The sequence below is a fragment of the Balaenoptera borealis genome, assembly GCF_965194805.1.
Source record: "Balaenoptera borealis genome assembly, chromosome: 18".
Lineage (NCBI taxonomy): Eukaryota > Metazoa > Chordata > Mammalia > Artiodactyla > Balaenopteridae > Balaenoptera > Balaenoptera borealis.
Window position 1 is genome coordinate 45,844,418 of NC_138877.1, and position 144,179 is coordinate 45,988,596.

The 144,179-nt window shown below is 37.4% G+C and overlaps 1 long non-coding RNA gene across 1 annotated transcript; it reads left to right on the forward strand.

Moving 5' to 3' along the window:
* The first annotated feature begins 15,460 nt into the window (after positions 1-15,460).
* On the forward strand, positions 15,461-57,768 carry LOC309615955. The gene is made up of 2 exons (XR_014237173.1): positions 15,461-24,138; positions 24,455-57,768. It is a non-coding gene; the product is annotated as an uncharacterized lncRNA (long non-coding RNA).
* Positions 57,769-144,179: the final 86,411 nt, after the last annotated feature.

Here is a 144,179-nt window from a genome sequence, read left to right on the forward strand (position 1 = left end):
AAGTGTTTAACTCTGACCACTTTGGCTAGGTGAATGCCTACTGGCAGATTTGATCTGGAGGGTAGTTACTTAGTGTGTGTGCATCCATAAACACATGTAGACAAAGATCAGCATAAAATCACATTGGAGATGGAAACACAAAAGAGCATACTAAAGACGCTAAATCTGTCACCAGTTCTAAGGAATAAATTTAGGGTCTGGAGTGGAAGATGAAATCTAAAAGGTCAGGGGCTAGACAAACTCAGGAGTGGAGTTAGAGGCAAGGAATGGGGCAAGGACAAGGGCAGAACAAGACAAGAGGACATAGACCTTTGGCTGAGAACAAGCCTGCCTGATGCACAGAGCTCCCTCTCATTGGTGCTGTCTGCAGAATGCGTGGATGGGTCTGATCGAGTAAAAGGCACAGTATATTCATACATACACAAAAGTAATAGAAATATTTTGCTTTTGTGAATCTTGCATTCAGCACAAGTTGAATTTTCCTTCTTAATTTTGACTCTAGATTTGTGAATTAATGGGACAGAATGAGAGACTTAAAGGGGTTGAAGATAGTAACATATATGTTACTGTATTTGTAAGCACAGAGTAAATAGGGAATGGAGCTTTCAATATGCCAAATTTGATGCCAACCAAGGGACAAGATAGTGGCCTATAGGGACCAGGGCTTGATACCACTTGGATTAGTACCAGTTGGAACCAGAGACTAGTTAGTTGTATACAGACCTTCTGTCCTTATCATCTAAGTTCTACCCAAATATAGGATTCCCATCTCCTCCACACACAGGCACTAATCTTCCCAACTCCCACCCTGCATTTCGATATGCTCTTCTTTACCTGTACTTATTACCTACAGCAATCCTTCCATTGTTAACTCCGCAAATCACCTGTATCCTAAATATCTTTTTTTAAAACACCTTTTCATCTTCTTGCTCATGAAACTTGCCCATGTCATGGACCACTGTATGCATTTACAGACCTCTCATTTTCCTTGTATGGACTTCCCATGCACTCAGCAATGAGTGGTGGTCTTCAAACACTGAGACAATTAACTCATCCTGTTGCCTTCCACTCTGCCTGCTAGTATCATCTTGAACAATTTCAGTTTCCTACATAACAAAGCTAAGGCTATAGCCTCAGTGTTTCTTGACCCTCTAAAGACCTTCAGTTTCACTCCTTGTCAATAATCCAATCCTGTGATCATGTTTAAGAATTTGACCACAGAGGAATGGCTTCATTTCTGAAATCTTTTTTTTTTCAAATATGTTAACTTTTTTTTTTTATTAACCATTCTTTTAAATTGAAGTATAGTTAATTTACAATGTTAGTTTCAGATATACAGCAAAGAGATTCAGTTATACATACATGTATGTATATATATTTTCAGATTCATTTCCATTACAGGTTATTCATTACAGGTTATTACATGATACTGAATATAGTTCCTTGTGTTATACAGTAGGTCTTTGTATTTTTTTAATTTAATTTTATTTATTTAATTTTCATACAGCAGGTTCTTATTAGTTATCTATTTTATACATATTAGTGTTTATATGTCAATCCCAATCTCCCAATTCATCCCACCACCACCACCCCCCAACCCCTCTTCCCCTCCGTGGTGTCCATATGTTTGTTCTCTACATCTGTGTCTCTATCTCTGCCTTGCAAACTGGTTCATCTGTATCATTTTCCTAGATTCCACATATGTGCGTTAACATACAATATTTGTTTTTCTCTTTTTGACTTACTTCACTCTGTATGACAGTCTCTAGGTCCATCCATGTCTCTACAAATGACCCAATTTTGCTCCTTTTTATGGCTGAGTAATATTCCACTGTGTATATGTGCCACGTCTTCTTTATCCATTCATCTGTTGATGGACACTTAGGTTGCTTCCATGTCCTGGCTATTGTAAATAGGGCTGCAATGAACATTGTGGTACATGACTCTTTTTTTTTCTTTTAATTTATTTATTTATGGCTGTGTTGGGTCTTCGTTTCTGTGCGAGGGCTTTCTCTAGTTGTGGCAAGCGGGGGCCATTCCTCATCGTGATGCGTGGGCCTCTCACCATCGCGGCCTTTCTTGTTGAGGAGCACAGGCTTCAGATGCACAGGCTCAGTAATTGTGGCTCACTGGCCCAGTTGCTCCGCGGCATGTGGAATCCTCCCAGACCAGGGCTCGAACCCACGTCCCCTGCATTGGCAGGCAGACTCCCAACCACTGCGCCACCAGGGAAGCCCACATGACTCTTTTTGAATTATGGTTTTCTCAGGGTATATGCCCAGTAGTGGGATTGCTGGGTCATATGGTAATTCTATTTTTAGTTTTTTAAGGAACCTCCATACTGTTCTCCATAGTGGCTGTATCAATTTACATTCCCACCAACAGTGCAAGAGGGTTCCCTTTTCTCCACACCCTCTCCAGCATTTGTTGTTTGTAGATTTTCTGATGATGCCCATTCTAACCAGTGTGAGGTGATAACTCATTGTAGTTTTGATTTACATTTCTCTAATAATTAGTGATGTTGAGCAGCTTTTCATGTGCCTCTTGGCCATCTGTATGTCTTCTTTGGAGAAATGTCTATTTAGGTCTTCTTCCCATTTTTTGATTGGGTTGTTTCTTTTTTTTAATATTGAACTACATGAGCTGTTTATATATTTTGGAGATTAATCTTTTGTCAGTTGCTTCATTTGCAAACATTTTCTCCCATTCTGAGGGTTGTCTTTTCATCTTGTTTATAGTTTCTTTGCTGTGCAAAAGCTTTTAAGTTTCATTAGGTCCCATTTGCTCTTTTTGTTTTTATTTCCATTACTCTAGGAGGTGCATCCAAAAAGATCTTGCTGTGATTTATGTCAAAAAGTGTTCTTCCTATGTTTTCCTCTAAGAGTTTTAGAGTGTCCAGTCTTATATTTAGGTCTTTAACCTATTTTGAGTTTATTTTTGTGTATGGTGTTAGGAAGTGTTCTAATTTCATTCTTTTACATGTAGCTGTCCTGTTTTCCCAGCACCACTTATTGAAGAGACTTTCTCTTCTCCATTGTATATCCTTGCCTCCTTTGTCATAGATTAGTTGACCATAGGTGCGTGGGTTTATCTCTGGGCTTTCTATCCTGTTCCATTGATCTACATTTCTGTTTTTGTGCCAGTAACATATTGTCTAAATTACTGTAGCTTTGTAGTGTAGTCTGAAGTCAGGGAGTCTGATTCCTCCAGCTCCGTTTTTTTCCCTCAAGACTGCTTTGGCTATTTGGGGTCTTTTGTGTCTCCCTATGAATTTTAAGATTTTTTGTTCTTGTTCTGTAAAAAGAATGCTACTGGTAATTTGATAGGGATTGCATTGAATCTTTAGATTGCTTTGGGTAGTATAGTCATGTTCACAATACTGATTCTTCCAATCCAAGGAGATGGTATATCTCTCCATCTGTTTGTGTCATCTTTGATTTTTTTCATCTGTGTCTTATAGTTTTCTGAGTACAGGTCTTTACCTCCTTAGGTAAGTTTATTCCTAGGTATTTTATTCTTTTTGTTGCAATGGTGAATGGGATTGTTTCCTTAATTTCTCTTTCTGATCTTTCCTTGTTAGTGTATAGGAATGCAAGAGATTTCTGTGCATTAATTTTGTATCCTGAAACTTTACCAAGTTCATTGATTAGCTCTAGTAGTTTTCTGGTGGCACCTTTAGGATTATCTATGTATAGTATCATGTCATCTGCAAACAGTGACACTTTTACTTCTTCTTTTCCAAATTGTATTTTTTAAATTTCTTTTTCTTCTCTGATTGCAGTGGCTAGGACTTACAAAACTATGTTGAATAATTGTGGTGAGAGTGGACATCCTTGTCTTGTTCCTGATCTTAGAGGAGATGCTTTCAGTTTTTCACCACTGAGAATGATGTTTGCTGTGGTTTTGTCGTATATGGTCTTGATTATGTTGAGGTAGGTTCCCTCTCTGCCCACTTTCTGGAGAGTTTTTATCAGAAATTGATGTTGAATTTTGTCAGAAGCTTTTTCTGCATCTATTGATATGATCATATGGTTTTTCTCCTTCAATTTGTTAATACGGTGTATCACATTGAGTGATTTGTGTATATTGAATAATCCTTGCATCCCTGGGATAAATCCCACTTGATCATGGTGTATGATCTTTTTAATGTGTTGTTGAATTCTGTTTGCTAGTATTCTGTTGAGGAGTTTGCATCTATATTCATCAGTGATACTGGCCTGTAGTTTTCTTTCTTTGTGACATCTTTGTCTGGTTTTGGTATCAGGGTGATGGTGGCCTCATAGAATGAGTTTGGGAGTGTTCCTTCCTCTGCAATTTTTTGGAAGAGTTTGAGAAGGATGGGTGTTAGCTCTTCTCTGAGTGTTTGATAGAATTCACCTGTGAAGCCATCTGGTCCTGGTCTTTTGTTTGCTGAAAGATTTTTAATCACAGTTTCAATTTCGTTACTTGTGATTTGTCTGTTCATATTTTCTGTTTCTTCCTGGTTCAGTATTGGAAGTTTATACCTTTCTAAGAATTTGCCCATTTCTTCCAGGTTGTCCATTTTATTGTCATAGAGTTGCTTGTAGTAGTCTCTTAGGATGCTTTGTATTTCTGTGGTGTCCATTGTAACTTCTCCTTTTTCATTTCTAATTTTATTGATTTGAGTCGTCTCCCTCTTTTTCTGGATGAGTCTGGCTAAAGGTTTATCAATTTTGTTTATCTTCTCAAAGAACCAGCCTTTAGTTTTATTGATCTTTGCTATTGTTTTCTTTGTTTCTATTTCATTTATTTCTGCTCTGATCTTTATGATTTCTTTCCTTCTACTAACTTTGGGTTTTGTTTGTTCTTCTTTCTCTAGTTCCTTTAGGTGCAAGGTTAGATTGTTTATTTGATATTTTTCTTGTTTCTTAAGGTAGAATTGTATTGCAATAAACTTCCCTCTTAGAACTGCTTTTGCTGCATCCCGTAGGATTTGAATCATCATGTTTTCGGTGTCATTTGTCTCCAGGTATTTTTTGATTTCCTCTTTGATTTCTTCAGTGATCTCTTGGTTATTTAGTAATGTATCTTTTAGCCTCCATGTGTTTGTGCTTTTTATGTTTTTTCTCCTGTAATTTATTTCTAATCTCATAGCGTTTTGGTCGGAAAAGATGCTTGATATAATTTCAATTTTCTTAAATTTACTGAGGCTTGATTTGTGACCCAAGATGTGATCTATCCTGGAGAATGTGCTGTGTGTACTTGAGAAGAAAGTGTAATCTGCTGTTTTCAGATGGAATGTCCTCTAAATATCAACTAAATCTATCTGGTCTATTGAGTCATTTAAAGCTTGTGTTTCCTTATTAATTTTCTGTCTGGATGATCTGTCCATTGGTGTAAATGAGGTGTTAAAGTCCCCCACTATTATCGTGTTACTGCCGATTTCCTCTTTTAGAGCTGTTAGCATTTGCCTTATGTATTGTGGTGCTCCTATGATGCTGGATGCATGTATATTTATAATTGTTATATATTCTTGGATTGATCCCTTGATCATTATATAGTGTTCTTCCTTGTCTCTTGTAATATTCTTTATTTTAAAGTCTATTTAATCTGATATGAGTATTGCTACTCCAGCTTTCTTTTGATTTCCATTTGCATGGAATATCTTTTTCCATCCCCTCACTTTTGGTCTGTATGTGTCCCTAGGTCTGAAGTGGGTCTCTTGTAGACAATATATATATAGGTCTTGTTTTTGTATCCATTCAGTGAGCCTATGTCTTTTGGTTGCAGCATTTAATCCATTCACATTTAAGGTAATTATCGTTATGTATGTTCCTATTAACATTATCTTAATTGTTTTGGGTTTGTTTTTGTAGGTCTCTTTCTTCTCCTGTATTTCCCACTTAGAAAAGTTCCTTTAGCATTTGTTGTAGAGCTGGTTTGGTGGTGCTGAATTCTCTTAGCTTTTGCTTGTCTGTAAAGCTATTGATTTCTCCATCAAATTTGAATGAGATCCTTGCTGGGTAGAGTAATCTTGGTTGTAGGTTCTTCCCTTTCATCACTTTATTTACTTTTTTAAAATAAATTTATTTATTTAATTTATTTATTTTGGCTGTGTTGGGTCTTTGTTGCTGTGTGCAGACTTCCTGTAGTTGTGGTGTGTGAGGGCTACTCTTCATTGCAGTGTGCAGACTTCTCATTGTGGTGGCTTCTCATGTTGCAGAGCATGGGCTTTAGTCCTGCTGGCTTCAGTAGTTGTGGCTCACAGGCTCTAGGCACCCAGGGTTCAGTAGTTGTGGCGCATAGGCTTCTTTGCTCCACGGCATGTAGGATCTTCCCAGACCAGGGATCGAACCCACGTCCCCTGCATTGACCAGCAGATTCTTAACCACTGCACCACTAGGGAAATCCCCCTTTAATCACTTCAAATATATTGTGCTACTCCCTTCTGGCTTGTAGTGTTTCTGCTGAGAATTCAGCTGTTAACCTTATGGGAGTTCCCTTGTATGTTATTTGTTGTTTTTCCCTTGTTGTTTTTAATAACTTTTCTTTCTCTTTAATTTTTGTCAATTTGATTACTATGTGTCTTGGTGTGTTTCTCCTTGGGTTTATCCTGTATGGGACTCTCTGCACTTCCTGGACTTGGGTGGCTATTTCCTTTCCCATGTTAGGGAAGTTTTTGACTGTAATCTCTTCAAATATTTTCTCTGGTCCTTTCTCTCTCTCTTCTCCTTCTGGGACCCCTATAATGTGAATGTTGTTGCATTTAATGTTGTCCCAGAGGTCTCTTAGGCTGTCTTCATTTCTTTTCATTCTTTTTTCTTTATTCTGTTCTGCGGCAGTGAATTCCACCATTCTGTCTTCCAGGTCACTTATCCATTCTTCTGCCTCAGTTATTCTGCTATTGATTCCTTCTAGTGTATTTTTCATTTCAGTTATTGTATTGTTCATCTCTGTTTGTTTGTTCTTTAATTCTTCTAGGTGTTTCTTCTTTAATTCTTCTAGCTTTTTGTTAAACATTTTTTGCATCTTCTTGATCTTAACCTCCATTCTTTTTCCGAGGTCCTGGATCATCTTCACTATCATTGTTCTGAATTCTTTTTCTGGAAGGTTACCTATCTCCACTTCATTTAGTTGTTTTTCTGGGGTTTTATCTTGTTCCTTCATCTGGTACACAGTCCTCTGTCTTTTCATTTTGTCTATCTTTCTGTGAATGTGCTTTTTGTCCCACAGACTGTAGGACTGTAGTTCTTCTTGCTTCTGCTGTCTGCCCTCTGGTAGATGAGGCTATCTAAGACGTTTGTGCAAGCTTCCTGATAGGAGGCAGTGGTGGTTTGTTGAGCTGGGTGTTGCTTTGGTGGGCAGAGCTCAGTAAAACTTTAATCTGCCTGTCTGCTGGTGGGTGGGGCTGAGTTCCCTCCCTGTTGGTTGTTTGGTCTGAGGTGACCCAGCACTGGAGTTTGCAGGCTCTTTGGTGGGGCTGATGGCAGAAGGGCTCAAGCCACAAAGTACTTCCCAGAACTCTGCTGCCAGTGTCCTTGTCCCCATGGTGAGCCACAGCCACCCCCACCTCTGCAGGAGACCCTCCAACACTAGCAGGTAAGTTTGCTTCAGTCTCCTGTGGGGTCACTGCTCCTTCCCTCTGTGTCCTGATGGGCACACTACTTTCTGTGTACCCTCCAGGAGTGGAGTCTCTGTTTCCCCTAGTCCTGTTGAAGTCCTGCAATCAAATCCCACTAGCTTTCAAAGTCTGATTGTCTGGGAATTCCTCTTCCCATTTCCAGACCCCCAGGTTGGGAAGCCTGACATGGGGCTCAGTACCTTCACTCCATGGGTGGACTTATGTGGTATAATTGTTCTCCAGTTTGTGAGTCACCCACCCAGCAGTTATGGGATTTGGTTTTATTGTGATTGCGCCCTTCTTTCTCACTGTGGCTTCTCCTTTGTCTTTGGATGTGGGGTATCTTTTTTGGTGATTTCCAGTGTCTTCCTGTCGATGATTGTTCAGTAGTTAGTTGTGATTCCAGTGCTCTCACAAGAGGGAGTGAGCGCATGTCCGTCTACTCCCCATTTCTGAAATCTTGACCTCTTTTGTTTATTTCACATACAGTTATGAAAATATTTTGCTTAAAATTTACATAACCTAAATGTTATCAGATTACTAAAACACATGAAACAAAATAGGACAACAATGGAGATGAGGAAAGGGAATCAAAAAGGAAATGAGATGAAAATAAAATAAAGCCAGTAGCAAGAGTAGTATACAAGAATATATACCAAAAATTCTGGTTGCTAGAGGTGAGCTGATTCCCAATCAGGTGAGTTGATCATAGTCCCTGTAAAGGAAACACAGCATTATTCAATCTCCTTTGTGTGTGATAAAAGTGGAAATGTCCTCAATATCCCTAGGGTTAGCCCTGCTAATGATTGTTGTTTCTTATTACGTTTTTTATTATGTCCCCTAATGATGTCAGTGCCTTTCTCCTGAGAAAATGCAGTAAAAGCAATCATTATGATCCCAAAACAATGTGTTATAAATATGTAGCTGGACTGACCCCAGAATAAAATTTAGTATACCTAGAATAAACTGTGGATCATATATCTTTCATGAATATTATTTCTTGAAATGAATCATTGAGAAGACTTGGACACTAGAGAGTTCAAGGTTAATATTGTTTGAAAAAAAAAGGAAATATAAGAACTCTGTGTTGCAATTTTAAAGTGTTGATATATGCTTGACACTTGACTAACAGAGGAGAGGACTGAAATATATATGTATATATTAACATCTTTATTGGAGTATAATTGCTTTACAATGGTGTGTTAGTTTCTGCTTTATAACAAAGTGAATCAGTTATACATATACGTATGTTCCCATATCTCTTCCCCCTTGCATCTCCCTCCCTCTCACCCTCCCTATCCCACCCCTCTAGGTGGTCACAAAGCACAGAGCTGATCTCCCTGTGCTATGCAGTTGCTACCCACTGGCTATCTATTTTACGTTTGGTAGTGTATATATGTCCTTGCCACTCTCTCACTTTGTCACATCTTACCCTTCCCACTCTCCATATCCTCAAGTCCATTCTCTAGTAGGTCTGTGTCTTTATCACCATCTTGCCACTAGGTTCTTCATGACCTTTTTTTTTTTTTTCCCTTAGATTCCATATATATGTGTTAGCATACTGTATTTGTTTTTCTCTTTCTGACTTACTTCACTAGGTATGACAGACTCTAACTCCATCCACCTCACTACAAATAACTCCATTTCGTTTCTTTTTATGGCTGAGTAATATTCCATTGTATATATGTGCCACATCTTTATCCATTCAACTGATGATGGACACTTAGTTTGCTTCCATGCCCTGGCTATTGTAAATAGAGCTGCAATGAACATTTTGCTACATGGCTCTTTTTGAATGATGGTTTTCTCAGGGTATATGCCCAATAGTGGGATTCCTGGGTCGTATGGTAGTTCTATTTTCAGTTTTTTAAGGAACCTCCATACTGTTCTCCATAGTGGCTGTGTCAATATACATTCCCACCAACAGTGCAAGAGTGTTCCCTTTTCTCCACACCCTCTCCAGCATTTATTGTTTCTAGATTTTTTGATGATGGCCATTCTGACTGTTATGAGATGATATCTCATTGTAGCTTTGATTTGCATTTCTCTAATGATTAAAGATGTTGAGCATTCTTTCATGTGTTTGTTGGCAATCTGTATATCTTCTTTGGAGAAATGTTTATTTAGGTCTTTTGCCTATTTTTGGATTCGGTTGTTTGTTTTTTTGTTATTGAGCTGCATGAGCTGCTTGTAAATTTTGGAGATTAACCCTTTGTCAGTTGCTTCATTTGCAAATATTTTCTCCCATTCTGAGGGTTGTCTTTTGGTCTTGTTTATGGTTTCCTTTGCTGAGCAAAAGCTTTTAAGTTTCATTAGGTCCCATTTGTTTATTTTTGGTTTTATTTCCATTTCTCTAGGAGGTGGGTCAAAAAGGATCTTGCTGTGATTTATGTCATAGTGTTCTGCCTATGTTTTCCGCTAAGAGTTTTCTAGTGTCTGGCATTACATTTAGGTCTTTAATCCATTTTGAGTTTATTTTTGTGTATGGTGTAAGGGAGTGTTCTAATTTCATACTTTTACATATACCTGTCCAGTTTTCCCAGCACCACTTATTGAAGAGGCTGTCTTATCTCCACTGTATATTCTTGCTTCCTTTATCAAAGATAAGGTGACCATATCTGTGTGGGTTTAGCTCTGGGCTTTCTATCCTGTTCCATTGATCTATGTTTCTGTTTTTGTGCCAGTACCATACTGTCTTGATTACTGTAGCTTTGTAGTATAGTCTGAAGTCAGGGAGCCTGATTCCTCCAGCTCCATTTTTCTTTCTCAAGATTGCTTTGGCTATTCGCGGTCTTTTGTGTTTCCATACAAATTGTGAAATTTTTTGTTCTAGTTCTGTGAAAAATGTCAGTGGTAGTTTGATAGGGATTGCATTGAATCTGTAGATTGCTTTGGGTAGTAGAGTCATTTTCACAATGTTGGTTCTTCCAATCTAAGAACATGGTATATCTCCCCATCTATTTGTATCATCTTTAATTTCTTTCATCAGTGTCTCATAATTTTCTGCATACAGAACTTTTGTCTCCTTAGGTAGGTTTATTCCTAGATATTTTATTCTTTTCGTTGCAGTGGCAAATGGGAGTGTTTTCTTAATTTCACTTTCAGATTTTTCATCATTAGTGTATAGGAATGCAAGAGATTTCTGGGCATTAATTTTGTATCCTGCTACTTTACTAAATTCATTGATTAGCTCTAGTAGTTTTCTGGTAGCATCTTTAGGATTCTCTATGTATAGTATCATGTCATCTGCAAACAGTGACAGCTTTACTTCTTCTTTTCCGATTTGGATTCCTATTATTTCTTTTTCTTCTCTGATTGCTGTGGCTAAAACTTCCAAAACTATGTTGAATAATAGTGGTGAGAGTGGGCAGCCTTGTCTTGTTCCTGATCTTAGTGGAAATGGTTTCAGTTTTTCACCATTGAGGACGATGTTGGCTGTGGGTTTGTCATATAGGGCCTTTATTACATTGAGGAAAGTTCCGTCTATGCCTACTTTCTGCAGGGCTTTTATCATAAATGGGTGTTGAATTTTGTCAAAAGCTTTCTCTGCATCTATTGAGATGATCATATGGTTTTTCTCCTTCAATTTGTTAATATGGTGTATCACGTTGATTGATTTGCGTATACTGAAGAATCCTTGCATTCCTGGAATAAACCCCACTTGATCAATGTGTACGATACTTTTAATGTGCTGTTGGATTCTGTTTGCTAGTATTTTATTGAGGATTTTTGCATCTATGTTCATCAGTGATATTGGTCTGTAGTTTTCTTTCTTTGTGACATCTTTGTCTGGTTTTGGTCTCAGGGTGATGGTGGCCTCGTAGAATGAGTTGGGGTGTGTTCCTCCCTCTGCAATATTTTGGAAGAGTTTGAGAAGGATAGGTGTTAGCTCTTCTCTAAATGTTTGATAGAATTCGCCTGTGAAGCCATCTGATCCTGGGCTTTTGTTTGTTGGAAGATTTTTAATCACAGTTTCAAGTTCAGTGTTTGTGATTGGTCTGTTCATATTTTCTATTTCTTCCTGGTTCAGTCTCGGCAGGTTGTGCATTTCTAAGAATCTGTCCATTTCTTCCAGGTTGTCCATTTTATTGGCATAGAGTTGCTTGTAGTAATCTCTCATGATCCTTTGTATTTCTGCAGTGTCAGTGGTTACTTCTCCTTTTTCATTTCTAATTCTATTGATTTGGGTCTTCTCCCTTTTTCTCTTGATGAGTCTGGCTAATGGTTTATCAATTTTGTCTATCTTCTCAAAGAAGAAGCTTTTAGTTTTATTGATCTTTGCTATTATTTTCTTCATTTCTTTCTCATTTATTTCTGATCTTATCTTTATGATGTCTTTCCTTCTGCTAACTTGGGGGTTTTTTGTTCTTCTTTCTCTAATTGCTTTAGGTGCAAGGTTAGGTTGTTTATTCGAGATGTTTCCTGTTTCTTGAGGTAGGCTTGTATTGCTCTAAACTTCCCTCTTAGAACTGCTTTTGCTGCATCCCATAGGTTTTGGGTTGTTGTGTCTCCATTGTCATTTGTTTCTAGGTATTTTTTGATTTCCACTTTGATTTCTTCAGTGATCACTTCGTTATTAAGTAGTGTATTGTGTAGCCTCCATGTGTTTGAATTTTTTACAGATCTTTTCCTGTAATTGATATCTAGTCTCATAGCGCTGTGGTCAGAAAAGATACTTGATACGATTTCAGTTTTCTTAAATTTACCAAGGCTTGATTTGTGACCCAAGATATGATCTATCCTGGAGAATGTTCCATGAGCACTTGAGAAAAATGTGTATTCTGTAGTTTTTGGTGGAATGTCCTATAAATATCAATTAAGTCCATCTTGTTTAATGTATCATTTAAAGCTTGTGTTTCCTTATTTATTCTCATTTTGGATGATCTGTCCATTGGTGAAAGTGGGGTGTTAAAGTCCCCTACTATGATTGTGTTACTGTTGATTTCCCCTTTTATGGCGGTTAGTATTTGCCTTATGTATTGAGGTGCTCCTATGTTGGGTGCATAAATATTTACAATTGTTATACCTTCCTCTTAGATCGTTCCCTTGATCATTATATAGTGTCCTTCTTTGTCTCTTGTAATAGTCTTTATTTTAAAGTCTATTTTGTCTGATATGAGAATTGCTACTCCAGCTTTCTTTTGATTTCCATTTGCATGGAATATCTTTTTCCATCCCCTCACTTTCAGTGTGTATGTGTCCATAGGTCTGAAGTGGGTCTCTTGTAGACAGCATATATACGGGTCTTGTTTTTGTATCCATTCAGCCAGTCTGTGTCTTTTGGTGGGAGCATTTAATCCATTTACATTTAAGATAATTATCGATATGTATGTTCCTATTCCCAGTTTCTTAATTGTTTTGGGTTTGTTATTGTAGGTGTTTTCCTTCTCTTGTGTTTCTTGCCTAGAGAAGTTCCTTTAGCATTTGTTGTAAAGCTGGTTTGGTGGTGCTGAACTCTCTCAGCTTTTGCTTGTCTGTAAAGGTTTTAATTTCTCCATCAAATCTGAATGAGATCCTTGCTGGGTAGAGTAATCTTGGTTGTAGGTTTTTCTCCTTCATCACTTTAAATATGTCCTGCCACTCCCTTCTGGCTTGCAGAGTTTCTGCTGAAAGATCAGCTGTTAACCTTATGGGGATTCCCTTGTGTGTTATTTTTTTTTTTTCCCTTGCTGCTTTTAATATGTTTTCTTTATATTTAATTTTTGATAGTTTGATTAATATGTGTCTTGGCGTGTTTCTCCTTGGATTTATCCTGTATGGGACTCTCTGTGCTTCCAGGACTTGATTAACTATTTCCTTTCCAATATTAGGGAAGTTTTCAACTATAATCTCTTCAAATATTTTCTCAGTCCCTTTCTTTTTCTCTTCTTCTTCTGGGACCCCTATAATTTGAATGTTGGTGCATTTAATGTTGTCCCAGAGGTCTCTGAGACTGTCCTCAGTTCTTTTCATTCTTTTTTCCTTATTCTGCTCTGAAGTAGTTATTTCCACTATTTTATCTTCCAGGTCACTTATCCATTCTTCTGCCTCAGTTATTCTGCTATTGATCCCGTCTAGAGTATTTTTAATTTCATTTATTGTGTTTTTCATCATTGCTTGGTTCCTCTTTAGTTCTTCTATGTTCTTGTTAAACGTTTCTTGCATTTTGTCTATTCTATTTCCAAGATTTTGGATCATCTTTACTATCATTATTCTGAATTCTTTTTCAAGTAGACTGCCTATTTCCTCTTCATTTGTTAGGTCTGGTGTGTTTTTACCTTGCTCCTTCATCTGCTGTGTGTTTTTCTGTCTTCTCATTTTGCTTATCTTACTGTGTTTGGGGTCTCCTTTATGTAGGCTGCAGATTCGCAGTTCCTGTTGTTTTTGGTATCTGTCCCCAGTGGCTAAGGTTGGTTCAGTGGGTTGTGTAGGCTCCCTGGTGGAGGGGATTAGTGTCTGTGTTGTGGTGGATGAGGCTGGATCTTGTCTTTCTGGTGGGCAGGTGCATGTCTGGTGGTGTGTTTTGGGGTGTCTGTGGCCTTATTATGATTTTAGGCAGCCTCTCTGCTAATGGATGGGGCTGTGTTCCTGTCTTGCTAGTTGTTTGGAATTGGGTGTCCAGCACTGTAGCTTCCTGGTCGTTGAGTGAAGTTGGGGGTTGGTGTTGAGATGGAGATCTCTGGGAGATTTTTGCCATTTGATATTACGTGGAGCAGGGAGGTCTCTTGTGGACCAGTGTCCTGAAGATGGCTCTCCCACCTCAGAGGCACAGCGCTGATGCCTGGCTGGAGCACCAAGAGCCTGTCATTCACACGGCTCAGAATAAAAGGGAGAAAAGATAGAAAGAAAGAATGAAAGAGGATAAAATAAAATAAAATAAAATAAAAGTTATTAAAATAAAAACTAAAAAGAAATTATTAAGGAAAAAAAAATTTTTAAGTAAAAAAAAAACGGACAGAGAGAACTCTAGGACAATTGGTGAAAGCAAAGGTATACAGACAAAATCTCACACAGAAGCGTACACATACACACTCACAAAAAGAGGAAAAGGGGAAAAAATAATATATCTTGCTCCCAAAGTCCACCTCCTCAATTTGGGATGATTCGTTGTCTCTTCAGGTATTCCACAGATGCAGGTACATCAAGTTTTTTGTGGAGCTTTAATCTGCTGCTCCTGAGGCTACTGGGAGAGATTTCCCTTTCTCTTCCCTGATCGCACAGGTCCCGGGGTTCAGCTTTGGATTTGGCCCCGCCTCTGCGTGTAGGTCGCCTGAGGGCGTCTGTTCTTCGCTCACACAGGACGGGGTTAAAGGAGAAGCTTCTTCGGGGGCTCTGGCTCACTCAGGCCGGGGGGAGGGATGGGTATGGATGCGGGGCGAGCCTGCGGCGGCAGAGGCCGGCGTGACATTGCACCAGCCCGAGGCGCGCCGTGCGTTCTCCCGGGGAAGTTGTCCCTGGATCACGGGAGCCTGGTAGTGGCGGGCTGCACAGGTTCCCGGGAGGGGCGGTGTGGAGAGTGACCTGTGCTTGCACACAGGCTTCTTGGTGGTGGCAGCAGCAGCCTTAGCGTCTCATGCCCGTCTCTGGGGTCCGCGCTGATAGCCGCGGCTCGTGCCCGTCTCTGGAGCTCCTTTAAGCAGCGCTCTTAATCCCCTCTCCTCGCGCACCAGGAAACGAAGAGGCAAGAAAATGTCTCTTGCCTGTTTGGCAGCTCCAGACCTTTTCCTGGACTCCCTCCCGGCTAGCTGTGGTGCACTAACCCCTTCAGGCTGTGTTCACACCACCAACCCCAGTCCTCTCCCTGGGATCCGACCTCTGAAGCCCGAGCCTCAGCTCCCAGCCCCTGCCCGCCCTGGCGGGTGAGCAGACAAGCCTCTCGGGCTGGTGAGTGCTGCTCGGCACCGATCCTCCATGCGGGAATCTCTCCGCTTTCCCCTCCGCACCCCTGTGGCTGTGCTCTCCTCCATGGCTCTGAAGCTTCTGCCCTCCGCCACCCGCAGTCTCCCCCCATGATGGGGCTTCCTAGTGTGTGGAAACCTTTCCTCCTTCACAGCTCCCTCCCACTGGTGCAGGTCCTATCCCTATTCTTTTGTCTCTGTTATTTCTTTTTTCTTTTGCCCTACCCAGGTACGTGGGGAGCCTTTTGGGAGGTGTGACGTCTTCTGCTAGCGTTCAGTGGGTGTTCTATAGGAGCAGTTCCACGTGTAGATGTATTTCTGATGTATTAGTGGGGAGGAAGGTGATCTCCGCATCTTACTCTTCCACCATCTTCTCCTCTCTCCCCTGAAATATATTTTTGAAAACTAGCTGTGCCACCTTTGCTTGGAGGTTGGCCAAAGAAGTGAATGTGAGAAGAGTTGAGATTTTCTCAAAAACATTTTCTGTCTCTGCTTCAACAAATAGCCATATAGCCCAGATGATTTTCAAGGTGGTAGATACTAATTCTCCCTCCTCTAACCCCCTCCCATCATGGCCATAAAGCATCTCACACAAAGTATCTATAAAACATATCTCACTTTAAACAATGTAATTCCTGGTGAACCTTTGAGATAGATTAATTGGCAAAATGTATCCATAGATAACTGAATGATTTGACCTCTTACATAGAAGTGTTGGCTATATGCCAATTACTGCTGGAGGACATCTGCCAAAACTTATGATTTGAGTTTTGAATAGTTGATCCTATGCCACTATTTCTGACAATAATTAAAAGGCAGGATCAATTATATGCTGAGGTCATTTCTAGTACATGACAATCAAATCATCATCAATGTAGAAGAGAATACTTTCCCCCCTATTCTCAATACCAGGATGGCATGTAGAAATCTCATCCCAAACCAGATTCAAGTCACTGAAATACAAAGAATAAGATCTAAAGCACGTTGTTGTTTTTATCTCATTTGAAATGATTTCTCTTGTCTCTCAAGAGACCATGCCTACAGACTTTGTCACTTGAGGTATATTAAGATGGCAGTTCTGTGTGAGCAATAAACCATGAACAGTTCCTTTTACCATGAGCTGCTGTGGCTTCACTTGTTCACTAACTCCAAGCTGCAAACATTTTTAGGTCACCCCAGTCCTCTACATTCCAAGCTACAAAACTTCTCAGTGCTACCACCACAGTATAACATCAGTGTTTTGCAAAGCATCTGGCACACAGTAGGTGTCCAATCTTGCTTTGCTGATTAAAAAAAAAAAAAAAAGGGCTCTGTGATAAATTGTGGATTACTGAGTCTTAAGTTTCTTCTTACAGAGACTATTCTCTTGAGAAACAGATTTTTATTTAATCAAAGAGAATACAGGAACAAAGTTTAGAAATAATGTAAACTTTTTTTTTAATTTCAGAAGAATAGTAAATGATAGTCCTTTAACATATAGGACAGATTACGCATTAGGTCCATCTCCACGGGATCCTAGCCACAGGGTGAAAAGGGCAGATAAAGTGTCCAGGATGATACCTATCAGTGAATGTGTATCTTTAATAATTCTAAAGCTAAGAAGATTTTTACCAAGAAACTTTAACTTTAAATTTTAAGTTAGATGCTGTATATAAAGAATGCTCAGTTAACAAACAACCTGAGTCTAAAACATAAAGGAATAACATTTATATTATTAAGCCAAGAAAAAGAGAGATTTTGTTTCTGAGAATTCAGTACATATTTACCTTCCTCAACCATATTCACTGGAGTTTTAAGAAACCTGAGAATCTGCATCATTCTTTATCTAAATGAATAAGACTAGCTCCTCTAGCAAGGAGTTATTTTACTTAAGCTCTCTGTATAAAATCAGAAACTTTTCGTACAACTTATTTTTATTTTAATGCAATGGCTCTTTTTATGAATTATGAATTTGTTTTCACTTCTCTAACCAAGCTTCTAATTGAGGAACTGCATTTCCCTGGGGTAATGCAAGGACTTTCTAAGAGTGAAAGTGCAGATAGTTTTAAGGGAATCAATTTCTAGGTCCTCAACTTCCATGAATACTTTTTGCTACAATTGATTTGCCTGAAAAATGCCTATGAAGTGGAAGTGTCCATGGACAGATGAACGGATAAAGAAGTTGTGGTATGCACATACAATGGAATACTATTCAGTCATAAAAAAGAATGAAATAATGCCATTTGCAGCAACAAGGATGGACCTAGAGATTATCATACTAGGTGAATTAAGTCAGACAAAGACAAGTATCATATGATATCACTTATATGTGGAATCTAAAAAACAATACAAATGAACTTATTTACAAAACAGAAACTGACTCACAGACATAGAAAAATTTATGGTTACAAAATGGGACATGGTGGGAGGGATAAATTGGGACTATGGGATTAACAGTTGCACATTACCAAATATAAAGGAAAAAAATGCCTACGAAGGAGGGCAGATTCTTCTTTTCCATCTCCCCTTTCACAGTTCCCCTCAGCTTGTTTTGTGAAGGTAGGCATATCTTTCACTGGCCTTGATCCTCACTAAAAATTTTAATAATTTTATCTTTGAACTTGTGTTTTGAAAGTGAAGTCTGATGGAACGGTGAAATATGAAAATGAGTCGAGGAGATACACGCACAATATGTGTGTCTACCATTCCTTGTGGTCTTTTTTCTTATCGTTTTTGTTGTGCCATGAGCTCTGGTGGACCCAGGATGCCTGGGAATTCAGCAAGACTCAAAACAACTACCGGGTAAGTGTGTTACAGGACAACTGAGTAAATGGGGGCCATTGATGACTCTAGGAGGACACAGTTTCCATTTGAATCAGAACTTACTTCATAAGAAGAAAGAAGGTGATAAAGGGACATTCTAACAAATGCAAATGACTAAGGAACCCTATCATATCTGTTCTTATTTGTGTTACTTCTCTATAGTGACCAACCACTTAAGCTTAAAATGATGACATTGAAGAAAAGGGAAAGATAGGACAACCCAGAGTTCACTTTTCCTTTCCATCTTTCCTTCCTCCCCAGTACACCAAAGGTAGAACATGTGTGCATATCAAAACAAAACAAAAACAGTTGAGTTAGTTTTGTATAGCTTTTCCACTATTCTTGTAAGAACAAAATATATATGTACTTATGAGCTACAAAGTACAAATTGTATAATTTGTGATTCAGCTTACAAGTGAAATATTTTTGTATTTGCATGTAAAACTGTCTTTACATAATATAAAGATGAATGGTAAAATTCATGCTAATATTTGACATTTTTAATTTGTCTTTACTTAGAATGACATTAAACAGCAAATAAAAAACTTCATAATAAGTCAAAAGAAAGACTGGAATAAATTTTTTTTAAATCTATATATTTTAATAAATTTAACATCAATTTTTTTCCTGCTTTCTGAATAAGGGGCTCACATTTTTATTTTGCACTGGGCCCAACAAATTATTTACCTGGTCCTAAACATTAGGACAACAAAACCTCGCTTTCATCTGCTTCTTTATGTAGATAAATAAGCAAAGTTCATCATGCTTTTACTCATAAATACGAAAGATTAGAATGAACTTAATTCTAACATTATCACATACTAAATATAACAGTCATCCACAGATATGAGAAATAGCACCACTGGCTCTTTAAGAGTTGCATTTTCAATAAAAATGTGCCTTGTTGTATTTAATAATTACCTATAAAATACATAATTTATAATATTTTAGGATTACTCCAAAGGTAACAATAATTCAATCCAGAACACTTTCAAACATTGAGAGTTATGGTCACAAGAATTAGGAAGTAATATTAATTCTAATTTATAGACAATTGTGTTGAAGTGAAGCACAATAAGGAGAGCAACAAATGACTTTCAATGTTAAAATACTTAAAATACTCCACATTATGGGAAAGTTAACATTACAGAAAAGTTAGCTGAAAACTACAAACATTTCCAATTCCCCAGTTTCTGTGGGTCGGGTATCAGGTATGTCTTAGCTCGGTGGTTCTGCCTCCATGTCTTCCCAAAGCTGCAATCAATGTGTCAGCAGTTTCATCACCTGCTAAGGGCTCTGCCTGGGGAAGATGCACATCTAAGCTCACTTGTGGGAGTTGGCAGGACTGGGTTCCTCTAGGGCTGTTGCACGTAGGGCCTCAGTCACTGGTTGTTTTTTGAAAAGAGGTCTCCCTCGCTTCCTTGTTGCTTGGGGCTCTCTGAGAAGCATCTGCTTTCATGAGAATAAACAAATGAGAGGCAAGAGAGAAACTACAGGTTTTTTAAAGAAATTTATTTTATTGAGGTATAGTTGATTTATAATATTGTGTTAATTTCAACTGTACAGCAAAGTGATTCAGTTTTATATATATATATTCTTTCCCATTATGGAAACCATAGTCTTTTTGTGACCTAATCTCAGAAGTGACAGCCCATCACCTTTGCTGCATTCTGTTCATCAGAAGTGAGTTTCTAGCTCCTCCCACACTCAAGGGAAGAGTATTACACAAGCATCTGAATATCAGGAGGCGGGGATGATTGGGGGGTATCTTAGAGGCTGCCCTCCAAAACTGGATAGGGGAAGGAATTTTTAAAGCCTCAAATAAATATAACCTCAAGTTCAAACCTTTCTATTTCCATTTCATTTTTCTTTATTTCTAACCCTGCCAAGTAAGAGTTATTCTAATGGTGTGAGAGACAACAACAAAACAAACTGACAAAAACTACTGAACTCTTCCTGGAATGGAGAATTTCTCACTTATAAAGCAGTTCTGTAAACAAATGTAGCTCTGAAGAAATTTTATGATATGACATATTATAAAATTTATAACTGTTCTTAAAAATACATAAAATATAATGATATTTCTTTAGAAAAAAGATATAACCCTCTTTTGCATATATAAGTATATATGTGTATATACATAAGTTTCTGTATATATACTGGTAGTATGTATACTACTATATGCGTATGCATATATGTGTATTTTGTATATTATACCTATTATATATATATATACATATGTATATATATATATATTAGTGGGTTCAACTGTGGTCCCCAATTCAGAATCTGTGAATGTGACCTTACTAGGGAAAAGGGTCTTTGCAGATGTAATTAGTTAAGAATCTTGAGATGGGATTATCCAAGATTTATGGTGGGCCCTAAATCCAATGACAGGTGTCCTTAAAGAGAAAGGCAGAGGGAAATTTGAGACACAGAGACACAGAAAAAAGGTCATGTGAAAACAGAGGCAGAGATTGGAGTGATGTGTCTACAAGCCAAAGATCATCAGAGGTTGCTGACAGCCACCAGAAGCTAGGAAAGAGGCTCCCTCAGAGCCTCTAGAAGGAACCAACACTGATGACATTTTGATATTGGAGTTTTGGCCTCCAGAACTACTGTGAGAGAATGAATACGCTTCTGTTGCTGTAATCCACCCAGCTTATGGTAATTTGTTACAGCAGGTTTAGTAAACTAGTATATGTATGTATGTATGTATATATACGTATATACATATATATGAAAGAGAAAGTGGTATAGATAGATATATGGAGATTAAATTGTTTCTGCCATCTATGTATAGATGCCCCATCATAAAACTAAGACACAGAATGTCCCATGCTCATTATTTCACTATGAAGGTCATTTCATGACCTGTAGCTGAATTCCAGATCTATTCTTACCAATTCCATCACCTTTTCTTCCTTCCTCCCTTTTCCACTTCTCTCCCTCTTCTCCTGTCACTGCCTTGCTCCCCAGCTGGCACACGCCCCCACCCCATCAGCTCTACACTGCTCTGGGTGGCCTCTTGATTCTGAATTCCTGCAGTGAAACATGTAGGGACTCACAGCTCTAGGGTCTCTGCGTTTCCAGTAGGGTTTCTGTGCACTATGGGATTTGCTTTCCCCCTTTTTTGACTGACTTTTACTGTATCTGCCATCAAGTGGTAGGATCCGAAACTACACCTTGACATGGAGAAGTCACATTGGCCATATGGATGACACACATACGTAGACTCCGCGTTAGATGTTGTCAGTGATCAATAAGTGATCAGTAGAATGGAAGCTGAGATTGACATATACACACTAATATATACAAAATAGATAACTAATAAGAACATGCTGTATAAAAAATAAATTAAATTAAATTTAAAAAAAAGAATGCAAGCTGAAATGGTGAAAGAATGATGACAAATTACCACATTTGGGCTGTTTCTTAAAAAGAATATTGCATAGTGTTTGTGTTAACATCTCTATTTTTAAAAAGGTAATTAGCATAAAGATTTCTGTGATTTCATTTCAATTTCATGGGTCTAGTATACTTTAGCCAGTGATTAATCTAAATCAAAATTTTAATTTTTTAAAAGCTGCAGTTCCAGTAGAAAACACTGAAAGGTATCTACCTTTGTGAATAGAAGTGCAAGAATAAGTAAAATTCATATTTTTTATTATTCTTTTTTTTAGATACTAGCTAGCTTTTTATCCTTAGATAACATATAAAATGATAAACACATTTTTAGAAAGAATTCCAAGAAGAGTTAGTACAAAACCATACTGTACTTTTATCTAAAAAAGAAATATCTATTTTGTGAGATTAAAGGGGCAATTTTATTAACTCAAAGTTTTAAAAAATTTCCTGAGGTTTTGTCAGTTGATTTCAACTGATTTCTCAAAGCATTATATCTATGCATATGATTTTTAAGGGTAATAAATCATCTAAGCCTTCCCTCAATGTATACATACACTTATATTTTGCTAGTAAAAGGTCTGTTTGATTACACTTCAAGAAGTATAGCAGGGCATCCAGTCATTTAATGTATATTATGATACCATAACCTACCACTTAACCTTATTTCTAAATACGATTTAAACTAGGCACACCTACTTCACTTCATCCCTTTCTTAAGACCTCCAGTCTTCTGCAGGAAAGGTGAGGGCTTAGAGAGATGCTGAGACTCAGCACATGTGAAAATAATACTGGATTAAGAATCACAAGGTTTTACTTCAAAATGCCACTTACCAGCTCTAAGACATTTTTAGAGCTTTAGTCTTGTCATCTGTAGAATGGGTATGACACTTGCCTGATTACTACACTCCTACTCACTGTCATGTGAATCTCCCCTTGCGTCAGGCTTCGTGCTGGCAGTGCATTGGTGAACAGGACAGATGTGGTTTCTTCATCCACCCAACCACACTAACTGGGGATCCAACGAATAAAAGTTGTTGTTACTGTGTTGTGGTGAGAAAGAAATGAGGTAATGGTTTGAATGCACTTTACAACCTGTGGAGCATTACACTAAGGGGGAATGCTCAGTACTGGAGAATTGATCAAGGAAAAGAAAATCCTAGCTGAGTACAAGGAAGGGAACCAGTTACTACTGGTGGTGGGAGGGGCGGGGGATTCCTTAAATGTTCTGAATTAAATTTATTGAATTGTTTTCTGTCAACAATTTATTGAATTGTTCCCTCTGATAAGGATTATGTTATCAATGTCTATACCCAAGATTGTTGGGATTATCTCTGACTTCCTTAAATAAGAAGGTCTTCAATAAAACAGGATAAAGGAAAAATGAAGAAGAAGAAAAATTGGAAAATGATCTGCTTTATCATCACAACTGAATTCAAAAGAGAGTCAGAAGGAACGTGAGTCACATCACTGTTTTCTCAGGATTTATTTAATTTTATTTTTTTATTGAAGTATAGTTGATTTACAATGTTGTGTCAATCTCTGCTGTACAGCAAAATGACTCAGTTATCCACATATAGACTTTTAAAAAAATATTCTTTTCCATTATGGTTTATCACAGGATATTGAATATAGTTCCCTGTGCTATACAGTAGGACCTTGTTGTGTATCCATTCTATATATAATGGTTTACATCTGCTAATCCCAAACTCCCGGTCCTTCCCTCCCCCACCCCTTCCCCCTTGGCAACCACAAGTCTGTTGGAAAACAGTGTGGAGATTCCTTAGAAAACTATTTATTTATTTTTTCTTGGCCCTTCATCAGCTGCCTCTCAGAGTCTGGTACTTCTGCATTTAATTGCTCGGCAACATCTCCTGAGGAGTGAGGAACCCTTTAAAACTTCTCCCCAAGGTCGGTAGCTCTTTTCCTTTACCCTATCTTTTTCCTCTCTTGCTGTGAAATAAAATTCCCAGAGCTATCTGAATGTACTGGGCAAAGAAATCATCAGTAAAATAGAAAGAATAATGATGAATTATATTAACAAGATCTTCCCATTTTTGTAATACTTTCCCATTTTTATCATAATAATGAATTATCTTGTCTGGCCAATAATACTATGTTTGACCAACATCTGAAAATCTTTAATATTTAATAGATCTTTTGGGAAGAATTCTTTCTGGAAGTTTAGATTACAGCTGCCTTTTTGTTGGCCAATGGGTTTTTTAAGTTTTTTTAAATTTTTTACTTTTTAAATAAATATAATTTTTAAAGGTTACTTTCCATTTACTGTTGTTACAAAATATTGGCTATATTCCCGGTGTTGTACAATACATCCTCGAGGCTATCTTACACCAGCAGTTTGTATCTCCCAGCCAGTGGGTTTTTCTGAGGCTTAATTTCTCCTGTAAAATGGGAGCCTTGATGACTTTCAAAAGGCTGTTGTGAAGAATAAATGGTAAAAGGTATATAAAGGTTGGGCTTCCCTGGTGGCGCAGTGGTTGAGAATCTGCCTGCCAATGCAGGGGACACGGGTTCGAGCCCTGGTCTGGGAAGATCCCACATGCCGCGGAGCGACTGAGCCCGTGAGCCACGATTACTTAGCCTGCGCGTCTGGAGCCTGTGGTCCGCAACAAGAGAGGCCGTGATAATGAGAGGCCCGCGCACCGCGATGAAGAGTGGCCCCCGCTTGCCACAACTGGAGAAAGCCCTCGCACAGAAACGAAGACCCAACACAGCCATAAATAAAAATTAAAAAATATATATATATTAAAAAAAAAAGTATATAAAGGCATTTCGTGAATTATAAAGTGCTGTGTAACTATCACTCTGCAGACATGCTCTCCTCTGCCTGTTAACACCCTTGCCCACTCTTATCCTTTCTTCACCTAGACAACACCAGTGGGCTGCTCTAAAGCCTGTGGTCAAGTGCTTTGTAAAGCATCTGTAGTTAGAGCTATAATTATGCCTCACTTTGCTGAAAGGATCGAAGTAATCAGAAGGGAACTTCCTTATACTTCACCACATTGACCACCTATGGTATGAGCATCTGCACCTCCGCACCCTACTTCCTGCTGATCACCACAGAGCCAACAACCTCTGCTTCTATCTAGAGCCAGCCCCGCCCGCTGTGCCTACATCCCCCCTCTCTTCCGTCTCAACAACACTCTAGGAATCCTCCCTCTGCATCATTAGTGTTTCATTCTCTATTTGATCATTACCATCAGCATGTAAATATTCTGCTGTCATTTCTCTCATTTTAAAAATATATTATCTCTTGATCTTTCCTGCCCTCAGCATCCACCCTATTTTCTTGCTCCTCTTGAGGACAAAGTCTTTGGAAAAAGTTGTCTGTTTTTATTTGCTCCAATTTCTCTCCTTCCATTCTCTCTTAAACTCACTCCGATCTGACTTTCAGCTAGCGATGCTGCTTGCTTAGAAGCCATGTTGCTGACTCCCTGGTCGGTTCTCAGCTTTCATCACCCTGAACTGTTAGTGGCATTTGACATAATTGATCACTCACTCTTTCTTGATACTCTGCCCTCCATTGGCTTCCTCTACACTCAACTGGTTTTCCTTCCATCTATGGCCTCTTGCCTTCTTCTCCTTTGCAGGACTTTCAAGGATGAAGCAAAGGTATTTGGACCCATCTCTTCTCCATCTACACACGCTCTTTTGGTATGTCCGGTTTCATGGCTTTAGATAACACCCAGATGCCAAAGACTTCCACATTTCTGTTTCCATTCCATTACCTCTCTCCAGACTGATAAATCCAACTGTCTCCTCGACATTTCCACTAGTCCATATAATAGAGAGCTCAGATTCCACAGATCCAATTCGGAACCTTGTTTGCCTCCTTCCCCAAATCTATTCCTTCAGCAGGTGATGGTAACTCCATTCTTCTAGGTATTTAGGCCGAAAACCTTGGATTTATTCTTACCTCCGTTCTCTCACTCACACCTTACTTTCAGTGAATCAAGAAATCCTATCGCGTTTGTCTTTAAAGTATTTCTAGAGTTCAGTCACTTTTCACACCTCCACTGCCACCTGATTTGAGCCACCATCATTTCTTGCCTGATAAGCTGTAATAGTCTCCTATCTGGTCTCATTTCTTTTATTCTTGATCTCCTATTGAATTCGTGAATTCCTAATACAGAAGACAGAGTGATCCTGTAAAACATAAGTCGGATCACATCAGTCCCATGCTCACAACCCTGAAATGGCTCCCTATTTCTTACAAAGGCCATGTTCCTTACAATGGCCGATGCGACCTGGCATTCCAGCTCCTCTCTGAACCTTCGCTGTTCCAATCACACTGGCTTCCTTGCTGTTCTTGGTTATGCCAGGCAGAGTCCCAATTTAGGGGCATTTTACTGGTTGTTCCCTCCATCTGGTTTACTTTTCCTCCAGATGATATTAACTTTTTCTCACCTCCTTCAGTCTTTGCTCAAATATCCCCTTGTTAATGAGGCCTACTCTGACAACCACTTTTATGACTGCCTGCCCCACCCTCTTTACCTCCAGTTGCTTTTTTCCCCCTTTTTAAAAAGCATTTTCACCTTATGATATGCAATATAAATTATGTATTCATTATGTTTATTGTTTATGGACTATTTCCACCTCTTAGGATATAAACATCATGTGAGGCAGAATCTTTGTCTGTTTTGTTCACTGCTGTATATTAAAGATCCCAGAACAGTGCTTGACATATAGTAAGCACACAGTAAATATTTTTGAATGAAAGGAAGGAAGGATTTGTTGTAACAATGCATCCTGTGTATTAAATGGACTTTAACAGTTGTCCTCAGTCACTCAGTTATAAATTCCTTTAAGGATAGGAGTTTTTCATCTCTGTATCCCCATGGGTAAATGATGGACTAAAACAAGAAAGGAGGGAAGATGGATGTTGATTGCTAATTACATAACTGCTCTTACCTTCATTCACAATTCGGATGCTTCTAAAAGATTTAGGAGATTATATGAACAGAACCCTGAAGGAATGAAGTTCACACATAGTCAAATAACACTATAAGACACATTTGTTAAGGCAAAAGTAACACAGCATTGAAAATACTTGGGTATTTTTCATGTTTATATGACACTAGATTTATGTTTAAAGTTTTTTCATCAATAGTAATAAGACAATTCAGTAGCGATAGATGAAATTTTACACAAGATAGTCATTAATTTTTACAGATATGATCTCATAATGACCTTGGAAAATTTGGTTTCCATTGTTACTAGACAAAATTTTATAATGCAAAAGTATTACACTATATGTCAAGTTAGCTTTCGATTAAGGTTAATATTACTGAAATAACTACATCTGCTTTCCTCTCACTGTGATGTTTATCACCTAATAAAAATGCTAAAGTTACCAAGGAAAGATGTTTAATTTGTTCTCACTGCTCAGTTGTATGTTGCATCCTATTTTGTAGTAAATGGCATAATGCCCCAAGTGAGCTGCCATACTGTCAGATACATTATTTATACATAACATTACTGGTTAATCAATGAACAACAAATGTAGTAGCCTTTTCTTTTCTTCTTTATTTTTAAAGTGATAGCCAGAGGAATTATGTAGAAAAACATTCCATTTTCTGATATTAAATAATCTTTGATGACTAAAAAAGTGAAGTCTACAAATATGAACATAATAATTAAACCACATGCCCTAGTGCATTTCAATGAAGAAGAACAATTAACTAGTCAAATCTAAATATAGATTGCTTCTTTTTCTAGAAAAACATGGAGAAATCACCTTTCAATATAGCTTGCAAACTATTAAGTAAATAAGACTTTTCCCCAAAGAGATGTATAAAATTCATCTTAGAAAAAAATAAATTAAAAGGGCATTAATGGTCCATTTAGAATCATAAATTCTGTGTCAAACTGAGTGATATGACAACAAACAAAAGACTAATTATACATAGATAAAACACCTCCTTTAAAATCTTATTGATAGTTTGGCAAAGAATCAAAATGTGTTTAACTTCAATTCCTATATGGACAAAACTTCAGCTCTTTCTGTAGTTCCTTTCACACTTATATTTTGTGAGAAATAAGACAGCACAATTGGTATAAATTGCCTTGTGTTTAGACATTCTTCTCTTCTACCAGAAATAGTATTATGAAGTTAAAAGTTATTAGTGGGGAAGGTTATTATAGATTGTTTAGCCTTTTTAAATAAAAATTTTATTTGTGGAAGGATGAATATGAAATGAAGGGTAAAAACTTAATTTCATTATATAAAAATAACTGTACAATGTCATGTTCTCATAAGTAGAGAAAATGACATTGTACTGTTTGAGCTATATAGAAACAAACATATAAACAGATATCCAGCTGGATTCTCTCAGGACAGGTAACCTCTTAATCTAATAAGGGTCTGGAAGTGTCCAGTTTCCAAGAGGAAACTGTATGCTGCGCTAACATATCTGGAAAAAGAAAAGACAAAGAAATACTTATCACTGATAACCAGCATTTATTGAGGCCCACTATGTGCAGGACATTGAAGTCATGTATGTATATCCTCTTACAAGTAGATTTCAAGTCAACTGATTTAATTAGCTATAATTCGCAAATGCATAAACATTTTTTTCCTATGAGAATGATAATAACATTTAGAAGCCCATATTTAAAAGAAAAAGAAGAGGAAGAAAAAAAAGAAATATGGTTTGTTTTTACTTCAGCTCATTCTGTTGTGTTTTTATTAACAGAAGTTTTAGATCGATACCAAATATTCTACTCAGTTCCAGTGATTGAATATGAATACATTATGTGCATACAAAAATAGTGATAATCTAAGTTGATACAATAGTTCATTTTGCATTAGTGTCCTAGATGGGACAACGTTAAGAAGCAATTTAAATGAAATTCATTTAAATGTCAGCTCTCATGCTTGCGATTTTTCTATAATTGGTTATTTAATTAAAATAATTCTCATAGTCATTAATTTAGACTAAAACTTGCTGTGCACTGACATGTTTTAATTACATGGTATTAACAAAATTGATATGCTTTAAAAAAGCATGGTTAAATTTTAAACAAGAATAAATTAGAAATCTCATAGATCATCCTACTTAGTGTATTTATGAGAAAGTCGGTCATTTTAAATGTTTATTGCAAACAAAGTCCCACCATTATTTTGCACATGGTGCAGTTTATACCCCATATCTTTTAGAAAGATTTGATGCGCATACAGGGCTCCCATTCGTGAATATCTTTAACAATGTGTAAAGTAAACTAGATAGTGATAGAAAACCACAAGATGACCCAGGGATAGAGAAAGAGTTAATGCTTATGTGATACAGAAGCTCAGGGGACTTTACATAAAGAATATAATTTCATACATAAGAAGATAACTTCAAGCTTATACTGAAAGGTTAAAAAAATAAATGATTTTGTTGTATCATTCTGTGAATCTTCCTTGCAGAGACAAAAGAAATAGGTATATTAATTCAGTCTTATTTTTTTCAAAATTAGTTTTCACATTACATTTGTGAGGTTACGTTTGTGATCAGTCTCATTCTCATTTCAATCTTTGTCAGAGGACTAGATAAATATTTTACCCTTTTCAAACCACAATTACAATCTTTGTCAGGAGCGTGAGAAATCAGAATTTTAGTGTTTTCTATGAATTAGAGGACTTCTATATTGCTTTGACCTTTTTAATATTCTGTAATTTAATTGGAAGGACAGTCTACTTTTACCCAGGATTGCCAGTCTTCCTATTTAATAAACTTACTGACACAAAACATCATTTTAAATGGCTGCTTCTTCTTTGTTCCCTGAGTGGAAGATTCTGGACTGATTAAAGCATTGTTTTTGCCAACTAATATTTTTCCATTTTCTTTTGGTTAACAGAGATTTAAAAATTCTTGTGTGGCCAGCTGGGTTCCCTTACTTAGTTTGTGTTTTGGATGTATGACCGTGGCAGAATCATGTTTCCAATCCAATTTCTTTCACCTTGCTCAACATTCGTCTAAGACCAGCATTCATCTAAGCCCACAGTATGATACCCAGTGGATAATATAAGAGAAAAGGGGAGACATCTGCTTATACCTTACCTCTGCCTATGTTTTTATGTTTTTAAATTCTGGGCCCAACCAGGGTACATCTGTTATTTTAGATCATCTACACTATCTGGTTGAACATGGCATTGGTTGTCCTGCAGACAAAGGAAGAAAAGAAAATAGTAATTACTCACCAATTTTGGCTTTTGTAACTTAAGTTCTATTTAGATTATCTAAGTAGGTGAAAGCTAGTTTACAGAACTCATTCTGATTCCCCTCTTCATTATTACTTTCTTGTTTCCTGTATGTTTCTTTCTCATTCTAAAAATCATAAGACTCTGTATTGTGAATGGGTAGGTAAGAAGAGAAAAGAGAAGGATGGCCCTGGTCTTCATTACAGACAGTTTTACTATGAGAGAAGTTGGAGTAGATATATTTTTCTCTTCAAACTAGAACACTTCCTTTAAATCATGAGGCCATGGTTTGACTGGTTGTGGGTGACAAACAGGAACAAAAATATTGACATAGACTATTAGGATCATTCAGAAGATCATGCCATCATTATAGGCTCTGAGTATCAGGATCATGCTAGGCAGCATTATAATATGAATGAGAAATAATAAAGAGTGGATGAAAACTCAACAGTGGATCTGCATGGATATTTTAGGGGAAAAAAATGAATAGACTTTTTTCTCAGGTCCAGGAATTCACACACAAAACACACATACAATTTAGCCAGATGTTCAAAAGTATTTGTTGAAAGGATAATAAAATATGTAACATCCTTATCCATTTTTTAATGGTGAAAAAGTGCCCTAAATTAAAAGAAAAGTAATGCTTAATCTTCGTTCCATATTACCTTATGCAATAGGTGTACCCCTATTGATAAAGTGACACTTTAGTAAATTGAATCTTACTGTAACATAATCATAGTCATCTGTACACTTGGTAAAATGTGAATAATTTCTCTCAATTTATGTTTTGTAATAAAAGATTTTAATATATTTGATTTACATAAAGTGTGTCAGATGATTTAATTTAGTGATAGTTTATATTAAATAGGGCTGAGTTTTAATATGGATCAGCAATTGATGGTCATCTTACCCATATACCCAAGGACCTGCAATTTTTATCTTCCCATTCAGTGTTCTTTTACCTACTTTTCCTCTTCCTTTCAATAAATGGTGCAACAAAGATAGAGAAAGACAGTGATAATGATCAGGATAATATAATTAACTCTAGTAGCTTTACCTAACAAATTCTTCATATCCTCACCATATTGAAGGAGTGCCAAACTCAGAACCAGTACATCAACAAGATTCAGGGATGTGTGTTAAATAGTTTAAATTCAATATCCCACATAAGTAATTAAAAAAAATAATTGTAGATAACCATGAAACATAGAGAGCTTCTGGAGATGGACTCAAGTGAGAAAAATCTAATGGAAAAATGGGCAAAAAATTAGAACAGATAATTCTCAGAAAATATTTACAAGTTATAATAAATAAACATATAAAATATACTCAATGTCACTAGCAATCTAAGAAATTAAAATAAAAATATTGAAATGATAGTTTCTAATCCATCAGACTAGCAAAAACTAAAAATGTAAATAATACCCAGTTTGGGTGAGAATATGGGGAAATAGGCTATCTCATACACTTTACTGGTACTATAGATCAAAATTTTTAAGTGAGGATGTACTTTGATTTTGCAATTTGACTTTTATAGATCTATTCAACAGAAGAATATTCACCTCTGTGCATGAACATACATGTACTGGTCTGGCCATTGCAGCATTTTTGGCAAATGTATAGCCTTGCAAATAAAAGAAATTATTTTGGGGAGCCTATTGTATTTATATAGCATTGTGAGAAAAGGAACACACTGAGAAGATTAAATAATTAAATCTGGATTTTTAGTTTAGAAGTTGAGAAATATTAAGAAATGTCATATATAGGAATTTTTTTTAGAAGATTGCTTTAAAAGAATTCCTTGCTTACTAAAGTTTCATTTGCTAACTTCCAGGTGGCAAAAACTATGGTGTTTAAAATGGTTTCTGGGACATCCGGAATTTTTGCTGTAAGTTCTACAAATGTAGTTTTACTTGTGTGGGTAAGGACCTTCTGCATTCCTCAGATGTGACTAGTAAAAACAGTTGCCAATCTCATCAAGCAAACTTCTCCATACCAGTCAGACGATAACATTTCCTTCTCTTCCCCTGAGAGGATTGAAAGAACTTAGTCAGAAACTAATCTATTTATTCATTCAAGAAGGATATATTACACACGTACACTATGTCTGGTTGCTCAGGTACATCCTACAGATGAAGACATAGTCCTGTCCTTAAGACATTCACAGTTTAGACACAAATAACCATATGTATAACTGGCATGACCAGTACCATACCTTAGGTATAAAAAGCATCCCATCTTTTTTTTTTCAAGTTAAAATCTACTCAGATACCTATTTAGCAAAATATTCAAAATGTTTAGTGTGTCTTGGGGCCTCCAACCCTATCCATAAGGAGTACAAGAACAAGAGAGGGCTCCTCAGGCCAAATGTACAAGTTCTGTTTCTAATTGCCTCCTAGAGAAGGAACTGGAGAACCTTGTCAATTCCCTGGTGTGGCCCCTATTTTTGACTGGCATTCTTTCTTTCTCTAAGACACGGTATTGCTGTCAAACATGGATAGTTCAGCCCAGCTTGGAGTCATCTCCATCAGTTGTTGTGGTGATACCATGGTGGCAATGCAGCAGAGATGGAGAGAGACATTGATACTGATTAGGATGAGATAATATAATTAACTCTAGTGGCTTTACCTAACAAATTCTTGGTATCCTCACTTTTTTGAAGGAGTACCAAACTCAGGACATTACACTACAAGATTCAGGGATGCATGTTAAATAGTTTAAATTCAGTATCCCGCATAAGTAATTTTTAAAAAATAATTGTGGATAACCATAAAACATAGAGAGCTTCTGGAGATGGTATTAAACTATCTAATCCCTGTGCCAAGGCTGTACACAGATGTTCATTGAGGGAAGACGCTCTGACCCTCCCTAGGTATTATGATGGGCTGAAGGGTTTTCTTACTATGACTCTCGATAGCTATCCTCAACTCCTGAAATTACTGCTCCTTTAGATTCCTTTGCATGGCCACCTCTCCCAGGCACCAGTCTGTCCTCTTTCTCTTTGACTCAGATCCTCACTGATTTCCTGTCATACAGTGATTGACTTTTTTCCCCCCCTGGGGAACTACATGACCAGAGTACATATGTAACAGCAGAAAAAAAGTGGAGATATGCAGCTCAACCATCATCTCTGGACTGGATAATCCATGCTAGGTCCCGGATGGAGAAACTGCCTCTGGATAGAGGCTGCTGATGAAGGTTAGGGAGGGTAGAAAACTGCAATCTCAAAGCTTTGGGAAGGGTTCTATTTTTGTGACAATTGGAGACAAATTCAAATTTGGTGCTCATGATTCCTTTATTGGGGAAACTACTTGTGTGAATTTTTCAGTATTCAAAATTAAATAAAAAACATTTGAAGAAATTGTATCTGTGGATTTTTCTTAGTTCAGTCAAAGACTGATTTTTTAGTTCAAGGATACTCTTAAACTAAGAACACAGACATACTTAACTTCTACCAATTAGGGTTCAGGGTTTATTGCTATCTCCTACCACCCTTAGGCCAAGTTGGGAGGACAGAGAGGGCTCTGTGTGTGTGTGTGTGTGTGTGTGTATGTGTTTCACAGGGTGACAATTAGGCACCGGATCTGCTTGTCTGGACTGGGAAGTAAAGAAGGATCCCCCAGGCACATCAGCAAAGACCAGAGTATCTATTCTACTATGTCAGGCTATCTGAGGGAGAGGCTCAGAAGAGGTTTTAGATGGCTATCTGGGTGTCACTGTAACATCACTGCAACAAAATAGAAACTATGAATAAATTTTAGTATTTCTTTTATAAAGTTGAGCCCATAAATTTTAGCTAATTTGTCAAACAATCTGATAACCAAAGGGAGAAGACCTCATTTAAGGTTATCAGATTTGGCAAATAAAACACAGAAGACACAGTTGAATTTAAATTTCGTATAAACAGTGATATTTATTGGTATAAGTATGTCTAAAATATGGCATGGATATGCTTATATAATAAAAAAACAATTCATCATTTATCCGAATTTCAAATTTAACTGGGTGTCCCGTATTTTTATCTGGTAAACCCAGCCTCATTATATAATAAATTCTCCCCCAAATTAATTTTCATGGTATTTTAGTTTCAATAGATAAATCCATTCAAGATTCATTTTCAATCATTTTCTCCCTATTTTACTTCTGGAGTCTAGTGAGATAAGCACTCAATTTTCTTGGCCATCTTTTTGCAGGAGTAGTCAAGGACTCAATAACCGCCAGACACATGAAGACGTCTTCTAGGAAAACCTCCCTTTCAGAGTAAAAAGACACTACTTTTCAAGGAAAAGACTTTTTGATATTTCTACTCTTTTCCTGTCTATGACCCAAAAGTAATGGCTGTAAGCACAGCAGCCCTCTTGTGATCAAGAGATAAGCATAAGGATAGATATCTACAAATTGATGGAGAAACACTGGGTCCCAGGTCATCACTGAGTCACTCTACATGCCCTGGACCAGCAATCTCCAGACATCTTGTTATTAGACAGAAAATAACTCTTATCATTAACAGATGTTATACTGAATTTCGGTTATTTGTAGGTGATTGAGATCCTTACTGATACCTCTTGGAACAACTACCAATACAGAGCTTTTAAGCTTTAAGTAACCAAAAAATCAAGTTTTGGAAAGAAAGAGTGGCATCACAGGTAAACCAATTTACTTTTCTAAAGATTTTTTGGGGCTGAGGAGAGAGGACAAAAAGGAAATCTGATGTCTTGCATCAGATTCTTAGAAGCCAATGGTTGAGCCTCTATGGCTAGAGGGATATATATGCACAGAGATTTTTATGAGAAACTTGGTGAGATCGCAAGTAAGAAAAGAGGTTCAGAAACAATGGAATAGTTTGAGAAACTGTGAAATTTTGAATACCAACAGAACTGCTCTGGGCCAAGTGACAGATTGTGGACAGAGTTTCAGAGGCTGTTCTCAGCACCTTAACGAAGAACACACCCCATCTCTGGCTCTCAAGTTTGGTGGTTTGGAGAGCATCCAGAGGCAGCATCGTTGGCATGACCACTGGCCTTCTCACAAGGGTCACATCAGCAGGGGCAGAAGCGGAGGCCTTGCAGGACCCTAGATTAAGACACGCTAGAGCCAGAACAAAAGAATAGACACCATGTAGTAAGCGAGGCTGCCAGGCTGGTTTGTGAGCACAGTAGACATGTCCCTTTAGGAACTCCCAATAATAACTGGGGAACATTTTAAATTTCACTGAAGTTCAGTTATTCCATAGGTTGAGGAACTTGATCCATTGCATTTGGTATTATAAGCTCATGAGTATTTTGGCATAGCCTTTTGGTGGGGCAATATTCCTGTTGACCCCAGGATTTTAGATTTATTTATGCTCCTCTAAGACTAAGATGTATGTGTGGTGTGTGTCTATATTCTTTGAATAATTTTGCAAATTGCATTATAATTATATAATGGAGTGTCTACTCTTATTTATTTCAGGTGTTGGTATTACTTATCAGAGTTTTTATAAATGTCTCCTAATAGATCTTTATGCTTACCCCCTTAGCCTTCTGAAATCCATGCTGTACTCTGCTACCAGATCATGTCTGTTCCATATTAAAAACCTTTCAATTATTCTCTTTTGCCTATAAGGTCCAAGTTAAATACCTTCCATAATATATCCTGTGCCACCTTTACAACCTGATCCTCCAACACTCCCAAAGTGTTCCCATGTACCCTAGCCATGTAGCCACTTCTTGAACACTTTATATCCTTTCTTTCGCTGGCACATTCTTTTCTTACTGCATGGAACACTATTTTCTTTTTGCCTACTTCACTTCCTCCTAAAGATTCGTCCCAAAGTGATTTTCTTTATTAAGTCTTTCCGGGGACCATTAGGGAGAATTCGTTATGCCCAATGTCATGCTCCCATAATAATTTGCACACATCCTCATGTTGAACTCATAATTTAGGATTATAATTATTTGATTGCATGTCTCTTCCATTATCTCATGAGTTCCTTGAAGGCAACTAATCTGATTTTGACCTCTTCTTAAAACAAGCTTCTAAATAGTAGGTGTTTAATAATTTTTAATTATGTAAACCAATGACTTATACTCTTTAAAATGAACTCCACTTCAAGTCCTGTTATTTCTACAGGGCAAGTATTTGTCAATTTGGTTGGTTTCTCTCCATTCCAACAACCACTGCCATAAATTAGAATTGCATCAAGTAGCTTTAGGATGATTTCTATGGCCAGTGCTTTTGTCTTCTTTCCATCAGAAGTGTTTTAAAAAGGGAAACTATCTGAGCAGATTTGTGGTTTCAGAAAAGTTAGCCTGGTGGCTATGTAGAAATTGGATTGTGGCTGGTGAAGGAGGGAGAAAACAAGCCAGACTGATTTCCACGCAGCTGCCGGAGTTATTTTTCTAAAACCCACAATTCTGCTCACATAATTTCCCTTTTTAAAATACTTCCAACCAAAAATGATGAGCTAAGCATTTGCTTCAACATATTGTTTCTCCTGTAGTTTTCTGTTTTGGTTACTAAATTCACACAGGCATGGAAAAATTAGTGTCACAATTGGAACCCAACGCAGGGGTTTAGTTAATTACCTCAAGTTTGGTGTTCTCACTGAGTAGGTGTGATCCAGATAAACCACAGGGCTCCCTTGACCATTGCCCCTCCACTGCTTGAGGCACCAGAGGAAGAAAACAGACTCTGGGCATCAGGTGCACTCAGAAAGATACTTACACCCAAGTTATTATTATTTGAGCTCTTCATTAGGACCAGTGACCCTTCAGCAGCCAGTCTTCTTTTTTCTTAAAGATTATTTATTTTAGAGATAAAAGATTTGCTCCGTAAAAGCCAGTTTTGGGGATTACCATGAAAAGTAATCCAAAATTTTACGTTTCTGAGAAAGAATGTAGGGTTTAACCATTTTAAGAGCATAACTGTCATACAATAAGCTGCATATATTTATAAAGTGTACAGTTTGATAAGTTTTTATCTGTGAATACAGCTGTGAAACCAACACCACAATCAAGATAATGAACATATCCACCCAGGCCCACCTAAGTTTCCTCTTGCCTCTTGATAATCCCTCCCTCCTGCCTGTCTGTCCTTCCCTGACTCCCATACTCTATGCTAGCCCCAGGCAAATACCCGTTCAGCAGCCAGTCTTGTTTGAAAAGGCCCAGCCCCCTGAGCTGAACTGATCCAAATTAATGTGGCTGGCAGAAGACCTAGCCTTACCATCCTGCCTTGCCCTGGGAAAAACCTGTGAACAACTGATTCAGTTGAGGGGCCTAACCTACCAAGCTAATTCCCTCTAACACATTGGAACTGGAAGCTCTTCCAGACCACTTCCCTGGCAGCCATCTATCTCAGTTTAGGTAAACTATCTAACCTTCTCATTTATGCATGTCCAGCATCCCTGGAGAGAAAATTCTCCTTATTTGCTAGAGATCTGACAGCAACTAATGCTCAGAAAATGCTACAAGTGGACCTACGCTACACAGGGAAGAAAGGAATGCACTGTTGCTAATCATCTGATAATTATCATGAGAGCTAGCACTATTTGAAGGCTGACTATGTACCAAGCACTGGCTAAGTGTTCTATATATTTAATCATTTGGTACTATTATTATCTTTATTTCACAAATGAGGAAACAGAGGTACATTATCCAGGTAGTAAGTAAAGAGCTGGAATTTAAACCAAATGGGATGTACAATGTCCCTGCTGAAAACTGCATGCCTATCATACATTGAAGACTCACTGGGTATATAATGGGAGTCAGCAACAAGAAGAGGGGGTTTGATTTTCACATTAGATCTAGTGTCACCCACTGACATAGTAATGTAGCAGGTAGACGAGAACTTGAAATACGCACTTGAAATATCAGTCTCAGTAGCAATTGAATGATTATGGCATTAACAGTTTTATCGATTGGACCCAGACTGCCACATCAAGGACAAACCGAGAAGCAGAAAGAAAGAATTCGTAGAATCAAAAACATAAAAATAAACTCCTCCGTGGGATGAGGAAATAGTGGAATAGGTGTAGCTCAAATCAGAATTACTGATTCTAAAATCCATTGATATCGGTGTGTAGAGTAAAAAGGAATGAACTGCAAATTAAGAGAGGAAAGGTAAGACATAGATACTAGATAGATGAGATGGAGGAAAGAAAGGTTTGAGCACAGAACTATTTCCTGGACTGAAAGAACAGGTGAGATTTTAGATACAAAAGACTCAATAATGCCAGATAATAATATGTTTTAAAAGCATATTTTTAAAAATATTCAAGGAAGTACTCCAGCCCAGTGAAAATTTATGATGGTAAAATTTTCAAGACAGAAGAAAATAAATTATTACTCAATGAAAAGATATGTCTGTGGGTCTACAGCAAAGATATATAGATTCATAATATTCTTCATTAATAAAATGTTGGGAATGTAAAATATTTTTAAGGCCATTTTTTTCATGACCTATCAATATTTCTTTGATCCAGAAAATCCATTTGTAGGAATTTTTGGTGTTGAAATACCTTTTCAATTCTTCAATATATAGATTTTTATTAAAAAATTAATTGCCACATTTTAATAAAAGTGAAAAATATACTGATCACATTTTGTATATAGAAATAAAATATAGACAAAGATATAGAACTAGATTCATAGATGTGTTTGTGGTATGTAGAAAATGTAAACTTGTCTCTGCAATTATTTCTCAAAGGTAGAATAACATGTAATTTGTTTCCTACTTTATGTATTTTCAAAATGTTTGAAATTTTACAGTAATATCTAACATTCTATAATCAGTAAGAAAATATAAAAGACATGATTATAATCTTGATAATTTGTGAGCCAGTTTTTGCATCTCTGAAGCCTTCTCCACAGAGGGTCTATTAGTCGTTTGTATTTTTTTATATGCTACTGAGTTCTATGTATTGGTGTCTCTTTCAGGTTGTTACATCTATGTTCATAAGTGGAATTACTCTACAGCTTTCCTTTTTTCTTCTGCTGTGCCAGTCCAGTTTGGGTTACTATAGCTACATTTGTCACATAAAATGAGCTTCTCTCCCATCATGCCCCATGCTGTGTTCAGTGTATGATCTAATCACTTGAACCATTTTTATAAAAAGTGCTATCTTTTTCATGCCTCTGTGCCTTTGTTCATGATCTTCTCTCTGCCTGGCAAGCCCTTTACTGTCTTCTTTCTCTGGAAGTTTCAAATTATCTTTTGAGACACAGGTTAAATGTTCCCTCTCATATGAAGTCTCCTCTACCACCCCAAGAGATTTCGTTTTCTTCTGATCCCAACTCATTTTATAAATAATGTTATCACTCAATAGCATTTATCACATTGTAGGGCAATTATTTTTCTGCCTGTTTGTCTCCTTGATCTGACCGGAGGCTTCCTCTCATTCCGCTTTGCGTGTCTAACCCCTGGTACACTGTCTGGTTCACCACAGTTTCTCAGTCTCAATAAATATCATTTGAATAATGCAAAGATACCGAGGACCACCTGAGAGTTTATGAGTTAAAAGTAAAAGTTCACTACTTCCTTGCTCATCCTTTTGAATGATTATTTAATTTTCCAGACTGATGAGGTCAGCGGTTACTGTGTTATAAGAAAGAGTGAGGTGGGGTTTAATGTCATCTCTCCTCAGCCCTTCTATTCCTAGAGACCCAGAGAAGATTTCCCATCCTCGCTGAGACATGTTAAAATGTCCTTCATCCTTCAGTTGTTCCTTGTTATGTTCAATCTTGCTGTTCCGGATGTTTATTCTTCTGGTTACCCTTTTCGATTCTCAAGAACACTTTTTTTTTTCTTAACCATATTTGCTTATTTATTTATTTATTTATTTTTATTTTATGGCTGTGTTGGGTCTTCGTTTCTGTGCGAGGGCTTTCTCCAGTTGCAGCAAGTGGGGGCTACTCTTCATCGCGGTGCGCAGGCCTCTCACTGTCGCGGCCTCTCTTGTTGCGGAGCACAGGCTCCAGACGCGCAGGCTCAGTAGTTGTGGCTCACGGGCCCAGTTGCTCCGCGGCATGTGGAATCTTCCCAGACTAGGGCTCGAACCCATGTGCCCTGCATTGGCAGGCAGATTCTCAACCACTGTGCCACCAGGGAAGCCCCAAGAACACTTTTTGACTTTTGTTTCCCGGACCCATTCTCACTGTCCATGTCTCTACTTGTCCCTCAAATACCAATGCTACTTGGATCCAACCAATAAGCCGGAATTAATATTATGAAAATTGTCATAATTAAACCGAATCTGAGCAAGATCCTAGCTTTCTTACAAATCTTTCATTTCTTAACTCCTTCATTGGTTTTTACTGATTGTCCTTTTTGAGTTTCTGTATGATTTGCCTCAATTCTTGGAGCAGGAGTCCTAGCCTGAAACTGAACTGAAATTTAAATGTATCTGCGACCTCCAGAAGCACCTTTGTCATTTATGTGTTCCCTAAATAAGGATGAAGAGTGGCCTTGTTACTCACCTAAGGAAAGTTATAAGGGTTTTGGAGGAAAACTTGAGTTCTGATCGAATATTTTGGTCCATACAAAACCTACAGATTAACCTGCAGTCCCCGTGGAGAGGAACATCCTTTACAGAAGAAAATGCTTTTGTGTGGATGTCTGTGAGGCATGAGGGCAACACAAAAACTTCTTTGCCCCTAGGACACCACAAAGCTTGCTGTGGGCAGCAAGGGCTACTGGAAGCAGAACACCTCTTGTGTTTGCAATGTTGGCACAAACACCAGCCTCAAACAGTCAATCAAGTGTCCAATATGTTCCTTTATATTTATTTCTTAAGATATTTTAATTTAAAAGTGATGTCCATTCACTGTGAAAATAATGGAAAATACCAAAAAAAATTTAATGGAGCAACTAACAGTCCCTGATAATTCCACAACACAGATACAGCTATAGACTTACATAATTAGCTTGATATTCTATATGATTTTTGGTTACCTTTCTACTTACCATCATAGAACTGCTTTTTCATGATTTACTGCCATACTTGTCTTCTCTAGAAAACTTTTCCTGAGTGCATCTCTACCTCCACCCCAGGTAGAGTCACAGTAACTATCTTTGTCCCTCAATTGTTCAAAGTACATTCTTCTATCAAAAAATGTATAAAAATCTAGTCAACCTATTTATTTATGTATGTGTCTTCCTCTTAAAGATTGGAAGCATTTTTAATACAAGTAACTAGCTCAGTGGTCTGGTACATATTAGACTTTTATCAAGTTAGTTAAGTAAACACATGACTAAGTAATCATAATTATTTTAGCCACAGGATAAATATCTCTTTGTAGACAATATGTTAATAGCTTGATGATATTCTATCACTTGGATGTAACATGAAGAATTCATTAGTCTCCATTCATTAGGATACTGATGTTATAGCAAATTATTCTTATAAATAACATTGATAAGAGATAGTTTTGTGTGTAAATTGACATCTTTCTACATTTTTTTGATTGTACAGTAGAAGAGGAATTATTAAATTAAAAGGCATAAATGTTAGCCATAACAGAATTGTTGTTCAAAAAGTCAGTATCATTTTGTACTCCCAGCAATGTATGAGCTTCAGTTTCACTTCATCCTTGCTAACATTGATTTAAATATTTAAATGTTTATGCAAGATAGTTTTCTTTACACACATACATGTTAATCTGATTATAATTTAATATATATACAAACACATTTATATGTGGTGTTTTTAATTACATATGCATATACGTTAAGAAAAACCATCACGTTATTTAAAATTTTTTGGACTGCTTTTTTAAGCTACCAAATTTTAGAAACTAATGTTTGTTTACAAATCATATCAATTTTGAAGGTGACAGTAGAGAACAAAGTCAAATATATATATGTATGTGTGTGTATTTAAATATATATATGTTTGTGTGCCTATATATAAATCACACTATGAAGAATACTGTTGAGTTCCTGATATATGCAAATGTGAACATTATGATTAACAAATCAGATAAAGGCCAAAATAAAATTAAATTATATATTATAATCCAATCCATATGATACTTGTTCCTTTCCTGCTTCTCCCCACACTGTCAGCCAACCACACAGTACAATCGCCTCAACTTCTATTTCTATCTACTACATCTTTCACTTGTTTTGGTCGGTTTGCAAGTTACTGTGATTTGACGGCTCCTGAGAGTTTCTGAAGCATAGTATCTCCCTGTTCTCTAGAGAATATTCATGTCTTTTTTCTTACTGTTTGATTGACATGGTGGAAGTGTGGTAATTTGGAAGTGCAAGGGTTTTAATTTTATTTCATTTTATTTTCACTGGTGAAAATGAAACAATTTCAGCCTAACATCGGGCATTAATCTTTTTTTTAAAAGCTGTGGATTGTCATTAACTGACAAAATATTATGCTGCCAAGATCTTGCAAGTATTGTATTTGTTGTCTGATGCCAAACATCCTCTTTAAATGCTAATGAACAAAGTATGGCATGCATTCTGTTCTTGACAGATTATGCCTATACCTTCTGTGGTCAACAGAAGGGGAATTCCCGGCCCATATGATTTCCATTCTGGCACACTCATCTCCTTAGCACTCACAAGCCAGTTAGCATTTAGATATATTATTCAATCTTATTCTTACAATGAACAGAGCAGCCACAGCTTAGCGGCCATCTACTAAACCTGAAGAAACAACACTTTGAAGCAACTTCCCTTTGCATTTTTTTCCCCCCACTGAGCAAATACAGTAAATATTTAATTTCACACCTAAACTTCCATTGGCTGAACTTAAGTAGCCAAATTGCAGAAAGCTTTGAACACTGTAGGGGAACAGAATTTGCCACCCCAAAGTGTCTCTTTGGTATGTGGATTATTTTGAGCTGAAAAAAAGAAAGGCCCAAAGGACTCAGGGAGAAACTTTGACCTTCTGCTTAACTGCTTAAAGAATGTAGATAGAGGACCTGTTCCAGGAAGGGAGCTGTCACCATACATAACGATAGTATGAATTAGGTGTGTGGACAGGGAACAACCTAGCAAAGTCAGCTTGTTGAAATTCCTCTCTGTGTCCCCCTGCCTCTTGATGGTCCAGTAAACTTTTGTTTACCAAATAGTTGCTTTTCCATCTCCACGTGAATTACCTTCCTCCCCTTTGAAGTCCCAAACCGCATCCTGTTTTGTCTTTAGTGGAAGATGGTATTTAAGGTGAGGGTTTCAGCCATTTTGGTGAGTTACTCAGTTTTCCTTGGGCTCTTCCGTATATACATGTTATTAAAGTTTTGTTTGATTTTCTCCTGTTAACCTGTCTCATGGTAATTTAGCTTAGACCAGCCAGAAGAACCTAGAAGGGTAGAGAAAAATTTCTCCCTCCTCTCCCCCGACAATATACTCCCAACTAGTGTGGTCTTTCCTCCATAGGCATTTTGGAGCCATCAAAGTATTTCAAGATGATGTGGTGACATGATCTCATGAAAAATTTGGGGGAAGGTAGGACAGTGAAAAGAGTGTGATACAAAAGCAATTCATAGGCATTTGTCATAAACTAGACTTGTACTAAGATAATATGATGCTGGTGCATTAATTAGGAAAGGGTCTAGGGAAGATATTCTGAGCCAGAAATGCCTATAGGCTTCAGAGTCAGACTACTGAGTTTGAATCAGCGATTCACCCCATATTTATAATTAATTAATTATAAATATATATAAAATTAATTTATAAATCTCTTTTAGTGTCTGTTTTGTTACATTTATCATCTGTAAGATGGTTGGAATACTAAGACATAAGATTAAATATTGTTATAAAGTTTACATGAGACAATGAACTAAAACTTCTAACAAAGTATCTGGCATGTGGTATGTGTTCAAAATCTCTAGTGGTTTTCACTTGCTGCATCACAAATTTAGCAGCTCACAACACATATTTTTTAATCTCACAGGTTTTCTATGGCAGAGGTCTGGACACAGCTGAGCAAGACTTCTGTTCAATGTCTTAAAAGGCTGCAATCAAGGTGTCAGCCTGGCTGCCTTGCTTTCTGGAGCTTAGAGTTCTCATCTGAGCTCACTTGGTGGTTGGCAGAATTCAGTTACTCATAGTTGTAAGGCTGACTTCTTCACTTTCTTGGTGACTGTCCATGGGAGAGCCACTCAGCTCCTAGAAACCACCCACAGTTCCTTTCCAAGTGGTCCCCTCACAGACCCTCTCACAACATGGCAGCTTGCTTCTTCAAGGCCAGTGAGAGAATCTCTTTGTCCAGTCTGGTAAGACAGAGTCTTACATTATGTGACATTATCAAGGGAGGGACTCTCCCATTGCCTTTGAGATAGTTGATTGACTTGAAGAAAGTTATAGGTTTCTGTAGCACCATGTTCAGGAGGAGGGGGTTATACGAGATTGTGGGGCATTGGGGGTTGTCTTAGAGTTCTACCACAATATATGTGTTAGCTCTTGTATTAGTCAAATACTCTTTGTTATAAGACACAGAAACCCAACTTAAACTAGAGTAATCAAAGTAACATTTCAAAAGGGAGGATTCATTGGAAGTATTCTGGAGTTGCTCACAACATTCAAAAAAGGGCTGCTGGAATCAGGGTTGTGAAAATGACTTTAAGAACCTGAACAAGGGTCGTAATATCTTTGGAGACATGATGTCTCAGCATATAAGGAGACTCTTTTTTTTATGTGTTAGCTTTGCCTTTTTCTTGGCATTAGATTCACTCTCTCATGCTTCTCTATGAAACCTGGGGATTACCCGCCTTAATGTTCACCACCTTGCACCTTCTCAGAAGGATACAGACTCTTCCTCACTAACTCCCGAAGAAACATGTTTGAAAAGGACTCCAACTGATTTGCGGTAGATCATGTGACTACTCAGAGACCAGTAACTCTGACCATGTCAATGAAGTATCATGATTAACTTAGTGAAGTTCACAGGCCCACCCTTATGGTTGGGGGCAAATATATCAATTTCCAGAAAATGAGTTGGGCTGGAAACAGAGCTGGGAAGATGGAAGCCTGGTAGGGTGATATTTTTCCCAATAAAAGATTACGAATATTTTCAAACATGAAGTAGAAAGAATTACACAGTAAACACTTGTATACCCATCTCTTAAATTCTGTAATTATTAACATGTTGCTTTGTTGGTTTTGCCACACATCTATACATCAATTTTTACCTTGGATCCATTACAGATATGTTATAGACATCATTATACATCACTCTAAACACTCTAGCATGGCTATCATTAATTAGAGTTTGGTAGACTGAGTTCGAAGATGAAGGTCAAAGCATAAACAGTTTATTGGATAAACTTAAAAGGATAAGCTTTACCAGATAATTATTTCTCATTAACTTGGCTATGATTTTCCTAATATAAATGACAAAAGTGACTACCTTAGGCATTTTATTAAAATGGAGAATTTGAAAACAGCAAATATGTTCAAATAATATTAGAAATAAAGAGAAAAATAATATAGAGTAAGCTCTCTCTATTCACTGAAATGATAGTTCAATCCACTTATTTGTCTAAGTTGGAACCCTTAGAGTCATATTTCCCCGTAAACCCTGTTATCCAACTGGTGTCCAGTCAGCCAGCTCCTTTCAGTTCTAGATATACCATCTCCCTTCCCCCCCACCCATTCTCCTGTCCCCGCTTCCAATTCTATTGCTTTCTAACATTCTCTCTCACCTTACTCTAAGCAACAACCTCACAACTTATCTCTCTGACTTAGGTAATTTCTTTCAACAAACTAATCTTTATAATGCCACCAGATTTTTCTTTCTAAACACAGGTCTGGGTCTGTCACTCTTTAAAACTTGATACTTCTCCTTTGCCTGCAGGAGAAAATTGAACATCTTAATATGTTCAACTAGACAAAATCTAGTAAAGACCAAGTATTTCGTAAATGGCCTCATCAGTACCCTATATAACTGTAGAGAGTATTTGTACCATTCACATTGTGGCTACTGTCAATGGATTGCCTCAAGTATCTGTTGATCTTGATTTTATTTTTGGTAAAAAAATGCACGGAGTTGGCCCTGAGATGCTCTGGGTCAGGCTGATGTTACTACACACCTTGAAGTGTTATTATGGAATGATAAACTCATATGAGCAAGAAATTATGGAACTTGCTATGAGCCACATTGGGACTGAAAGTGTTTGATAATGGCCCTTTACTATTTAATCCAAAGCTGATGAAAATGTCAGTTGACTAACAAATGACAATAGGAAATGTATTCTTACTGGAATTCTATGCCCTCTCTCCACACATATATGGTAAATAAGCCTTTATAAAATATGATACATAAGAAGGGGTAATTTTTTGCTTTAGTTGGATTTAACTCTGTATTTATACACTACAATGCCCTAATTAGAAAGAGTGTGTATTAACTTGTCACCATTAGCTAAGACTACATTTTATTTAGGTTCAAGTAAATGCATTAAGTTTGTACAAAGTAATAAGATTGCTCTGCAAATTCAAAACACAAATTCTGCATAACATGGGGACATGAATTAGCATAAGCTTAATGCTACATTGTTTTTAGTTTTTATGAGCCAAATGTTTTCAGTTTTTGATGTTTTTGGTTTTTATGAGCTTTACATTAGTAGACTCATTTTTTTAAACAAAGTTAACCGAATCCACTAGTCGTCAAGATTATAATATATCATGTACAATTCTTAGAGCATTCTAGTAGAAATTTTGGTCATTTGTAACAGCATTTAGATATTGGAAGTAAATTATTTAGATGTAATGGGAAAATGTTTATATGCTTCCAAAGAATTTATTATAAGAGCTTTTCCATGACTCTAATTATCTATCTTTCCTAATACACTTTACAATGAAATCTAATTTTCATAATTTCAACAGAAAAAAACAGTACTTTATTAGTGAAATTGAAATGCATTGTATGTTCACAAATGAAAGGGAAAAAAACTTATAAAATGCATGCATAATTTAAAAAAATCAATTGATATGGATTTCTCTGACAATCAAAGGTGTAGTATGAATACTTTATTGTCTAAACTTGAAGGCACTGCAACTGCTGTTTCCAAGGATGCACATGTTTTCATGGAAACAACATGGATTTTAAGTCAGAAAAACCATGGTCTTGCAACTCTAGAATTCATAAACTAGGGCAAGTTATTTACCCCTCTGAACCTGTTTTTATGAAAAACTAAGTCAATCATACTTACTAGATAGGGCTATTAAGAAGATTAAAAGTTCCAATGTATCTAAACCACCTCACACGCATAAGCTTATAGAAAGTCCACCAAAAACATTAGTTCCCTTCCCTTGGTTTCCTGTAAAGAAATCAAAGGCAAAAGTTCTTTTGAAAGGACTAATGGACATATCCCAAGGCAAAATATGTTTAGAATTTGGAGCATATGGAAGTCAAACATAAACTCTAGAATATAGTTTGACACCAATGGTATGGCAAAGTAGAGAAGCTAGATAGAGACATGGATTCTAGACCTATTCTCTACCAGTTAGATCTGTAACTTTGAGACAATGGTGCACTTCACAAACTCTCAGCTTTTCCAACTATTACATGATAAAATGAAAGTGTCGAGAATGAGTTCCTCTTCAGCACTAAAAATTAAATTTTCAATTTTTTTTTTCTGTTTGTCAAAACAAAGTTCTGGAAGATATGAGCAGCTGGGAAAGTTTGAATTTTTTTTCTTAGAGAATGATAGCAACTTATTTTCTTTTTGGTGCTTTCTTGTTTTTTTCAGTAGGGTTCTTGCTCCAGTATGAATTAAGTGACAAATAATATCATTTCACCTCACAAATTTCCTTCTCTTTTGCTCTTTGGGCTCTTTAACTGAGTTCCTAATTTTCCAAATTCACTAAAGCATTGCTTTTCAAAATGCCTCTACAAAGATCATGGCAAAGTTGAAATTTTCAAGACAAGGATACAAATTCTATATATTTCTTCAATTAATTCCTCTCCTTAGTGTTGTTACCTACAACCAGCTTGTTAACTGTAGGCCAAGTATAAACTTTTAAGAAATAAACTCCTCTACAGGCCTCTACATGTATATTGAATTATGCAGAGTATTGGATGGTAATAAGTACATTTATAAGCATTATTTCTATAGTCAAAAAAAGGTTAATTTGAAAGTCATTCCTCCATTCAAGAAGAACAATTTTCTCCAGTCTTCTGACTATTTATAGAAAGACCTTTACATGTGCAAACTAATTAATAAATGGGATCAATTTCAAGGTATTTTTTCTGGTTCATCACCACTTAATCATTCAATTTAAAAAACATTTTAAAGGCCAAGTCTAAAATAGATTTGCACCCACGCCCCCAGTGTGAATTTTTCATTCTTTACAACATGCAGTAGGTACTGTATAATGACCTTTTCTCTGTTTGGAACAGGGATTAGAATAATACATTTGACCCTTTACAGTCACCTGGGAGAGACGTTAGTCTCCATGTTCAATAAACTGAAATATGTCTCAAGTGTCCCAAGGTTAAGGCCATGACTTTAAACTATTTAACACAGAGTATTATACTGATTCACTTAGACTCTCAGGCTTTTAAAAAAATTATTGGGCTGAATTTTATCTACCTTATCAGAACTATTTCTTTTCTTCATACAATTAAAGCAAATATTTTACATTGCAAATAAAGCAAGTTAACCTAAGATGCATTGTGCATTATAATACAATTTATAGCTGCATAAATAGCAGTGTAAACTTACAGAAAGACTAGTAATTATAGTGCCATTGATGGTCTTTGTTGCTTTAATTCTGAGGCAGCCAGAATGATTAAACTGAATCTTAATCGACTTCTCCATTAAAAATGCTGGCAGAGGAGCTCCTTTAACCTTTCCCATTGATTGAACACAACAATCACCATTCGATTATAATGCAAAAGGACATTTGTTATAATGTAGAAAAGATGCATGAGCCATTTCCTTTTACTCAAGACAATCAATGAGATGACTCCTACTTCTGCAAAGGTGAGAATGCCCTACCTGGGAGTCTGATAAAGTAAAAACCAAACAGAAACCTCCCCACTGTACAGAGGAGCAAGAATGCACTGATGAAACTCATCTGGAACAGATTCATTAAGAAGAAATGTATCTTCTATTACTATTTACAATAGCCACATCTATCCTTGATATATTGTTTTTCTTCGTAGGATTTCAAAGTACTTAAATTACCATGATCAAAGGTTTAATGGTGAATTAATGAGGATGGTTACTGGACCTTTTATATGTGTTCTCAGTGCATGCTTAACAATACAAATCAAGGCAGTACTGGTAATTGGAGTAACAGAATTTTAGACTAAAGAGGAGCCTTCAGGATTAACTAATTTACTTAAGGTCAGACAGCTAATTGTAACAAACCCTGCACTAGGATTCAGGTCAGTCAATTGCCCATTCAACACTTGTTGCATTTGTCACTTCTGAAGTATGGTTCATTTTCAGTTATGCTTTTTACTTGATTCCATACTTGTACAGAAGGCTCAGGTAATATACTTACATCATATAACCTCCAACATATAACAAAATATGGAAGTATAGCTGTATTGCTCCATATGTGTAATAGTGGTAGAGTAAAGATGGCCATGGTTTCTTTGCTATTCCTTCCATTGAGAGGTGAAGTATAATTCCCCACCCCTTGAATCTAGGCTAACTTAGTGATTTGACCAATAAAATGTGGTGGAAGTGACATTGTGGGACTTCATGAAAAGTATTGCAATTTTTGTCTGTGTTTCTTTGAACACTTGCTCTGGGGGAAGCTAACTGCCCTGTGAAAAATATGACCACTGAGAGTTCACCACATTATCAGGAAGCAAATGCCACTATACGGAGAGGCTGTGAGGAGAGAAGCCCAAACACCTCCGCTGTTCCAGCTGTCCCAGGCCAGGGCCCAGATGTGAGTAAAGAAGACATCTTGGGGCTTCCCTGGTGGCGCAGTGGTTGGGAATCTGCCTGCCAATGCAGGGGACACGGGTTCGGGCCCTGGTCTGGGAAGATCCCACATGCCACGGAGCAACTGGGCCCGTGAGCCACAGCTGCTGAGCCTGCGCATCTGGAGCCTGTGCTCCGCAGCAGGGGAGGCCGCGATGGTGGGAGCCCCGAGCACCGCGATGAGGAGTGGCCCCCGCTTGCCGCAACTGGAGAGGGCCCTGGCACAGAGGCGGGGACCCAACACAGCCAAAAATAAAAAAAAAAATAAAAAAAAAAAAACCTGATGAAAATGTATTTAAAAAAAAAAAAAAAAGGAGACATCTTGGATAATCCAGAGCCAGCAGACATGACTTGGAGAAGAACTAACAAAACCAGCTGACATCCAGAAACAAGGCCTTAGACATATGGTCCTGGTCAAATTATGACAAATGACCAAGACAACCTTAATGTTAACCTCAGCTTGACTAAACATTAGAAAGGTTTCTTCTGGAGACCCATCCTTTTGAAATGTAAACATCAAGAATGAGAGAGCCCCTATCTTCTCATCGTTGTGGGAAGGTAATTGTCTAACTTAGCAAGCACAGATAGCCAATCACATTGACCAGCCTTCCTTTTATTATTCTCCAGTACTTTCAGTAGCTCACCTCAGCATTTAAAAACCCTCCCACCTTTTGTTTCAGTGGAGTTGAGTTCAATTTCTCTCCCTTATTGCAATAGTCTTGAATAAAGTCTTCCTTGCCTGCTTAACTCTGGTGCAGTTTTTCCTAGACATGGCCAACTTGTTCATTTGTTTCTCCCCATCTGAGGCCCTAATCATCAAGGAGCAGGAATGAGGCATTCCTACGGTTCCCTGCTCTAACTCCAGACTTCCAAAATCATGGGCACAAGAAAATGGGTGCTGTCTTATGCCATTAAAGTTTTGATATTGTTTGTTATGTAACAATAGATAACTGGAAACTTTCTTTGTCTCTTTCTCTCTCCATAGGTAGATAGATAAATAGGTAGATAGATAGATAGATAGATATGTATATACATGTATATATACACACACATTTATAAGATACAGTTATACATTATATAGATATAGACTGTTAGATAATGTGTAACTATCTATTGAAGTTCATGAGCGTCAATTTCTAACTGCATTCAGTGGGGGCTAGAAGTGTAAAGTTCATGGTACCAATTTACTTTGGAGCATGCACTAGGCGTTCAGTGCATCTTGTTACTTAGGGAAACATGCACAACTCTTTAAGTACTTTGAATATATGTCTAATCACTAAAACTAAAAGATTATTAAATGCATAATAATTTTGTTTATACTTAAGCAACTGCTTATATGTAGCCAGCCCCGTATCCCCTGATTGCTTCTTTTAAAAGACAGCTTGAATGTACAACTGACAGCAATTAGGATTTTTTAAAGTAAATAACGTATAGTCTATCGAAATAATCAAAGAACATGGAGACATAAGGTGAACAAAATAAAGCAATCTTTCCTCTGAAAAAGACCTGGATTTGAAATGGCAGTCTTTCAAATTAAGGGCCATCGAGTTTCAAATTTAGGTTCAAGAGAGTAAATCAATTTTTTTAAAGCAGGAATGACACTTTCAAGAAAAGCATAATTTATTTGATTGAAATCATCCTATTGTATTTCCAAATTAACATGTACATTTTTGTGAAAAAAAAATCATTTTCTATTGAAGGAAAACCTAGAATATCTCTTAATATAACACCAGCCTTATTTCACTAGAGTGACCAGTTACTTCTGAGAAACTTGCTGTACCACAGAGTCAGTTTTCGTATTCATGTTTGTCAACCCAGCCTTTCCAGAGGGTCTATCCAGAGGTCTCTTTAATGTCTAGATCCATTATCTTATAAAGGGAAGAAAAAATGTCATGATCCATAATTTTGAGTGCAAGATTAAAATATTTCTTCTTAGCACATTTTTGCTGAACATGCTTGCTTTTTATTGAAAATTATAACATTTCACGTATAAATCTCTAAAGTGTGGCTTTTATTGGCTTACTTATTTTTCATATACTACATATTTACATTATACCTTATTAATCATTTTCCAGGTCATAAAATTAAAACTGCCATTTCACTATGTTTTCTGGAAATATGCTGACTATAGAATATATATGACTCACGTATCACTTGTGGGAGAGCAAATATTACAAAAAGAAGACCCCATATCCTGCACTCATGGTGGGCCACAGCTCCAAAGTGGTTGGGAATGTTAAGACGAGTATTTACAGAAGGAATAGCTTAGCTGGAAAACACTAGACAGATTATGTACTTCATCAGACTAAGGGTAGATGTGGTACTGCTCAAGCAGGCTCTGGGCACAGGGACTTCATGGCAACTCTTGATGTTGAGTGGCATGGGAACTGATAAATTCTTTTCTGTGGGCTGAAAGATTTGCCCCCAAGCTTAGGAAAAAGAGCAAGCTCTGTCTAGTGTAATAGGTTCTGACTGTATCACTCATGGAGTAGAAAACTTTGATGGGTGATTGCCCCAAGAATTAAACCCTTCCAAAGTCAACCTTCTTGCATCACTTTCCATTGATAGTGGCTGTGAAGGTATAGATGGGCCATTTAGTGACAGGGCTGTGCCTTTGTCTTCCCACTGTTACTTATTTAGTTTTATAATATATCCTAGAACTTATGCATTCTGGTTATGCTGACCTACCATGTGCCTTTCTTTATACTGATAGAACGACAGGTGTAATAGTGGATGGGCTTTAGATTAGGCTTAAAAAAAATCCTTTTTGATTATCAAGTAAAAAAATTATTTTAAAAATATATTGGAATCTCTTTTTCTATTTTCTTGTTTAACTCTTTCCTGGGGGAGTTCAAGGGACTCAGAGAAACAGGTATTTCATTCCTTTCTACAGGCTCATGAGAAGAAATCCCAGCCAGAAAAGAAAAAAAGTGTTCCTTGGACTCTAAATGGGTAACCTTGGCACAAGGAAGCTAGTCTTCAAGTTTCAGAATCTGACTCCTAGAAGTTGCTGATAATCTTTTTAGAAAGTACTTATATTTCAAATGTATACTGTATTTATATTATGTTTTGTTTTGGTAAATATTGTTATTTTTCCTGAATTCAAACTTCCTTATGTGCTGGTCTAATTTTTGATATATAAGGTATATTTGGAAGCTGTTAAGTCCTAAATCTAAGAGATATTAACTAAGTAACTTTATGCATTTATACATTCATTTCTTAGAGTAACAATGTCAGAAGTGGTTAAGTCTGAGATAATATTGAATTATCAGTTGAAGGAATGCCAGGTACAAAAGAAAAATATAACGTGGAAAGGAAAAAACAAAAACTTATTCTGGAGATCAGGAAAGTTTCTTAGGGAACGTGATTTAGGGAATGAACAGGAAATTTATGAGAATGAAAGGTAGAAGTTTGCTAAGTGAGTTGCTAGATTGGGGGTCAGGGTGGTCCATTGGGGAATGCTGAAAAAGAGAAAACTCAGGGAAGTCTTATCTTTTAAAATGAATCGAGAAGATTTAGATATTTTTCTAGTCTACAGAAGAGTTTAAACACATAGGAAGTACGTGTTTCTGGAAGATGTTTAAGAACTTGTTCATAAGTCCATCTGAACAGTCTCAGGAACCCAAAGAAGTAGTAGTTTTTATACCCCCACTCCCAATTGCTCATGGCATTTGGGGTCAGCACCAGAAATGTATGAAAGTCAAAGCTGACCTCTTAGGTTATTTAACTGAGGAAGCTCTGCCCACCCTGGCATGGCCGGGAACTGGGGTATGAAATAGGACATGGAGGAACATTAGCTGGGTCCCTTCTTGCCAGCTCAGCATTTGGGTGGGGCTGGGGGATGGCGCTGTCCAGCTTCTCTCCTGGCTTAATCAGGTGTCTGATTCTAACCTGGTGCTTGCAGCTGTGGGAAGAGGCAAGTCACAGGCAGGAGTCGCATCTTTGTTAATGACTTCAATCAGCCACACCTTCCTGGCATGATGACATAGAAAGCTGGAATCAAAGCCTTGCCCTTGGCTAGATTTGATTGCCTCCAGCACTCTGGGCCAAGTCTTTCTTTCAGAAGCCAGCCCTCAATAGGGTCAGTCTTGAACAGCTTGACCTGAGCTCTCAGTATTAACTGAAAGAGAGTTCTAATGTCAAAAATGCTGGACTATGTTATAGAAGGGATTTCATAAAGCTCTGATATGCTAATTTGAGGGGAAATTTTTAAAGAGGGAAGTGTAATAATAGCTAGACTATAATCAAAAAAGGGAGAAGGACCAAAGTATAGTAATGGAAGAAGTGTTATCCCTACAGATACCACAAACACTGAAAGGATGATAAGGAAATACTATAAATAACTCAGTGCACATAAACTCAACAACTGGTTTCTCCTCTCATTCTTCTAGAGCTAAGGCCAAGCCTGGAAAGTTTCCTCATTGTCTTTCTCTATTAGGTGACTTCTTTTTCTTCCTGCTGATTTATACTTAATATGTCATATTTAAAGTGTTCTGGCTTTCTTCAGAATTTAATTAATTTGTAAGTTAAAGAATCCTACAATTATATGGTGTTTATCATTGTTTAGGCCTAATATAGATCTCTAGAGGCTCAAGAAGAAAAAGAGCCAATATTATTTTCCCTTCATTCCTGAAGAAATTTATTTTTCTGGATATAGAATTCTGAGCCATTGTTCTTTTTTTTTTTTTTTTTGGTAGTTAAAAAATGTTGTGTCACTACCTTCTGGTCTCCAAGGGTTCTGATAAGATATCCACTGTGTTCTAATTACTTTCGCCTATAAATAGTGCCTATACTCTCTTGGTGCTTTCCAGATGATATTCTTTTAGTTTTCAAAGGATTGACTATGATGTTTCTTGGTGTGAATATCTTTTAGGTACTGTAATCATTTTGCTGAAAAAATTGGTATGTTTTGTTTCTAAGGAAAAAGGAAAGACTGGATATTAGGAAGCAACTGATTATTGCTGCAACATAATCTGCTTTATAACCATGTTTGCACCATCTTTTTTTTTAATCCCCCCACCCCCCTTCTCTCTGGCAACCACTTGTTTATCCTCTGTGTCTATCATTATGTTTCTGTTATGTTTGTTCATTTATTCTGTTTTTTAGATTCCACATATAAGTGAAACTATACAGTATTTGTCTTTCTCTGCCTGACTTATTTCACTTAACATAATACCCTCTAGGTCCAGCCTTGCTGTCACAAATGGCAAGATTTCATTCTTTTTTTAAAATGGAATATTATATATTCCATTAAAGAATATGGAATAGTCTTTATCCATTCATATATTGGTAGGCACTTAGGTTGCTTCCATATCTTCTCTATTGTAAATAATGCCATAGTGAACATCAAGGTGCACCTATCTTTTCAAGTTATTGCTTTTGTTTTCTTTGGCTATATACCTAGTAGTGGAAATGCTGGATGGTATGGTAGTTCTAGTTTTAAAATCTTGAGGAGCGTCCATACTGTTTTCTATAGTGGCTGCACCAACTTACATTCCCACCAATAGTGCACTAATGTTCCCTTTTCTCCACATCCTCGCCAAAACTTGTTATTTATTGTATTTTTGATAATAGCCATTCTGCGTTTGTACCATCTTTTAGAAATTTTATATTTACATAGTTTCAAGTTTGCAGTTCTGTTGTAGATGAAATGCCAAGAGGTTATTCAACCAGGAATGCTTTCAGAAACTCCTTGAAAGTTCTTTAATATTTTGGTAGATTGAAAAATGGCACCAGTTCTTCAGTCTCCCCTGTACTAACACCCTTTGCCATGTAACTTTAAAATGTAATCTTCTAGTGTCCTCATACTTAGACTCTGGGCAACGTCATGCCAGCTGTTTTGGGCAATTGTATGTGCAGATATAAAAGTGTGCCAGTTCTGAACCTAAGCTGAAAAGCCTTGTGTGTTTCTGCTTCTCCTCTTGGGTTCTGCTGTCATCACAAGAAATGCCTGCTGAAAGATGGAAAAAATATAAAGCAGGGTTAAGTGACGCAAACTCCTGAGTTGAGACCAGCCTGGATAAGCCAATGGCCAGTGGATTCCCAAAGAGGTGAGCAAACCCAGCTAAAATCAGGTAAGCCTAATAAACTCTCAGTTGATCCCAGATACCCAAACAGCAGCACTTATTTTTGTATATCACTAAGGTTTGGGGGTTGTTTGTTATTAAGCATTATTCTGACAATTGATAACGGATACATATATGGTTAGTGTTTCTTTGTTCATTTGAACTTCTATAACAAAATACCACAAACTGGGTGGCTTATGAACAGCAGAAATTCATTTCTCACAGTTCTGGAGGCTGAAAGTCTAAGATCAGGGAGCCAGCATGGTGGGGTTCTGGTGAAGGCCTTCTTCTGGGGTGCAGACGCACAACTTTACTTCATTGTGGAAGGGACAAGCTAGCTCTCTGCCCTCATGACCTAATCACCTCCCAAAGGCCCCACCTCCTAATACCATCTCCTTGGGGGTTAGGATTTCAACATATGAATTTAGAGGGGACACAAACATTCAGACCATAGTAGTATTATTCCCGTATTTCCAGTAATGAAACAAATTTGTCCTTTTCAAATATTTACTTGGTTATTTCAATTGGTGGAATTTGATGCCTGTGCTCAAGTTTTTATCTCATCCAAAAGTAATAATGTGCATTTTTATGGAATTCTCACCCTATGCCTGTAAAGACATGCCTCTGGATGCATACTATTTTCCACATATAATAAAAAAAATATTGGTTTTTTATTTATGTGATTGGTGTCTGTCCTATTGTCTGTGTAAATTTCCACAGGTTTTCAGTTAAGCTTGATAACAAGCCTTTCTTGTGGTACCTGAAATGATAGTTTTCCCTTTTTTGCATTCACAAAAACAAAGGTCACCTGACAAGTCCCATGTCATTAAGATGAGAAAAATATATAAAACATCTTCTCTATTGACAATTTTTAAATGCATAATATAACTTAAGGGTAAATAGAAATGAGAGATTAAAAAATCCAATATAGTGCCATGAATTCCCCAAAGATCAAATTATGTGTATTTGCATAGAAACAATACACATTCCTAAAGGATATTATGGGAAAAAATTTGGGGGGCCATTTAAGAAATGTGTGATATGTAAAATCTTAGGTGGCTTTCTTCTTTCGAGTTTTGAAACTTCTGAAACTCTCTCTTCCTTTTTGCTCTTGGGTTCAGTAGATTAAAAGGCACCTGGTCATTAAATACCTTTGAAGATAGTTATCTGCAGATTTGACTTTGGGGTACAAATACACAGGAAGAATTTGTAACCTGAGAAGGTGGTAGTATTAAAGAGTAATATTTGAACAAGAATTGCTTGAGGAGGAATTTCCTACTTCAGACAGGCATCAATAGCAGATGGTAGGACCTACTGGGAAATAAATACAAGTATTGGGATGGGGAATATTGTATTGTGGCAAATAGAAGATCTGATGCAGCAGAAATCTCTCTCTGGGAACTGAAGTGAAATTGCCCATTAATGTTTTATAAACACTTTTTTTATGGAAGAGCTAAAAATTAATCAGAAAAGAGGTGTTTTAGCTAGCAAGCTTTGTGCAGAAATCTCTCAGATCTGCTGGAAACAATTGATTATCTCTCCAGAATCTGTAAAATGTGCAAGGTTACCAAAAAACTTTTTCAATTTTTTTTTTTTTTTTTTAGTTTAAGTTGTTTGGATACAACATTGAATAAAATGTTTGAGTATTATATTGAAAAAAAAAGACAATTTAAAAAAATAGCATTGAAGTTTACTTTTTCTAAAGTATACAGTTTAAAAAGTTTACTATCACAAGTCAAAATTTCATTATTAATACATGAAAAATAAACTTACTAAAAATCGATATTTTTAATGCATATGTAAAATTAATTTTAAAATAAGATTAAAATATGCTCATCAATTTTTTTCCACTGAGAACCAAAAAATCTAAGTACCATTTTATGGTCACACAAAGACCATTTACACACAGGTCCAACATATCAATATTCTACTTAATTTTTAAACAGAATTGGAGGGAGTTTTCTAAAATTTTATTTTGAAAGTTCACTGGGCATTTATTTAAGCACCTTACTTTAGGACATAAAAGCTAGCTGGTACCATTGTACTGAAATATATGTATGTGATTGGCTAACATTAATTTTTGAGGGCTTAAGAAGAACATTTGGTTTAAACACATAAAAGTAAATTAAATATTTAAAATAAATCTGGGAAAATATGTCAGATATCTAATATATGACTGAAGCTGTAATCTAACAAATAGTTCTCCTATGATCACACATCTGTTATGTATTAAATGGATTTTCTATGAAACCAAGAAGAACTTAACATGTCATGTTTACTGAAACACAAGATATGAAGAAAAAATGAGTGATAGGAACAGGCTTTACAAATAAAAATCTATATACATGTTAAAATACTTTTATGTGTTGAATTGTATCAACCCAAATTTGTATGTTGAATCCTAATCCCCAGTACCTCGGAAAGTGACTGTATTTGGATAGATAAAGTCTTTAAAGAGTAACTAAGGTTAAATAAAATCAATTAGGGTGGACCCTAATCTGATATGACTGGCGACCTTACAGGAAGAAGAGATTAGGACAAAGTGGGAAAAGCATGTGAAGCATAGGGAAAACATGGCCTTCTACAAGCCAAGGAAAGAGCCTTCAGAAGCAACCAACCCTGCTGATACCTTTATCTTGAATTTCCAGTTTCCATAATTGTGGGAAAATACATTTCTGTTGTTTAAGTCACCTAGATTATGGTACTTTATTATGGCAATCCTACAATACAAATACCTAGAAGAAATGGAATTAGTTTAATATAAGAAAGCCAGTTTTTGTTACTGCCCTAATAATGCCATTGCGATGTCATAAGGATGGCATGACAATATGTTATATTATACTGTCATGATGTCTTAGAAAAAGCTGTGTTTCCTTCTATATAATTTTCCAACCAGTGTTATGCTTGGTACACAACCATTTCTGCTATGAATTTTCTCTGCATTTTATATGTAAATTATCCCTTTTACATCCTCTTTTTTCCACTCAGCCCCACTCTCTGACCCTTATGTAAGAGCAAGTATGTCTTATTGTCAAAAATGTATTGCACAGGAAGTCTAAGGCAAGTGCATGAATTTGACAGACTTAAAAGTCTTTCCATGTTTCCTAAAACTCCCTTGGAGGGAATCTCTCCTTTCTTAATGAGCAAATTGTTTTCATTAACCACTAATTACTTTTTCTAAGCATAGGAGTATATGTGACAAAGATGATGAAATGACATGGAAAATATTTTACTGATAATTGGGAAATATTGTACCAGCTAAAAATACCAAGCATCCAGGAGATTATTACTTTAAGTTTGTAGAAAAAATTAAAGCCTTAATCTTGAAGTATTATTGTACCATGAAGACTGAAGATAAATTTGAATCACATTGTTTTAAAAGCAAGTCACCAAATTCTGCTTATAATACCTCTAGAAAAACATAGTCCAAATTTCAGTGTTGTAAAGAATCCCCATATATCACATTATATTTGTCAAGCATCAAGTTCTCCCCATATTCATTTATTTAGCCAGCTTATATTGAACTGTTGACCACCATCTTCTCTGACAGGTACAAAGTAGATTTTGTACCATCTATCTAAGCCTTATTAGACAGCATGAAATGAACTGTACACAAACCACTTTCCAAAAAAAGACGAACTTCAGGTGGAATAGGAAACCAGAAAGCTACTGTTTGGCTGAATTTTCGATCTTTCAGAAAAGTTTTTCACTTAAGTGTTGTAAGCGTCGTAAAATTTCTTGTGACAGGCATTTAAGAAGTTTAGGATGCTGATGACTCTACTCTGGAAGCATTCAGATAAACACAAAAGACATGCAAATTTCATTTGCAAAAATTTTCTCCCATTCTGAGGGTTGTCTTTTCATCTTGTTTATGGGTTTTTTTTTTGCTGTGTAAAAGCTTTCAAGTTTCATTAGGTCCCATTTGTTTATTTTTGTTTTTATTTCCATTTCTCTAGGAGGTGGGTCAAAAAGGATCTTGCTGTGATTTTTGTCATAAAGAGTTCTGCCTATGTTTCCCTCTAAGAGTTTTACAGTGTCTGGTCTTACATGTAGGTTTTTAATCCATTTTGAGCTTATTTTTGTGTATGGTGTTAGGAAGTGCTCTAATTTCATTCTTTTACATGTATCTGTCCAGTTTTCCTAGCACCACTTATTGAAGAGGCTGTCTTTTCCCCATTGTATATTGTTGCCTCCTTTTTCAAAGATAAGGTGACCATAGGTGCGTGGGTTTATCTTTGGGCTTTCTATCCTGTTCCATTGAACTAGATTTCTGTTTTTGTGTCAGTACCATACTGTCTTGATTACTGTAGCTTTGTAGTTTAGTCTGAAGTCAGGGAGCCTGATTTCTCCAGCTCCGTTTTTCTTTCTCAAGATTGTTTTGGCTATTTGGGGTCTTTTGTGTTTCCATACAAATTGTGCAATTTTTTGTTCTAGTTCTGTGAAAAATGCCATTGGCAGTTTGATAGGGATTGCACTGAATCTGTAGATTGTTTTGAGTAGTATAGTCATTTTCACAATGTTGATTCTTCCAATCCAAGAGCATGGTATATCTCTCCATCAGTTTGTATCATCTTTAATTTCTTTCATCAGTGTCTTATAGTTTTCTGCATACAGAACTTTTGTCTCCTTAGGTAGGTTTATTCCTAGGTATTTTATTCTTTTTGTTGCAATGGTGAATGGGAGTGTTTCCTTAATTTTTCTTTCAGATTTTTCATCATTAATGTATAAGAATGCAAGAGATTTCTGTGCATTAATTTTGTATCCTGCTACTTTACCAAAATCATTGATTAGTCCTGTAGTTTTCTGGTAGCCTCTTTAGGATACTCTATGTATAGTATCATGTCATCTGCAAACAACGACTGTTTTACTTCTTCTTTTCTGATTTGGATTCCTTTTATTGTTTTTCTTCTCTGATTGCTGTGGCTAAAACTTCCAAAACAATGTTGAATAATAATGGTGAGAGTGGACAACCTTGTCTTGTTCCTGATCTTAGTGGAAATGGTTTTAGTTTTTCACCATTGAGAACGATGTTGGCTGTGGGTTTGTTACTGACAAAGGATTAATCTTCAAAATATACAAGCAGCTCATGCAGCTCAATATCAAAAAAACAAACAACCCAATCCAAAAATGGGTTGAAGACCTAAATAGACATTTCTCCAAAGAAGATATACAGATTGCCAACAAACACATGAAAGGATGCTCAACATCACTAATCATTAGAGAAATGCAAATCAAAACTGCAATGAGATATCCTCTCACACCGGTCAGAATGGCCATCATCAAAAAATCTACAAACAATAAATGCTGGAGAGGCTGTGGAGAAAAGGGAACCTTCTTGCACCACTGGTGGGAATGTAAATTGATACAGCCACTATGGAGAACAGTATGGAGGTTCCTTAAAAAACTAAAAATAAAACTACCATAGGACCCAGCAATCCCACTATTGGGCGTATACCCCGAGAAAACCATAATTCAAAAAGAGTCATGAACCACAGTGCTCATTGCAGCACTATTTACAATAGCCAGGACATGGAAGCAACCTAAGTGTTGCTTTATGAATGGATAAAGAAGATGTGACACATATATACAATGGAATATTACTCAGCCATAAAAAAAACTGAAATTGAGTTATTTATAGTGAGGTGGATGGACCTAGAGACTGTCATATAGAGTGAAGTAAGTCAGAAAGAGAAATACAAGTACTGTATGCTAACACATTTATATGGAATCTAAAAAAAAAAAAAAAAAAGGTTCTGAAGAACCTAGGAGCAGGACAGGAATAAAGACACAGATGTAGAGAACGGACTTGAGGACATGGGGAGGGGAAAGGGTAAGCTGAGACAAAGTAAGAGAATGGCATTGACATATATACACTACCAAATGTAAAATAAATAGCTAGTGGGAAGCCACATAGCTGCATAGCACAGGGAATTCAGCTTGGTGCTTTGTGACCACCTAGAGAGTTGGGATAGGTTGGGTGGGAGGGAGATGCAGGAGGGAAGGGATACAGGGATATATGTACACATATAGCTGATTCACTTTGTTATACAGCAGCCACACACCATTGTAAAGCAATTATACTCCAATAAAGATGTTAAAAAAAAAAGTAAACACAGTAAGAAAAAAAAAAAAGACATGTAAATTGTAGACCATTTTGAAGAGTCAGCACAATGGTGAAGACTTAAAATTAACCTGAAGATAGATCTACCTGCTCTAGGGAAACCCGATAGCAGTCAAAGATCTTCATTGATGATTCAAAGCTAAAAGTTTCCCTCAGATTCTGCTCTCTGAGCAGTATATGGTCGAACCAGTACACTAATGATAAAGTGGATGAGAAAAACAATTGTTTATTTGCAAAGCTAGGAGACTGAAAAATATGTTCTTTTCTACATCTTCAAATTCTAGTCCAAGTCAGATGTTGGTTTAACCTTTAGACTTTTATACTGATTTTTGGAACTCAAACATTATGTCTAGGTGTTCTGAAGAGAATTTAAAAATTAAGTTTGTGAATGTTCTAAAATAGCATTTGGAAAAAAACCCAAAAGCCCAAAAACCAACCAAAAAAACCCAAAAAACAAAAACACCCAGAAGGGAGATTAAGAGAGAGAGAAAATGTTTACATGTGTAGGATCCAGTAGGTTTGCAAGAAGCAGTTGAGTCAAACATGCCATCAATTCAGTTGGGGAAAAATATTAAGTAAATCAGTTGTTTGGTCATGTGCAGATAAAACTGGATTCATTACATAATCCAAATACATTACTTTACCTCTCTACATGCGTGGAGGTAAGAAAACATCATTGTTAAGAGTATGGGCTCCAGAGATAGGCTACATGGGTTCAAATCCCAACACTGGTTGGTTAGTTATCTTTGGAAATTTAGCCTAAGACTTGGTTTTCTCATCTGATAAAGGGGAAACGAACATTACTTCCTCATAGGCTTGCTGGAGAATGAGATGATCAATGCATGTAATGTACTTCACAGAGGGCCTGGTGTAAGTAAATGCTTAATATGTGACAACGATAATTATTTATACCCATCATAATCAAACCAATTTTCAATTCACACCTACGAAAATAATAACAAAATCCTCAAAGGTAAAACAACAAGAGAAAAAGATATATCTTCTTAATTTATACATTTGGAATTACAAAATGGCTTTAATAGACCTAGAATTTTTTGTGCATGACCTCATAATGCCAAAATACCTTAATGAAATGTCTAGATTAGGAATTAAAGTCATTCTATACCAGGCAAAGCATTGTAAAGGGGCAGAAACATCTACTATTTTACTATTCTTGGAAGAAATTATTTCTATGTCTGATTAGATATATTATCCTCCAGTTTATAAACTGTTTCAGAATCTATATGGTAATTGAATACGTTCTTTGGGTATTATTCTACAATTAATAATTAGTTCTTTTTCAAAATTTCTCTTCTCCCTCCACCAGTTCTGTTTTAATTCTAAGGACATTAGCTAATGATTTTTTACTCCTTCCTTCCAAAGTGTTTGAAATACACGTGACAGAAAAAACAAGTTCTCTTTTCTAGTCAGCATACCAATACTCAGTACACCCAGCCTGTTTTTTGTTGTAAAATGGTATTTTTAAAAAGCACTGGGAGAACTATTCAATGTTTTTCACTCTAAGAAAAATTGAGGACAGCTGTGGAGGCCGGGATCCTAGGGAGAATGAGGTAAGATTCCAGGTGCTGCCTTTGGCTGCCAGGTCCGTAAAAGAGTATTGTAGTAAAATAAATAAATAGATAGATAAATAAACACTGCTCTTTTAATTACTAAGCAGACAGGTTTTGGTAAAAGGTGTGCCAAGCCACATTTAAGTGCTCACACAATGTAGCTTTTAATTTCCTAACTTGTGTCCATCAGTATGATGGTTGCCCACAGGACGGATGACCAGCTATCTTGAGCATAATTGCAGCAGAGGAAACTGAAGAACTGTAGGTGGTATTATTTTGTCTTATTTTATTTCCCTTATTGTCTTTCAAGATTTTTAAAAAGCACTTTTGAGTGAAAAAAGTTTAAAATAAATTTCTTAGAAATATTCGTTATAGTCATCTTTATTTCAGTTTTATCACTTCTCGGTTTAGCAAGACAACTCTGCATTAACATAAAGGGGCCATACTTTCTCACAAAGTCCATTTCACTCTGTGAGTGGAGCAGCATATATTTATGTCATGTGTATAATTTTTAAGTCTTTAATGTTAAATGAACAGGGAAATTGATGATCTCCAGATCAAAAATGAGGTACCCAAGGTAACTCATGCATGTATGCATGAGGGCAAGGTGCGCCGTTTTGTTTTGGTATTTTTTTGGCTTCAAGCACAATTCTAGAAATTTCTCAGGGTCCTATAGGGAGTATGTCTAGGAATCAAGTCATGCTGTAAAGGAATGCTGAGTGTGAGGACTCAGTTTCAGTTGGATAAACATAAGTTTATACAGGAAATAATAGATCAGCTTTCTCCAGAAACGATCAACTACCTAACAGCATGGGCAGAAAAACAGTGTTGTGGTCAAACAGGGCAGACACTGGTATAAAAGATAAGGGAGAGAAGGCATTAGGGAGGAAGGTTAAGGACCTTGTAAAGGATTGGCCATGAGTCAGTGAAGGACAGGAAAGCACATTGTGGAGAAGGGTGATGATCTCTAAGATTCTAGGAAGTGGATTGAAGGCTTGAAATCAGGATTAAAAAAAAGCCCTTAAAAAAAAAAAAAAAAAAAAAGAGGGATTTGGAGAATTCAAGGGAGAGACTATTTTAAGATGTAAGATTTCAGAAAAGGTTTTGAATGATGTCAAGAAGATGGCCTTGCTCAGTGAAAACCACCACAGAATAGAAGTGAGAGTGGCTAAAATTAAGGAGATGAAGGAAAAGTGAGGTCCCAGTGTTGGACATATTGCCTACATGTATATTAAAGATGGTGTTGGGGGAAGAGGTGTAGAGAAAGCCTGTAATCCAGGTTCTACAACAAGGTAAGACATTGGAGATTCATCCCAAATCCTTACTCACCACAATGCGGGCCAGGGAAGAATATTAAAAACGGATCATGTGAACTTAAAAGATCAATGCTGGAAGAATGGGAGTCAGGGACTAATGAGAGTTAATACATTTCCCTCCCTGCTTCCTCTGATACTGGCCTCTCTCCTACCAGCCTCAGATTCTTGACATCAGAACTGCTTCTTTAGATTAGAGGACGCATGAGTAAACATTCCCACCAAAAGGCATTGTTGAAAGTGATCTATGTTACCTGGTAAGGAAGAGTATTATATTTAGATTCCCTTCTACCCTTCTCATGTTAACTCTCAAATTAGCTAATTTTCTATTTGGAGAGTTCTGAGATCCTTGATCCAAAAGAATGAGATATCAGGGTTAAGAGCAAAATAATTGGGGGCATCTGTCTTAGTTTCCTAAGGCTGCTGTAACAAAGTACTACCACACACTGGGTGGTGTAAAATGACAGAAATGTATTCTCTCACAGTTCTGGAGACTAGAAGTCAAAAATCAAGGTGTCAGCAGGGAGTTCTGCCTCTGAGACTAGGGTAGGATCTTTCCCTGCCTCTTCTAGCTTCTGCTCCTGGCTGGCAATCCTTGGCGCTCCTTGGTTTGCATTTGCATCACTTCAGTCTCTGCCTCTGTCATCACGTGGCAGTCTCTCTGTTTGTCTGTGTCTGAGGCCAAATTTCTCTCTTCTTATGAGGACACCAGTTATACTAGATTAAGGGCCCGTTCTATTCCAGTACGACCTGGGGTATTATGATTTATAGTAGGAAATTTGGTGTTCGACCCCAATTCTGGCAAAACCCTTGGAATTCCCTGTGATAAAAAAGATAAAGAGCCTTTTGTTATGCTAATGAGGAGACTTTTTGGACCGAACCTAAGGATGGAGGCTGGTTGCCGGGAGACCCAACCTAGTGATTGGAGGGTTGGAACTTTCAGTCCCACTGCCCAACTTCCAGGGAGGGGAAAGGGGTTGGAGATTGAATGAATTGCCAATGGCCAGTGATTTAATCAATCATGACGATGTAATAAAGCCTCCATAAAAAGCCCAAAGGACGGGATTTGGAGAGCCTCTGGGTTGGTGAACATGCGGAGATTTGGGGAGTGTGGCATGTCTAGAGAGAGCATGGAAGTTCCATACCCTTTCCCCATACCTTGCCTTGTGCATCTCTTCCATCTGGCTGTTCTTGAGTGATATCCTTTTACAATACACTGGTAATCTAGTAAGTTGAATGTTTCTCTGAGTTCTGTGAGCCACTCTAGCAAATTAATCGAACCCAGGAAGGGGGCTGTAGGAACCTCTGGGCTAAAGCTGTTTGGTCAGAAGCACAGGTGACATCCTGGACTTTTGACTTGTGTCTGAAGCCTGTGTGAGGCGGAGGGGTAGTCTTGTGGGACTGAACGCTTAACCTGTGGCATATGATGCTGTTTCAGGATAAATAGTGTCAGAATTGAGTTGAATTGTAGAACACCCAGCTGTGTCTGGAGAATTACTGGAGATGTGGGGAAAACATTGTAACTGGGTGCAGAATCCTTAGACCTCATCTTAACTAATTATATCTGCAAGGACCCTATTTCCAAATAAGGTCACATTCTAAGGTGCTTGAAGTAGGACTTCAACAGATCTTTTGTGGACACGATTCAACTCTTAACAGCATATGAGGCCAAGCTGGAGAGCAGGGGTTGGGCATTCAGAAGCAAACGGATGTCAGCCCAGGTGGTAATTCTTGGATAACAGAGCATCACAAACTGACACTGACATTTGAAACCGAGAAATGTTACTAAAACAGGAGGACACATGTAGAAAGTGGGAGAGCCGGATAAAGCAAATTATAACCAAAGCTAAAATCAGCACCCCAGCCATGAAAGAAAAGAGGAATCAAATTTTACCTACTGTAATTAGGAATATACACTTATTTTATTAAACTATAGCAAATATATCAACCTTAGATAATTAAATGTCAAGATATACATTTTGGGAGGTTTAGTCAATTGTGACACTGATTCCTCCGTAAGCATTTCTGATTGTTAATCTGCAGGTGTTAGTCAAGTGTCACAGCCTGGTGGGTAAGGACAAGCTCTAGAGCCAGGATGCTTGGCATGAAAGCTGGCCCATCCTCTATTAGCTGTGAGACCTCAGGCAAGTTATATGTCTTCCCTGTCACTCAGTTTACTTATCTGTAAAATGAGTACCTATCTCACAAGGTCCTTGTGAAGATTAATTGAGTTAGCCTATGTAATCTGTGTCTGGCACATAGGAAGTGTTGAAAATATATTAACTATCTATATATTTTTTATTTTAATTGACTGCCTCACTTTCATAAATAAAATTCTTGAATTAAATTAACTGAAATATAACTACAATGAATATAATTAAATTATTAAATTCTGTTTCAGCTTAAAGTCTTTTATTAAACACGTAAGGTAGCTTTTCTGCTTTTTTCTCTTTATGAAAAATAGGGTTTTTTTTGCATAGGTCTAAAAGAAATTATTACATAGCATCTCCATCAGAAACTAGAATATGACATTTATTAAAAGATACTTGTTAATTAACTTTTTCATGTACTTTAAAAATCCTGTCTTTTTGTGTCTGTTATATTATGTAAGTGATCAAAATAATAGTACACATTAGTAAGGTAATATTGATCACTTACTAAGTTCCATTCTACCAAGCACATTATAGCCATTTTCTCATTTAATCTGCAGAATAGCCCCACTGTGTTATGTGTATCATAATGTTATTTCTTCTTATCTCTCTTTTAACAATGAGGTCAGTTAAGCACAGAGTGGTTCGGTAATTTGCCCATGGCCACACAGCTAGCAAGTGGTTTAGTGAGAGCCCAAACCAGTTTTATCTGATAAGAAAGTCTGGACTCTTAGACTCTTTGCTTTGCTGCCAGGCCAATTTCTGGGCCTCATTTTTATACACAGAGATTTTTAAAGAGATGAAATATATGGCAATTCAAAAATTGTTTCTAAAGTCATCCTTTTCCCGTAGTTTTTAAAAATTTATTTATTTATTTATTTATGGCTGTGTTGGGTCTTTGTTTCTGTACGAGGGCTTTCTCTAGCTGTGGCAAGTGGGGGCCACTCTTCATCGCGGTGCGCGGGCCTCTCACCATCGTGACCTCTCTTGTTGCGGAGCACAGGCTCCAGACGCGCAGGCTCAGTAATTGTGGCTCACGGGCCCAGTTGCTCCGTGGCATGTGGGATCTTCCCAGACCAGGGCTCGAACCCATATCCCCTGCATTGGCAGGCAGACTCTCAACCACTGGGCCACCAGGGAAGCCCCTTCCCGTAGTTTTTTAAGCAGATAATCAGAAGACTAAAATATGTTTTGCGAGCATAATTTATCTCTTGTATTTCTAGAAATTGTATTAAATGAAATTATTAGTTCCTCAGTAAGGATTTCTCATTAAAAAAAAAATTCTTTCTTTAGAGAAACATTTAAAGAGCAACAAATGGCAATGACAAATGCTATCCCTATTATTACCTTACAAAGTTAAAGCCTTGGTCTAGAAAACTTTCAAAGTCAAAAGGCCAAAAGTATTGCCTTCTTGTTTTTACTTTTGCAGTGTTTTTCATCTCAATAAACCAAGTAACAACACTCTTGAACCTCACATTCCATAGACCTTTATCACCTCTTCTCTCTTATGGATTCGTTTAGAATTGCTTTCTACCTCTGTCTCTAAGCGCACGCTGATTAAAATGTTTTAATTAAAATTATGACTACTACAGAAAAATTATTGAGCAATTCTTCAGGATGAAAATGCTTCATGTTGGAAGCCTAATTCCACTATTCATGTTTCTACTGAGCAATATTTTCTAAAAGGTTCACCTTTGTGTTGTGTAATATTGGATTTAGTCTCAACAGCTTGAAGGCAGTGTTTTTAAAACAAGGCCAAGCAAGCAGAAAAGTTTGTATGATGATACAGATTTGATTAGCTCTTAAACAAAACGAGTTCAGCCAGGTTGGCCTGTGCAGTTATTCTAGAACTGAATCCTATAACTTTCTTCCACAGCTGTCGTTCTGAGAAAGAGAGAGGTTTTGTTATATTCTAAAACCGTTTTTAAAAGAAAGAAGCATCGTGATGGAGTGGGTCAGAGTGTCTGCAGCCTCAAACACTGGAGACACACGGGGATGAAAGCCAAGTTACTTAGGACTGTAAGACAGCGAAAGGGAGCTTCACTAAGAAGCCAGTATGATCATTTCTTAATAAGAATGGGTTCCTGTTTCCTACTTGATGAAACTGTCTACAGCATAGAGAGCTTTACTCTTCCCTTTTGAAGGGTTCTCCTTATAGCCCGATACAGCCTTCCTTTTGGCAATGCAAAACCCTGGGAGGACCATCTTGGGCCAACCTGGGGAATTCATTAAGGCTGATGTTCTTAATCAAGGAACAGATTTTAACCCGGCCAGACACTCACACGAGCTGCAGAGTGGCCCGTTTAAAACCTGCTTTGTTTTTTTCAGAAAAGCAGAGGTACATAAAAATGAGTTTAGTCCAAACAGTACTTCTCAAACGGTAATCTGTGTACAAATAACCTGGAGATCTTGTTCAAGTGCAGTAGGTCTGTGCTGAGGTCGGAGCTTCTGAACTTCTGTTAAACTCTAGGCAACGCTGATGCCCTTGGTCAGTGGATCCAGCAATGGACCGTTAGTCTCTTTTCTTATCTTTTTAGGCAAGATCATGACTTTGCCACACTGGCCAGATGAGAACCTGCCGTGATTTTAAGGAAGTCGTCTATAGATTGGACATTCTTTCACTAACAATTTAATACAAATTCCACAAACATTGAAGGAGAACTAAATTCTTTCTTACAGTTAACGTTACATCTTCCATGAAACAGTTTATAGCCGGTTTCCCTGCTTTCTACTTAATGGCTTCCTCCTCTTTAGCGTGACTGCCCTTGTCTTCTATGTTAACAGTCTTTGCTTAGTTTGCGGTCCCTCAGAGTTCTGGAGTCTGTGTCAAAGTGGAGAAGCTTCTTTCACTGAAGACGTTCCCTGCTGTGCTCAAGAATTACCTTAAAGAATTGTCAAAGTGTGCTCTGCTTCCAGGATCGGCCATAAGAAAGTGCAACTTGTACCAAACCCAGAGGAGAATAAGATTTATTTGCAACCTGTTCTATAAGACAGAGGTTCTCAACTTGGAGGAATATAATTACATGAGGAGCTTAATCCAAACACCACATCCACACCCAACCCCTCTGCCCCCCCCCACCCATATACACCTTCTCCCCTTCTCCCCCCAACCTCTCACCAAATCCTGATGGATAACTGACTTTTCCCCAGTCTTCACTTTTTCTCAATGTGCCACCACCCCCATTAAGTACTACAATTTCAGAAGGAAAAATATGAGTAGCGGGGTTCAATGCTGTTGAGAGGTCAAGAGAGATATATTGCTGCTTCCATGTAGCAATGGCAGAGAGAAGGCAATATGGAATCTGACTCCTTCCTAGAATCCTTCATTTTAGAGAGTTTATAAAATAAAAGGATTTTTGGGAAAAGACATACACCTACAAAGATGGAGATAACATGATAATAGATAACAGCAAAACAGTCTGGAAATTGGAAAGAAAGAAGTATACAATATAGGAATCATTATACCCAATGGAATGGACTTTTAAATGGCCATTTGAAAAGCCCAAACAAACAAATACACAGAACAAAACTCAGTTTGTACCACAAAAAAACATCAAAAGACTGAGGGATTAGATGTATCACACAGCTCTAGAAGTGGGGTAAATGAATACTTTTAGGACAGAATTAAGGCATTTTCAGACATGCATGTTCTCGAAACATTAACTTTCTTTGCATCTTCCGTGCAAGAAGCTGTGGATAAGTTCCTTCAAGATGAGTGAGTAAAGCAAGGAAAGAGGAAAATGCACGGTACAGGGTTCAGGAGCTCCAACATGACACAGAAACAAAGGGCAAGCTGGGGAAGGGGATCCCAAGATTGACAACTGTGCAGATGTGTAGATATGAACCCATCCAGAGGGGAGCACATCATAAAGCCTCCTGATGTCTCCAACAGGATTAAATTGATAATATCCCAGATACATTGGAATGGATGGAGAAGAAATTTAGACAACAGGTACAAGTGTTTGGAGTAGAATTAATGAAAAAAACATAGCAACTGAAGCAAAAAAGTCAACTAATAGGTCCAGGAAAAAATTGTGCAAGAATATTTATCAAATTTAAATTATGATCTGACTATATGGAGAGAATAGGGATGGGTAGATAGGAAAGTTGCACATATGAGGAGAAAGTAGGGGCAGAAAGGAAATCAACAAATAATGACTAAAACTGAAAAGTGAACAGATAGAAATACAAGAATATTATTTAGTGACACTATCGTAGATGTAAAATAACTGGCTGAAAAATGTGAAAATGGTTGCTCTTTGTGCAAGGAAAATGGAGATGGGGGAATGGGTGTGAGGAACTGTCCTCTTGTGGTCTCTTTCTTTCTCTCTCTTTGTAATAAACCTTGTGAATTCTTTGAATCTTTTTATATTTCTTGATTAAAATAAAAAATAAAAAGAGTGGGGAAAGAGTGAAAAGTGTCCACTGAATTTTTGACAACAGTAACTCAAATTTGCAGTTGAGGCACAGAAGTCATTTAAAGATGAATTTGGTGGGTAATGTGCTCACAGGATGTCATTTTAAATCACTCCTCTGTGAGACGCATAGCTTTTGGTCCCTCAAAGTGTGGCCTCTGAGCACTTGTCTCAGATTGTTTGTGAATATTTGGGTTCCTGGCCCTACCCCGATTTTATGAATCAGGATATTTAGGGAAGCCACACTATACAGAAACTCTCTGGGTACTTTCCCTTGACCATTAACGTTTGAGAAGCACAGCCCTAGCGCAAGAATACATAACCAAGAGGTCTCATCCAGGTGACTAAAGAGTGTTTTTTCTTAATTGAAGTATAATTGATTTACAATATTGTGTTAGTTTCAGGTGTACAGTAAAGTGATTTATATATATATATATATATATATATATATATAAAGAATGTATATAAATATATATTCTTTTTTATATTCTTTTCCCTTATAGGTTATTATAAAATATTGAGTATAGTTCCCTGTGCTATACAGTATGTCCTTGTTGGTTATCTATTTTATACATATTAGTGTGCATACACTAATCCCAAACTCCTTATTTTTCCTTTCCCTCCCTTTCCCATATGGTAACCCTAAGTTTGTTTTCTATGTCTGTAGGTCTATTTCTGTTTTGTAAATAAACTCATTTATATCACTTTTGTTTAGATTCTACATATAAGCAATATCATATGATGTTTGTCTTTTTCTGTCTGGCTTACTTCACTTAGTATGATAATCTCTACATCCTTCCATGCTGCAAACAGCATTATTTCATTCTTTTGTATAGCTGAGTAATATTCCATTGTGTATATATATATATATATACATATATATATATATATATATATACACACACACACATATGTATCTGTATGTATGTATGTATATATACATATATACCACATCTACCATAAGATCCAGGGATCTCACTCCTGGGCATATATCCAGAGAAAATTATAATTTGGAAAGATACATGCACCCCAATGTTCACTGCAGCACTGTTTACAATGGCCAAGACATGGGAGCAACCTGGCCATCAACAGATGAATGGATAAAGAATATTTTTAAGATGCCCATCTTTTATTCTGCCATTAGCAATCTGAATTCAGTAGGTCAGGGTTTATTCCCGCTGGGAATATGTTCCCTTCAGAAGTTCACCAGACACTTCTAATGCTGCTTCCCGGATCAGCAGTCCCACTGAGGGATTCCAGAGCTGTCAGCCTCTGTCCTTTTCCCATGACCGCTCTGGAGACTAAACAGCTGTGCAAAGAATAGTGGTCATGACTTTGAGAGTCTATAGCAGACAGTTCTCCACTCAGTAGCGAAAAAGACATTTAGCATCATTGTCTCAAAGCCTTAATTATGGAGGCAAACTTGTACCAACTAATTTAACTTAATGTTGTTTGATTCAGTTATGTCACTCCCTGAACAACCCTAATGTCCACAGATACCTTTGAAGTTATAGCTGGATACTACATTCCAGGAAGCGTTGGGAATGTGGAAAGGATTATTTTGTAGCATTTCCATGCTTTAAGATACCATTTAAAAAAATTAAAATATACATTCTCTCCCAAACTGGAGTGTAGAGTATATTATTATTCTGTAAAATCAATATCTCTGAGTTTTGAAAAATGCCAATTAAAGGAAAAAATAAATTATTAAAATATTCTTTCCTGTTTTAAATAATGTATAAGTGTGTTTGAGCTTCTGTAATGAGGCATTTATTACTGTGATAATGTTATAATATTGTTAGAATAAAATATTTCTGTGGTATTCATAGATCTCAAATTATCTTATCAAAAATATAATTTGTGATAAAAACCTTAAATAACTGATATTTCCAAATAATGAATACAATATCATTTCTAAAACTCCTGCTTCTAATCCAAAGTACTGTGGCTCAGAAAATATTCAGTCAAAAAACATGCTAACGGGGCTTCCCTGGTGGCGCAGTGGTTGAGAGTCTGCCTGCCAATGCAGGGGACACGGGTTCGAGCCCTGGTCTGGGAAGATCCCACATGCTGCGGAGCGACTGGGCCCGTGAGCCACAACTACTGAGCCTGCGCGTCTGGAGCCTGTGCTCCGCAACAAGAGAGGTCACTTTAGTGAGAGGCCCACGCACCGCGATGAAGAGTGGCCCCCGCTTGCCGCAACTACAGAAAGCCCTCGCACAGAAATGGAGACCCAACACAGCCATAAATAAATAAATAAATAAAATTAAAAAAAAAAACAAAAAACATGCTAACGAGTGATTAAGAGACCCCCCCTATGAAACTAACAAGGCCATGTTAGTGGATGAGCCGACTAGCTGGAGAGGACTCTCCACCCACTGAGACATCAGACCTCCAAAGGAAACCCCCCACCCCACGAAGTCCCTTTCACGCACTAGGGTTTATTCCAGAGGATCATTGGTAGTTCTAATGGGTTGTGAGAGGAAGACAGGAACGAAATCCCATCAGGTAGGATCAGCTTACATTATTCAAAGCTTAATATTTATCATAAGGGCCCTGAGATGATTGACTTTTGAGGAATAAGATTTTCATAATTTAAGGAGGCATGCAGGTTTTCTGCATGCAATGTAGCCTTACAAGTGGTTTTACATGAGGAGTTAAAAAGTACCAATTAACAGAGGCAGTAAAAAAAGACACATCCATATACTCACACTATATACCCAGAAGGAATCATCATATATTAACATTTTTAAGGTTAAAAGTAGCACGTCTAACTCTCAGCCAAAACAAAATTTTCATATTCTGTTTAGAATCAAGAAAATGACACATAATCTTTATTATTTCTTATATACTTCAGGAATTTAAGAAAAACATATTTTTAATCTCTTTTCCTGCCATCAAATTTGTACCTCTGGGTAGTAAACCTCACTAAGTATGTACCCAGAGTGTCTGGACCTCTCCAGACTGATACTACAGCGTCATAAAAAGAGTCATTACTGAAATTTCACTTTCTGCCACTCCTACAAAGCAGCCCTTGGTACCCAGGAAAGTTTCTGTGTTGCCAAGCACTGGTCTCTTCTCGCAGGCCTTGTGGTCTGTGGTTTTCTTTTGCTCTGTTCCATTAGTGTGTCAGGGCAATGTGGAAGAGTAAGGACACCAAAATCTTTCACCATAGCATACACAAGTGACACGAAAATAACCCCCCAGCTCGAGCCTGGTGTGCAGTGCCCAGCACTCGGGACTGTACTTCGTCTACTTCTCTCTCTCTGGCAACCTCACCCCCGACTCTCGCTCAAGGCCACTGGGGCATCCACAAATGCCTCCAGAGACCCCTGTTTTCTTCAGCCAGGAGGAAAAAATATCTTTTATACTAACTGGTACAAAATGACCCCTTAAAGGAATTACCCACCAAATAATCAAAGTAAGATATTGCTCAGTGTATAACAGCTGCTCTGTATAGGTTCAGCTTGAGTCAAAGGAAATTTACAGAGGGAGTTGATTTAATACAACATCTAATCCTGAATATCAATAGTAGAAATTGTTGTTTACTTAGATCTTTTTCAAAATACCTATACATACAAGCATCTGTTAAACATTTTATAAGATGCAAAAATCCTCAACAAAATACTAGCAAACACAATCCAACAGCACATTGAAAGGATCATGCACCATGATCAAGTGGGATTTATCCCAAGAATGCAAGAATTCTTCAATATACGCAAATCAATCAATGGGATAAACCATATTAAAAAACTGAAGGAGAAAAATCATATGATCATCTCAATAGATGCAGAAAAAGCTTTTGACAAAATTTAACACTGATTTATGATAAAAAACCCTCCAGAAAGTAAGCATAGAGGGAACTTACCTCAACAAAATAAAGGCCATATATGACAAACCCACAGCCAACATTGTCCTCAATGGTGAAAAACTGAAACCATTTCCATTAAGATCAGGAACAAGACAAGGTTGCCCACTCTCACCACTATTATTCCACATAGTTTTGGAAGTTTTAGCCACAGCAATCAGAGAAGAAAAAGAAATAAAAGGAATCCAAATAGCAAAAGAAGTAAAACAGTCACTGTTTGCAGATGACATGATGATACTATACATAGAGAATCCTAAAGATGCTACCAGAGAACTACTAGGACTAATCAATTAATTTGGTAAAGTAGCAGGATACAAAATTAATGCACAGAAATCTCTTGCATTCCTATACACTAATGATGAAAAATCTGAAAGAGAAATTAAGGAAACACTCCCATTTACCATTGCAACAAAAAGAATAAAATACCTAGGAATAAACCTACCTAAGGAGACAAAAGACCTGTATGCAGAAAACTATAAGACACTGATGAAAGAAATTAAAGATGATACAATGGAGAGATATACCAAGTTCTCGGATTGGAAGAATCAACATTGTGAAAATGACTATTCCCCCCAAAGCAATCTACAGATTCAGTGCAATCCCTATCAAACTACCAATGGCATTTTTCACAGAACTAGAACAAAAAATTGCACAATTTGTATGGAAACACAAAAGATCCTAAATAACCAAAACAATTTTGAGAAAGAAAAACAGAGCTGGAGAAATCAGGCTCCCTGACTTCAGACTATACTACAAAGCTACAGTAATCAAGACAATATGGTACTGGCACAAAAACAGAAATATAGATCAATGGAACAGAAATATAGATCAGTGGAACAGGATAGAAAGAAATATAGATTTCTTTATAAAAACAGAAATATAGATCAATGCTACAGGATATAAAGCCCATAGATAAACCCACACACCTTTGGTCAACTAATCTATGACAAAGGAGGCAAGGATATACAATGGAGAAAAGACTGTCTCTTCAATAAGTGGTGCTGGGAAAACTGGACAGTTACATGTAAAAGAATGAAATTAGAACACTCCCTAAAACTGTACACAAAAATAAACTCAAAATGGATTAAAGACCTAAATATAAGACTGGACACTCTAAAACTCTTAGAGGAAAACATAGGAAGAACACTCTTTGACATAAATCACAGCAAGATCTTTTTGGATGCACCTCCTAGAGTAATGGAAATAAAAACAAAAATAAATGAATGGGACCTAATGAAACTGAAAACCTTTTGCACAGCAAAGGAAACTATAAACAAGATGAAAAGACAACCCTCAGAATGGGAGAAAGTATTTGCAAATGAACCAACAGACAAAGGATTAATCTCCAAAACATATAAACAGCTCATGCAGCTCAATATTAAAAAAACAAACAACCCAATCAAAAAATGAGATGAAGACCTAAATAAACATTTCTCCAAAGAGGACATACAGATGGCCAAGAGGCACATGAAAAGCTGCTCAACATCACTAATTATTAGAGAAATACAAATCAAAACTACAATGAAGTATCACCTCACACTGGTTAGAATGGGCATCATCAGAAAATCTGCAAACAAATGCTAGAGAGGGTGTGGAGAGAAGGGAACCCTCTTGCACTGTCGGTGGGACTGTAAATTGATACACCACTGTGGAGAACAGTATGGAGGCACCTTAAAAAACTAAAAATAGAATTACCATATGACCAAGCACATACCCAGAGAAAACCATAATTCAAAAAGACACAGGCACCCCAATGTTCATTGAAGCACTATTTACAATAGCCAGGTCATTGAAGCAATTTAAATGCCCATCAACAGACGAATGGATAAAGAAGATGTGGTACATATACACATTAGAATATTACTCAGCCATAAAAAGGAACAAAACTGGGTCATCTGTAGGGATGTGGATGGAACTAGAGACTGTCATACAGAGTGAAGTAAGTCAGAAAGAGAGAAACAAATATTGTATATTAATGCATATATGTGTCTAGAAAAATGGTGCAGATGAACCAGTTGGTAAAGCAGAAATAGAGACACAGATGCAGAGAACAAACGTATGGACACCAAGTGGGGAAAGTGGGGTGGGGGTGGTGGTCGTGGTGGGATAAATTGGGAGATTGGGATTGACATATATACACTAACACGTATAAAATAGATAACTAATAAGAACCTGCTATATAAAAAAATTAAATTAAAAAACATCAAAACAAAAAAACCCAAAAACAACAACAAAAAAAAGAAAAATAAATTAACAAACAAACTTCTAGGAAGAAACAAACTCAATATCCTTTAGAGAGAAATATGTATATAACTTATTGCCCATATAATAAAAGCACCAAACAAATGTTGGAAATTATAATGGATATGTGATAAATGTCCAAGTGGAAAAAAAAGCAGGTTACAAAACAGTATGTATCAACTGATCCCAGTTTCATAGCAAGTGTGTGTGTGTGTGTGTGTGTGTGTGTGTGTGTGTGTGTGTGTGTGTGTTTGTGTGTGTGTGTGCATGTGTGTTGTATTTACATATTGAAAAAACATGAAAGTTTATGCACAGAATATTAATAGTGGCTATTTCTGAAGGAAGGCTTTTACTTTCTATTTATATTGTCTGAAAATTTTACAATTGATTTGTCCTATATGTATAATTTTTAAAAAGCTATTTATATTTTTTAAAGTATTTCTAAATAGACTTCTGCAAATAAATTGTTGATACAAACATTTTTACCTAGATACCATCAATAGCTACATAAACAAGTAATAAAATGTATACTTTGAAATTATGAAATACATACTTTTGGTTTATTTAATTTTATAAGCAACTCATTAAAGATATTTTTAAGGTTGATGGTTTGAAGAGTTTTGATTATCAATTCCACCAAAAACCACAGACTTCTAGAAAGGTTTAGAACATTAAAGATTAACTGTTTAGTTTATTATTTGCTAGACAAATAATAAGCATATTCAGAATTTAAGTGTATTATTTTTTCCCTGATTTGATCACAGACCTAATTTGATAAAGAGGTCAGTACTTGGCACATTTGAGTAAATATCAAAATGGTATTGGATATTTATAGAACTAAATTAGATGTTAAACAAATGGAAATTATAATTTAGAGAAAGAAAAGACAGGATATTTATAGCTCGTTGAGTATGATAGGAATCTTTTACTTTTTTACTGGAAAGTAATTTTTTAATTGTCTTTTTTAAAAATAAGTCATTTGAAATATCTAATAAAATATTTGTTTTTTACCGTAATGTGGAGATTTTAGGTAAACCCCTTGAATATTGAAGGTATACTATTCTGAGTTTTCTTTGCCACAGGAAAAATTTGATAGGAATGGCAATGAAGTAATGTTGTCAATGAACATTGGGGTTGAATTGTGTTAGCACAGCTTCTGAGCCTAGACCTTCTTTTACCCTTTCAATGAAAGTTCTTGGATTTGCAATAGTCACTACTGGGTATCACCATAATCTGGAAAGGTAGTTACAACTCTAAGCAGGAGTAATGAGCGTTATTCTCTATAATCAAGAGAGAAAAGGCACATTGTAAGAACACTGACCTTGAGAAATTTCAGCTCTCTGTGCTTTCATTTCAACATGGAACCCAAATGCAAGCCAACCATCTCATTCTGTGTAGCAGTATTCCGGTGCCAGGTACTGAACAGACCATGAAATTATACAATATTCTATAATATTTTATAGAGAGTTTAAGATGTTTCAAGGATAATTTAGACTATAGGCAATATTTATTGTATGTAACCCCTGAATAAGATACCACTTTGCTAAGTAATTCCTTCGAAGCTCTGAGCTCCCCTTAAACAAATTCTATTCCACCCAGCAAATCATTTGCTCAACAGTGAGAATTTTGTTTCTAGAATACACAACTTGTGAGTTTCTCCTATTGAAGGAAAATAGAAAGACATGGATGGGACTATTAGGAAGAGTAAAGGAAGAATGGGAAACCCCACCTCAGAGGAGATGGTAGAAGGTTTTGCCTTAGGAGAGATTAAAGAAACTCATGCAACGTAATCTGGACCTTTCAACTCACTCTCCATTCGTTAGAGAGAAGGAAACTGAGCTGTCTGCAGAAGGGGCTTGAGTTGTTGGAGGAGTCTGCCAGATGCTTTGGAGAAAGAATTTGAGAAATACTTTTTAGCATGTCAGGAAGGTTAAACAGAGGTTACCCAAAGAGCTGTTACATCTCAAGCATCACTTTGCATTTCTGGGATTTGGGAGGCATCAGTCAATACTCCCAAATCTTAACACTTTCTAGTTTGAAGTGCCTTTCTAGGCATTAATATTTAGTTAGAGGACATGAGTAAGAAAAAAATCTATGAGAATGCAACTTTACTTTGAAATAAAGCAAAATAATTTATGAGTATCTCATTTAAACTTTTGGGGAGGTAGAATCAGGACTATTTCTCAGGAGCAAGAGATGATAGAAACAGCAGCCTCTCAGACTAGTTCTTTGAACTGCATTGGAGTCTTCTTTCTAAATTGGTGGCATCCCTCTGGTTGGCCCCAGTGCCCTATCAGGCAAAAAGAAGTCAACAGTCCTTCTAGCTCTCAGCGTTCATTTCTGATTATTCTGCTTTACTGTCAGTCGGTCAGGTTGGCAGTGGCTGTTCGTAAACATTGCCTCCTCTCATCCCTCCATCTCTTCCAACTCTCAACCCCAAACTCTAAAAAAGTGTCCCGAGCAGCTATAGCCCTAGAATATTATCTTTTAAAAAAATCACAATGCAGACCTTCTTGCTGGTGGAGCTGGTTTCTGACAATGACAAATTTAACTTTTCTATAGAACAAGTTTTTTGAGAATAATAATCATAAGAACCGGTAAAAATTTTTATAACAGAATACTATTCCCCACACATGACTCTGATAGGCACAATTTTACATAATTTAAAATTCCCCTGATTCAATATTCACTTTCTTTCATGTGAAATCTGTGAAAGCATGGAATTTTAACAGAAAAGAAAACCCAAAATATATATTAATGTTATTTTTTAGGCACCTCCTGTTGATTTTTCTCATTTTTTCCCCACAGTAGTATTTCTTTTTCTTTTCAATTGTGAATATTAATTGAAGGAATTGTTTGTTAGACATACTGTCAGATAATTTTGTAATAAATCTCTTGTATAACATTGACACTGTGATTCAAACACAAATCTGGCTGAGAAGTGATGACAGTAATTCTTTTTTATAGAGTAGTTGGTGTTACCAATTAATCGAGATAATCTGAAGAGTCAAGATTTGAAGAAAAAGGTTTTAAAATTACATTGAAAGGAATCTTCAGCTGGAATTGTTAGTATGTAATTTTTTTTTTTTTTCTCCTGGGCCAACCCTACAGGTTGGATTCAATGCAGGGACTATCTCTAATTGGCTGATGCCAGTTCCAGAATTTGAATGAACACTATTATTCACGTTCCTGAGAAAGGAACATAACAAACGCCAAGCTGTCGCTACCCTCCCAGAGGTGTTCAGCTGAATCACTTATTCCTACAGCGTGGCCCAGAGCTGGACGGTGGGAGCTCTGAGCTCTCCCGTGTCCCAGGTAAGGCAGGGCGCTCTCTGGCTTCCTGTCAGTCAGGTGTCTCAGGGTGACGGCCTGCAACAGGGTCCTCAGCAGCAGCTTTCAGCCCTGGCTGCTCTCTGCTCAGTCATCTCAGGAAATGGTATAAGATTCTTTCCAGGAACCTTCCATCCTCCCACACATGATCACACGCTCAGCAGCTGGACTCACCCAGGAAAGCATAAGGGGCTTCACAGCCAGCTGGGTCCTAAAATCTCCTGTGGGTGCTGCAACCTCTTGCTCTGTTCTTTCAAGGAATAACTCTTTCAAGGGACTTAAATCCCCTAGAGGTGTGTTAAAGGAGAAAACCGTAAAATTGCGTTCATCACTTCCCTAGCTGGTCCCTTTTGCCGGACGTGAGGCAGGACAGGATGTCCTGTGCCCCCCCTCTGGCTCAGGCTGTTTTCAGTCCTTCCCTCTGCCTTCCAGGGAGGGAGGTGCTGCCATGTCACGCCACTGGGTCTGGTGTGGCAGTTGCAAGCACAAGAATCTAGGATCCTTGGCAACCGCTGCAAAGACTGGTATCCCCCGCTAGTCAAAGGTTTATCTTATGCCGTTGCACTTTTATGAAAGATCTACAGCAGTTACTACCTGTTTTCGCTAATGAACAGAAATCTGAAGAAGAGTTTTGCTTTTATGGAAAAAAGTCGAAGTGCAAAAATAGCGGTCAGCGTTGGTTTTGCAGCAAGCTGTTTACTGGAAGAGCAAAGAGAGTGCAACAGCTAAGCTCCTTCCCTGAGAACTCCACTGAGCATCTCAGCATACAGCCTACATAGCTTTGAATTGTGTCTGTGAGCATCTGTGCTTTATCTCGATTTATTTTGTGCATCCACTAGCATGATGTGTCCTAAGGTAATTGCTTCTTGACTTTACGGTGTTTTGGCTTAGGAAAGGTTTCACAGGAACCCTCTACTTTCAGATAGTGGGAACCTGTACCTCTTCCTTCATCCTTCTGCAGGGTCTGGGAGTACCTAGGCAAATCAGTTTGTTCCCCCTAAGGTAAATGTGCCATCCTAAGTCTAATTAATAAATACTCTGGCTTCTTTAAAATCTAGGCAATAGGAAACACATAACAATGGTTAAAAGGCTAGTTCTGAAGAAAAAGAAGTTGCTTTGGTTTGCTATTTTTATAGAAAGATAAAACACCTGTGCTCTAGAGGTCTGAGTCACTCTTTTCCAGCTTAAGTGGTTCTGGACAAGTTCAAGCAAAGAGAAGCAGAGCTTTACAGTAGAACCTCCCTACTGTCAGCAGTTGCACTCCCAGACTTTCAGTCTGGCAGGCGGGTATACCTTCAGGAAGTCAAAGGCATTTGTCAGTCTCCCAATGTATATTTTTCTCTTCTTAATCACTTGTTGAGGGACTGCTACATGTGGAGATGAGTATTCCATTTTAAAGTGTATGAAGAGGGGCTCAAGAATCAAGAGGGCTTTTATATTTATGAATTTCTCTATTTGCAGAGAGGTGGACCTCTCTGCGAATAACGAGATGAATTATGTCTCTTCTTCAGTGCATTTCCCCAAAGTGAAGTTTTCCCATTTTTTAGGTTAATTATTTTAAGTTTTTTGCAGTTTTAACACTGCAACATTTTGAGCTTCAGTGAAAGGCACCACTGCTCGGAAAAAAAACCCAAATTAGAGCAGTACTCTTTCCTCTTTTGAAAAGTTGACAGGTGGCAATATCCAGTGTCAAAAGGGCATTGTCGGGGATAAATGAAATAATACACTTGACAACACCAGAAAGAACACCGGACGCACAGTGACAGTAGAAATTGTAACTGGATCTGAGTGTTATTCCTTTAGTATGTAAAAGGAACAGAAGTTTACATATTTTCTTATACCAATATAAATACTCTGTAGCAAGCATGCGCTAAAGTGTTGATGAACCTCAGAGACTGACCCCACATCTGTACACACATTCTATTAAAGGATAAAAGAAGGAGGGGCTAGTTTCACTACATTATCTCTAGAAGATCCCAAATTCTTACTTTTTTCCATTGTGTGTCAGAATTCCCACTATCATTATTCTGCTCTTTGCTTTTCATTTTCTTTTCTCTTCCCCAGGGCAAGTGACTCAGCTAAAAGACTGAAACAAGTTAAAAATATAGTAGCTCAGAACTACTGATGATAACATTTCTACCTCCTATGGCTAGATGCTTCTCAGGGAATCCCTAAACCCGGAGGAAATGTCTTGATAAAGGAATACACATGAGGGGTGTATGTGTACAAACAATTATTCCAGGTCAATAGACTTGTGACGTGTAGGAGCCTAGACTCTATGCAGAGTCACATACCCCATGGAATAGAAGAAAAAATGAAAAACAAGTGGTGAGATTATGATAGCAGGAATTCTTGGGTAAACCAACTTTTAAAAATATTTGCAGACTATTTACTATAAGCTAACAGTAAATCTACCTAGGTATAGTCTTTCATCTTTCATTGTAATGGTCAATATAAAATGTGGCAAAATCAATCAATTTGGATATGACTGTGCATATATGAATGTAGCATACACACATAGGAAAATGACACAGTTCCTACTGGGTCACTAACAGCTGTAATATAGCTTTAACCTTTTCGAAAAGGGGCGCTTCAGTGTTCAGAAATATTACACAGAGACATCTCCACAGTAGATTTTTATTATGTATAACAACTGCGGCTTATGATTCCATTTCAATGCCTGTTCTCTGTGCCTGCACCTAGTGGCAAATTTGTTACACAATCTCAGTGGAGAATTTCATGAGGTCTTTGCAATAGACAACCAAGCCTTTTATCTTCTTTTTAAAAAAACATACGGCATCCTTGTGAATTCATTTAACTATTACCACTTTGGGCAACAGACACGTGTGGCACTAAATCTGGCCTTAGCACTCTTATTTGATAAACTATCAATACTGTAGTTATTTTGTAGCAGGAATGTTCTTTGAGGTATTTTTCCCCGTTTGTTCAACTCAGCAACTATCCTCAGGGAGCAAGGACCATCCTGGATAATAACTACTTCAATTCATTTTCAAACAACTGTTGTGATAAATCATAGCACTAACTGGCTAAGGAATTTAGACTCCAGTGTAAACATGTGGTTGAGATTTTGTGCCCGTATGTCGCACAGAAAGATAGAAGAGATCCATTCTGGCTGGGAACTAAATAGAGCAATAGGTGACCAATACAAGACCCAGCCCAGCTGTTGTTTTACTTTTTTTTTTTTTTTTAAATAATGTGAGTTGTTTTCTTTTAAATTTTATTTATTTATGGCTGTGTTGGATCTTTGTTTCTGTACGAGGGCTTTCTCCAGTTGTGGCAAGCGAGGGCCACTCTTCATCGCGGTGCGCGGGCCTCTCACTATCGCGGCCTCTCTTGTTGCGGAGCACAGGCTCCAGATGCGCAGGCTCAGTAATTGTGGCTCACGGGCCCATTTGCTCCGCGGCATGTGGGATCTTCCCGGACCAGGGCTCGAACCCGTGTCCCCTGCATTGGCAGGCAGATTCTCAACCACTGCGCCACCAGGGAAGCCCCAGGGAAGCCCCTGTTGTTTTACTTTTGATTTCCCAATTCAGCTTCTGGCAGTTACGACAGTGAGCCTCTATTGTTTATCTTCAGGTAGTATGATTATAACTGGCTTCCATTCCATGAAGGGGAAATCATTCTTCTCTTATAGACCAAGCAAGCACCATTGGCCTTGGTCCCATCTCCCTGTCTCGGTCTCCCTTTGAGAAACAGGTCTAGGCCTGGTAAAAATTCATTTACAAATGAAACAAATAGGTCAGGTTACTATTGGGTAAGACCAGACACAATTTCTCCATGAAGGAAAATATTTCAAATGGATATCATCTTACTAGTTGAAGTGTTGCAGCCCAGTTTTAGGATGGTGGCTTGGCAGAAAAGAAGAGCAGATCTTATTGACTATTTCTTTCTACTATACTATATTGACTATATACTTGCTACTTTGCATTTTATATTACTTATATTTTCCTTCTATTACTTTCTTCCTAGTTTAAGAAAAATTGGTGTTAATTTAAATCATAAAAATATTGTGGTGGTTAGTAAAATATAAAGACCGAGTTATAATTTATTATTGAATTTTTTTCTTATTCTTTTCATTATTGGTGAGTATACCAAATACCAAATCCTAAGAGGTGGGTAAGAGTATCAGTTTTTCTTAGTAAACTGTTACTGAATACTGATAAATCCTCTTTGGCCCAGTGGTCTCTCAGAAAAGGAAGAACATAAAATGCATTGTCAGAAAAAAATCCGAAGAAGGGAAAAATCTGTTTTGTTTCTAGCCAGCATCTCTGTGAAAGCAGGAATGGACTTCTAGAGGCTTTCTAGAAGCCTGACCTCTGATTTGTGAATCAGAGAATTAGGCTGAATAATCCAAAGTAACATTTCAATGCTACAAAATCTTCTCATAAGTGTATAACAAATCTACATCTTCTATATCTGCTGTTGAGAAAGGAAGTTCAAATTTGTTGAACCCTCAGTATTATAGGTTTGAACGGCTTCTCCTCCTGAAGCCGGATCTGCATGATTATGCTGCCATGCACCAGTCGAGTTGGGCTGAATGCTGCCCCCCGGAAGCCTAATTGACAATTCTGTTGCCCTTCTCTGACTATTTAAGAAGAGTTGTGAGGTCAATGGCAATGATACTCCTTTGAGTCATAAATGCCATCTAGCAGGACTTTTTTTTTTTTAACCTGTTCTTTTAGAAAGCTCTCGTGTCAAATAGTTAAAAATAAAATGTTTTACAGAAGAGAGGGAATCTGGGAACACTGCTGACCCACATTTCGGAAGGAAAATGAGAAATATAGGGGTCAGATCTCAGCCACTGGAAACACAATGGGCACTTACGCTGTAAATGAAGTAGTGAAATCGCCCACTGGAACAAGCAATTTTCATAACCAGTACACTTCAGTAAAATGAATTTTATCATATCCTGTGACCTCCCGAAGTTCCCAAACCAAAAGTCTTCAGGGTACATTAGACTGGCAAAAAATACACAGTAACCTCAGTAAATGGCAAGATAAGAAGTATCCAAATGCCAACTCTCAAAAAATTAACCCAAATAATATGCCATGATTGATACTTGGGGAAATTTAACTTGTTAAATGATCATTTATTTTCATCGTTTTTTTTTCTTTTTTTACTGTAAGAAAATGTTTGGACATCATATTATCAAAATCTCTAAACTGAAATATTAAGACTAGAAGATTAAACAGAAATATCAGAATCCAAACGTAGAATCCAAATGTCTAATGATAAAGTAAATATTAAGGTTGAAAGCATAATAGCACATTAGTTACTGTATATATTTTAAATATTTGATTTTGTCTTCCAATGTATAAGAAAATGTATTTTACTTTTTTTCACTAGACGGTTAAGTATATGAAAAACATTGAGACAATGAGAAGCAGTTTCAATACTTGCCCATGAATTTTAGAGAAGAAATATGTATTTCAAAAGCCATTATTTTCCATAAGTATTTGTGAAGTGCCTTATATTCAAAATATAATACATGTAACATTCTTAGTCTTTCACATTTTCTAAATTTTAAAAATGAAAGATAAGGGGTATGTTTATATAAACAAGAATACAATCTCCCTTGAGCCATTTGCATGTTTTTAAAGCAAATAGATACTGGAAAACTTGTCTTGAAATTAGAAGTTGAATCATATAATAGGATCCCTTTAAAAGCCTGATATGGATAATGCAGTTTGACTGTAGTATAATGTCTGAATAAAAACAATAACTATCTTTTAATTTCTAATTCATAATTTAATTAAAGAGAACTACAGTAGTGACATAAAATCAAATACACCAAGCCCAAATTTCATGGATCACTGTAAAGAATTCAGCTTACTTATCATACTTTTCATAATATAACACTTTTCCTAAACTACATGAGCTATTAACTGATGCATTTTGAACAATGTAGTGTGAATATCGTCACACTACATAGACATACTTTTTTCAAGTCTAATACAGATTCACTGCTATGCCACTGTTTAATCTTATTGACATATTTTCTAGGATTATCTTTGTACAGACCTTATTTTGTACTTCAACAATGGTGGATCAAATTCCTTCAATGATAATAAAACTGAGAGTCATAAAAGAGATGGTCAATAAGTTACAGGGGTTTTTTTTTCACCTTTCAATTCTGGGTTTTCATTCTGACAGCATTTCCCCAAGTACACTTCTGTAAGTACTCAAAGAAAATGTAGTTGATATGCGATCTTAATTTTTCAGAGGAATTTTTGGCTGTAGTTTTCTTCTCTATAAGCACATGAATATTACATGATTAACAATAGCACAAGAATAATTTTATTTTGAATTTCATCTTTATAGTCTCATAAGAACCTCAACTTGTTTCAGAATTTATACCTAAGGCATGTATTAGCTAAAACTAAAAAATATATAGTCTCTACGCATTATTTTATTGTTTAAATGGTCCTCATTCATGTTTCATTTCAATAATATTTCCCCAGCTTGTAAAGCTTATGTTACAGTGAGCTCCTCTTTAAATTCACAATGCATAAAACTGCCAGGTGGCCTAATAACAGAGTGCATTAACAGATTGAACTATAAATCAGATGCTTGTGTTCACGTACTGTAAAAATACCACCAATTTCTTTCAGATTATAGTTTGTACACTGATTCCTAAGAGTGATCACAAATGCTTTGGGAAATTTAAAAGGAATAAAGAGGTCATATATCCCAATCTAAAAAATAATATTACCTTCATTTTCACTTCATTATTATTTTCATCTACCATTTACCATTGTTGTGAAATTAAGATAATAAATACAATGCCCATGAAACACTGCCTTACCAAAAGCTATTATTATTCCTATTAGTATTTAATACTATAAATCTATGCTACAAATGAATTGTTTTTGTTGAGTGATTTAATACTATGGTAAATAGTTATTCATCTCAACATTTATTGAGAACAAACAGTGGGTTATGCACTGTTTGTTACATAAAACATAAAGTTGGAAATGCATAGAGATTACTTATCTCTTGGATATTTAAACAATTTAAATAATTTGAGAAATAAGGGAATAAGTCACATTTCTTTTTTCAAGAGAATGAAATTTTTGAAAAGCCTTTAAATTAAGAATAACTCATTGTGTATAGAAACCTGGACTTTTAATTCGCAGAAAGAGAAATAAAAATCAACTACTTTACCATCTAGGATATGAGTAAGGAAACTGAAAACCAAGGAGTCGATTTACTTATTCATGGTTGTACATTTCAGTGGCAGCAAAGCCAGAGCAGAAGACCTATGAGCACACTGGTAAAAACTTCCCCTTGCCGAGCACATAATGGTTTACAAAGTGCATGTGTAGGCTTTATCTGTCTTACAGCAATAAACCAGTAGAGTTATACTGGCACCCAGCTTTTCTACCTTAGGCACAAAGCTCTATGTACTACCTCATTACCCCATCCCATCTCTGTGCTCTTTCTATAATTTTATGGTACTTCTGTGTCCCATGAGTGACTTCATGTTAACAGAAAATATTTTACAAACTAACAGAAGCAAAAAGAATTAGATTTGTGAGGCAAATTGAAATAAATATAGGGCAATTGAGATCATATATAAACTACAATTGGCTAGAAAAGGTAAAGTCAATATTACAGCCCTATGCATGAAGGTAGTAAAACAAAAGTCCAAAAGCAGAATGAACACTGCTTTAGGAAATCTTTCAAAAATGGTTGATTTCAAAAATCTTTTGATTAATCAGTAAAATGAATCCAAAGAACAGGTTCACATCAGAGAATGGTAGGCTAACAAGCTGCAATGATAACGTTGACGTTTTAAGAAGAATCATGCTGATATAAGCGAGCCTTTAAGGAGTGAGCAGAATTTTACATGAGATTTTTAAAAATATTCATATGCATATGGCACTAAAAACGGGTGGTAGCATCTTGGTTTAACAATGAGCTCTTGCTCACATTACCTAGCCTTCGTACTTTTGTGGGACGCTCACTGTGGATGCAGGACGGAATCGCTGATTTCAGCAGCAGAAAGAACAGGGAACCTGAGGATCTCAGACCAGCAATTAAAAACTCTGGCCCAGAAATGGCTCAAGTCACTTGCACATACCACATAATGGCCAGAAATAACAGTCATACTCAACTGCAAAAGAAAGGGGGAAGTACTGATATAATGTTCTCATGGGCCTGAAAAGAAGGAAACTATGGGCAAACATTAGAAGACTCAACCATGGCTATTAGTAAAAGTTAATTTCTCCTTCCTAGCAATACCTCCTGGTGACACATTTAGACATTTCTGAAGCCCGTTCATTATTGAGTACATAACTGTCTGCTGAGCATTATTGTTGGCACTCTGTGGGAAGGAAAGATGGGGAAAAATGGTTCTTACTCTGGTCTTCTTATCTCCAGCAGGGTTTCTCAACCTGGACACTAATTAACATTTTGGACTAGCCTCAGTTGTGGTGGGTGTCCTGTGTGTGATTGTAGGATATTTAGCAGCAACCCTGTTCTACCCACTGGATGCCAGTAACAGTCCTCTACCTCCCCAGAATCTGAAAATCAAAATAGTCCTCAGACATTGCCAAATGTTTCCAGGGAGTTGGGGTGGGAGGTGGAAGAGGGGAGACAGTAAAGTCCTTACTGCATAATTTATAGAGATGCAAACACAATGCATGCCAGGGTAAGTCTTGGATGTTCACATTTTGTTAGTTTGTAGAGGGAGGTATTAATTTTGATTGGGAGAATCTGGCAAGGCTTTTGGAGAAGATGACTGGCTGAGGACTTTGAAGAAAGGACACATTTTTGCAGGGTGAAAGTGGGTTGGCCAAGAAGGTAAAAGACTTGGAGAAAAATCTTAAAAGTAGACTGAAACAGGATGAGTTCAGAGAGCAGCCAGAGATGTGGTGCAGACAGCTGATCTGAAATTACCTTTGGTTAATAGATAATTTATGAAATGGTAAGTCCATACACAGATAATAAGAAAATAATTACATTGGGCTTTTTCTTACATTTCTTAGAGAACCAATGTTAAATATAATTTCCCCCCTTGGCGATAATGATTGTGATGACTGAATAGGAAAACCGATGCCATTGCTTATGCCACCATCTTTAGTAAAACCAAAAGACAGTCCTCATAATGTATGGAGATTCCTCACTGATGTGTTGTAACGGACACTCCCTGTAGAACAGAAAAACTGGCTGAGAAGGCTCAAGTTTGAAAGTGACTTAAAGAGAAAATTGTAACCAAGCATGTTGACTGTTTTCATTGTTGCCATAGGACTAAATCTCAGGAGCTTGAATGGTGGAGGCATTATTACACAGAGAAGCTCAGGATGGTGTAATATTAAGGCTTCATTTCAATGCTCCCATAAGTGGATATACTTAAAATTTTCACTTATCACAGAGAAATTTAAAATTGATTCATAAAAATTCATCTTTTTGAAGATTTCAAAGGACAGGGAATTTTGTGAAGTATAATATTTTACTTCTTAAATGCCTCTTTTCCTCCTCTAATTCTGCCACATCCATCTATGTTATCTACTATTTTTTTTTAATTAATGAATTTATTTATTTATGGCTGTTTTGGGTCTTCGTTTCTGTGTGAGGGCTTTCTCTAGTTGCGGCAAGCGGGGGCCACTCTTCATTGCAGTGCGCGGGCCTCTCACTGTCACGGCCTCTCTTGTTGCGGCGCACAGGTTCCAGATGCGAAGGCTCAGTAGTTGTGGCTCACGGGCTTAGTTGCTCCGCGGCATGTGGGATCCTCCCAGACCAGGGCTCAAACCCGTGTCCCTTGCATTGGCAGGCGGACTCTCAACCACTGCGCCACCAGGGAAGCCCCGTCTATGTTATCTACTATTAATGAAATTTTGTGCACATCCTTTTGGGCGTATCGATAAATTAATATGCAAGTCATTTTTTGTGGGTCTGTATACTAGCTACAAACTTTCTATGCAGTAAACATGATTTATATATAAATTGTAAATTTATCCAACTAATTTGTTGAAACAATTCCAATGAATTGGAACTGCTAGGAATAAGGATATCCAAAATTTATAGTTTGAGTCCAAACCAGATTTCCCCTACTATATAGATTGGACCTCATCAATCTTGTCTCCCAGTGCTTATGTGGGTCTGTTTCCTAAAACTGTATAAATGTTAGATTTTTAATCTTTGGTAATATATTGCAAAGAAATTGTTTTTCTTCTGTTATTGTTCAGCTCAGTCATCTTCATACATGCTTAATCCTTGCTAGTCAGTCGTGTTATTTCATTTTCTTGTTTTATTTTTTTCACTTCCCTTGGTGTATCAACGTCTCTGTTACTGGTTTCTAAGAGCTCATGTATGACTAAGGAAGTTAACCATTTGTCATGCAAATACCATATTTTATTGCCATCAATTTACTATGGTGTTTTGTATTTTGGTTGTATATTAAAATGTGATCATGTTCCTTTTTTAAAAAATTAATTTCCAATTAGGGATTAGTTAGCAAGAATTTAAAGAAGATACTCACCCAAAGATGAAAAGTCTAGGAAATAAAATCTCCAAATTTAAGTTTTGAGAACACGAAGTATTTTAATAAACAAGAGGTTGGAGAAATTTTATGATGTGCCTTCAATTGATGTACTTCCCACATTGAAAGTTGTGGCCAAGACAGTGGAACTCACCAAACATCCCATCTGTTCCCCTATCTTTTACACCCCTCTGTAGTTGGAGGGCCTCGTGGCCTGGCCAATAGTATGTGAGGAAGTGATGTGCCAAATTATGGAAAGGCAGCGTGTGATCCCACAGCTGGATTTTCCCTTGTTGAAGCAACCTAGAAACCAGTGCTCCACGTGGTACAGCTGAGCAATGAGGTTGCCTCAGTTACCTTGGATCCCTGAGTGACTGTGTGGAGCAGAGTCTCCTGTCAGCCCACACTGCACATTTATTCTTAGTGAGTGAGAAATTATCCTTTGTTGTGTTTGGCCTCTGACATTTGGGAAACTGTCTTTTTACCACAGCATTAATTAACGCATTTGGATTAATACAAAGCCTTCTATAAAGAGAGTTCAATTCAGCACTGAGGAGAAAATAAGCCCAAATTGAACAAAGAGAAATTCTAAAGTGAGAGAGTTAATAAAATCACCAATTCTATAAAAATAGGAAAAAATTATTTATCTAATTCAGTTTTTAAAAGTATGATCTTAGGCAAAAGTTAAGTATTGGAATAAATAACTCTTTGAGATTTCCTTTTGCACTAAGTTTCTGAATTTGGTCCTGATCTTCTTTTCTAAATTTATTCCTACTTGCCCATATAAATCACCTTCTCTAACCAAATAACTTCAAAACTTCCCTAGCTCCAAATATGTTCATACCTCCTTTCACCCTCAAACTCCCTACTTTTTATCTCTACTTATCCAATTTCTATGTACTTTTCAAGGTTTAACCCCATTCACTCCCACATGAGACCTTTCTAGACCCTGACTTGATATAGTTCATCTTATGAACTATTAGTCTTGAAATTTAATCATTTAATGTTTGTGGAAATCATTTATTTCTGGCTTAGTCTATATTTCTTTTAATTTCCATGTCATCTCGAGAAATGTGTTAAAAATTCCTGAGAGACAGAAACTCAATTGTTCATACTCCCCTAGCAGTGGATAACATGTCTTCAACATAATAAATACTTAATAAAGATTTAATGATTGCTTTTTCCTTGTGGTTTTAAGCCTTAACTATCAAACTTAACCTTCTTTTTTTTAAATCAAGAATATTTCTTTTTGTTATCTACATAGTTAATATCATATCTAATGTCACAACTAACATCAAAGTGCAGGTCAGAAAACTTTCCAATAGAAAACTTTCCATATGCCAGCACTTCCCATGCAGATGGAATCGAAACACATATAATCTGCACCATGTATATATGTGACACTTGTTTGCTTTTTATGTTATAACTGACCTTCCTCTAATAAGTTTATTCTTTATTTTTATTTTTAATGTAAGGGTCTGACCACCCTTATATCCTTTGTACTCATTGACAGAATGTATTAAGACAGACATTAATAATCAGAACACTTACAAAAGGATAGATGGAAGATTCACGGAGATGCTGGAACATCCAGCCTTAAGCAGAAACTAGGGTAGAAAAGAAAGGACCCTAGATGAAGAACAATGTGGTTACTGTGTGATTATTAGATCTTGTGATATATCACAGAATAATTAGAACTCCCTGCCAACCAACAAAACAATTGTGGCAGGCCAAACCATGATCCTCTCTGCTTCCAAACAAAAAGGTTTTCAGGAGCTGAAAGATATTTACCCACCCACCACTGGCAGTGTAGGTAACAGTAAAAGAAGAGTTAGAATATACTAAAAGAAGTAATCTATTAACAATGCCTTTGCCCTAACTCTTCAAGAGTCTGCAAGGTTCAGCTAGGTGAATTTCTACTCCACAGCTTTTTTTTTTTTTTTTTGTACTGACTTCAGTGGCACATATGTGAATAAGTCCTAGATATTCTTACCTGAAAGTCTGGATTTCATTGAATATAACCATATAGGAATATTCATCCTTCAGTTAATTTTTGTCCAAAAGTGCAAATCAGCGAATGAAAACATTTCTATGAATGTTTTTATTTGTTTTATTTTAAAATTCCAGTTATTTTTAAGGTAATGCATTTCTAGATTTCTAGATTGGTGTCAGAAATTGTTGCATATCTGAGTCTATCTAAATGGGGGCATTGAATATTTACCTTTTTTATTTTGCCAAAAAGAAAAGAGATATTGGTGTACACTATGAATGTGACATACCACTGTGTTTTAACAGTGTTAAGAGGTCAGGTCTTAGTGGATGCTGCTGTATCAATGATCTAGAAATACATTTTCTGTTAATAAAATAAATTTAGGAAAATATATTAATAGTTCAATATTTTCTGTATTAACTATCCTTCACCAAAATCTATTTCTGAGGGTAAACAGAATATGTGTGAAAGGATCACTGGAGAAATATTTATTATTTCAAACTTTTGAGATTTCATAGAAACTCTATTTTCAAGTATGAAAAGTGAGTTTCTTAGTACAAAGTCCAGATTTTATGTTTATTTTCTTAGAAATATTTTAGGTCAAATCCACCATTAAAATTATGCCAAAGTGTGATATAGTGGCAAGCTCTTTGAGTTGAAGAAGTAGGCAAAAGAATTCTTGTCCTCAATGTGCTACATCGTGACGGGGGTAATTGCTTTGATTGTGGTTTCTGAGTTTTCTCATCTTTGTAGTTTCCTCTAAAATGGTTAAATAAAGTTTGAAACAAAACAAAAATAAGAGACCAGTCTTCATTTTTGGATTTTAAGTAATAGAGACAAAAATAGTACTGTTCTCCTTGCCTCTTGGTAATCACCCCAAAATAATAAGGACAAGAAACTGAAAGGAAAAAAAAACCCTCCATCTTTGATGCAATTAGAAAAACCTCTGTAACCCGAGCCACAGTGTATGTGGAATGGCTCCCAGGTACAGAGAAGGTCTAACCAGAGTACAGGAAAATGCAAAGAAATGATACTCGGGGCTGCAGATCTTAGATTGAAGACAACAGGCACAATTCTTCAAAAAAGTAGCCTACTCCATGGGGGAAAATCAAGTAACATTATGTCCTTTGGAAACACAGTACAAGGTCTTGAGTTAGTCCTAGTTGCTTCCCAAGACACAGTCTGGTACAAAGGAAAAGCAAGGGAAGTGGATGTAAAAGAGGAACCACATGGATTGTCCTTTTGGCGGGAACCACATGGATTGTCCTTTGGCATATTAGTGAGGCAGGCAGGAGAGAAGAGACTTGACTTTGTAGTTACCACTACAGCTATCAATCTTGGTTGGCTAAGAGAAGAAAAAGCAAAATGAACTTGTTCCCATACACACCCTTATTTCACCCAGAGGAGTACTCCTAAGGCTCAGAATGTGGCTCTGACCACTCTCCACCCCCAACACAAATGTCACTGAGATAGTGGCTTCAGGAAGGATTCATCTCACTCGAAGCTAAATAATTATTGGGACTTCCCTGGTGGTGCAGTGGTTAAGAATCCTCCTGCCAATGCAGGGGACACAGGTTCGATCCCTGGTCCAGAAAGCTCACACATGCTGCAGAGCAACTAAACCCATGCACCACAACTACTGAAGCCCACGCGCCTAGAGCCCATGCTCCGCAACAAGAGAAGCCACCGCAATGAGAAGCCTGTGCACCACAAGGAAGAGTAGCCCCAGCTCACCACAACTAGAGAAAACCTGTGTGCAGCAACAAAAACCCAATGCAGCCAAAAATAAATAAAATTAAAAAAATTTTTAAAAGCTAAATAATTATGTAAAAGAAGAGTACAAGCCTCTACAGAGACACTGCAAGGGAAAAAAAAAGACTAAAATGAATATGGGGAAAAGGGCAGAAAAAGAACTCTGCTCAGGAATATTTGCCATGGAGGATACAAAAATCATGATTAAACTATGTGACACAAATTTTAAAAAAAACCTAATGATGCAAAACATCTCTATAAATCAGGATCTTAGTGCAAAGAACAAGGGGAAAGTAGAGCAAGGAACCAGAAGCAAATGAAACATGAGCTGAGAGAACTAAGAGAAAAAGTAGAATAGATAACAAAATAATCACAAAAATGAAGATCATATCAGAAGCCAAGAGAATAATGATGATGAAGCCACAGCATAGGACATGTGTTTCAAGATTTTATTAAGGGTGAATAAACCAGGAGTTAAAAGTTAAAAGAAATAGAAGACAGGAAACACAGACAAGGGGATACAATATATGTATAATTAGTGTCCCTCGGGAAGAAGTTATTATAGAAAATAATAATAATAATAATTTAATACAATTTCCTAGAAATAGGTGCCAAAAAATGAATCAAGAAACTACTGCAAAAAGTCTGGAAGTTATTTGTGAATGTGTTTAAATGTAGAACTAAGTCTAAAACAAAAAGAATTACAAAGCAGTTGTTGAAGTTATACGCCTGTCAGTGTGGATATAAGTAACAAAAGTTGGGAAAGGGAGAGAGGAAAATAGGGAGGTAGTATAAGTATGCTGAATACTTCATCTTTTATAATCTGAGATCAAAATATTTCATTAAGGCTAATAAATCAAGAAATAGAGGTATAGGTGTATTTAAAAGTATAGTGGACAATAAAGAATGTAATAATAAACTAAAACCTGCTGGTGAAGGGTAGGGAAGAGAGAGGAAGAAAGTGTTAATTTACTATATCCTTACAGTTTGTAATAGGTAGTCAGTAGAGACTACCTGAAGAAGTAGTGGATTAAGGCTATTATATAAAATACTTAAAAACATAACCACTAGAAAAAAACCACAAATTATCCAATTCATTAGAAGACACCCAAATATGAGCAAGAAAGCCTTTAACAACAACAGCGACAACAACAACAATAACACACACACACATATACACAAATTTGTCCTTTGAAAGAAGTCATAGAAACCTGGAATGTTCTTCTGGCAGTACAGAGGAAGAGTTGGAGAGGGCCAGGGCCAGGTCTAGGAACCCTTGCAGAGTTTATTTAGATAGTGAGGGGTTAGGGGTAAGCCGTAAAAATGGCGTGGCTGAATCACAGAACAAATAATGAGGAGAGATTCCCTGTGACAGTGTTAAGGGCTGAATTGTGTCCTCCAAAAAAGAAACGTTGGAACCAATGATGCCAACTTGACTGGTCCCAAATTAAATATTATTTCCGGGTGCATCTGTGAGAGTGTTTTCCATATGAGATTACATTTGAATCAGTACACTCAGTAGAATAGATGGCCCTCCCCAGTGACGATGGGCAGCACCTAATCTGTTGACGGCCTGAATAGAGCCAAAAACAGAGGTAGGGAGGATTTGTTCCTTTTCTGCTTGCCTGCTTGAGCTGGGACATTGATTTTCTCCAATCCTTGGACTAGGGTTTATACCACTGGCAACCCTAGATCTCAGGCCTTTGGACTCGGACTGGAATTGTACCACTGGATTTCCTGCATCTACAATTGGCAGATGGCGGATCATGAGATTTCTCAGCCTTCATAATCACAAGAGCCAGTTCGGCAGAATCTCTCTCTCTCTCCCCATGTATATATGTGGGGAGAATACATGTGCGCGCGCACACACACACACACACACATTTCTATTTCTCTGGAGAACCCTGACTAATACAGACCCTTAATTCTCAATACTTTAGAATGTGACCTTATTCAGACATAGGGTTGTTACAGATGCAATTAACTAAGCTAAAATAAAGTAATACTGGAGTGGGTTGGGCTCTTGATCCAATATGACTGGTGTCCTTGCAAGAAGAGGGAAATTTAGACACCGACACAAAGACAAGATGCTATGTAAAGACAGAGACACACAGGAAGAACACCATGTGACAAGGGAGGCAGATTACAGAATGATGCACCTACAAGCCACAGAAGGCTAAGGATGGATGGCCATCATCAGGAACTAGAAAGAGGCAAGGAAGGATCCTTCCCTAAAAGTTTCCAAGGGAGAAGAGCCCTGCTAACACTTCGATTTTAGATTTCTAGCCTCCAGAGCTGTGATACAATAAATTTCTATTATTTTAAGCCACCCAACTTGTGGTACTTCGTTACAGCAGCCCTAGGATGCTAACACAGAGAATAGTCAGGAGACTTTAAGACCAGAGATTTTCAATATGTTGTCACCATCATTGGTTATCCCCTTACTTTTAGTCATTTTTTTGGGTCACATGCAGCAGTGTACTGTGGATGAAAGAGGAAGAGAGAACAGGCCCTGACAAGTTTGTGATCTGAGGGAAGATCACCACATGGGAGGAGCCAAAACGTGGACATCAAGTATGCCTCAAGGTGGGAAACAGGAGTGGGAGGGGACCAGGGGGACATAAGACAAGCGAGAATACTCAGATATATTGGAGGGTGGGCCCCAGGCATCCTGCTGTAGATGGAATGGATCCTTAAAATGTTGTTGTAAAGAACAACATTTTAAAAGGCTGGAGGGCTAGAAAACACTTGTTCACACATTTAAAAATGTTCAAAGAAATACGTGTGTTTCAGAGATGGCAATAAGAAAGAAACTGTAAGGAATTCTGGTTGAAAGTGAGTAGTAGCTTTCTTGCAGGGACAAGAAGAAAGGCGTTGCTTGGTACTTAAACAAGGAAATAACAGGAGTAATGGAGAGTCAGCTTAAGACAGATGGTCTAAAGGAAACTGAAGAAATTGTGATGGCCAACAGGCACAAGAAAAGATGCTCAATGTCACTAATTATTAGAGAAATGCAAATCAAAACTACAATGAGGTACCACCTCATGCTATCAGAATGGCCATCATTAAAAAGTCTACAACATGCACCCCAATGTTCATTGCAGCACTATTTACAATAGCCAGGTCATGGAAGCAACCTAAATGCCCCTCGACAGATGAATGGATAAAGAAGTTGTGGTACATATATACAATGGAATATTACTCAGCCATAAAAGGGAACGAAATTGAGTCATTTGTTGAGACGTGGATGGATCTAGAGACTGTCATACAGAGTGAAGTAAGTCAGAAAGAGAAAAACAAATATCGTATATTAACACATGTATGTGGAACCTAGAAAAATGGTACAGATGAACTGGTTTGCAGGGCAGAAGTTGAGACACAGGTATAGAGAACAAACGTATGGACACCAAGGGGGGAAAACTGCGGTGGGGTGGGGATGGTGGTGTGCTGAATTGGGTGATTGGGATTGACATGTATACAGTGATGTGTATAAAATTGATGACTGATTAAAAAAATTTAAAAAGTCTACAAATAACAAGTGCTGGAGAGGGTGTGGAGAAAAGAGAACTCTAAATGCCCATGGATAGATGAATGGATAAAAAGATGTGGTCCATATATACAATGGAATATTACTCAGCCATAAAAAAGAATGCAATAATGCCATTTGAAGCAATATGGATGCAACTAGAGATTATCATACTAAGTGAAGTAAGTCAGAAAGAGAAAGACAAATGATATCACTTATATGTGGAATCTAAAAGATGACATAAATGAAACTATCTATGAAACAGAAACAGACAGAATCAGGGACATAGAGAATAGGCTCGTGGTTGCCAAGGGGGAGGGAGATGGGAGAGGGTTGGATTGGGAGTTTGGGATTAGCAGATGCAAAGTGGTATATATAGAATGGATAAACAATAAGGTCCTACTGTACAGCACAGGGAACTATATTCAATATCCTGTGATAAACCACAATGGGAAAGAGTATGAAAAAGAATGTATATATATATATATATATATATATATGTAACTGAGTCACTCTGCTGCACAGCCGTAATTAACACAACATGGTAATTCAACTATACTTCAATAAAAAATAAATTAAAAAAAGAAACTGTGAACTCCTCACAGTGATTCCTTGGAACCCTGGCCCATGAACCATCTTTCTGTTAGAGCTGGGGTGGCATTAGTGGGGCCCCTGTACCCACTGCCCATGAATGGGGGAAAAATTGACCCTCTGTATTTAGTGAGCTATATTCCTGTGCCCCAAAGGAGACACCAAATGCATTTTCTTTCAGAAACATCATGGTAGAAATTATTAGACCCATAACTACCATGAGTATTCTTCTTTTGGATAAATGGGACATCGAGGACTTTTCTAGAAAGACAACTTCTCTTCATCAGAATGTTTCAATAGGGAAAACGCCATCTGTTGCCAATGCATCTTTGTGATGTGACAAGCTCAGATGGAGCGTTCTCTGAGTATATGTTTGAGTTTGAGTAAGCAAGTTTTGTGGGCTCAAATTAGAGGGCCTAGGTGTTAGGTCTGGTACTGCCATGACTTTGGATAAATTACCTTGGTTTTCCTATCCCTAAAATGGGCTTAATAATTGAACTGTCGATTTCTTAGGATTTAGAAATTTGTCAAATGTGAAAGTGTTTCAAATCCTTCACATTTATATTAATGATTTTTTTTTATTCTGAGAGGATACTTTATAACAAAAAAATTCTAGATTGCTCCACCTGAGGAATTTAAAATCATCTCTGTCAAAGTCTGACTAATTTCCATCAGCACTTGTTTTTGCTTCATCATAAGTCAGCGGCCCTATCACAGAGGAAAGTTCCAAATTGTAAGTAGGATCTGCACAAAGTTGTGTTTGTTGCAATCTGTACAAATGAGAAGCAGTTTTTACAGTCCAAGCACACCTTTAATCTTTTTAATAACAAATGTAATTGAATGTGGTTTTAACAGTATGAAGTCATCGAGGCTTTTGGAATAGTGAGGTAATGCTGGACCGCTAGAAAGAACAACAAAGAACCTATGAAATTCAAGATCCAATGAGGTTAACAACTGAGGAACTCAAGGAACCACCTTGACAAACATTATGTTCATGGTCACAGTACACCGACTTATATTAATTTCTCTTTTAATCACTCTATGCTCTTAAGCAGAATTGCACAAACTATTTACATTGGAAGTTCCCCACGATGACTTCAAAGTCAAAATTACACGACCTAATTCCCTAATTTGTATTTCATAAAATTTGGATTTCATTGAGAATTTTTTTTTTTTAAAGTAGGACAGGCAAAGCTCTATAAATTCAAAAGTAGAGAGAAATCTATTCAAGTTAAATAGCAAAGAAAAAAACAAATCTGGCTTTGGGCTGATTTTATATTTCAATCTGGAGTCATGAACCACAAAAACAGCAATGTTTCATATGATGACCTTTTGACCTATGCCTTTTTTTTCTTTTGGTTATTTTTCACCAAGTGTAGTTTTGATGTCTGGCCCTCCATACAGGTATTTATTCAGCTTCATTTAATTTCATATTATGTCCAGTTTTTCTGTCAATAGTGCATTTGGAGAACAGATTTTCAAGATTGCGCACAATAACCTTCCTACTGCTGGTGTCTGGGCAGAAATTGGGATACTGGTGTCAGATTGTTCCTATTGATCCGTGTTTGTTTCTTTTTTGAACGAAGCATCAGAGACATCTATGCTTTTATTTATGAACTCTGTCCCCTCAGTTGTGATGGCAGGAGGTGGTAATTCAAATGGCAGAACTGAGCTCCTAACATCTTGGAACCAATCACAAGTGCGCTCACATCTGGCGAGGCACAACCAGAAGATGATTCTGAAACTTCCGTTGCAATGGAGCTCAACTCCCAAGAGTTCTAGCTATATTTTTGTAACCTTCAGTAGTTTCTGTGTTTTTGACCTTCCTGAACAGCTGCTAAAGAAATTATTCTTTCATGCTTGGCAGTTTTGTTTTGTGACTATCTTAAAATTCCCCGTAAACAGAGATATAGTGATCTGCACGAGCCCATTTCAGGCGAGTGAAGTCTGACTTTTTATTGCAGACATAGTATTTTATTGTATTGTCCTAGCCTCTGTTATCACCCACCTTTGTAAAAGGATTGTAAATGGAATGCTATGCTGCTGTCTGTCATAAAATTATAACTTCGTATACATCCCAAAATGTGCAGGTGTCTCTCTGCATAGATTCTGCTACTGAAATGGAAGAATGTCTATTTCAACTGAATTATTAGACTATATATTTATCATCCTCAGTTTTGAGAGTGAAAGGCTGAGATGGCTCAGGATAACAGTATCTCATTGGACTGTAAGAGATAAACAGAATAGAGATGACCTAAGGAATATAGGAATAGAAATATTTTTGAAAGTACTGTATAAAGACTGGTAGTATGATGATTGTATATTGTGTATGTATTGTGTGTATGTGTATTGTATATAATTATGTATAATTCTAGCAAACTGGTAATATGATAGGAGCTTCTGGAATTCTGGTTGCAGATATTACCAGTATATAATCAGGATGGGCTACTATTTCTAGGAAGTGTAAGAATAAAATTTTGGCTAATAATTAATTTGCCCTCAGAGTCCTTTCAAATGGAAGACCTTTTAAAGACCTGAAAACTACTAAATTTAGAGATTTTTAGAAGTCATTTATTTTACCCCAATGCTCACGTAAGGCAGTACATGACACCTCACTGCTAGATAATATCGAATCTTCTGGGCCTCAGAAGAAGGGGGTTCTGCAGTGAAATACCCCATGCCAGCACACAGCAACCCTCCCTGCCAGCATGCCTTCACTGTGCCCAGGCCCCACTGCTCAAACTTCCCTAGGTTTGGACACCATTGCTCTACCCGTAAAACCTTTCATATTCTTGAAGATTTTTAAATTATCTCTGACTTCTCATTTAGAGGAGAAATAATTCTTGCTCTCTCAGCCTTCCCTCAAAGGTATTAGCCTTCAAATCTTTTATCACTTTCATTGCTCTCCCTTGGAACCTCTCCAGGTATTTCACAGGCCTCTAAAGTTTTGGAATTTCGGACAAGAAGCCATGTTCTGACAAGTGAGAGGATGACCTCAAATTTAACATCACATACATTTCCAACATTCCTGGAGCAGTGCGTTTGCTCTTGTAAACTACAGTCGATGCAAAGCAAACAGTCTCGTCTTCCACGTGACCCTTTGTGAATCTCTAATAGTTCTAAAATGTAGCAGAGAGACATTTCCTGTCTCAGAGTTGTGTGTCATATTTTTCCCCCAGGAAACATAGAAGTAGATAACAAACACCCAGAGTCACCAAGAAAAGAGCAGATTTATTCTATTTATAGATACAAGACAAAGATGATAAAATAGGAAACAAATATGAAACAAGTCAGGGAAGGCCTGCTTGTTATATGGGATAAAAGAAGGGTGGAATAAAAGAGTGACAGATTGAAGTGGTCTTTGAAAATTATTGTTATAAAAATTTCAGCATCCTTCTCAAGAGTCCCATGGGATGCCATTTTCCATTGTGTGCGATGTGATCCCAGCCTTGGAGGAGAGAGCCCACCCAGTGGGTTGTGAGATGGTTACATAAGTGTCCACTCTGGTGCGCTCAGAACTGGGAAAACTGGCTCCGTTCTATCTGCCGAGGGTTAATTTGCTGAAAATATGGCTTGGAACATGTAGGTGGGATCTAAATAAAAGTTAAACTTATTTGCACTAAAGAACAAGGATGATTCACAACATTTTTGTTCATTTAGTTCAGTGATTCTTGACTGTTTTTTTAGAATCTTCAAAAGCTCTGTACAAGCTAGTCCCTCTCTACCTCTCCAGGGATCTCCCAGCACCTCTTCAGTCACATGCCACTCTTAGAATCCCTGCCAAACTACCTTCAGTTCCTTGGACCCACCGTGCTTATTTCCCTCTGTTCCTTCTGGCAGTGCCGGGCCCTTTGGGGCCATTCCTCTTTTCCTCTCCCATACAGCTGACTCCACTCACCCTTCAGTATCAGGTTAGTGTCAGCTCTGCTAGAAAGCCTTCTCTGAACTCCATAGACTACTCCCAGGACTCCTGCTGTGGGCTCCAATGGCACCCGTATGTCCTGTTCTGAAAACGTATCCCGGTTGATTGCAACGGCCTGTGAATTTGTCTTCCTCCACAGGCTGGAAGACCTGGGAAGGCAGGATCATCTTGTTCCTCTTGTTTTTCATAATATGCCCAAGAATTAGCACAGTGCTTGGTATGAAGGAAAGTTTTATACATTTGCCAAATAAACAACTACAAACACCAGTATTATCTCATTAAGCCACAAATATAATTGAGTCAGTTTTCTCTCTTAAAAACCTTGATCTTCTTAATTGACTACAGGATCAAGCTGCTTTTACAAAGCAGTTTTTTTGTCCTTCACAATATACCCACAACCTAACTTGGTAGATTTTCTCTCTGAATTTTACACCTACATTCTCTGTCTATATATCAGACAACTTACTCTTACCTTATATATTGATATATATTCTACTCAGCCTCACATCACTTTGATCTGACATTTCACTCCAGCCTCTATTGCAGCAACCAGCTGTGCAAAGTTATTCCCCGACAGCTCGCTTCCACTGCCCAGAATATCTCTTACTTCCACCCCGAGGTTTCTCTGCCACCTGCACTTGACACACCCATGAGAATCTGTTCAACCAAGGGAGTTAACACACCTGGGGCAACACGTAACCTTGGGGGGCAGTAAATAGAGCCCTGTTCCACATGCTGAGAAGAGAAATCTGGAGTACAGTCCACAAGTTCCTCTGAGGGTCCAGAAGAGGCTTGAGCTCCCATTGCCCACAGTGGTAAGGAGCTTAGGAATGCACATTTGGATTGGCGTTTCCTCCTTCCCACTTTACAATTCCTTTTCTTCCACTCATGTTCCACCTATTTGCTTTACAAAATAAACTAGCTGCTGGCAAATCTTTATTTGGTTTTGGAAAAACCCAGGGATAAAATATCTTCATAGGCCATGTGTACCTTTATCTTTACACTCCTTGTTCCCCCTTCCTTCTCCCTGCCCAGGCTTCTTGCCCAAGCTTTTTTCTCTTCTTAAGCTCCTAATCATCATCCAAACCCTAACACAAATGGTATCTTTACGGTGAAGCATTCCTTGACTTCCAGACTTAGCTACTGCATTCGCTGAGTTCTGATTGCATTTCGTATGCATTTCTTTTATAACTCCCATTATAGTCACATTTTACAAAGCGATGAGAATGTGAAAATGACATATACTCAATCATGTAACAAATTTATTTATAAAAAATTTTTTAACATCTTTATTGGAGTATAATTGCTTTACAATGGTGTGTTAGTTTCTGCTTTATAACAAAGTGAATCAGCTATACATATACATATATCCCCATATGTCTTCCCTCTTGCGGCTCCCTCCCACCCTCCCTATCCCACCCCTCTAGGTGGTCACAAAGCACCGAGCTGATCTCCCTGTGCTATGTGGCTGCTTCCCACTAGCTATCTATTTTCCATTTGGTAGTGTATATATGTCCATGCCACTGTCTCACTTCATCCTAGCTTACCCTTTCTCCTCCCTGTGTCCTCAAGTCCATTCTCTACCTCTGCGTCTTTATTCCTGTCCTGCCCCTAGGTTCCTCAGAAGCTTTTTTCTTTTAGATTCCATATATATGTGTTAGCATACGGTATTTGTTTTTCTCTTTCCGACTTACTTCACTCTGTAGGACAGCCTCTATGTCCATCCACCTCTCTACAAATAACTCAATTTTGTTTCTTTTTATGGCTGAGTAATATTCCATTGTATATATGTGCCACATCTTTTTTGTCCATTCATCTGTCGATGGACACTTAGGTTGCTTCCATGTCCTGGCTATTGTAAATAGAGCTGCAATGAACATTGTGGTACATGACTCTTTTTGAATTATGGTTTTCTCAGGGTATATGCCCAGTAGTGGGATTGCTGGGTCGTATGGTAGTTCTATTTGTAGTTTTTTAAGGAACCTCCATACTGTTCTACATAGTGGCTGTATCAACTTACATTCCCACAAACAGTGCAAGAGGGTTCCGTTTTCCCCACACCCTGTCCAGCATTTGTTGTTTGTAGATTTTCTGATGATGGTCATTCTGGCCAGTGTGAGGTGATAACTCATTGTACTTTTGATTTGCATTTCTCTAACGATTAGTGATGTTGAGCATCCTTTCATGTTTTTGTTGCCACTCTGTATATCTTCTTTTGAGAAATGTCTATTTAGGTCTTCTGCCCATTTTTGGATTGGGTTGTTTGTTTTTTTTGATATTGAGCTGCATAAGCTGCTTGTATATTTTGGAGATTAATCCTTTGTCAGTTGCTTTGTTTGCAAATATTTTCTCCCATTCTAAGGGTTGTCTTCTCGTCGTTTATGGTGTCCATTGCTGTGCAAAAGCTTTTGTTTCATTAGATCCCATTTGTTTATTTTTGTTTTCAATTTCCATTTCTCTAGCAGGTGGGTCAAAAAGGATCTTGCTGTGATTTATGTCATAAAGTGTTCTGCCTATGCTTTCCTCTAAGAGTTTTATAGTGTCTGGCCTTACATTTAGGTCTTTAATCCATTTTGAGTTTATTTTTGTGTATGGTGTTAGGAAGTATTCTAATTTCATTCTTTTACATGTTGCTGTCCAGTTTTCCCAGCACCAATTATTGAAGAGGCTGTCTTTTCTCCACTGTATATTCTTGCCTCCTTTATCAAAGATAAGGTGACCATAGGTGCATGGGTTTATCTCTGGGCTTTCTATCCTGTTCCACTGATCTATATATCTGTTTTTGTGCCAGTACCATACTGTCTTGATTACTGTAGCTTTGTAGTATAGTCTGAAGGCAGGGAGCCTGATTTCTCCAGCTCCGTCTTTCTTTCTCAAAATTGTTTTGGTTATTTGGGATCTTTTGAGTTTCCATACAAATTGTGCAATTTTTTGTTCTAGTTCTGTGAAAAATGCCATTGGTAGTTTGATAGGGATTGCACTGAATCTGTAGATTGCTTTGGGTGGCATAGTCATTTTCACAATGTTGATTCTTCCAATCCAAGAACTTGGTATATCTCTCCATTGTATCATCTTTAATTTCTTTCATCAGTGTCTTATAGTTTTCTGCATACAGGTCTTTTGTCTCCTTAGGTAGGTTTATTCCTAGGTATTTTATTCTTTTTGTTGCAATGGTAAATGGGAGTGTTTCCTTAATTTCTCTTTCAGAGTTTTCATCATTAGTGTATAGGAATGCAAGAGATTTCTGTGCATTAATTTTGTATCCTGCTACTTTACCAAATTAATTGATTAGTCCTAGTAGTTTTCTGGTAGCATCTTTAGGATTCTCTATGTATAATATCATATCACCTGCTAACAGTGACTGTTTTACTTCTTTTCCGATTTGGATTACTTTTATTTCTTTTTCTTCTCTGATTGCCGGGGCTAGGACTTCCAAAACTAGGTTGAATAATAGTGGCGAGAGTAGACATCCTTGTCTTGTTCCTGATCTTAGAGGAAATGCTTTCAGTTTTTCACCACTGAGAATGATGTTTGCTGCGGGTTTGCCATATATGGCCATTATTATGTTGAGGTAAGTTCCCTCTATGCCCACTTTCTGGAGAGTTTTTATCATAAATGGGTGTTGAATTTTGTCGAAAGCTTTTTCTGCATCTATTGATATGATCATTTGGTTTTTATTTTTCAGTTTGTTAATATGGTGTATCACATTGATTGATTTGTGTATATTGAAGAATCCTTTTATCCCTGGGATAAATCCCACTTGATCATGGTTATGATCTTTTTAATGTGTTGTTGGATTCTGTTTGCTAGAATTCTGTTGAGGATTTTTGAATCTATATTCATCAGTGATATTCGTCTGTAATTTTCTTTTTCTGTAGTATCTTTATCTGGTTTGGTATCAGGGTGATGGTGGCCTCATAGAATGAGTTTGGGTATGTTCATTCCTCTGCAATTTTTTGGAAGAGTTTGAGAAGGATGGGTATTAGCTCTTCTCTAAATGTTTGATAGAATTCACCTGTGAAGCCATCTGGTCCTGGGCTTTTGTTTGCTGAAAGATTTTTAACCACAGTTTCAATTTCAGTGCTTGTGATTGGTCTGTTCATATTTTCTATTTCTTCCTGGTTCAGTCTTGGAAGGTTATACTTTTCTAAGAATTTGTCCAGTTTTTTCCCGGTTGTCCATTTTATTGGCATGAAGTTGCTTGTAATAGTCTCTTATGCTGCTTTGTATTTCTGTGGTGTCCATTGTAACTTCTGCTTTTTCATTTCTATTTTTATTGACTTGAGTCTTCTCCCTCTTTCTCTGGATGAGTCTGGCTAAAGGTTTATCAATTTTTTTTTTTAATCTTCTCAAAGAACCAGCTTTTAGTTTTATTGATCTTTGCTATTGTTTTCTTTGTTTCTATTTCATTTACTTCTGCTCTGATCTTTATGATTTCTTTCCTTCTACTAACTTTGGGTTTTGTTTGTTTTTCTTTCTCTTGTTCCTTTAGGTGCAATGTTAGATTGTTTATTTGAGACTTTTCTTGTTTCTTGAGGTAGGATTGCATTGCTATATACTTCCCTCCTAGAACTGCTTTTGCTGCATCCCATAGGTTTTGGATTGTCATGTTTTCATTGTCATTTGTCTCTAGGTATATTTTGATTTCCTCTTTGATTTCTTCAGTGATCTCTTGGTTATTTAGTAACGTATCATTTAGTCTCCATGTTTTTGTGTTTTTTATGTTTTTTTCCCTGTAATTTATTTCTAATCTCATAACGTTGTGGTCAGAAAAGATGCTTGATATGATTTCAATTTTCTTAAATTTACCGAGGCTTGATTTGTGACCCAAGATGTGATTTATCCTGGAGAATGTGCTGTGTGCACTTGAGAAGAAAGTATAATCTGCTGTTTTCAGATGGAATGTCCTATAAATATCCATTAAATCTATCTGGTCTCTTGTGTCATTTAAAGCTTGTGTTTCCTTATTAATTTTCTGTCTGGATGATCTGTCCATTGGTGTAAGTGAGGTGTTAAAGTCCCCTGCTATTATTGTGTTACTGTTGATTTCCTCTTTTATAGCTGTTAGCATTTGCTTTATTGATCCCTTGATCATTGTATAGTGTCCTTCCTTTTCTCTTGTAATATTGTTTATTTTAAAATCTATTTTCTCTGATATGAGTATTGCTACTTCAGCTTTCTGTTGATTTCCATTTGCATGGAATATCTTTTTCCATCTCCTCACTTTTAGTCTTTATGTGTCCCTAGGTCTGAAGTGGATCTCTTGTAGACAGCATATATATGGGCCTTGTTTTTGTACCCATTCAGCGAGCCTATATCTTTTGGTTGGAGCATTTAATCCATTCACATATGGTAATTATCGTTATGTATGTTCCTATTTTCTTAATTGTTTTGGGTTTGTTTTTGTAGGTCATTTTGTCTCTTGTGTTTCACACTTAGCAAAGTTCCTTTAGCATTTGTTGTAGAGCTGGTTTGGTGGTGCTGAATTCTCTTAGCTTTTGCTTGTCTTAAAGCTTTTGATTTCTCTGTTGAATCTGAATGAGATCCCTGCTGGGTAGAGTAATCTTGGTTGTAGGTTCTTCCGTTTCATCACTTTAAATATATCGTGCCACTCCCTTCCAGCTTGTAGAGTTTCTGCTGAGAAATCAGCTGTTAACCTTTTGGGAGTTCCCTTGTATGTTATTTGTCGTTTTCCCCTTGTTGTTTTTAATAATTTTTCTTTGTCTTTAATTTTTGTCAATTTGATTACTGTGTGTCTTGGTGTGCTTCTCCTTAGGTTTATCCTGACTGGGACTCTCTGCACTTCCTGGACTTGGGTGGCTATTTCCTTTCCCCTGTTAAGGAAGTTTTTGTCTATAATCTCTTCAAATATTTTCTTGGGTTCCTTCTCTCTCTGTCTTCTCCTTCTGGGACCTCTATAATGTGAATGCTGGTGTATTTATTATTGTCCCAGAGGTCTCTTAGGCTGTCTTCATTTCTTTTCATTCTTTTTTCTTTATTCTGTTCCATGGCAGTGAATTCCACCATTCTGTCTTCCAGGTCACTTATCTGTTCTTCTGCCTCAGTTATTCTGCTACTGATTCCTTCTAGTGTATTTTTCATTTCAGTTATTGTATTGTTCATCTCTGTTTGTTCTTTAATTCTTCTAGGTGTTCTTTAATTCTTTTAGGTCTTCGTTAAACATTTCTTGCATCTTCTCAGTCTTTGCCTCCATTTTTCTTCCAAGGCCCTGGATCATCTTCACTTACATTATTCTGAATTCTTTTTCTGGAAGGTTGCCTATCTCCACTTCATTTAGTTGTTTTTCTGTGGTTTTATCTTGTTCCTTCTTCTGGTACATAGTCCTCTGCCTTTTCATTTTGTCTATATCTGTGAATGTGGTTTTCATTCCACAGGCTGCAGGATTGTAGTCTTCTTGTTTCTGCTGTCTGCACTCTGCCTGTCTCCTCTTATAATATCTGCTAGTGCTGGAGAGTTTCCTGCAGAGGCTGTGGGGTGGCTGTGGCTCACCATGAGGACACGGACACTGGCAGCAGAAGTTCTGGGAGGTACTCCTTCTGTTTGTTTAATTTTGATGGACAGCTAAAAGAAGTTTGCCAATGAACAAAGACATGAATGCTCATAGGGGGATTTGTATTTAGAAGTAAGATATGTATATATTATATTCTTAACAAATTTATACTCAGTTTAAATCAATGGCATTTAAGATACTCTACAAGTTCCAGGGACTCTCCTAATGTTTGCATGTATAATGTCATCTAATTTATAACTGAACTCTACTATCTCTGGTTTTACAAATAAATGACCATAGCACTGAACTTTTTCCTGTAGAAGTAACATTTAGATAGTAGCAACTCATAAGCACAAAGCACACTTCAGTTTTAAAGGTTTTTTTTCACTTATTTCATATTACTTAACCAGTTGCCTCAAAAATTACTACAAAAAATTAACAATAGTGTTATTTTTTGTCCCCTGACCACAGCCTCTGAGGTAGGTGCCAGTTTTATTTGCTTCAATTTACAGATGAAAAACCCTGAGGTTGAGGGATATGTACCTGTCCATGATCCAGCAGTGGTGGGACAGGTGTGACATAACCTCTGGTCCCATCCTGCCCTCCTGCTCAACCATCACACTGTTGGAAGGACAGAAATTTCAGCTCTAGAAGATAACCAGAATAACTCTGTGGTGCTTATGTTCATTTAAGCATAAACTTTGGGTGGGAAATTGAATTTTCCAGATAAAGTATATTGATAAAGTAAATCAGATAAATTCTGTATCTCTCCTTCACTTCCTGCTATGAAAGAGGAAATGTATGGCACACTCAAATAGATAAGCCCTTTACAGCATTCTGTAATGATGTTCATTTTTCTGATTTTTCTCAAATTGGCACATGAAATCTGGACTCTACTACAAGAAGATGTCAACTCATTTTCATATATCTCTACATTAATGGTTTATGTTCCTCGAGATTTTATGAAGATATCAAAAGAATTTTTGAGAATCAGGGAACCCATATTCTGAAATTACTATATAACTTTTCTACATCATTACACCCAGAAAACTAAGAGAGGTACACACTGAGCTCTGGTAATCACATTTTATCTCTTCTCATGAAGGGATATCATAACCTTTTCTGCTATGTCTAAGGGGATTGTTTTTAGGCAAAAACTGGATTGTCTTCTTGGGTCTCACTTGATTCTCATCCTTCTGTGTGCACTTCTTCAAGGCCCAACTTGTGGTCACGTATAGTTCTTAATCTTTGTGGATGATTGTGTAACGTGGCTACTTTCTGTGCCTTTCTGTCCTTAATATTTGCCATCTCTCTATCAGTGACTGGATTCTTTCTGCTCCATTAGCATGCTCCTGGGCCCAGGGAAAACTGGCGTTGGTGTTTCCAAGTCTATTTACAGGGAAGATTTGCCCTTTTTTTGAGTCCTCAAGCCAATCCCCATGCAGGCAGCCCTATGATAATACTTTCTGAGTAGCGCAATTTAACACTCTCCAGGCCATAAGAGCTCAGGGATTATAACATATCACTTCATACTCATTATCTTTTTTGTATTTCCTATAAATGGAAATGAAATTAAAATCATTTATAATGTCTTACCCTGAGTTGTTTTCATATATGTATTATGGGCATATACTGCAAGCTTCTCTATTGCAATATCCAATGCATTATATGTGTGTATCTTCCCAGCAAGGCTGAGCTTCTCATGGCTCATTCACATCTATGTTCCCAGAAGCCAGCCCAATGTCTGACACATAGCAGTCAAGAAAAGTTTGATGAACATAAGAGTGAATGAATGAATTGAGGATATTCTTTTCTGCTCCTAAATAGTCTATTTTTAAAAAAAATTATGGCTTCATAATGCTATTAAAGCAAATAAAATTTCAGTTACCCTAGTCATTTTTAGAATTGATTATCCCACATAATCTAGAGAATTAGTCTTACAATATTCTACAGTAGAGCTTAATGTTAAATTGTAAATATGAAAACAGAAGAAAAACTAAATTTATAAAAGAATTCTGCAATATACAGCTAAAAACAGGTATGGTTCCCTTTAGCAAGCTTTCCTATTCAAAGCATTTCAGTAAATAAATGTTTAACAAGCAATGAAACTGATGGTTCTATTTACATGGCAGTCAATTTATGTTCTACAAAAGCTAAATTCTGCATTCCCAATAATACTTTATATTCCTTGACATTAGTCTACAACAAATGGCACAATTGTGTTTTAAAAAAAAAGAAAGAAAAAACCCATAATAAAAACCATTCACTCTGCCAAATATGTCATTACATTTTTTTTTCTGTTCAGCTGCCAGATGTATTGCATTATATTATCAAATTGATAGATCTAGTGTTATTTCTACATTTACCATTTTACAACAACAAATAGAAATATAAGGAAGCCTTGGTAACAAATCTTGCTTAATATGTATGTGAAGTAGGCAGTTTGTCTAAGAGAAAAATATAACTGATGACAGATTTTATTTCAGTCTGCTAGTGTTTATTAAGATGTCTACAAACAAAAAGCCATATCTGGGTACATCTCTTTCTGCAAACAAAGGAAAGTTTTAATTGCTTTAACCAGCATTTGCATTGTCTTTGTGGTGACATAGAAAAACAATTCAGGTCTAATCAGAAAATGTCTTCCAGAGGAGAATTCTTCAGCTTAGACTTTAAGTCTAATAACATATTTCTTATAATTCTGGAATAAAGTTTAACAATGTAATACTGTGCTGTCTTCTATTTAAATTATTCCTAAGCCATTAATAGAAAGACTGGTGCTGTTTTTTGCTATGACCTTATTAGGAATATCATTTTCAGATACGAAAATGGCTTTATAAAATCAAAAAGAAGACTGATCAACCAACACCAAGCCTCAGCATTATACATCTTTTCCATCAACAATATCTTAAACATAAAGAAGGTTTTGCTTCCCAGGTATTCTTTTCAATTCAGTTCCTCAAACATGGACCACATTCCTACTAGGTGAAAGACACTGTTACCAGCAAAGAACATATTAAAGAATAAAAGAACTTTACTACATTTAAATAAATTTGCAGCCTGAGGTACTTGACTGGGAGCATTTTCAGAACTCTTGCAATTTCAATGAGGGATGTGTTAAAAAAAAAAAAAAAAGACCATTTACTACATATAAATGTTACAACAACCTTCAGTATGTCAAAATATCCTCCAATTCATGTCTTAGTATCTCATACGTATCACTTGCATTCCGTAAATACTGCAATGACTCCATTCAGGAAATAAATGCTCTCATTAATGGGTGGATAATATATTGATAAAATGTGGTATGGAGTGGAAAGTGGGATTCAAAGTAGGGAAGAACCAGATTCAAAGCTTTCCTCAATATATTTCATTTGAGTTGCGCCAGCTTGGGCAAGTCATTTCTCATCTCTCTGGCTTTCAGTTTGCTCATTCGTAAAATGGGGATTAATTCATTTTTCTTCAACAAAAATCCCTGATTCTCTCCTGTGGATTGAGCATTGTGTTGGCCTTGGGGATATAAGCACCCTGTCCTTATGAAGCTTCCATCTAGTGTGGGCACACATATTAGTCCAATAACCACATAAACCAACAAGGCAATTGGAGGGCATCAAGGATTACACAGGGCAGATTCACAGTTGATTTGGGGCCTATGTCCTCAGAAGGTGTAATTTGTATTAAAAGTGGAATCAAATCCAAAAAAATTTCTTATAGGAAAATTTAATTTTCCTGTAAGAAAGACCTGGAAGAATGGAGTGCAAGAAATATTGCATACATTGAGATGGATTTAGCTTTACATTTCCTTTTGACTTTCCTGATGTCCATAAATTTAATGCCAGAGGATGAAGTCCCGAGTCATTACTATACAGTTCTTCAAAAGACTGAGTGACTTTGAACAAATTACTTAAACTCTCTGTGACTCATTCTGCTCCGTTCTAAAAGAGGAGTTTACTTCATAGTCTTATTATTCAGATTAAATAAGTTAATATTTGTAAGGTTTTTAGAATAGTGTGTTATATCAATGTCTTACATTTTGGCAAAGAAAATACAAGATTAAATTAAAGGTACTCTTGACATGTACACACTACTATATTTAAAATAGATAACCAACAAGGGCCTACTGTATAACACAGGGAGATCTCTCAATATTCTGTAATAACCAAAATGGGAAAAAAGTTTGAAAAAAGATAGATACATGGATATGCATAATTGAATCACTTTGCTGTGTACCCGAAACTAACACAACATTGTTAATCAACTATGTGCCAATATAAAATAAAATTTTTTAAAAATTGTTAACTGAAAAAAAACTTAAAAAAAAAATAGTGCTCTTTTCTGGGGTTGAGAGAAGGTGAAGCTTTTTTGTCAAGGTTCCTCTTTCTACCTCACTGCCCGGGGCTGGGCGCCAGGCTTCCCCATGAGTAGGTAAACCCTGAGGGGAGATTGTGGTCACGATGGAAAGTGGGTGTGGCAAAGGTGTCCATCTCTCCTGGAGTCCTACTCTGATTTCCTGCCTAGGAACTCCACAGGTACTGGACACAAAGATGCTTAAGAAAAGACCTTGGCTTTCAAGGAGCCTACACGCCAGTGGGTGAGAAAAACAAAACAACAACAGTAGCATACATTCCAACATAATAACGTTTATGAAACAGTCTACATGGTGATCAGCACCATGAATATAGAAATCAAGCCTTATTTATCTCTATGTCCCCCAGAGTCTGATAATAATGCTCAATAAATGTTTGCTGGGTTGAATTGAACACATTAACAAGTACAAACAAATAGAGCCAGAGGAAGTAATTGACAAAAGAATGCCACCTCGAGGAATGATCACAATGCAACTCCGGGGTCCTCATGGCAATCTTGGAAGACATGAGGAACCCTCAGCTTTCTTTGTGAGCTCCTGATGTGCCAGTCGACTTGGAGACACTCAGGAGCAATGAAGCCAGAAGATAGATATCAGGTAGCATTAGGCAATCCAGAGAGTTTACCTAATATTTAATACATTTTGCAGTGAAATGTTTTTTCCCGCTAATGGAATGTCCTAATTTGAAAGACTTGTTTTCTGTGAATGACTTCATAAGTCATTTGATTTATAATTAAAGCAATGCTAACTATTCCTAATTTCATGCCTTAATTTATTCCAGCAAAATTAAACACTTAACCTCAACATAAATATTAGTGTCAGTCTTTGTGGCATCTGGGAGGGGATGGAGTTGTCTTATGACACCTTCTAACCTGGAGCAGAGAGTTTCCTTATCCAGCAAAGGGAAGACAAATTCTGTTGCCTGTACATTCGGTATGGGCTCTGGATTATTCAGGAAAATTGTCTCTGTTGGATCCTGTCGTTCCTGACATGTCTCTTTTTCTCTAAAAAGGATGAACATAACCATTTTTTCAGTTCAACCTATCTGCCAAAAGCAGAAGTTGCACTCCATTCCCCTTTTCTGAGACTAAAAATGTTTTAATACATTGAGGATACATGTTATTATGCAAATAAACATGTTGATAGAATTCAGGCAGATGCCTTCTCTAGTATCTTGAGTTATTCTGAATCTTTTAGAGCCTTGTTACTCAAAGTGTGGTCCTTGGACCAGCTGCATCAGTATCTCCTAGGAATTGAATGGAAATGTAGACTCTCAAGCCCCATAACAGACCTGCTGAATCAGAGCCTGCATTTTAACAAGAACCCAGGTAATGGGCATGCATGTTAGAATTTGAGAAGCACTGTCGTAGGATACATCTTTGGAGGATCAATTGGGTAAAAAGCTCTTGGGAACACAGCTAGACTGAGGGTAGTTGGATCACCTGTTGATTAGGTGATATCAGATGGCCACCTCTGACCCAAGGGGCTCCAGGGGATCTTTTGGGGGCTTAGTTACAAAAGAAGTTCATTCACCAAATGAGTTTTCTAAATGGTTACTGCACTAACCTCTCTTCTTGCTGATGAAAGAGAAAGAAAGATGAAGTCCATTATTGATTTGGAATTATTACAGAACATCATAAGCAAGCAAGAGATTGCAGAGGTGGTGGTGTGCTTATCTCTTGAGTGAGCACCGTTGGAGGGGTAAAGGAGCTAGCATTTATGTGAAGACGGACGTGCAAGTTTTTGCCTTCATAAATATTTGCCAGCCAGGAAGTGAGAGAAACCTGGAGAGGCATGTGTTGAGAGGTTTTTCTGAGTTTGCTTTGAGATTTTTTTCAAGATCATCTGCTCTATTTAGGTAATTGGAATTCCATGTGCATTGTTGTTGAGAACTTAATATAAAAATATTTATATTTTTAGCTGCTCTTGAATAAAATTATATTCTTTCTTTTGATGCTGCTGTCTGTTGCACACCTTTTGCCTATTATCAGTCACACACTATCAGTACTGAATTATTCTGTCAAGTGAGAATCTAGGAACTTTACACCTGCCAGTTTGGGCTGATTTTCAATATTGTGTGAAAATGCCAAGGAATGACCTGTCAGTCTGGATTTGTGACAAGAGTCCTGTTCATGTTGCCAATGGTTTGTAGAGTGTATCTTTGAAGAATTATTTTTATATGGTTCAGTACATGTCAATATCTGAGGCAATAATTATCTGTATGCTAGGCCCCAAATAAAAGGAACAAAATTGAAAGGGTTTCTTTGTTAGTAATTATACGTGAATATCTTGGGAAATTTTTTTCATCTCATTTTTGTCTGAATCTATTTAAACCTCAATTGTAAACAAATGCAATATATATATATATATTATATATTATATATATATATATATATAAAATGGCTCAGATGTGTGTGTGTGTGTGTATATATATATATATATATATATATATATATATATATATATACACACACACACATCTAAGCCATTTGTGATCCTATAACATAACTGTGCTTCAAAACTGGAGTGGCTTCTCCTGTTAGGATAACTGATATAAAATCCTACTAAGACATAAATGAAGCTCTGGAGCAGAAGTAGTCAAACTCTCAAACTCCACAAAGCTCTCTTAAAATCAGAATGAAACTTCGGGAGATTTGTGGTAAATTGCTTGTATTTTTCTTTAGATACTTTTTTTTGTTCTTATTTTAAACAAGGGTCAACAATAGCAGGGCTAGGAGGTAATTGATGACCTCTGCTGGTAGGCCTGAGCCGAAACCCACAAAAACCAAAAACTGCTTTCCTGATAGTTTTGTGACGGACCTCAAGGTTAGGTCTTCATTCCTTACCTGAACTGGCCAAGGCCATTATGCTCTAGTCTCAGGTCATAATAAGAATAGCTACAAAACAGAAATGGACCCACAGACAGAGAAAAGAAAATTACGGTTATGGAAGGGGAAGGAGGGGGAGGGATAAATTAGGACTTTGGGATTAAAACACATGCACACTACTATATATAAAATAGATAACCAGCAAGGCCCTACTGTATAGTACAGGGAACTATACTCAATATTTTGTAATAACCTATAAGGGAAAAGAATCTGAAAAAGAATAGATTATATGTATGTATAACTGAATGTATATGCTGTATGCCTGAAGCTAACACATTGTAAATTAACTACACTTCAATAAAAAAATTTTTTAAATGAAAATAATAGCTGACAGTTTGTGAGTGCTTACCCTGTGCATAGATTCATATAATCAGCTCATAACCAACCTATGTGTCAGGCACTGATCTCAGCACTCTACAAATATTTGCTCGTCCAACCCTTAAAACAAAATGATGCTCGTTTTACTGAAGGAGATTTAGGTACAGAGAGTTAAGAAATTTGCTTAAGGTCACACAATCAGTAAGTGACAAAGCCAGGATACCCTGGCTCTGGCGTGCACCCTCTAAGTGCTCAGTCATATGACGCACCCCATGATGTCATGGGAAAGCCTGAGTGCTTTCTCCATACCACGCACTGTATCTCACTTAATCCCCTCACCCCAGTGACTAAATGAAATAGATTGTATTATTATAACCCCCATTCTACAGATGAGAAAATAGAGGTCCAACCAGTTGAAAGGCACAGAGATGGTAGAGAAGAGACTTATGAGCAGGTAGATTATGACTCTAAATCCTATGTCCTTAACCAGATTTGCTCTATCTGGATCTCCAAAACCAGTATGCAGCAATAAAGATGCTTTTTATTAAGATTAAACAGATTGTGAAGACTGAAAAAAAAATGGTTGAGAATGGTAACTAGGTTTGAAGTTAGTTACCGGAGGTGAAGCCTGCTCCCTTTCCTAAAAAGTCAAATCAAAACTGCACACGATCGCATGTAAACTCCTCCAGCTTTAGGGCGTTGCTTGTCCCAGTAGCTTTATTGCCTGTTGTTCTCTGTCTCTTTCTCCAAGCTCCAGTGCCAGCAAGCATCTGATTTTTCTTATCAGAATGCCCTGGAGGCACTGTCCACTGCCTGTAGACTTTCTCTTCCCTGCCCACTTGCTCAGCGATTGTCCTCCCTCCTGGAAACACTGTATTAAGACTCAGTTCAGAGGTAGCTTCTGCCAGGATCTTCACCTTGACCTTCTCCTTCAGACTGTATGAGGCATCTTTTCTCCTTTTCTAGGCTCCCCTCATATCCTTTCTGCATCTCTATGTATTGTAATTCTCTGTTCTGTAACTACTTACCCAACTAGAGCAAGTCCTTCTTAAGGTCAAAGATTTTATTTTGCTTCTGTTTGTGTCCCCAGCACCTAAAACTGTGCTTGGAAAACAGTAGGCTCTCTGTAAGTGATTACTCACTCCATGCGTGTACTAGCAACAGCCCAAGAAACCCTTATGGGGAGGTACTCAGAGCCTCCATCGAGAATCACAAGCATCTCTGATTACTTTTCCATTTTCAGAAGATACATCAAGGCAAGTCAGAGATTCGGAAGGCAAATCATAAAAAGAGTGTGGCAGAGGGGAAGGATGATTCAAGGATGACTTTGTGTGACCCTAATATTGAATAGAAATTTTAAAAAGAGGGAGTACTCTGAAGTTTTTTTTTTTACCATGACCTGGATTATGCAGAATTCATTTATCTCAGACCCCATCAAAGGGATTTTATTTTCAATTTTAATAACGTTTTTACTTTGGAATTTGGAATAATTTTAGATTTACAGAACAGTTACAAAGATAGAACAGTTGCAAAGATGGTACAGAGCAGTCATACATACCCCTCATCTAGTTTCCCCCAACGGCATCATTTTACACGACGATGATGCACTTGCCAAGAGACAGAAACCAACACTGGTACATTTTACTAGTTCTTTCCTCATCTCCTTTTTTCTGTTCCAGGATCCCATCCAGGATGGCACCTTACATTTAGCCACAATGTTTCCTTAGTTTTTTGTTGTTGTTGTCTTTTTTTTTAACTATGACAGTTTCTCAGACTTTTGTTGCTTTTGATAACCTTGAAGCTATTTTTGATTAGATTATAAGCTTTGCTATACTTTTCTGAAATAACATGAGTCCTGACAGATTCAGTCTTTCCCCTGCTCCCAGGTTCCCTGAACCAACCAACTCTTTAGCCTACCCTGAGTGACATTTTAACCATTGGCCCCAGAAATCACAGTGTCATGAACTTCCCATAACTTTGGCATTGGTGACAACTTTTCATGCACCAATACTAGAAAAGCCACAAGGTCTGAGTAAAAGCAGATGTGTTGAAAACACTTATTGATACAAAATACATCTTTCAATGATGGTTCAAATCCTGCACGTATCCAACTTCAAAAGATTAATTTAAGAGGGTGAATAATGAAATGGAAAACACTGGCTTTGGAGTTAGAAACTCTCAGTGCAGTTTCCAACTCTGCCGCTTAAAAACTGTGTGGTTTCAATCCCTGCACTTAGCCTTAATAATCCCATGTATATCCATCTGTAATTATAATTCTCAAACGTGATAATATGTAAAGAATTTCTATGACCTCTATAGCTTGATACACAAATTATTTTTTGTCATTGTTAATCCTATCTCAGGTAAAAAAACTTATAGATGATCATGGGTTTTTGTATGATATCATTTTCTATTCAAATTTTTCTTGGTGGTTATATCTGATTTTGGATTAGCTATGAAGTCTATTTTGGTTTCTATAACAAAATATTAACAACCTACAGATATTAATTGCTTACAATGTGCCAAACACTTATTCAACCTTCACTGAAATCTTACCACATAGGTAGTCGTGTGATTCCATTTGAAGGGTGGAGAAACTGACGCTTAGAGGGGTTTGTATAATTTACCCAAATTTACCCAGAAAGGAAGTAGAGAACCCAGGATATAAACTCAGGAAGCCTGGCTGAAGCACACCAACTCCTAATCATGAATCTATAATAGTTTTTGAGAAGCTTCTCCAAAGGCGCAACTGGTCACAGAGAATTCAGCAAGAAGATGCTCTCGCACCAAGCTGGGAACGCACAGCTTGGAATTGGTGTCACTTGGGCTTCACACTTTTCTGATCACATGCTGAGGACACCGGTCTGACTCCTTGGTTGTGTCTCTCATTAAATACAGTTGTGTCACCTTCAGCTCTTCCAGACCCTTAAAGGCCAACACATTCCCTATGTGGTCCTTCAAGTCTTGATATGTCTTTAGATCTAAAGGACCTCCAAACTGAAACAAATTGAAAAAAATAGGCATTAGACACAAATAAATTATTATCTATGTGAGGGAAGGATGTAATATTTTGACCAGTTCTTTTAAATGTAGGCTGTGAAGCTCTAGACCCTGACCCAGAAATAATCTAACTTTCCTGAGATTCTGTGTGGCCGTGCAGGGAGCTTAGAATCTACCCTAGGATGGCTGAAGTCTGAAAAATTCCCCAGGATGGAATCATCCACAGCCTTGCTTGTAGCTACTGGACGGCCTCTTGAAAGATACAGAATGAAACCTCATCGCAAGGAGCAGATGTTATCCAATCGATGCAGTAAATTGAGAATAATCTTTTTTTCCCAGTTGGTTAGCATTTGCAACAATTAATATTGAGATGCTTGTACTTTTACTTCTACTTTTCCCTTTTATGGTGTTTTATCAATGTTGCCTCTTCAATACCAATTCAAGGTAGTGGCACAACAAACTTTAAGATACCCTTTTTTTTTTTTTTAATTTTTTTAAAATTTTATTTATTTATTTATTTATGGCTGTGTTGGGTCTTCGCTTCTGTGCGAGGGCCCTCTCCAGCTGCGGCGAGCGGGGGCCACTCTTCATCGCTGTGCGCGGGCCTCCCACCGTCGCGGCCCCCCTCGCTGCGGAGCACAGGCCCCAGACGCGCAGGCTCAGCTGCTGTGGCCCACGGGCCCAGTCGCTCCGCGGCATGCGGGATCCCCCCAGACCAGGGCTCGAACCCGTGTCCCCTGCATCGGCAGGCAGATTCTCAACCACTGCGCCACCAGGGAAGACCTAAGATACCCTTTGATATGTATCGTAACCAGTTAAAGAAAGTTCACAGCCAGGGATTGCTTTTCATGGCATTATTTATTAGTTTATTTAAGCAGGAAGAAATTTAACATGTAATTTATGATACCCACTTGGGGTAAAGCTAGAGTTGCTACTGTAGTCTCTTTTTCCACTGCATCAATTCCTTAGGAACTCCAATCACCTCAAACTCTTCCTAAATATTTCTAAGAGTTCCCAGGGGGTGTTTCATGTGAACTCCACTTCTTGATCCTTCTGTTTACCTGCTACCAGGCAGTGGTGACCATTTTCCTCTTGCGCTCCTTTCTGCGGATGGCATGTCCTTTGTCAGCTGATGCTTTCCAAGGCACCTGCACTGCTGCTGATGCCATTCAGCATCTGGGCCAAGATGGCTTTTTCCAAGTCTGCCAGCACTACTGCTTTCATCGCTGCTGAGTCCTCTCACTTTCAATTTCCCACAGAGATTTTAGTGAAACTATCCTTTAAGTGTGTGCTTGCTCTAACGTTATACACAGATGTATCTTCCTGGTCCCTGTTAATGATGTACACAGTGCTATGATCAGACTATCTCCTCTCTTTCGAGCCCGCCTCACTGCTCCATTTCCTCCCTGAGTCTAAGTGTTTTCCCACTAAGCTCCTCATTTACATGGATCGGGACAGGTCTTACTTCACAATTTTCCAGATGTGCCAGATTTGCTTGAATCTTAAGGTGAACACCATTTATGCTCTAGTTTTCTGTATCACTTTCTAAAGAGGCCAAGTTTCCATAACACTGGTAATGCAACAATCATAATGAAAATGTATTTCTTTATTATGTAAGGGCTGCTTATGAAACCCCAGTACATTCCTCACAGCCAGATTAAACATTTTATTGCCTTTATTTTTCATCAAGTATGCAAATTCTTTTTAGCGGGTTTCATTTTTGATTTAAAACCATTTTTCATGAAAAACTAAATCATTTATGGCCATATGGTGTCATGACAATGCACAGTTAAGAAAAACTCAGTGAATTTTATACAGGAATGCCTTTTTGATATCCTTTCAAGTGAAAGAAACACACTTGCTAGCTACAGAATGAGGTGCTTTAAGAAAGAACTCTGAAATGTCGATAAACATGCAATGTGGGTACTTGCCAAAGAGAAAAGATGCAGGTCAATACCATTCCCTTCCTTTTATAGAAAAAAGAAGTGATGGTTTGGTTCTTAGCAGGAGGAGTCAAGACAATGTACTCCCATATGTTATTTTATATATGGAAGCAAAAATAAAAAAGACATGCTAGGGAAAAATGTAAAATGAAGTAAGAACTGACAGCACAAACATTCTATCTGCTGGTATTCTGCACTGACATTTTCCACATGGTTTCTCTCGTGGATACAAGGGGTTCAGGCAAAACTTCAGGAACTGCCAATAATAAAAACAGCTATCATTAAGTGAGAACCTACTATGTCCTAGGCACTGTAACATGAGCTATATAGGTTTATCAACTCATTTATGCCTCACAGCAGTATTCAAAGAATGTATTATTATTCCCACTTACAGACAAGGAAACCAAAGCTCACAGAGGAAAAGTAATTTTCACAAAAACCTATATCTAGTAAATGGCACCACTGGGATCTAAGCTCAGGTATGCCTGCCTTCAAAGCCTACACTCTTCCAGCGATTCTATGATGCCCTTCAGCAGATAAATAAGTGAATAAATAAATATTCTGAGCTGTTGGGTACCCTTTACTCTATTCTGGGTACCCCTATCTGGAATATTGAACCCATAGGAAAGCAAGTACCAAGCACTCAGGAAGCAATGTGTATGGTCCTAAAGAACATCAGTGTGGGGTATTACCAAGGCTTGGAGTTAGAATACCAGGACCACGTTTGATGAACTGTGCGACCTTGAGAAACTATTTAATCTGAGTATTTATTTCCTCATCTGGAAATGAGGATAATAAACCTATTTTCAAAAGACCCTTTAAGGAATTAAATGGTGATGTATATATGTCACCTGATCCTATTCCTTGGAGATAGTATTAAAATTTATGCCTACTGGAGCCCACCTGCATGACCAGAGTCTTTCCTCAATATCCTCTCAGTCATTTATGTGTGCTCCATCTCTGTCTTACATCATGTTCTTGCCATGGAACCTCATCATGACCTCTTCTTCCTCCTTTCGTTCAGAGGATTTGTCTTCCAGACCCCGCCCTCCTCAGCTAGTAGCTTTCCCAAACTCTCCAGCCACACTATGGTTTGTGATAGAGTTGGGAAGCAAATAGTTTTCTTCCCAATTTAGGGCCATACTTTATTATGCAAGCCCCTGAAGCAGGCTTTTGTTTCCTACCCAGAGTAAAATTACTTTCACAAGTACAACTTCTGCACGTATTGTTTCTAAACCACCTCTTCTTTAAGCCGCAGAACAAGTTCCTCCAGCTAATAGAGGAGGGGGGCCATGAATTCCCCAAGCATCATCCATTTCCTCCTTCTCTCTTCCCATCTTCCTTCTCCCCACCTCCAGCCCTCCATCCCTTCACCCAAAATACAAAAGTTCCGTTGTGTACTTATTTCATAAGAAGATACCTAGAAGGATCACCAGCTCATGCATTTTGCCAACGTCTAGATTCTGAATTCCACTTTGACTCAACTCATCCTGATGAGGAAACTTCATAGCACAGTGTCTGTTATATGGCAACTATTCTGTAAATGCTAATTGCCTTCTCTAATCCTGGTATTACATTTGGGCCTTTAGAGATTTAAAATAATGAAATCTAAACCTTCTAGGGTGTGACAGTGAAAGTTTTGTGAACCTTGTACAAAGAAAGAAAATTATTACTATAAACACCTTGCTGTTAAATATGCAAAGGTCAGGACTTAGAACCAGGGTAAATGCCCACAAAAAGTTAGATATGCAAATTCTACACTGATAGACAAAGAGAGTTTTTCCCTATCTTCTGATTTGGGGAAGATATTCACAGAAAAATGTGCATTTCAGAGTTCGATTAATGAAGGTATTAGACGCTTTATCCATTCCTGGTCAAGGGTCTAAGGACTAGATGAAGCCTAACAAAAACTCTGAAGTGAAGCATGATTACTCAAGAAATGGGAACAGACAGAAAAGCCTGGGGAGGTAAAGAAGCTAGGCAAAGAAAAGCTATCTCTGTTTTAAACTGATGGAGAAAATGACCTAAAAGCAGAGTGTTCTAGCTTGCAGGATAAATAGAAGTGGTGGAAGAGCTGCAGAGGGAGAAATTGTCATCAGGACAAGGGTATTGCAAGATGACTGCAGAGACCAGCATCGCATCCAGAACTGAAAGTAAGGGCATTTGAGAAGTAGAGGATATTATTACGCAATGGAAATAATACAGAAAAAAGAATGCATCTTTCTCAAAATGCCAACATAATCCCTCTTTAAGCATCTAATGTCTCTCATTACTCCGTAAGTCCCTAATATGGCCTTTATGACCCTGTATAATATGACACCTACCTAAATCTTCAGCCTAGAAGCACAGTTCTTTCCGTTTCCAGGAATGTGTCATCTCCCTAAATCAGAGCCTTTCTTCATGTTGCTCCCTCTCGCCAACACTTGGCTTCTGGTCTTGTCTGTACTGTGAAGTTGCTGGGCAACCTCATACAAGCCATTTCCAGTCTTTGGGCTGCAATGTCTTCATCTTTCTTAGAGGGAGTTGGGTGAGACTATCTCTAAATTCCTCTCTAGATCAAACATTCTATGAGTCTATAAATATTCAGGAGAACATTATTAACATAATTCCAGGCTCAGGGAAAAGGGAAGGTAATTGACATTTATTAAGAGGCTACTGTAATGCTTTGTTTTGACCTAGCAGGAAAAAAGCATGCTTCACTTATAGAATTTCCCCAATCACATATATTGTAAGGAAAGAGAAAATAATCATTACAGGAGGTAAAAGTAGATGATAAAAATGTTGTCTTTAAAATATTGTTTACTAGATACATGTAAGTCAATAAAGAAACCATTTCTATTATAACTGCCAGTCCTACAGTCATTACTCTTGACTGTAGTTTTGACAAAATGACCCCTTTCAATATTTCTATAACCCAATGTGTTTACTCTGTGTGTCTTCTGAAGCTCACTCCTTGACCTTCTCAAGTTCCTTGTCTACCTCTCCCACTAGAATTAGGAAATCCTATTTTTAACTGATTTTCACATATCTGTCTTAAGTCTTTTTTTCCCTCTCCAGAGATTTCCCCTACTTCCTCCATAATGTCTCTTCTCAGGAAAGAGTTAGCCAGTGTGGCTTGTAGATGTGAGGAGGGATGGAATCTGGGAAAGGAGGAAGGGATGAGAGAGAGTTTAGCTTCAGCCCCAAGTAAAGCCCTCCCAAAGAAAGGGGTCTGTCACCACAACTCTAGATTTATAGAGGTCGTGGAAACATCATGAAATAACTCACTAATCTGGGAGGACTGGACCAGAGTCCAATTCAGAAGTGCAGGCAGATGTGTTCAGGATCAGAATGGGTGTTGGAAAACCACAAGCTTCCACTCACATCAGGGAAAGAGATGCCAGAAATCAACTGGATGGAGACGAGGCAGGAACTTAGCAAAAGGGGGCAAAAACAGGGAAATGAGACTGGCACAGAAAATATGAACCCTTTCTTTAAAACCAACTGAAATCACAAGTTCTTCTTCCATACTTCCTGTCTTCATAGAGATTGTGTCACAGTCTTTCCTTTCCAACTTTGATACTTGTGAGAAAATACATATTGTAATAAGACCACAGCCGTGAATAGAAAACAGATACAGTAATTATTTAATTCCTTTATTTTTGCCAGATAAAGTTTTCCTGTCAAGAAAACCCAGTGAGTAGCAGATATTAATATAAATGTGATCATTGGATTCATCCATAGTACGGAAATGATAATAGCTCTATTAATACTGTTCATTTTAAATTCAGCATTAATTCTGACTTTTGAAGTGTTAAGTACTTCAAAAGTACTTAACAGCAATATGGGGTTATTCAATTACACATGCAAGCATGAATTCATGTATAAGGGTGGTATGAAAATAAAACTCAGTATGGTGACAAGAATCACAAAATCTGTCCACCTTCTTCCAGTATTTACTCCAGGACAGTTTTTCCTGATTTGACATTCCTGCTTTACTCAGTGTAGAGAAGATGAAATAATAAATAGGAACACACTGTATTCCTATCTAAGAAGAGATTCTAGCTAGGTTTGTGAGTTTCTAAATCCTAGATCAAACCCCCTCTATGGGGGGTTCTGACCCCCATAGAGGATTCCAGTTCACTACCAAAGGGTGAATTTGGCAAATGACTCATTAGGTAAATCAATTAGAATGAAGTCTTACTCAAAATCACTTCTACCTATTGGGATTTTTTGTTTGTTTGTTTTTTGTTCCTTTTTGTGATTAAGGGATTCAAAATTTATCTATGCTTTAGGGCATAGAATGTGGAGGGTATTAGTTCTTTGAGGTATTTATTTCAGAAGAGTTAAAGCTGTTTTTTGAGAAGAATCATGGCCCTTTCCAGACATAAAATTTTACACACCTACAGTGAATTTTCCATTACCTGAGCAAGAATATTGGTGAAACTCCTAAATTTCCAAAGCTTTATCTAATTTGCTACTTGAACAGTTGGTAAGTAAGGGATGTGTACCTTTATTTAATCAATAGCTCAGAGGATATGCACTTGAGGCCCTCATGAGCAAATTCAGCTTTAATTTGACTGTGATAAACTATCTGCTGAAAGCTCAGTAGAGATGCTGATTTTTGAGAGGAAACCAGTGCTTATAAAGTGGGTAGGGAGGGTGGCAGCATAGTAAAGCATTTGAAGATCACCTTGCTTTTGCAGATTCTACCCTGATTGCTAAAAATCAGATACTCAGGGTGACTCCATCCCTCCCAACCTTACCCTTTCTCATTCTCGTGGCCTGCCTCTCCAAGCTCACACCAGCCCTAACTTCCCAAGTCAAGAATCAAATCTTCAGAACTACTGTTTTTTATGTATATACACATATATTTTTAAACTTTATTGAAGTATAGTTGATTTACAATGTTATGTTAATTTCTCTTGTACAGCAAAGTAATTCAGTTATACATATATATTCTTCTTCATATTCTTTTCCATTCTGGTTTATCACAGGATACTGAACATAATTCCCTGTGCTACACAGTAGGATCTTGTTGTTTATCCATCTTATATATACTAGTTTGCATCTGCTAATCCCAAGCTCTCAATCCTTCCCTCTGATAGGAAAGAATCCTATTCCTTAGGTTCGTTGGGACCTCAAGAGTCCTCCAAATCATTGAAAATGTTGTGGTCCCCACTGCCATTAGCTCAAAATTAAAATAATCTTACTAATCTAAATAAAAAATGAAACTGTTCAGAATGACAGAATATACATGTTTATAGAAATTGAAAGACTATCTTTTCAGATTTTTCTTCTTTTTTCTCTCCCTCTTTCTCCTATGCTCTGCCTGTTGGGTTATCAGCACTGATTGGGGCAGAAAATATTTAAGGACCATTGGTCTAAGTGATGTTAACTTTCTATTCCTCCAAAGTTCTCTAAATGCTATTACTGACCTAGGTGAGGGCATCTGAAAGTAATATACCTGGACTATATTATCTTATTTTCTGGAAAAATGCCTTCACTGAATTATGATTTTATTTTATGCCCCCAGCTTTTATAAAAGGTCATTTCTGAAGAATAGTCATTCATCCATTTGGAGAGCCACTCTGTATTTTTTGCAAAAGCTAGTGGAAGATGTTAAACATCACGTAACCCAAAGTCTCTCTTAAGAGCATTCATGTGACACATTTTTCCTATCATTTAGTGACAGGGAAATATATTTATTTTCCTCCAGTTAAGTTTCTATTCTTCTTTTGGGGGAGTATTTAAAACAATATAATCCAAAATGTTCTCCTTTTTATGTGACTTTTTTAAGTGCAAAATTAATTTTACTTTTTATTGTTATAACTAGCTCACCCTCCAAAAGGAAAAGTGTTTTTCTGATATCAGGAAAAAATATCATTCTGCCTTTCTTTTTTTTTTTTTTTTATTAATTAATTAATTTATTTATTTTTGGCTGTGTTGGGTCTTCGTTTCTGTGCGAGGGCTTTCTCCAGTTGCGGCAAGCGGGGGCCACTCTTCATCGCGGTGCGCGGGCCTCTCACTATCGCGGCCTCTCTTGTTGCGGAGCACAGGCTCCAGACGCGCAGGCTCAGTAGTTGTGGCTCACGGGCCCAGTTGCTCCGCGGCATGTGGGATCTTCCCAGACCAGGGCTCGAACCCGTGTCCCCTGCATTGGCAGGCAGATGCTCAACCACTGCGCCACCAGGGAAGCCCCCTGCCTTTCTTTTTAAAAAAAATTTTTTTTTAATTTATTTTATCTTTGGCTGCGTTGGGTCTTCATTGTTGCTTGCAGGCTTTCTCTAGTTGCAGCGAGCTGGGGTCACTCCTCGTTGCTGTGTACCTCACCGCGGTGGCCTCTCTTGTTGCGGAGCACAGGCTCCAGACGCGCAGGCTCAGCAGTCGTGGCGCACGGGCCCAGCTGCTCCGCGACACGTGGGATCCTCCCAGAGCAGGAATCGAACCCGCGTCCCCTGAATTGGCAGGCGGATTCCCAACCACTGTGTCACCAGGGAAGCCCTCATTCTGTCTTTCTTAAACAATGGTTTGTTTTTTATTTAATGGACACTGACTCTTAACCCGTCATGTTTCCCTCTTCACATTACCTGCAGGAAAGCTTGAAGACAATTTTATGCCCCATCTCTAGTAAGTGCATAAGGCTTAATGGGGTGCCTTTTGTTTAGTAATCTCTGCTGGATACGTCTCACTCCTCTTTTCTTTGCCTTTGCTATACTTCCCCTATTAAGTCTACTGTCGTATATCTGACTATGTTGTTAATGTCTGTATAAGCCATTTTTAAACTGTCTCCAAATTTTTATTGGTTAAAGGAAAATGAATAAATGATTAAACAACTTTGAACAGCTATCACAGGTTTTTGTTACATTTATCCTTCTTATATTTATTCCTGCAACTTCCATTTTTATTTTCCCATTTTAAAATCATATGATTCCTTTCTGGAAGTAGGCATGTTATGATGATATTTTAGAATATTGTGATTAAATAATAATAGCAATAATAGTGGGATTAAAAGGTATCAAGGAGGGAGAGAGGCAAGAGTTTGGCTTGGTAAGAAGGCTGAGAGAATGATAAAAGCCCATGGCTCAAGCTAGAGAGAAACTGTGGAAAAAAAAAAAAAAAAGCCACGGAGGACACACAAAGCATGACTAATTTTTATTGATGAGACATTTTCCATTTCTTCCTTCCTCCTGAATTCTCTTTGTCTTAGTTTTTCTCCCCAGATACAATTCCTTTGCTGAAATCTCCACATTTCTTTCTTTCTTTAATATCTTCTCAGTGTTAACACTCTGGAATAGGACATACTCAGGTCAAAATCGAGACAATGTAGATAATGCAATAAAACTCCATGAAATCTACACAGCTCAATTTCAATTCCCCTTTGAAATAGATATCTTGGTACAACATTGACTAGGCTACCTAGCCAAACCAAACTCATTTTATTGTTAAGAAACGATTCTCACAATCACATGTGGGGCAGTGAATGTGGGCATAAAGCTCACAGCACCTGACTATGAAGCAGACACATTTTAGCACCAACCTGTGCAAATTAATGTGTTAATGGGAAACTAGGATGGTGCAGGGGAGGAAAAGATACAGCCATGAGGATTTGTGAGTGTAGTCAATGAGGTGATCTGGTAGGGTTAAATATTATGTAGATTGTTTGGGTTGCTAATTTATGGCTTCCTTCAGAAATACTGTACTAGCCTTTCTTTTGGCATTTTAGATGTTATCATGCACATCAGTGTTTCTCAACATAGGGTGGGGGAAGGAGAGGGAGTGATGTTCTGCCCCCCAGGAGACCTTTGGCAATGTCTGGAGACTTCTCTTTTAGTTGTTGCAACTTAAGGAAGTGGTCCTCGAGTGTGTAGAGACCAAGGATGCTGCTAAACATCCCACAGGGCACAGGACAAACCCCCCGAAAGGAATTATCAGACCTCAAATGTCCATAGTGCTGAGGTTAAGAAAGCCTGCCCTACGTTAACCCTGTGTTACCACCTGCTTCTACCCCAGTCATTTAGTGTTTTATTATGTCACACTCTGTCCATACGCCTGGCTCAAGGGAGGGCACATCTTGCATAAAACATATTCTGCCTCCTCGTAGGACTCACAGTGTAATCGGCATAGTACACAAGCAGGAATAAAGTATTAATTAAATAACACATTAAAGTCAGAAGGGGTAAGTACAATTAGAGTGATTTCTACACAATACTGTATGAATACAGAAAGGAGAGATCGTTCATTCCTCACTTGGCAGAGACAGGGGAAATCTTCAGGAATGAGGTAGCGTTTGAATAAGATTTTGAAGGTTGGGGGGGATATGACCACGTTATATAAGTATGTGATGACACACAACCTATTTCCTCTCAAAAACATAAACATGCCTGAAATACCAATTTCCGTTCATTTATACTACAATGAGAAAATAACACATATGCACAAAATTTCTTTCCCTATTATTGATTTTTGTTGTTTAGGAGAAAATATGCATGGAGGTATCCTATATTATCCATTACGCTGCCTCGGAATTCTCTACTCTTCGTTGGCCCAAGGGATTTTGACTGACGATCTTGAACTATACTCAGAAGCATTTGAAATTCACCGGACCAAAATGTGATTTTGCACTTCTGTGTTAAACCAGAGCAGCCAGGGACCGCATCCCTACTTTTCAATCAGCTGCTGCAGTTCCGTCGAGAGAAGAGAGTCCACACACAGTTGGCCTGGTTTATGTACAGTTTTCCTGCAAATCTGATCTGGCTGAGAACGCCGAGATTACATTTTCATTTTTATTTGAGGGACCTGAAGAGCCTACATGTTTACCTGCGATGGCAGAATGTGTAAAAAAACATGATTAAGAAATTCTAGGATTCTTGCTGGATAAAAATAACATGTGCATACTTTGAAAACCAAAGATTCAAATGAAATCGTGAGCCCTGGGTCCTTCACACTGAGACTCATCCAAAGGAGTACACCAGATTAAAAACTGGTGAGAGAGTGAATCAAAAAAATCCTTCTTTTGTTGGAGAGCCTTTAATCATTCTAGAATACAAGCTGTCTCTCTGAAAGTATATATTTGAATAATCTCGGAAGCTACTGAAAACATGAGAAAGCACCCTTTTCCACTGAAGCCGAAGTCCTAAAGATCGCCTCCTCTAATCTTAGCATTTATGTGCTTTATAAATATGGACAGACATTAGGAGCTATAACTCGAATGTACATTTGTAAAAAAAGAAAAGGTTAAACTGTACATATTTAATAACGTCTGATAAGATTGCATGCGTTCCTTGTTTTATGAACCACAGTGTTCAATATCTTACAAGCTGCACTTTAATCCCAATAAAATTTTTTTTAAGTGGAAATGACATTAGGACTTTAAGAGGAACAGCAGCTCTGGCTCCCCACGCTGCCGTGTCAGCTGTTTCTAACCTGCAGATACAGATCTGCATTCGAGTGTCACAAGATGGGTCAGGACCAATGTTTGGCTTGCTACCTCAGAAAAGTAATAACTCTTACAACTGCCGGGCTAGATAAATATCTGATGAAAAGAAAAGTCTAAATGAATCTGAGGATGGTTTGTCCACACCAAGATGTAAAACTGTTATTACTCTGGGCTTGAAAAAGACTAGGAAGTAAATGTAGGCCACACAGAAAGCAAGCCGACACAGGCCAACGGATTGAGTTTCAAACTGTGTAACTTTTCAGTTGTGTGTTTTTTATGTTAAATATGGTTCTGAAGATTAAAGTCTTCATTTTAGGCAAAGAAAGGAAATAATGTTTCCTGTCCCGTTTGCCAAGCTAAGTGAACAACTGTTCCTGCACAATTAGAATTGTTAATTGATTTGAAAACATAGGGCTTTGAAGGTGGAAAACTGCTGACATGATTTCAATGGGGAAATGCACTCCTGAGAGAGAGAGAGAGTACAATTTCTCTCCTTGTTTTGTTGAATATACATCTATAAAAACACTGTGAATCATGCAGTAAAAACTGCTCTGCTGATATCATAAATCTCTGATAATAAAAATTTCATTGTTGAAACAATAAAATAGACTTTTATTATAACACAGAGTATCCACCTAAACATTGTCCTTTTAGCTTCTTCGAGTTAAATGTATGCACAGTTTTACAGTCTATAAACAGATCTGGAATAAAAGTTAATAAATGTCAAAATTTGCATTTCAAAAAATTCTTGCTGCATTTTAGGGAAGATCAATCTATGAACCTTTCAACATTATGTCAAATGAAATGCTAATTGTACCTTTAGGAATTTCAGAGACAGTGACAAGAAACTAAATGCTCTGTTCCTTTGCATCAGCAAGTCGAGGATAATTGTATATCTACTCTTCTGAACTTCTAAGAAAAAAAACTCAGAAAAAAAGGGTTTTCTATTCTTTAACTCAGGAGGGTAAACTCTTCCAGCCACCCTCCATCAATCTACCTTCAAATAAAGTGTGTTAACATGTTGACAGTGGACAAATCACACAGTGCTGCATTTATTCATTTTATAATAGGTTTGTCAAATGAGCTTCAGTTAAAGAGATTTAAGAGTAAGAAAAATTTTCCGCCAGAAATAACCGACTTCTTCCATTCAAAGTGATGTAAGGTTTAAAGGTGTACTTCTTAACAGCCTAATCTTTATTAAAACGCACCCTCTTTGAAGGCTAAGTCACAAAAATAAATACCAGGAGCCCAAAAAGTGCTTTTATTTTCCCTACCCTTAAGATAAAGCACTAATACATCCCTTCCCTATTCTGTAATAAATCTTAGCACTGTATCTCTAAGAGATACAAATTATCCTCTAGACTGTCTTACAAGTGTGAGTGTAGATGGAACCAATGAGCAATGTTATCTAGAAAATAGCACTTAGTGTAAGGTTTGTACCATTTTTTTGAACATTATCCTATTTGTGGCACTGCCTTCATTTCAGGGGCAGGCTGCTGAAATATTTGGTGGACCGACAGAGCAGTGAAAAACGAAGTTCCCTGAAACTGCAAAGCAGCATTTGGCCACCTATCATGGTTTTAAAAGTGAAATAACCATTGCCCCCTTCTTCAAATCCCATTATAGGTAGTGTTGAGTCAAAAGCAGTGGTGGTTCCCTGCCCCATTTCTGAATCTTTCCATTGTCTATTGATACGTATTAAGAATACTAGGCGAAACCACTTCAAACGTTTAAAAGACTTCATTTACAAAGTATATTACATGGGGCCATTTCCAGGCACACGTTGGACAGGCAATTTGTAATCCTGCTGCTTGTATGAAAGAAAAACACCCGAGCCTTCTCACGCAACGGTCACAGGTGATGGAAGAAATTCTGTGTTTTAGAAAATTCAGATGGAAAGAATACATATTTCTCACTCTCCTAGAGAACACTAAACTACTTTATTTTATACAAACTCTGAGTTGACTAAAAATTTTGTGTTATGTCTTAATTTTCCTCCACAGATTTTTCAGTTAATTCCTGAATCTATTTTATTTCTGATCCTTTTCATTCTTAATAAAAATTTGAATTCTCAGCAAGTCAACAAAAATAAAAATATGCTTAATGGAAATATGTAAATAAATTTGCAGGGGCATTAATAAACATTATCACAAAGCAGCAGCTTCGACTTACTTCGGACGTCGATAATTTTATGTAGTGAGCAACTCCTTGTGATGGCCCATCCTGAGCATTCTTTTGTGCACGTGACACACGTCTGGATACAGATTCTATTTAATTCCTGGGTTTAAAACAGTACACCTTTAGTGGTAATGAAACAATAGGGGATAAAATAACAGACATCTTTTTTTTAAAAAAGCTTAATATTCAAACAATTATACTCCAATAAAGGTGTAAAAATAAAAAAAGAGTGATTCTGAGGCATACATATTATGAACAATTGGTCCAGTTATAAGAAAACAGTAACATAATATTTTGTAGGTCATGATGTTTTACAGAAAATTTCCAACTTTCTTTAATATGTACAATTCCCAGAATAAATGCAGAAGCGGCAGCTATTCTGAGAACCCTTCGAGCAAATTTCTCGAGACAGCGTTGTTATTAATCATCCTAATTTTGTTCCCATTGTGTTACACTGGGGAAAAACAGTGTACAATGGACAAGTATACTACTAAACAAAATGCTCATCTTTTTCTTGAGTCAAAACGGAAGGCTAATAAAGACAATTTAAAATAAAAGGGCCCATTACTCCTCAGTTTTATATGAGCTTACATGCTTTCATTGTGCAGAGTGTGTTATTAATTTCACATGCCAGATTCATAGGTTTCTGCAATATCAGGTTTGATGTATTCATTATCGGCACTCAGTACATTAATTCACGCTGAAGTCCGGTAAATCAAAATTATACCATCTGGCTTCCTGTTCTTAATGATGAATTTGATGTAGGGGTGATTAAGATTGTTAGGCTTTTGAATTTTAATGTAAAAATTAGGGGATTAAAAAGGCATTTAGAAATGACCAATAGTTAGAATAAACTTACTGACAGGATCTAATTTGTGTACTTGCTAGTAAAGCTCCATTTTAATTAGCAGCCACAGTCTTTCAGCACAAGCTCAAAGAGACAGAAGTTTAGTGATTAAGAAGATGAAGCTGTTAAATTGATAAATTGACCTTGAAATATTTGTAACTGTGGAGGACGACCCAGTAACTCAGATTGTTAGTGTGTTGCACTGCCACACTGGGAACTGAGTCCAAGAGTGACCCCAGACACAAAATCTGGGTTTTTCTTCTTTTTGTTGTTGTTGGGGGAGGGACGGGCGGCTCACCTTCCTCATCTTGGGGCTGGAGGGCCGGGGAGCAGAGGTAAATAAATACGAGAACCTGCAGACCTGCGGGCTGGCACTATAATAATAGGAAGGTGAAGATTCCATCACTCAGAACTCCTTGACAAGTGACGTTTGAATACTATGTCTAAACTCGGAAGCATCGTATTGGCTTTCTTGGCTTCCTGCAACAATGATACTGTACACGTACAGTAAGATCGGGGAGGAATATACTTAAGCAATGCATTAACTCAGGAAATCTAGGACACAGCCACCAAGACTCTCCCTTTTGCATCTTTTTCAGAAGAAATATAGAAATGGAAGAATTCTAAATATCTGCAACCCAGAGCATGTACATAACACACAGCCATTGCACTCAAACTTGACATGAGAGTTCTTTTAATTGAAAGACCAATCTGACATGGAGGTTCCTTTGACAGTTAAAATTACCTCTGATCTTAACAGAAGCATTTGAAATGTTACACCGAACTCATTACACCTTTTCTGCATAAAGAAGTTTAATAGTTAAAACAAGTTAAGAAGGAATAGTCTTAACTGAAATTATTATTAGAATAATATAAAGAAACATCCTCATTTTTCTCTAAGACATCAAGCTAAAAGTGCAACAGCTATACAATAGAAAAGTAAGGTTGAAAATAAAAAGTATTTCCTGGGAAGAAAAAAAAATGTACTACCTTGTGCAGTCTGGTAAAATGTGATGCTTTAGTTCCTGTGAAATTAATAAATGTGGTCACTAATGCACTAAAATAAAATACAGTCAGAATGACTTACATCAGAAAACAAGTACATCTGTATATATCAACAATTTGAAGGATTCTGATTCCTGGCAAGTCAAGGAATATTTTAAATCTTGTATTTCAGAGGAAATCGAATCTTGACTAACCACTGCAATTTATGTCATTTTAAATAAGATATATTTGAATAAGTATATTTTTCATGCCCTAAAAAGACTGATGTCTTCTTTTATAAGCTCATCCTGTGACACACTTGAGTAGCTAGGTATATTGATTTTTTTTTTCTTTTTCTGATGGCAATGAAGTGTAAATGGAAAATATCAGACTTGGCAATCACTTAAACCATGTGAAAATTTCAGAGTGAAGGCTATTAGAGTCACTTTGTGATCTCCCCAGATGACCAGAGGGAGGGGAGGAAAAAAAAAATTTCTACATTTCTTCAGATCTTTGTATGACAGCTAAGGAGAATAACATTCTTTCTAATACGCCAGTTTTCATCTCTAGTTGAGAATAACCTCAGTGCTTTCTTATGTCACTGGCTGAGAGAAGATGAAAGACCCAGCCTTGTGTAAATGGCTTTGTCTAACCATCAGTCTTTAGCTCTGCATGGCAGCTGTACTATTGACATTAGCTTGTGCACTGGGTGAAATTGAAGTGAGTTAAATGTGACCTTGGCTTAGTTGTTGAAGTAGAAATGAACTCTACTGGGAGTGAAAAAAAATAAGACCAGTTTCTCTAACTTCATTTTTTCTTTAATGAGTTTAACAGCACTCTTAGGATTTGATACATTTTATAAAAACGCTTTTATTTCCTTTTCTATTATACACGGAGTAATCAGCATTTAGTAAGGTTAGCTTGCCCTTTTGTTAGGAAATCTTTGTTTCAGGTACTTATGTGCCATATTCTGAAGAAAAAAGACACTTATTTTCCCCTTTTTCCCTCCTTATTGATCATAACCCTTAAATAGAGACAGAAGATTTTCATGCATATGTGTTCATGGACTTGAATAACAAATACTGGATCACTGAAACAGTCTTAAATGCCCAGTGCTTTTGATTACATTGCATTGTGCACGAGGTTACATATGTGTCCACGGAATAACCTGTTGGAAAGTCATGTGCAGGGAACATGTGAGACCTGCAGGAAGCCTGGAAGTGCTGGAACACTTCTAAGACTGCAACTTCCTTGTTTTTAGACCCAATATATATAAGGTAACATTTGTGTCAAAAGTACGTGGGATTAATTATACATTTTAGGTGGAGACAATTCAGAAAGTCTTTGAAGTTTCAGCTCTATTTTGAACATTCCTAACTTGTATATACACAGATACATTAATTACACGTTTCTATGTATATATGAGTTCATATGTGTGTATATGTGTGTGCATAAGTAAGTGTGAAACATGTATGTAACTGAGCAGGACCCTATGGGGCCTTCCCAGGATAGACACCACCCCCCTCATGTTCTCCACCTGCCTCCTGTCTGTAGAAAAACTTTAGCTTTCTAGGCCTTCCCCAAGTTCCAAAGAATAAATTCAATCAGAGAAGTGAGAAAATACAGAAAGAAAGGAAAACTGTCAAACAAGATAAAATAATAATAGTTGAGCCATTAAACAAAGTCAAGGACATTTAGTTCCTCCTCAAGGGCTATAGATAATATTGTGAGCCACGTCCTTTGAGCTGTTTTACAGATGCTAAAACTCCCACCAGGTAGAAGAAGTTATCTGTACGCTGCCCACAAGCACGTAGACCCCAGACCAGTTGGAACCAGAAGGTTGATGATGTTGACTCTTGATTACCTCACCACCAGCCAATCAGAAGAATGTCCACGAGCTGATCACACACTCCACAACCGCCCTCCCTCAACCTGTCTTTAAAAACCTTTCCCTGAAACCCATCGGGGAGTTCAGGTCTTTTAAGCACTAGCTTCCTGGAGTCCTTGCTTGGCAGCTTGCAATAAAAGCTGCACGATCCTTCACCACAGCCCAGTGTCGGTAGATTGGCTTTGCTGCGTGTAGGCAGATCCAAGTTTGATTCGGTAACATGTATACATATGCACACTATTTTAGCTAATAATAATGACACATGAGCAACAAATCAGATACTTCAAGTTCAGTTTCTGTCACCAAATTTATCAAAGCTCATCATGGGAATATTTTAATTAGCTTATCTAATCCAACTTGAGCAAACACAATCTAAACTCCTGATACTTTGCAGTTCATAGTTCACCAATAATGCATTTCTAATACCACCCTAAAGTGGCATCGCTATTGGGTGCTAATGGAACCTGCACTTTTGGCTTCTTTCTTTAATCATCTTTATACTAGTTTAATGCTCTGGATTTTTTCTTCTCCCTGATTGTTTTGGGTGAAATAATGGCTTGCCCACAATATCCACAGTCTGATCCCCACTATATGTTACCTTATGTGGCAAATGTGACCAGGAGAAGGATCTTGAGGATTAACTAGGTGGATCCAATGTAATTACAAAGGTCCTCATCAGAGAGAAGCAGAAGGGTCAATCAGAGCCTGGGATGTGACAGCTGAAGCAGAGGTCAGAGTGATGCAATGCAATGAGCCAAGGAATGTGTGAAGCTTCTAGAAGCTGGAAAAGACCTGGGAGGAAGTGGATTCTCGCCTTGAGCTTTTCCAGAAGGTACACAGCTCTGCGAACCTATTTTTAGACTTCTGACCTCCAGAATTGTAAGACAATAAATTTGTCTTGTTTTAAACCGCTAAATTTGTGGTAATTCGTTACAATGCCATTAGGAAATGAATACATTGATGCACATATATTTCAGTTATCTGTACACAGTGGTGTACACTATGACATGGTTATCACTCATTTAAGTAATTTTTATCAATTATTATAGTTGTTTTCATCTTTTAACTTTTGTGCTCAGGTAAGTATGTGTAGAATTGGTAGTTATCATGTTTTGAAAGGGCGCAGCAACATGACAGATTTCAAAAAAGGAATCACAGCAGTCTTTAGAAATAGATGGTAAATTGGAAAGCCAGCAGGACACTCCACATGAATTTAACCGTAAAAAGAAAATGTTATGATCACCTGCAGAAGTCAACATAGTGCAAACAGAGAAGTGGGAAAGGTCTTCACTTGGATAAAGGGTTGTGGGAAGACGCCATGGTGGACAGCTGGCCATGTGCCATTACTTCCAGAGTAGAGAGTCAGAACTGGTTATTGACTTGCCTTTTAGGCAAATCAAAAGGAGGCTGGGCCAGGAGCTTGGTGGTTGGTTGACCCCAGCCTTGTGTCTGCTGACTCATACAAGAGCCATCCTTGGGCAGTAAAGTAGTAGAAGCATGGATTCTAAGGCTAGAACTAGAACAAATTGCTGTGCTTCTGCGGGTATTTCCTCAGAGAGTATACAATGAACTTGGAGATAAAGCTTGACTAGGTCAAGAGAGAAGCAGTTTCCTTGGGCTGTGCCATATCTTTGGAGTGTCTATAATCGGAAGACCTCACTCGGGCTGAATTGGCTGTGCTCTCCCTTGCCTTCGCTGAGGAGTACAGGCTCAGTGAGGTACCTTGGCAGGATGGACTGAGCAAGGGCTTTGGACTTTTAAAGGGGACACACCACACTGAAACTAAAACACCGCCCTCTGGTGGGCATGCCTACTTGAATAAGTAAGTAACCTCACCTCTCTGAACCTCAGAGTCTTCTACCAAATGGGGTTAATAATGCCTACTTTGTAGGATTCTTATGGATATTAAAAGACATAAGGTAAGAACAGTATCTAACATTGGCATGTAGGAGGTTCTCAGTAAATTTGAGTTTCTCTCATGTCTCCCAGGTCTCAGTTAAAGCAGGACTATGAATATTTTGAAGCATCGGTGTGGCCTGAGGTCGGCTGTCGTCCACATACCTCTTATCTTGAGTTTCTCCTGGGCTTTTCAACAGTCTTTACCTGCCTTGCTCCCGCCCTCATCATCATCTTTGTGTATCTAGCATTCTGAAGACCTACTGAAGTTATTCATATCCCCATTCTTTTCTCAAATCATTAGGACAGAACCACATTCATCACATTCTTAATTACCCTTCTCCAATTCCTTTTACGAAGGAGAGAAAAGAGATCATGTTTATTTGATGTTTGTTTCATGCCAGGTACGGTGTATGTATTTTCACACATACGCTAAAATATCATATGTATATGTTACATATGCAATCCATTTAAGTTGAAAAAATGTATATATGTATATATATGTAATGTGAACATTTATATGGCATTTAAAATGGTAGATAAATATGTTATACTATTATGTGACAAGACCACATAATGTTTTTGGCATTTTCATATAATCTTATTAGCTGCTCTACAGGCAGAAAAGTTAAAAAAATATAATATGGCCAAATCCTTTCTGAAAACTAATTAGAACAACTTGATTATAAAATGGTTTTAGGAAAGGGAATATATTACTAGAGTGCCAAGATATCAAAGACACAAATTTCAAATGGAACCACATTTAACCCACGTAATCATTTCAATATTAGGCTGACATAATTTGGATGTTCATTTATCATGCACATCGTAGGCATGAAAAACTTTTCAACTGCTGTGCAATCTATATATGTTTGCAAGGGGTAACTACAATGATTTTTCAGATGGCCAGGTGAATCCCATCCCCCAAGAGAATGGGGCTGGGGGTGGCATACAGGAGTCTTCAAATAACTCAGGGCCTCTTAAAATTGCAACCTCTCCCAACCAGATTTCAATAGAGAAGAAATATTTTTCAAGAGAAGAAATATATGCCCTCTTCCAATTGAGAGGTACTCCAGGAATGTTCAGAGACATTTTTCAAATTGTACCCTACCCCAACAGAAGTGGTTAAATGCCCTCTTAGAAAAATGCCTGCCCTTCTGGTGCTGAGAATAATTTCCCCAACGTGAGTCACTGCTCCTGGTGAAACGTGTTGGCATCTTTCTGGTGTGCTGGTGGGGAAAGCTGGCTGGAACCACTTTGGTAGCCCAGCATTCTTAAATTCTTAAATTGCCTGCAAAATCATTACAAGAGTTGGGAAAAAATATGTTCCTTTGACATAGATGTAGTCATATGTAACATAACAATTGCCATTACAGACACATCTATTACAAACATATAAATGTAATTATAAAAGCCCCAAGTAGAGTTTAAACATACACACACACATGGGCATATAAACAGAGAGTAAAATTCAATAGCATTAGGAATCACAGTGGACCCTTTCATGCATACTATCTTACGTTAGTTTTATTAGCTTTACTCCACCTTGGCAAGCTAGTATCTTCCTCATTTTTTAGATAAAAAGGATAACTGACTTGCCTAGTTAATACAGCTATAAGGTGGCAGAGAGACAATACTGCCTCTAGGATTTTATTTCATTGCTAGGAAGTGCTGGGGGGCTAGACCCCAGTAGAAACCACAGCCATCAGACAGAGCAAGATTTCCTAAGAGGATAAAAAGCCACGTTATGCATATGGATGGACCTAGAGATCATCATACTATGTGAAGTAAGTCAGACAGAGAAAAGCAAATATCATATGCTATCACTTATATGTGGAATCTAAAAAAAATGATACAAATCAACTTATTTACAAAGCAGAAATAGACTCACAGACATAGAAAACAAACTTATGGTTACCAAAGGGAAAGGGGGGAAGGATAAATTAGGAGTTTGGAATTAGCAGATACAAACTACTATATATAAAATAGGTAAACAACAAGGTCCTACTGTATAGCACAGGAAACTATAGTCAATGTCTTGTATAATGGAAAAGAATATGAAAAAAATACATATATATATGTATAACTGAATCACTTTGCCATACACCAGAAACTAACACAACTAATTCAATTTTAAAAATGCCACCCTATGTGGACACCTGTGTCAATCTAGTGAGAGATGAATGAAGCAGGATAAGGGGAGAGCAGGAGAAAAGACAAACTAGAAAGAATATAATATGAAAATCTCGGCATGCTGAAATCAGCAATAAGGAAACGCTCCAGCTCTGGAGTGACTGCTGGGTTTAAAACCCGACTCTTTGGCAACCTTGGTTAACTCATACGCTCTAGGACTTCCCTGTTGTGTACAGAACTAGGATAATAAAGCACCCACATCAGAGAACCAAGGACTTTGGTGTCTGGAACAGACTAAGCACTTAATAAATAATATTTCTTGTCACTGTCACATCAGCAGGGAGCAGATTGACCTGTCTCTCGTGCACAGACAGGGCTCCAGTCCCTTGAGTAAAGATGGGTGGGTAACATTTTGGGACAAGGTCTAGGAATAAGTCAAAGACTCAATTACTCAAACAGGGTGTGACGAGTTTGACTTGATGCTGAGTCAATTGAAGAACAAAATTCAGGCTTCTTTCCTGTGAAGGTAAGTGTTCCCATGACCCGGGGGTGAACCTTACCTGTTTAGAGGGTCAAGTAGTCCCAAATGGGGGCAGAGACTGCAGAAGTGCAGGGTTTGGAAGGGGGAAGTTAGGTCATCGCAAGTATAAAGCTCTGGGATAATTCTCTCAAAGGATTTTGGAAAATAACCTAACTGAAAATTTTACTAACCTATATAATTGGACCAAATCTCAGTCCTTGTTAGTATCAGAGAAACAGTACTGTGTTTCTTGCTCTGGGCCATATTTTCCAAGTAAATAAAAATGGGTACTTGTGGCAGAAAACAACGCTTCAATTCAACCTAGGTGAGTCATCTTGCCATCTGGGTGGTGGTGTTTACAGCAAAGGCACTGTCACCCTCAGGGGGTCTGCTCTGAACAGGAGCTCTCACTGATGCATGGGGGGCGCACGCAGGGCGTATGTGGAGAGTAGGTCATGGGGTTCTCTAGACATGCAGGCACTGTGTCAATAACCACAGCCTTCTCCCTGCATGTTTGTCTCCTTGGTTCTAAGCTATTTTTATCTTTCCATATTTATTCAGGTTTCTCATGCTCTATATCACGTTGTTTGTGTTTGTGCCTATCTTCTCCCACTGGAGTATAGCATCACGAGGATGGGGGCTTTGTTGTTCTGTTCATTTATGCTAACTTCTAGTAGGAGAATGCCTGGCATGGACCAGGCTCTCGGTAAATGAGTGTGGCCAGGCCGGTTGGCCAAATGGTTGAATCGTAACTGCTGCCGTAAGGATGCCTTTTGCCCAGAGTTTTGCTCTAACTCTAGAGCCCCTTCTGATTCTGACCTCTTTTAAAAAAAATTTTTTGAATTAATTTTAGCTTACATAAAAGTTGTAAAAGTAGTACAAAGACAAATACGATATCACTTATATGTGGAATCTAAAAAAAGTGATGTAAATGAACTTATTTACAAAATAGAAGTAGACTCACAGACATAGAAAACAAAATTATGGTTACCAAAGAGGATAATGGGGTGGGGGAGATAAATTAGGAGTTTGGAATTAAAACATATACACACTATTCTACATAAAATATGTAAACAACAAGGGCCTACTGCATAGCACAAGGAGCTATACTCGATATCATTAATAACCTATAATGGAAAAGAATCCATATAGCTGAGTCACTTTGCTGTACACTTGAAACTAACACAACATTGTAAGTTAACTATACTTCAATAAAAAAGAAAAAAATTAACAAAAATAAAATATCATCTGATTAAAAAAATAGTACAAAGAATTACTGCAGATCCTTCACCCATATTCCCCAAACATTAACATTTACCTTGTTTGCCTTGATCATTCTCTGTATGTGTGTGTGTGTCTGTCTTTCTGTTTCTGTTTCTCCTGTGTACACGCACATACACACACAAACTGGCACACATACATGCACATGTGTATTAGTTTTAGAAACACTTTAAATTGCAGACATAATGCCCCTTTAGCCTAAATATTTCAGTGTGTATTTCCTAAAATCAAGAATATAACCACAGGACAATTATCAAAATCATGACTTCTAATTTATCAACATTATTCAAATGTCACCAGTTGTCCTGCTAATGAACTATGCATTTACATTTTCATTTCTCAGGCTCAGAATCAAATGCAAGATCATATATTACATATAATTGTCATGCCTCTTTAGTGTCTTTTGATCTGGAACAGTCTATCAGAAATTCTTTATCATTCTTAAAGCATGCTGTTATTTTGTAAAGTGTCCCTCTATTTGAGTTTTTCTGATGTATAGTCATGATTGGACTCAGATTATGCATTTTTGGCAAGAATATCTTACAAGCAAAACTGTGTCCTGCTCATCTCATTATACAATAAGGCACATTATGTTTTTTGTTTTCTTACTTGTGATGTTAATACCAATTACTTGATTAAAGTGGTATTTACCAGGCTTCATCACTAAATTGTTCCTCTTTGTGCCTTTGTAATGAGTAAGTATCTTGAGGGGAGATACTCCGGGATTCTCTAAATATCCTGTTTCTCATAATACTCTCACTCATTTTTTGGTGGATTCTATGTATGTCCATTCTCTGTGAAAGTATTAACAGAGAGATGGTTTCTAGATACCTGGATTTAGTGATCTAAGAATCAATTGTCCCTTGACTCACCATTCATGTAAACTTAGTTCAACTTGCCCTC